The sequence below is a fragment of the Peromyscus californicus genome, unplaced genomic scaffold (assembly GCF_007827085.1).
Source record: "Peromyscus californicus insignis strain IS unplaced genomic scaffold, ASM782708v3 Scaffold_18__1_contigs__length_77618521, whole genome shotgun sequence".
NCBI lineage: Eukaryota > Metazoa > Chordata > Mammalia > Rodentia > Cricetidae > Peromyscus > Peromyscus californicus.
Window position 1 is genome coordinate 49898188 of NW_026294480.1, and position 144179 is coordinate 50042366.

General features: G+C 42.2%; 1 protein-coding gene and 3 long non-coding RNA genes across 8 annotated transcripts in view; 1 reads left to right on the top strand and 3 right to left on the bottom strand.

Moving 5' to 3' along the window:
- Positions 1-2654: 2654 nt before the first annotated feature.
- Positions 2655-30939, bottom strand: Slc30a5 (solute carrier family 30 member 5). Of its 2 annotated transcripts, none has more exons than XM_052743370.1 (16): positions 30577-30939; positions 25583-25705; positions 23331-23397; positions 21570-21655; positions 18210-18297; positions 15119-15206; positions 13884-13960; positions 13185-13355; positions 12457-12745; positions 12089-12297; positions 11428-11585; positions 10176-10305; positions 7888-8083; positions 5331-5557; positions 3692-3820; positions 2655-3447 (listed from the first exon to the last, which is right to left on the bottom strand). In XM_052743370.1, exons 1-16 carry the CDS (start codon positions 30651-30653, stop codon positions 3277-3279), a joined length of 2286 nt encoding a protein of 761 aa, XP_052599330.1. In that variant the 5' UTR covers positions 30654-30939; the 3' UTR covers positions 2655-3276. The 2 variants fall into 2 exon arrangements, with proteins under 2 accessions (XP_052599330.1, XP_052599329.1); XM_052743369.1 differs by lacking the exon at positions 30577-30939 and adding an exon at positions 30083-30550.
- A 14656-nt stretch (positions 30940-45595) lies between these two features.
- On the bottom strand, positions 45596-99103 carry LOC128113591 (uncharacterized). Of its 3 annotated transcripts, none has more exons than XR_008219549.1 (6): positions 98993-99103; positions 91899-91948; positions 87306-87415; positions 59141-59241; positions 50565-50672; positions 45596-47345 (listed from the first exon to the last, which is right to left on the bottom strand). It is a non-coding gene; the product is annotated as an uncharacterized LOC128113591 (long non-coding RNA). The 3 variants fall into 3 exon arrangements; XR_008219550.1 differs by lacking the exon at positions 45596-47345 and adding an exon at positions 47434-48332; XR_008219548.1 differs by lacking the exon at positions 45596-47345 and having other exon boundaries at positions 49079-50672.
- LOC128113589 (uncharacterized) lies at positions 98318-116955 on the top strand. Of its 2 annotated transcripts, XR_008219547.1 has the most exons (4): positions 98360-98431; positions 114023-114132; positions 114605-115180; positions 116718-116955. It is a non-coding gene; the product is annotated as an uncharacterized LOC128113589 (long non-coding RNA). The 2 variants fall into 2 exon arrangements; XR_008219546.1 differs by lacking the exon at positions 114023-114132 and having other exon boundaries at positions 98318-98431.
- A 19358-nt stretch (positions 116956-136313) lies between these two features.
- Positions 136314-144179, bottom strand: part of LOC128113592 (uncharacterized) — a 9249-nt gene continuing 1383 nt past the window's right edge. The window contains exons 2-3 of the long non-coding RNA XR_008219551.1: positions 139352-139487; positions 136314-139021 (exon numbers count right to left, since the gene is read on the bottom strand). This is a non-coding gene — a long non-coding RNA (uncharacterized LOC128113592). The remainder of the gene's footprint in view (positions 139022-139351; positions 139488-144179) is intronic.

A 144179-nucleotide genomic window follows, 5' to 3' on the forward strand; every position in this document is an offset into this window, starting at 1 on the left:
GAACTCAGGACCTCTGGAAGAGCAGCCAGTGCTCTTAACTGCTGAGCCATCTCTCCAGCCCCCATGAAACTTATCTTTAAATACCTCCCCCAACAAGTGGCCAGAGTCTGGGGTATTTGCTTACATTGAGTTATGAACCCCATGTTTACTCCCTTACATTACATTGCTGGGCCCTAGACTGGATGGATAATGTTCCTTCTCAACCTCATAGTCACTATTGTCATACTTATTAGTCTTCTTGAAATCACCCTATGGTGGCACTTCTAGCCACTGTGACTGTTTTACTCTTACTCATAGACTCTTGTTTTAAATTTGCCAAGTGTCTTTGACCCTGTATTACTCAGCTTTCTGTTATGACTGGGATCTTCTAGAATGCAGGCCCTTAACATACAGATAGCATTGTGACAGGATACCAATCACTACCATCTACACCAAATTGTATCTCACACCACTGAGGACATCCGGACCTCTGAGTGTTATCTCAACCTGGCCTCCAACCTCCTATAATAATGACCCCTACCCTCTAAGATGTCGGGTGGAGCTGAGGGTAGTATGATTACTTCTTCAGGTGAGATCGAGCCTTGAAAATCTGAGGGTTCAAAGTTGTCAGCTTCAGTAGGGCCCTCCCCACACACTTCCATTCCAAGTTACAGGATCCCAGGCTGGCCTCGAACTCACAGAGCTCTGCCTCCCGAGTGCTAGTATTAAAGGTGTGCGCCACCACTGTCTAGCATATATTTTTTTTCCTTTTTTCCCAATTTTTTTGTTTTGTTTTTTCGAGACAGGATTTCTCTGTGTAGCTTTGTGCCTTTCCACCTCAACAAAAACAGTCCAGACAGGGAGCTATTGAAGAGAGTCCTTAAAAACTGTGATAAACATGTGAAATATAGCTCTTCACAGTTGATGGCTTCTGGCTGGGGTAGGGGTGGGGAAGGACTCAGTTGTCTTTAAGAGGCTGGCCACTGGGAGTTTGACCATGCTCCAATGGTAGTCTATGGGAAACACAAATTGGACTTGGTGTATTTTTTTTCTTGGGGGGGGGCCACAAGGGTGGGCTGGGAAGGAATGAGAAGTGTGATTGGGTGCATTGCATGAAATTCTCAAATAATTAAAAATGTTGGGGAAAAATAATAAAGCACTAGACATATAATTACTTTTTCATCACTCAAGACTTCTTTAACTTAAAATTTTTTTGCTAGATGGTAGTGGCACTTGCCTTTAATTCCAGCACTCTGGAGGCAGAGGCAGGTGGATCTCTGAGTGCCAGTCCAGCCTTACCTACAGAGTTCAATGTCAGCCAGGGCTACACCAAGAAATCCTGTTTTTAGAAAACAATCTCATGTGTCTGTCTGTCTGTCTGATCTGTCTGTCAATCTATCCATCAATGTATCTATCTGTGCATGGATGTTTTACCAGTGTGTGTGTCAGCGTATCACATGCATACAGTGTCCTAGGAACAAAAGCGGGCATTGGACCCCCTCAACCGGAGTTAGGGATGAATGTGAGCTGCTGTGTAGGATGCTGGCCAGGTCCTTTGGAAGAACAGCTGGTACTCTTAACTGCTGAGATAGCTCTCCAGCCCCACCACTTAAGATTTTAATATGTGCTGAAAATTCTGGACCAAAACAGGCAAAGAGAAGCTAAAACCCCTCATATATTAAAATTGGTAAGACAAAATATGGTTTAAAATGTCTGCCACCATGATAGGAAAACAGTACCTATTCTAAATCATCCTACTTAATCAAAATTCCTACTGTAATGAAAATATTCAAAAGTTTGCACTGGACAACATTCTTTGGTAGTCATAAAACTGCACATTTATCATAATGTTTCTTTAGCTTATACATTCAGTTAAAAACTGGAAATTCTCCTACTGGGTTGCCTTGTCCAGCCTTGATAAGATGGTATGTACCTAGTCTTATTGTAACTTAAACTTTTTTTTTTTTTTTTTTTTTTTTTCCGAGACAGGGTTTCTCTGTGTAGCTTTGGAACCTGTCCTGGAACTCACTCTGCAGACCAGGCTGGCCTGGAACTCAGAGATCTGCCTGCCTCTGCCTCCTGAGTGCTGTGATTAAGGGTGTGCGCCACCACCACCTGGTACTTATAACTTGCTATGCCATGTTTGGTTGTATCCCTGAAAGGTCTGCTCTCTTCTGAAGAGAAATGGGTGGAGTTCTAGGGGAGAGAAGAGGCGGGGGAGGAGGGAACCTGCAGCCAGGATGTAATATATGAGAGAAGAATAAATAAGAAAGGGAAAAAAATAGAAATGAAAATATGGTAGACATACTATAGAAAGTAATTATAGGATATTTCGCTTTCATAGTGTCCAAAAGCCATGTGCAAGTTTCATTTAAAATCCTGAAAAAACTACTCTGTTATTTTTTACATGTGTACGTTTCCCCAGAAATTAGAAAACTGTTATAACCACAGAGGGAGAAGGCGATGCTGAGCTGGTAATTATGTTCCTGTTGCGCAACTGCGGGGCAAGGGGCAGGAAGGAGAGTCAGGATTGCTGGGCAGCAGCCTGAGAGTGTCTTGGGAGAGCAGATGCATACAAGACGGCAGGATACTCTACTTTGGAAGTGCAAGAGGACAGCAAACAACACGACAACTTAGTGTAAGTTCTTTACCCTAATCAATTATTCATCTGCAAATACTACCAAAATAAAAAAAGATTTATTTAACGGAGTGGGTAAGTCTTGTAATACATCAAGAACTATGTTATAGTTCTCTATTCTCATTGTTTATCTCAAATCAGTGGTTTAAATTTCTCTTGAATAATTTACATTTCAAGTGGAAATACAGCTTTACTTAATGGACTTAAGTTATAATTAGAAACCAGTTTTATATACAGAAAATCCATAAATATAGAATTTTATTCCCATTTTGTCCTTCAGATATGCAAAAAATCGACTAAAAACTTCATCTGGGTCTTTGTAATAAACATGTAAATACATATTTACAGTAGAGTTGCTTTCTGATAGAAAGTAAATGCACAGAAAAAATTTTGGTCTTCACCAGAATCCATCATTATGTGTCCATTTCTGAAGATGATGTGATACAATTACATCATGTTCATTCATATTTAAGATTCTTATATACATAATTCAAACAGTAACAAATAGTTTTCTTGTACAATTAATGCTTCATTCTGCATTTCAATTTTCTTTAAAAAAGACTCCTCAATCCAACAGTAGGGAGCTTTAAAAGGTTTTGTACAATTATGTGCAACTTCCATTCTGTCTGTAAACTCTGCCATTCACCTCCACTGTCATGTCACATGATGTAAGTACCATCTTTACAGTATTTCATGGACTCCATTTGCTTTGTCATGGCCAGAACATCATGAAACCCAGTACTTAGGCCAGACATATGTTGAAAGTATGCCTCCTTTTCCACTTGGATTGTTAAGTTGTTTACTCCAGCATCTTTAAGTATTCCTGTAACCTGTTAAAAAATTCAGAAAATTAAAGAATTTAGAATAATTAAGTTAGTACATTTCTTCTTGAGACAGGGTTTTGAGATGCTGGCCTGGAACTCATGGAGTTCTGCCTGCTTCTGCGTCCCTGAGTGTTGGGATTAAAGGCAAGCACCATCATGTCCAGCAAGATAATAATTTAAAAGAGTAAATGACTACTAAGCCATATAGTGTATAAAATTTTATAAATGAATTATCATAAACAAAAATTACCTGCTGTACAATCCTTTGTTCCAGCACATCAGAGGTCACCTGTATATGAATTGTTCCTGCTATAATATTGGCCGAGTGGCGCCAAAAATGAGGGTCTCGGTATGATATTAATCCTTCAATTTTCTGTATCTGTGAAGTAAGCGGAGAGGTGGTACAAGTGAGTTTTATAAAGTATATACAGATTACTTGATCTAGGAATCATGGTGAGGCCAGAGAAATAAAAAAGATACAGACAGTTTGTAATAAGCTATTCAAGACACAGAGAACCTATTTCGCCTATTCTAAACATTAACTGAGCATATTTACTGAACTATAGCTTCCTTTACACTGATAACGTGTGCACATACACACTGTTACAAACATAACGGATTTAAAAGTTAGCCCCAGTTTTCAACAACAGAGGGTTGACTAAATTATCAACTACAGAAAACTGGCTCACTAAATGTAATATTGCATTGCCATTAAAATGCATAAATGTAGCTGGGTGTGGTGGCGCATGCCTTTGATCCCGGCACTCAGGAAGCAGAGGCAGATGGATCTCTGTGAGTTCGAGGCCAGCCTGGTCTACAAAGTGAGTTCCAGGACAGCCAGGGCTATTAGACAGAGAAACTCTGTCTTGAAACACCGCCCCCCTCAAATGCATAAATATTTCTTCAATATATTAAATGGGGAAAGCTTATCAAACATTTTTTTGTTATTTTCATTTTTAAAGTATTTATTTTTGTTTTTCTTTTATATGTATGGGTGTTTTGCCTGCATGTGTCAGTGCACCATGTGGTGTTCAGAGGCCAGAAGAGGGTGTTGGAGCCTCTGAAACTGAAGTTACACAGACTGTTGGGAGCAGCCATGTGGGTGCTGGGAATTGAACCTGGGTCCTCTGGAAAAGCAGCCAGTGCTCTTAACTGCTGAGCCATCTTTCCAACCCCTTCAAGTTTTATTTTGTTGTTCATAACTCATTTTTATTTCATGTGCATTTATGTTTTGTCTGCATGTATATCATGTGAAGGTGTCAGATCCCCTAAAACTGAAGGGAAGATTCATCTCCCTAGCTTCCTGCCTCTTTTTTTCTTTTTGAAACAGGGTCGTGTAGCTCAAGATAGCCTTGAACTTCTGATCCTCGTCCCTCAAGTGCTGGGATCACATCTTCCACCATTTCCTGCTCATGTATGCTAAGTAATACTGAAAAGAGACAAAAAGAAACCACAAACAAAATTCTAATGACAAACAACTGAACTGAGATCACACAGAATCCTTCCATTTCTTCTGGTGACTGTGCTCTGTCATGTCTCACCCCTTTCTCCTTCTCCCTCTGCCCCTCCCCCTTTCCTGTAGTCCTGGGTTGAGTTTAGAGTCTGGATATGTAGGTATGTACTCTATCACTGGACTATATATATCCTCAGCTCTTTTTATTTTCTAACAGTCTCACTTTAAGTTACCCAGGCTGGCCTTAATGGTCATCTTATCACACTCTCCAGGGCAACTGAGATTACAAACTTAAGCCACTAAGCCCCGATCTATTTTACTTATGTTCTTTAAGTTAAACTGTGTTATATTCATTTATATCTTGCTTATTACTTGCTAGGGCAATTTATTCAACTTTAAGTGCTATTTTTAAAGGATAAAGTAGTGAAGAAATTACCTTTTCTAAAGCAATATGTAGTTCTTTTTCATATTCAGGTGGTAGTCTCAGAAGTAAGACTTGACAGGCGTCTTTAATCAGTGGGATAACACTGAGAAATATTAACACAGCAATAAAAAGAGAACACAGGGGATCGGCAATAAACCATCCAAACTGCTCTATAAGAACTGTGGAAACAATCACACCAATGCTGCCCAGTGTGTCTGCCAAAACATGGAGAAATACACCTACAAACGAAATGTTAAGGACGTAAGCAACGAAAGTTCATCTAGTTCAGCTCTTTTACCCATTCTAGCAGTACTGCTGACCCCTATCAGTACCAGGCAGCTTGCTAGTGGCTGGCCCTTCAGTGACTAAAGCATGGGTACTGTCAAGGAATGAGAGGACAGACACCTAAGGATGCAGGCCAGGATGACACAGTACTGTGCTAGGTCCTAACACAGTACTTGTCTGTGAAGGCTTCCTAAACCATCCTTGAAGGAAGTTTGTTTTCATCCCCCTGCACACAGGGCCTTTCACGTGGTGGCAAGAGCTCTACTGATGAGCCCCCCAACCTTTTTTTAATTTTATCTATTGCCAGGCATGGTGGCTCACACCTTTAATCCCAGCACTCAAGAGGAAAAGGTAAGGCAGGTCTTTGAGAGTTCCAGGACAGCCAGAGCTACATAGCAAGACCCTGTCTTTAAAAAAATATGTATATATTTCAAAGCTATCTTATGTTACACAGTAAGATCTTGTCTTTAAAAAAGTAATATAACTAGTTAAAAAAAACCTATTTTTAGTGCTGGGCAGTGGTGAAACAAGTCTTCAGTCCGAGCACTTGTGGGGGCAGAGGCTGGTGGAGTTTATAATTCACAAAGTGAGTTCCAGAACAGTCAGGGCTACACAGAGAAACCCTGCTCAAACCCCCTCCCTACTCCTTGCCAAAAAAACCCCCAAAAAACCAAAAAACAAAACAAAAACCCCACCAAAGAACCAAACACAAAAACAAAACAAAACTGAGTTTTTTTTTTTTTTGAGACAGGGTTTCTCTGTGTAGCTTTGGAGTCTGTCCTGGATCTCACTCTGTAGATCAGGCTGGCTTCAAACTCACAGGGATCTGCCTGCCTCCACCTCCCGAGTGCTGGAATTAAAAGCCTGTGCCACCACCGAAACCTGGCTTGAGCCAAGTTTTGACATTACCCAAATTACTAACTGGCATAAAAATTCAATACCAAAAGAGATTATTAATACAGCCCAATTATTTTTATAGTACAACAAACATTTCTTGCTTTGTCAGTCATGAAAGTTTATTAATGGAATACTCAAGTGTTTCCCTTGCAACCAAAATATTCTTCTCTCTATATATGAAAGACTATAACTACAGCAATGTATTTAAACATGGACATTTATGCACCGTGTATTTCCTGTTTTGTTCTATGGTGCTGATAAGCAAAGGCTAAGTATGGTAGGCAGCTAAGTGCTATACAACTGAGATACATCTCTCTAGCCCTTTCATTTTCGCTTTTTAAATGGCTTTATTGTGGAATGAACACAACACAAGATTGGTCCTCTTCCCTACTCTTCATTGTATGATACATTATTGTACCTACAGGTACAAGGTTCCACAGACTGTGGATCTTCAGAACTACTCACTAATGGGAACTTTAGGCCGAATGACCAATGACTGTCCTTACATTCCTCCCTAGCTACCACTCCATGCTGAGTCTACGAGTTTCATTATGTGTAAGTAGAACTTTGAGAAAACTGTCTTTCTGTGATGAACTTATTTCGCTGAGCATCATGCCCTCCAGGTTTATCTACATTGTTGCATTTTATAGTCCCTGCTTCTCTCCTCCTTTAGTGTTGGGAGTCTTAGGCATGATACGCAAGTATCCTTTAATGAGCTATATTCTTAGCATTCTCCTTTAAAAAACAAAATCCTGAATAAGCCAGGCAGTATGCTTATGCCTTTACTCCCGGCATTTGGGAGGGAGAGGCAGGCCACCCTGTCTACAGAACGAGTTCCAGGACAGCCAACCTACTTAGAGAAACCCTGTCTCCAAAAACAAAACAAATAAACAGAACAACAAAACCACAACAAAAATCCTAAGTAATAATTGTACCAGAATTTCAAAACGTGGTCCATGAATGGAGTTGTGTGAGGAGAATTCTGAATGTTTCTGAGAAAACTCAAGGAAAACAAGACAAAAAAGTCTTGTGACCTCAGTTTCTTCAAAACATAGAATTGTTTTTGTGTTCTTCCCAGGTGCAGGAGTGAGTTGACTTCAGATGACTCATTATTGCTTGCTGCTGTTATTCAATTAAATGTTTAAACTATCCTTTACATGCCTCTATGGAAACGCATGTTTTTGCCATGTGCGGCTTGTCCTTGTGATTGTCTACAGCTTGAACTCGTGAGGACTTTACTTGTGTGACCTGTTTTAACCCTCAGAGTGTAAACTGTCTGGGCCTCATTACTGGCTCCATTTCCCCAGGTCCCACCACCTCTAGAGCAGTGACAGCAGAAGACCAGTATTCAGTAAAAACAAGGAGCCAGGACTCCCTAAAGACTCACCCCTCATGTTTGCATTCATGCCTCCGCCTGTGAAGCCGTGGCTGTGACCGTGATCACCGTGTCCGTGAGTGTGGTGGGAATGGCCATGATCGGAAGAGTGGCAATTTCCTGGAGAAGTGCCATGGCCATGGCTGTGGGCATGGCTAAAGGCACAGATCCCAATAAGGTTTACTATCAGCCCTCCAATGGAGACTGGCTAGCAGAAAGGAGAAAGGCAAGCTTTAATTTGAACCTTAGAAAACAAACTCGCTACTTAGAAGTTATTACATAGCTGTATATCTTTCTACTTATAGTTTAAAAACTTCATAGTAAACTTCATTAAGTTCCCTGAGTAAAAAATTTTGGTAGGGATCATTTTAATTTTCAAATACCAGAAAAAACTGGTACAAGTATCTGAATTCACTCTAGTGATAGAGAATGGCAAATTCTGGCAGTACATGGTGGTACACACCTTTAATCCCAGTACTCAGGAGGCAGAGGCTGGTGGATCTCTGCGAATTCCAGGTGAGCCAGGGCTACATTGTGAGACTCTGTCTCAAAATAGACAGACAGGCACATCCTTGGTACAACTGAACCAAAACTCCAAACTGCGTTCAGTGATTTGAGATATAGATTTCTACTATAGGTCAGGTACTAGAGGGTTGGAGAGATGGCTCAGCAGTTAAGAGCACTGGCTGCTCTTCCAGGGGACCTAGGTCTGTTTCCTAGCAGCTACTTGGTAGCTCACAACCATTTATAACTCCAGTTCCAGGGGATCCCATGCTCTCTCTGGCCTCCAGGGGCACTAGGTATATTACATGGTATATAGATATACATTTGGGCAAAACACCCATACACATAGTAAAACACTCAATTGCCAGCATTAAAGAGTTAATGATACACAATTCAACATCTAAAACACATCTTAGTTGTGGAAGAATGACTGACTAAACAGCAACCCCAGTCAGATGCTAACAGGAGAACGCATAAGATCCAACAGGGATGCTGAGACCCTGGGAGACAGTGAAGCGGAGGCCTGGGTCAAAGGAAAGCATCCTAACAGAAGAGACATGCAAGCAACATCTCAAAGGAAACAGGAGGGCGGAGTGAAGGAGGCATGTGTCAGCTACAAGAAACAACATGTATAGGGCCGGGGTACAGGAAGAAGGAAAAGTTGTTACAAGAGTCATATCCTCTATTGGGGAAGAGCCATACAATTTTTATTCTTCTGATTTTATCTCTAACATTGTACCTTCAGGTGTTTAAAAATACAGTCCTGGAAGAAAACATTAGGTCATAAAGAAACCTGTATGTTTTATAATATAACCTAATATTTGTCCAAGGTATTTGAGAAAAGGATTAATTTCCTTCTTTCTTTTATTTTTTTGGTTTTTTGAGTCAGGGTTTCTCTGTGTAATAGCCTGCCACCACCACCCAGCAGGATTAATTTCTAAAAGCCTGCAGTAATAATGTAAACACAATAGTCTGTTTATTGTTGGGGCATATGTTTTAAGACCCCAATGTGTGCCTGAAGCCATGGATGGTACCAAATCCATCCACATATGCTGTGTTCTACCTATACATACTTATGATAAAGTATAAGTCAGGCACAGTAGGAGACTAACAACAACAGTGATAAAGTAGAACTATTATAACAATGCAATGTAAGCCGGGCGGTGGTGGTGTATCCCTTTAATCCCAGCACTCGGGAGGCAGAGGCAGGTGGATCTCTGTGAGTTCGAGGCCAGCCTGCTCTACAAAGTAAGTTCCAGGACAGAGTTACCAAGGAGAAACCCTGTCTCAAAAAACCAACAAAACAATGCAATGTGATAAAATAGCTAGGGTCCTCTTGACTATCTCTGAAGTGCTGGGATTAAAGGCATGTATCACCATAGCCTGCTTAAAAATAACTTAAAACTTTAGGATTTATTTGTTAAAGAAATTTCTCATTTAATACACCATGGTAAAGTAGTTACCAAAAATCACAGAAAATGATGCTGGGCAGTGGTGGTACACTCCTTTAATCCCAGCACTTGGGAGGCAGAGGCAGGTAGATCTCTGTGAGTTCAAGGCCAGCCTGATCCACAAAGTGAGTTCCAGGACAGCCAGGGCCGTTTACACAGAGAAACTCGATACAACAACAACAACAACAACAAAAACCAAACAAATCACAGAAAATGAAGCAGTGCATAAGGGAGCCAATGTAGCAGAATGGACATTCTGTCGATTTAAACAAAATGAAAACTACCCTAGGTCAACAGCTACAACTAGTTAAGCCTTGGTGTGGAACAGCTGAGAAAAAGACTTACTGTCAACATGTTCGTGTCTAGTTCCGGAGGATCAATCAATCTAGCCACTGATTCCATAAACACAAAGAAAGCTATCACTATCAGGAAAAGTCCATTAATAAATCCAGAGAGGATTTCTATTCGGCCATACCTGAAAACACAGAATACTTTTTAGAAAAGAAAAACCAGTACCTTAAAAATATAAACATTATAAACTTGCAATAATAAGTGAGGAAACAACTCCAGGTTTTCACACTACTAAGTAAATAATAATGTAAGACTGTCAAAACTTAAAAATATTATTTATGTTCCAAAGTCATTCCAAACATATATTTATTGAAATTTTGTACATACAAAACCCTTCTTACAAAAAGCCTTGTCTAATTTTGTAGTAACAAATAATCTCTCCCTCTCTAAATTTCTGATGTGTTCCACACCTCTCATGGCACACATTCTGTTCTGTACGAAAATTATTTGTGTTTTTGGTTCATCCACTTTTCAACTGGGTCTGGAGAGATAGCTCAGAAGTTATGAGCACTTGGTGCTTTTGCAGAGGACCCAAGTTTGATTCCCAGAACCCACACAGCAGCTGCAAACTGTCTGTAAGTCCAGTTCCACAGCATCTGACTGCCTCTTCTGGCCTCTGTGGGCAGCAGGCATGCATATGGTACACACACATACAAGTAGCCAAACATTCAACACACACACACACACACACACTCACACACACTCACACACACGAGCACAAGAATTCCAAAATATAAGCAATCAATAAGAGGTGGGTTATTTAAGGTAGGTTTTTTACCCCCCTTGAGACAGGGTTTCTTTGAGTTAACAGTGTGTGCCACCACCACCCAGCTAGAGTTAAGTCTTACTAAAACACCTTGTATGAAAAAGAGATTTTGACATTTGAACTCCTGGCATAATGGGAGGATATTTTCATATAATCACTTCAAATTTTAAATATATTTTTAACAAAAAGATGTAAATGGCCATGAATATTTCATGCCCTCAAAGAAACATGCTGAATAGAAACACAAATGATTTAGGTGGTATTTTTTCCTCTTTGCTTCTAAACAGGTGTGTTAGGAAGAATAATATTGAGCTGACTGCCATTCAGTATTAATCAAATGTGTAGCTCCCATTCCCCATTAACTTTAAATGAAATAAAAGTGACTTTTGACATTATCTCTATTGGAAGTAATATAATTTTGTTTCTGAAATGGACTCTGCACCGCACCAAAGAAATCGAGTGCTCTGATAGCATACCTACCCATAGGAGAAAATCCGGGTTGCTTTCCATCGACTCATCAGGGCAGCAAAGAGGCCCATGACCAAAGCTGAGCAGTCAAAGAGCATGTGGAATCCGTCTGAGATCAGGCCTAGACTATTGGTTAACACGCCATAGAACAGCTCCACAAAGGTAAAAAGCTAAAAAGGTTTAAAACATTATGGGAGGAGCATGTTGAGGATACATTACAACAGGGAATTATGAGATTTTTAACCATAAGAATTTAACCTTTAATCACCCAAACTGTCTTTGAAGATGTGTCTAAAACTCTACCTAACTGCCACTTACATTGGAAACTGTATTTCATAAGAACTAAGATATCAGCCATATCCATTTTATAAACTAGAAGGCAAGGCTCTAGAACGCCAGCATCAGTGCTATGCACTGACATCCTACGGCAGAGGCAGCACCACCTCTTACGAGCTACTGCAGTAGTGACTGAAAACAGCACACTAAACCAGCATTTCCACAACACTGCAAAGACTGTTTGCCTCATCTGATAGGATCCTTGCTACTAATAAGAAAAAAAATGTAAATTTTAGCCCATTTTTGTCAGTAACTTTCAAAGTACTAAAATTATACATCCCGTCAAAATAAAAACATTGTGCTTTAAAAATATACCAGTAATATTTAAAAATCTTACCAGATTCAAGCACAAGAAGTAAAAGATCTGCCTAGAGTCACTCTCCTCCAGAATCTGTTTTAGTGATTCCTTAATAAACCTAGGGACGGACTGAGAGCTATGCTGAAAAGCATCACCCACGAAGTGATAGAGTGGTGTTCCTTCAGGAGAATATCCAATAAGAGTACCTTTCTGGCCTCTTTTAGAGGGAGATGACAGGATGTTGGCCGCTACAAAGAGAAAAAAGAGAATATTACACAAGTCTTCAACATTTAAGCCACCAACCTGGCCACTGTCAGCAAGTACTAACGCACCTCTAAACTGAAGGCTTCGACACCAGAAACCACAACAACAGACGAATGAAAACAAAAGCAAGGGTAAATGCTTACACAAAATGAAGAAGACAGCACTCACTACCACTCCTCCAGACAAGACATGCTCTGTGCTCCCCTGGTGTGCAGCTCTGTTGACAGCTCGGAGTTGGTCTGTTATTGGATGTGTCCAGAAATTTCCAAACAGGAGAGCACTAATAAAAATGGGAAAGGATCCATAGCGGGCACACTTGGAAACGTCCATTTTGATGGAACAAAGGGAATCCATGTAGAAATCCAGGATCATGACAAAAAAGATAACTGTGGTGAAAGGCACGATGAGAGAGAACCAAGACTCCACTTTACTCTAGAAACAGAAACAAACAACACAGCATACGATCAGTATTCCACGGGGAGAAGGCTCAGATTTCACAAGATGTTTCTGTTGGTCATCTTATACATAAACAAATACTCATGACTCAGTATGATGCACAAAATGCCAACATGTAAGAGTCACAAAATATTCGTACATTTCCCTAGTATTCTCCAGGGCACTAACAACAAAACTCCTGCTGAATTTTATAAATACTAAGGAGCTAAAATCTTTGAGATCAAGACTACTGAGTTTTCTTCACGAATTCGTTTGGGCCATAGGAATGTGAAGTATATGCAAAGGTAACAGTACTGACTTACATTTTTATAAACAATAAAATTAACTAAAAAAAAAAAAAAAAAAAACCCAAAAAAAAAGCAAGGCTAATTTAAGCCACTTTCAACCTCAAATAAATTTTTCTTTTCACTCTTACCTCAGTTGTTACAGAAAGAACAATCACCCATGGGCACAAGAGAAACACAGAGACAAGCTGGGATAAGGCCTGCAGGCGCTTAGGTCCACCAACATCCATAGAGAGCTTTTTGGAAGCTGTATGAAAACCAACTTTACAACACAAAGCCAGCACCAGCAGGAGTACTCCACCCTACAAGCCAAATGAGTAAAGTCTCATTAAAAACATACATACTATCATATTCAAAACTCTGTAAAGATTTATACATTTATTGCCGGGCGGTGGTGGCGCAAGCCTTTAATCCCAGATTAAAGATTTATACATTTTTGTAAATAAGTGTATAAATAAAAGAATTATACATTTATTTATGAAATTTTCAGACCATCTTTCCAGTCCCGAGATAAACTAGTTTAAATATATTTTTGGGGCAGTACTGATGATGTAGCCCAGGCTGGCCTTAAATTGGAGATTCTCTTACCTCAGCCTCCTCAGTGCTAAGAGTAAAGGCATGTACTAGGTATAAATGAAATTTAAAAATTATAATTTCTGTGGTGGCATATGCCTAAAGGTAGAGGTAGGAGAATCAAGAGCTCAAAGTCATCCTTGGCTACATATCAAGTTCTAGGATAGCCTGGGTTACATGAGGTCCTGTCTCCCACCCCCCCAAGTTACAGATGCTGGGACCTTTCAATCATATTTGTAACAAAGAGAAGAACATACCTTGTGATCTGCTACACCTAAGAAGGCAATGGCTGTATAAAGCATGTGAGTCAGAGCACTGTCATGATGTCCTTCAGCTAAAGAAACTGGAGTAAAGGAAAATACTTAAAATCTCAGCTCCCAAAGCTAAAGTTCTGTTGAAAGTTTGGCTACTTTAGTTTGTTTTGAAGACAAACTAGTCTGGGTATGCCAATTCAACTACCCTTAGTAACATGGTACTTTTGAAAACAAAACAATTCAGTTTAATTCTTAAAAAAAAATTATATCTATATCTATATCTATCTATCTATCTATCTATCTATCTATCTATCTATCTATAGATATAGATATACATAGGAATGGTCTATGGTTCTTTCATTTTCCTTCCCTTTCCCCCCACTCTTGACTTTTGAGCCAGAGCCTTCAAACACAGCCAGAGATACTCCTGCCCTGCCTCCCAAGTGACAGGCTTTTAAGGGTGTGCTACCGTGCCTGGCTTCTGTGCTATGCATACTGCTGTCCCCAACTATGACTGTGCTAAGACAGTGACGACATGTTCTTTCCTAGCCTCCAGAAGATGCATGGCTAGGCAAGGTATCTTCTTGGTCTGCTCCGGTCTGATGGAATTGAGGTTGCACCTTCAGGTCAGTCTGTGAAATCAGGCTTGAACTTGTCTTCTTTCTATTGCTGACCACACATGGCCCAGCCAAGCGAGCAGCAGACAGGCGTAGATGGATCAGAAGCAATCTGGAGCTTTTTCTGCCCCACCTCAGTCTAACAAAGTAAACTGTTATTCGTTTACTCATGAACCTACTCAGGGAAACTGGTACTTTGAACACTGTAGAAGAGAGTAGACAGAGGTGTATGGCTGGAAAAGAAAAAGGCAGGTCATAGAGCAGAGAGGAGACACTCTTGACTAGAGAGCTGGGTTCAAGAAAGAGTATAGACTGAGCTGGCAAGAGTAATTCTGGGAAAGACAGTAAAAACTAGGGCAAAGCAATTTAATGTTTTGTTGTCTTCTAGCATCAGGACATTCTAAAAATAGGAACACTGTAGAAAAATACTGAGGATATCCTACAATATTCAACTTGGAATAATTTTACTATTTATTTGAATAGTGATTAATGATGTCAACATGAAATCAATGAAAGTGTCACTTGTGACCGCTGAGTTTACTTCTTTCCTCCTTTTCCCATTCGGCCAGCTTTTACTTTTCTCCCAGACTTCGGTACCTCCAGTCTAGTGCAAAAGGATACGGTGTTCAGCCATCTTAGCCATGAGATCATCATTGTCGAAAAGCAATAAACAGATCACAGCAATAATGAAAAAAGCAGCCCCCCTTGTCTGAAAGAGAAGAAATATACAAAGTTTTGCTTTTTTGGCTTTTTTAAAAGGTTAATTCTTAGAATGATAACCACACAAATGCTAGTGGAAAAGGTTTTTGTCCCTTCTATTTTTCTGAGACATGATTTCACTATGCAGCCAAGGCTGGTCTTGTACTCACAATCCTCCTGCCTCAGCCACCTGATGCTAGGTAACAGGCATGCACCACCAAGCATGGTTTGACAAGAATGTTTAAAAAAATCTATCAATATTTAGTGAAAAATAACACTTGACATTACCATCTTTACCTAAGTTTATAATATAATAAATAGTAAGCAACAGATATAAATTCTGCAGAGTATTTTTAGAGCATTTACAACATATAATGTTAGCAATGCATGTCCTTCTGAATGTGACTAGGCATATTAATATGAACAAACTATTAAGGTTTATAGACATAGCTTCTTAATTTCTGGTTGAAAAGCCCCAAGTAGCTAAGGAACAGTAATTAGTAGAGTTGTATTGTATTCTGTAACATTTAAGAAACAGAATGGTCTAGCTAGTGTTCCTCTAGGGAGAAAGGTCCCCGAAGCCATGCTGGAAAGATTAAGTCGTTCCTACGACAGTGAAGGGTGCATGTTGAGGATGTGTATGGTGGATGTGTGTACTGACTGCGCGCAGGATGTGTGTACCGACTGCGTGCAGGCGTGAGGAAGCCATCTGCTTCGTTGTTTCTATTGCTCTCTACTTGTTTAAACATTTTGTTTCTTTAACTATGTGCATGTGTGTGAGAATTGCACACATAAACGTAGGTGTCCTCAGAGACCAGAAGAGGGTGTCACATCCTCAGGAGTTGGAGTTACAAGCAGTTGTAAGCCACCCAGAGGGGTTGCTGTAAACCAAACTCCAGTCCTCTTAACCACCGAGCCATCTTTATCCTTCTACCCTATTTTTTGAGATAGGGTTTCTCATTGGGGTTACAGGCACACAGCCAGGCCTGGTTTTCACATGGGTGCTGGGGACCTGAACTCGGGTCCTTGCTTTCACACCAAGTGCTCTTACCCACTTGGCCATATCTCCAATGCCCTGATAAAATCTTTTTTTTTTTTCTCAGTTTTTAGAGATAGAGTTTCTCCGTGTAGCCCTGGTTGTCCTCCAACTCAGAGATCCACCTGCCTCTGCCTCCTGAGTGCTGGGATTAAAGGCGTGCACCATCATCACCCAGCTTCCTGACAAACTTTTTAAGTTTATGTTTTCATTGCAGGAAAAGGATTTGGATATAAGAAAGTTATAGAGAAAATATATAAGCCTAGTTTAAAGAAATATTTCAGAGTGTTAGACATAAAAACCTCATATTCTTTTTTTTTAAAGATTTATTTATTACGTATACAGCAGATGTGACTGCAGGCCAGAAGAGGGCACCAGATCTCATTACAGATGGTTGTGAGCCACCATGTGGATGCTGGGAATTAAACTTGGGACCTCTGGAAGAGTAGTCAGTGCTCTTAACCTCTGAGCCATCTCTCCAGCCCTCACATTCTTACTGTAATTTGTTATCTGGAGACTTACAAGTATTTCTATGTAATATTTACACTTACATGTACTATCTCATACATTTACATATAGGAATATCATGTACATACTTAGTAATGGAACTATAATACTTCCAGTAAGTAAAAATTCTAAATGAAGACATTAGTCTGTTCATTATATGATTATCATTGCACTTGATAAATTCTTAGTGTGGTGGCATTATGGCCAAAGGCAATATACATAAAAAAAAAATCTACACAACTAAAATTTTCTTTCTCCCTTTCTCTACTGCCCTTTCTTTTTGTTTTTAAAGACAGTCTCACTATGTAGTATAGGCTAGCCTCAAAGTCTCTCATATTTGTTAAAAATTATACTTACTTATTGTGTGTGGTGGGGAGGGGAAGGCAAGTGCTGTGGAATCAGAAAACAGCGTGGTGCCATGCGTAGGAATATTTTAATCTGGTAGAGTGGAAGCAGTGTAGTGCTAGCTCTAACATTTGGACGGCAGACTGACAACTCAGTTTTCCAAAGTCAGTAATACTTAAATTACGTCTGATGGATAGGGATGACTAATGGTAGAGCACTGGGTCATTGTTCAGTAGACAAACACAGCAAGCTCACAGGCTTTTCCTATAAACACAAGAATAAGGCAGAGAGGGCTGTGGGCACCACATGAAGGAGCTCTTTGCTGGTGATGCCAGCTCTCCACCTTGGTTGTAGAGGTGCTTACACAATCACGTGAAACACTGCTAAGACCAGAATAAAGGATTATAGCTGCTATGGAAAAATCCTTCTGTACACTGTGAGTATGTATTACTCTCACTGGTTAATAAAAAGCTGACAGGAAGTTAAGTGGGAAAGCCAAATAGAGAATGATGGGAAGAAGGAGGGCGGAGTCATGGTAGTCACTTGGAGACAGAGGGAGCAAGACATGCTGGAGGACAGGTAAAGTCATGAGTAACATGGCAATATATAGATTAAGAGAAATGGGTTAATTAAAATGTAAGTTAGTTAGTAACCAGCCTGAGCTATTGGCTGACCATTTGTAATTAATACAAACCTGTGAGTGATTACTTGAGAGCTGCAGGATGGGAAAACTCTACCTACATATATCATGGGTTATACTAATATCAACCTCTAAGGTTCCTTTGGGAAAAACTGACTAGAAAGTACATCTGTACTATTTTTACAACTCCCTAAGAAACTATAATCACATCAATAGAAGAGCAGAAAAGTATTTTTGTAAGAAAAATGTTAAGTTAGCATTAAGTCTCTTCATTATTATAAATGGTAAAAGATATGATTGTTTTTTGCTATGAACAATGTTTAACACCTGCACTTTAGGGGTTGGGGATTTAGCTCAGTGGTAGAGTGCTTGCCTAGCAAGCACAAGGCCCTGGGTTCGATCCTCAGCTCCAAAAAAACCAAAAACAAAAAAAACCCAAACCACCTGCACTTTCAATTTCTAAGTAACAATGATGGAAAACCTACCTTTGCTGGTCCTCCTCCGGAGCTAGTGAACAAAACACTGAGCAGTGAGATAACGACAATATCACTGTGCTCAAACAGCAGCAAAGTCCTACAAAAACAAAACACCACTCAGGAATGCATCTGACCTTTTCCAGGAAGCATGAATTCAGAGCAAGAGAAAAGAAAAGCCCTTGGTTTCACAAAACATGAGAAAAATAAATATGGACAATTCCCTTGAAAGATATTTTGGTATTAACTGCCTTAGAAAGAATGAGGTTATGAATATCCAGCAATAATAATCTTCAATCTTAGAATTATGTCATTTAACAAATATCATGTTTTGAAAATATAGGGGCTGGAGAGATAGCTCAGTGGGTAAGAGCACTGATTGTTGTTCTTCCAGAGGACCCAGGTTCAATTTCCAGCACCCACATGGCAGTTCACAACTGTCTGTAACTCCAGGTCCAGGGGACCTGATACATTCATACTAACGCACATAAAATAAAGTTAAATAAATTATTAAAAAAAAAAGAAATATATCATTGTTAAAAAGTTATTTATCATCACAGTTTGAGGGGCGGGAAGACAGGATGGAGGAAAACCTTCAGGACTGTTTTCTCCTCCCCTCAGGATCTGGAAATCTACTTCAGCATGCTGGGCCTGCACAGCATGTACATTTCCTCTCTCAGTCATCCTGCTGGCCCAGATTTCTGTGTGGATATATATGATGTGTATGTGTGTGTGTGCATGCGTGTGCATGCGCGTGTGTGTGTGTGTGTGTGTGTGTGTATGGAGGCTAGAGGTTGACTCTAGGTATCTTCCTCTATAGTTCTCCACATCATTATTTTGGATTATTTTGAAGACAGGGTTTCTCTGTGTAGCCCTGGCTGCCCTAGAACTCGCAGGCAGGCCTCAAAATCAGAGAGATCCACCTGCCTCTGCCTCCTGAGTGCTGGGATTATAGGTGTGTGCTACCATGCCCAGAAGAAGAAAGGCTTCCCAGATCAGGAACTGAATTATTATTTTTAAAATATATTTGTGTCAGGCTGCAGAGATGTCTCTTGGTTAAGCGAGCTTACTGCTCTTACAGAGGACCTGGGTTCAAGCACCCACATAATAGCACACAGCCACCTGGAACTCTAGTTTCAGGGTATCTGACCCCCTTCCTGACTTCGTCAGGTGCCCAAATGCATGTGGTGCACTCACAAGCACTCAGGTGCACACACTTATATCTACAATAAAAACAAACAGGAGCTAGAAAGGCAGCTTAGCAGTTCAGGTCATTTGTTGCTCTTCGGAGGGCTCAGATTCAGTTCTAAGCACTCATGTCAGGCAGTTCCAGAGGAAATGACATCCTCATCTGGCCTCCATGAGCACCCACATACATAAAAGTAAAAAATAAATTAAAAACTTTTTTCATCTATATTTACTGTATTTTATGTGAAAACCCTTCATTAAAAAATTAAGAGGTTGGCCGGGCGGTGGTGGCGCACGCCTTTAATCCCAGCACTCGGGAGGCAGAGCCAGGCGGATCTCTGTGAGTTCGAGGCCAGCCTGGGCTACCAAGTGAGTCCCAGGAAAGGCGCAAAGCTACACAGAGAAACCCTGTCTTGAAAAACCAAAAAAAAAAAAAAAAAAAAAAAAAAATTAAGAGGTTGAGTGTGGTGGCACACGTCTTTAGTCACATCATTTGGGAGGCAGAGGCAGGTGGGTTGCTTGGAGTTTGAGGCTAGTCTAGCTTACAGAGTGAGCTCCAGGTCCATCAGTGAGAGCTACATAGTGAGACTCTGTAAAAACAAACCAAACCAAACCAAACCCAAACAACCAAACAACCAAACCAAAAAAACACCCCAACCAAACCCAACCCGACTCTTTTGGAGAGATACAGTTCAGTGGTAGAGACTGTCTAGATTCAATCCCAGAACAGACCAAAACCGATGAAATGGAGTCCTAGAGATCTAAACGCTAACCCATTCCCAGCTCTGTTAAATGTTTCCTTTTTCTTCTTTCCCCAAGTCTGCAATAAAGTGCACGGATTACATATAACTTTAGTTTTGATCATCTTTGGAAGAGTCTAATTTAAGAAGTGAATGCATCAACATGGCAACACTAACCTAAAGTAAGACATTCCGGAGCATCACTGTGCCCAGCTGAGCAGACACTAAAAAGCACCCTGGGGTCCGTAAAAGAGACAAGACAAGGGCAGTGTGGGTAATGGGAAAGGGTACTAGGCAGGAAGCACATGACCAAATAACCAGTATTTTCCCTTTCCATCCCTATCTTAGGGCAAAGGGACAGGGACTTAGTAATATGAACTAAAACATACTTTCCTGAATAAGAAGTTAAAATACAACGACTGATAACAGCACTCAGTTATCGTCAAGCATACACTGACAAGGCTACACTCAAGTTGAGAAATTCATCCAACTTTCCCATCCCTCTAGGGCGTGGCTGCTACACATTGCGGCTGAAAAGCACCGGGCGAATAAGCCAAAGAAATCCCAGCCCCAAAGGGATTGCACTCGCCACAAGAGGCCTTTCTTTCCTCTCTTTCTACACTGTTCACCTTGCTATTCTGATTGGGATCCTTTACAACTTCCTTCATTTCAGCCCTTATGGCTCCACACTTCTTCCGAACCAAAGGCAAGGTACCTTTCTTTATACTCTCTTGCTAATACCTTTTAGAGTATAAACAAACAACAAACAAACAAACAACAACAAACCCAAATAACAAAAACAAATTCTCACGCTGAGCAGCACGTTACAGTATCTTACTTTAAAGCACTTCCTCCCCAGACTGGCCCATATGCAGAGGTCACGGTTCTAAGAGGAAGCCAAGAGGCAGCCTACTTCATCCACCACACCTGTAGTCTCATGACCACACACGACTCTGAAGCCTGAGTTCATTGAGGGTATTTGCAGGGTTAAGAGGAAAATGAGCACTCTTCAAGACTCTCATCTTTATTGTTTATTTCATTTCCCATTTCAGATGTTTTAGCTTCTCTGTAATTTTTTGGATTCTAACAAATAAAATATCATGCTAGATCATTAACAACTATAGTAATGGTATTTACCCAAGAACTACTCTACAGACTAAACCTGTTCTTCTATGTTGAAATGTATTCAATGCTATAAAGTGACAGAAACAATTGAGCAAGTAAATCTTTGATGTAAAATAGGGAACAAGGGCCAGGGAGATGGCTCTGTGAGTAAAGCTATTTGCTGTCAAGCCTGATGCCCAAGACCCACATGGTGGACAGGGGGAGCTGACTCCTGCCAGTCCTCTGACCTCCACATATGTGCACATACCAATTCTAGAAAGGAAATACAGAACAAATGGAGAAATGTAAACACATGGTGAAAATACATATCTTTATTTACCTTAGTGGTCCACAAAGAGTAAGGCCAAAAAACCACAAAAGTGATATGATGCATCCGGCAACCGCATGTTTAAATATTTTGATCCACTACAGATAGAAACAAAAAAGGCAAACTTCAGTCATATCCATTTGCTGGTAAGTATCCCATGCGTAAATAAAACCTACACGAGGCAGCATACGGTGGAGCATGCCTTTGATTCCTGCACCCAGAACACAGAGGCAGGCAGACCTCCGATTTCAGGCCAACCTGGTCTACACAGTGAATTCCAGGCTGCTCAGGACTAGCACAGTGAGACCCTGTCTCAAAACAGGAACCAAACCAAACCCATAGGGAAAAGATGACCATGATATAACCAAAAGGTTAAATAATCACATACCACATAGTTTAACATTAAATAATAGAAAATGCCAAAATCCTCTGATTAGTTAGATTCACTTTCATTACCTATAATCTCATCTGTTGTTAAGTTTTCTTTTTGGCTGGTTTTTTTTTTTTTTTTTTTTTGAGAGTCTTACTATGTAGCTTTGGCTGGCCTCAAACTTACAAAGATCCATCAGTCTCTGCTTTCTAAGACCTGGCTGTCAGGTCTTAAATCTTTTTTCTTTGCAGTACAATTTTCCATTTTTTTTTAAAAATTAGTTTTCTAAGAATAATGACTGAGTTTTTTGGAGACAAGTTCTCACTGTGCAGCTCAGGCTGGCCTTGAACTCATACTGGTTTTCCTGTTTCTGATTCCATGGATGTCTTGAGTACATGTGTATGCAATCATTTTGGCTTTCCATGAGGAATTTTTAAGCTGTCGTTATTTGACAGAGTTAAAAAGATTAACTGTATTTAAAAATGTCTTGATCTCTAAAACAGAAGTACTCTAACTTGCCATGCTGAGAATACGGTAGCGGACCCTAACCACGTCATGAAAGAGACACACAGTAGAGCATAAGTGCTCCCAGTGAGGCTTCTGTAGGAGAAAAGCACAATGAGGAATTTTTCTGGCATGAAGCCATCTGAAGGGAATTCCAAAGATGACCAGGGTGATACACTGCATATGTACTGCATGCTCACACGTGAGATACAATTAAAAAACCTACGTATAAATTAATTTATTCCTCACAAATATATGTAGAACAACATTGTTATCTCCACTTTATAAGCAAGGAAAATTAAGGCAAAAGAAATCATATAAGTAGTACAGGACATGTACTATTTGGCTCATTTTAGGGGTCTCACTTCCAACTCCTGCACACATCTACTCTCCAGTGACACTCTAGGCTCTCGGGCGTGACTCCATGTCTGACTTGTGTATCTTTCTGAATAAGGAGACTGTGTTAAAGACACTCGCTAAAATCTGTTCCCTTTTCTACATCTGAAACTATTCCATTACACTGAGATTTTAGAGTTCACTGTTGGAGCCTCAATTCTGAAGAGACAAGTCAGGAGGGAGTTCACTCGAGGACTGGGGATGTAGCTAGGTTGGTAGAATGCTTGCCCAGCACTCAGGAGTTCCAGCATCAGCTCTATACAAACTGGGAATGGGGGTGTGGGCCTGCAATAGCAGCACTTGAGGAAGTAGAGGCAAAACGATCGGAGTGCAACGTCATCCCTGGCCAGAATGGGCTATAGGAGATCCTGTCTCCAAACAAACAAGCAACAACAACAACAACAAAACAGGAAGCTTAAGTCTATAAATTTAAAAAGTAGCACTTTATTCTGTATTAGTGAAAGCAAAGCTGTTAGGAGGAAATGATTCTGTCGACAACTTACCTGATGCTTTGTAATAGTTTTCCCAGAAGAAAAAGGTTTTTGAAACAAAACCATAAAAAACGCAGTCCTGTAAACATTGAAAGAGTAACACATTAACATTAAATGTGAGGTGTAGTTTTAACAAATACACTAGAACTGGAAACATGCTATCCTCTCGAGCAGAGCTTTTAAAACTCTTTCTGCATGTGGCCTCTTTCTATGCTATTGTGATATATAAGTATATAAAATATACATGCAAATTAAACATTTACTGCTAACAAATCATAAAAAAATTTATCCTTAAAAATATATCTTAAATTCTTTGCTGTACATAGTTTTATTAGAGGTGAAAGCAAATTTTCACACTACTGAGATGGATGTGTTTACAATCCTTAGATACACTAATTTGATGCAGACATGTTGAAGAACACTCTAGGAAAATATGAAGTCTTTGCTTTCTGTAATTAAACCATTAAATTTCTCTAAGAGTAGGAAATTTTGTTATAATGTAAAAACCCTAATTCAGAACCTAAGAGTGTGAATCAAGGTGATTCAGAAGTATTCTTTGGAACTGTGTGGCAAGATGACATGCTATGTGCAGAACCCGGACTGCAGCTCCGTCAGGCTACAGAAGCTCCTCAGATTCTTTATGCATCTGATGCTGAATTAATTCTAGTTGCCAAATTTTTCATGACTATCACATTTAAAGAAACTTTGCTCTAGGCTGGATGTGGCATTGCACACCTTTACTCCTAGCACTTGGGAGGCCGAGGCAGGTGGGTCTCTGAGTTCAAGGCCAGCCAGGGATACACAGAGACCCACTTCAAGAGACACAAAACAACACAAGTGTAGTAGAGACTGCCGTTATAGTGATGAGGCTTTTATGGCAAAAATCCGGAACTTCCCTGGTAACTGTCTTCAGAACTATTCATAAACCACAGAAGTGGCAATGAGTGTCAAGACTGACTGTTTTAGAGGCAGGAGCTCATGATGCAGTCCAGGCTGACTCTGAACTTGTGATTCTCTAGCCTGGGTCTTCTAAGTGGTGGGATTACTGGCATGAGCCACTATGCTCAGCTTTAATACTTTCAATACCTTCAAACAGCACAGGAAGTAACTCATCTTCTCTTATATCCAACAGTAATGTAACAGCAACATGCCTCCATCTTTTTACTACGTTATATGAAAATGCTTAACTCTTCTAGCACAGCATGATTTAACTTGCAAACATGGAATGTCTGTGCTGAGACAAAACTTAGGTAACATTTTTTATGACTGTCTCAAGACTGAGCTACATCAGTGGGACAGTCTACAGACCCCTAGGGAAGTACAAAGTCAAAACTATTTTTTTTTGTAAGATTTACTTTATTTTTGGTTATGTGTGTGTGTTTGTCTGCATATGTGTGTACTGGTGCCCACAGAGGCCAGAGGAGTGTCAAATCTGCAGCTGGCATCATAGGCAGTTGTGAGCCACATAAGTAGATGTTGGGAACTTAATTTAGGTCCTCTGTAAGAGCAGTAATTGCTCTTAACAGCTGAGCCATCTCTCCAGACTCTCAAAATTATTTTTTATAAAAATATGACATATCTATCTTTTTTTCAAGACAGGGTTTTTCTGTGTAACTTTGGAGCCTGTCCTGGAACTCACTCTGTAGACCAGGCTGGCCTCAAACTCACAGAGATCCGCCTGCCTCTGCCTCCTGAGTGCTGGGGTTAAAGGCGTGCGCCTAGCTAACACATCTATCTTTTTGCACTTGTTCTCAGAAGTGTAAGGAGAGCCCTCCAGGACCCCCATGAGATTAAATGATACAAGATATCTCAAAAGACTGATTGCTAACAAAGATACGAACCAAAGTGTCTATTAAGCTAGGCATTGAAAGAGCTTTGCAAAAATCTTAGCAATACAAACTAAACTAAAAACCTATGTTTGGCAAGTCCTAAGAATTCAACCATCTCCCTTTACTTTATTTTGTCTTTGAGACAGAGTCTCACTGTGCAACTGGGGCTGGCCTCCAGTTCATGATCCTCCTGACTCAACTTCCCCAGTGTTGGGATGGATTACAGGCTGCCACACTCAGCTAAAATAACCCTTTTCTGATGGGTCTCTACTTCCACCTTATGTAAGGAAGCTTCTATTTAAAGAAAAACATTACCAAACAGTTGTTAGAAGGAATAAACTTCACAGGTCATGTGGTAAGATTTCTTAAAGATATTCAGTCTGAACAGGATCTTCAGAGAAATAAGAAACATTTTAAGGCTCTCTCCATACTCACCCCAGTTTTAATATAAAAATAAACTGAACAATGTGAACAGCTTTTAGGAGATCGTATGACTCAAAAAGTCCTACAGCCTTCAAACATTTGGTTAAACATAGTAACACAATGTATTTTGTTAATCTGAAAAATAAAAACAGAAACAATTTTTAATATAATTGAAATCACAGGATTGTTGTAATCTTATTTTTTCCCCCTTAATATATAAGTACAGGAGGGCATTAAAAAAACATGGAAATACAGACAAACACACATAAAAATGATAAAAACCTTTCCCAAACAACTCATCACCCACATGTCAACTACTGTTTATATTTTGGTACATATACTCTTGGCTTATTTCAATACATATTAATGTCATATGGAATGTAATATTGAGGCAGGCGGGGTAGGACATGCTGGTAATGACAGTTACTTGGGAAGATGGGTAGAAGGATTCCTTCCTTCCTTCCTTCCATATGGAATGTAATATTGAGGTAGGCTGGGTAGGACATGCCGGTAATGACAGTTACTTGGGAAGATGGGTAGAAGGATTCCTTCCTTCCTTCCTTCCTTCCTTTTTTCTCTTCTCTTCTCTTTCTCCTCCCTTCCCCTCTCCCCCTCTTTTGACATAGGGTTTCACTATATAGCCCTGGCTGGCCTGGAACTCACCACATAGACCAAGCTGCCCTTGGACTCACAAAGTGTGTTTACGACCAGCACAGGCAACTTAGTGAGACCTGATCTTTAAAGAACACACAAATAAGAGGCTGAGCATGTAGCTCAGTGGTAGAATGATTGCCTACACTGTGGGAGGTCCTAGGTTCAATTCCCAGTGTCCCTTACTTAATCCCCACAGACAATATAGTCTAGCAAAATTAATGGAATAATTTGGAATCTGCTTTACTTATTGTCATTCAAAAACAAGGAGAGTTACAAAAACAAAACAGAAATGATGTTCTATATGTGAAGAGACTAGAAGATTACAACACACAGAAAGAGGCATCTGTTCCCCCTCTGTCCTGCTAAATGACTGCATTGGTTATAGTTGAAGTGACTAGACCCAGAGTCCTGAAAGGGAGGGCTGGACATTCTTCATAAAGGCAGCAGGAAGCTGCAAAGTGGGAGTGGGAGAGCCTTCCACAATTCTTCCAAGTAATCAGGCCCCAGACTCCTGGCTGGGTCTGGATGAACATTCTATGCTCACTTTGTATGTGTGGGATGCTACAAACCCATGGGGCCAAGGGAGATCGGGCAGGGTAGCTTCAGGAACAGCCTCACTTCTTTCTCTTGACAGGGAAAGAAGTGCCTTGAACTGTTCTACCTTACTCCTACCTTAAAGGACTGCCCCCACCCCTACATTTGAGACAGAGTCTTAGTACGAACTCGAGACTGTTCTCAAAACTCACGACCCTCTTGCATCATACCTAACTTACCTAAAACTTATTTTCAGCTATACCCAAAGTATACAAAAATAATTTAAAAAATTTACCTAAAGATGCTGCATTCATTTTATATGTCAGAGTATGAAAGTTAATATACTATAAACAATAGGAGGGAAGAGACATAAGGAATTTGTCTCAGGGGGTATCATTGTGGGCTCTCTGGTTTCTTTTATGTGAGAAAATCCCTATTTGTTTAAGACTGTCCAGTTTCATGCTTCAATGAAATAACAAAGACACTAAACACAGGCTAGCACTCTGCCCTCAAGGAGCTCCAGGTCTCCAGGAGAGACTAGGGAAACAGACAAACCCATGTCACCCAAGTATACTGACAGAAGATTCTAAAAGATGTGGGAGCAACTAATTCTAGAGAACTGAAAGGTATCTCCACAGAGTTTGAGATACATGTGTACTGAAGCTAACAGAGGAATTAAGCAAGAAAAGGGAAGGGCTATGCCAGAGTAGAGTAGCATATGCAAAATGTGAGTGTTGGAAAGGAGACCTTGAAGATCCCACTGTATTCAAGTTTAGTTCAATCCAGTGACTGTTCAGTTTAATTTCGTTTAGCAATAGATTACCTATGACTGAAATCAAGGAAAAGGCAAATTATATTTAACATACTTACTTTACACAGATTATAGATAGATGACTTTTATATAAATAGTAAAAGTTTCAAAAATTGGTACTTGAATGATACAGATCATGTAAAATACTCATTGATAATATACTAGTATTAGTAAACAAACTTTATTTTCATACACACATGCATGCACAGCACCCCAGAGGTTGCAAAGTTGATTCATGAATAGCTGATTATTGGAAAGGTTTTAAATCATTTCTAAGTTTCTCCTCACAGGTAACCAATTTAGATACAGCATTATAAACCTTTTCCTTTTCATCTCTATGTGTGTAAGCAAATATTATTTTATGCACATTTGCAATCGTACACATATTCTGACACTGGACTCCTTCACACAATATACTCTGAAGATTTTTCTGCTATAATTATCAAATTAGGGAAATTATTTCCACATTTTAAACATTGTGTTGACTTTAAAAAATTTCCCTTTATTACATATATTTACTGTACTATTATTATTTGTGTAAGAATGTGTCAGCATGTGCGCCCACAGTCATATGTAGGTCAGAGAACATGTAGGAGTTGGTTCTCCAGGGGGGTCAAACACAGGTCATCAGCCTTGGCAGCAAGGGCCTATACCTGCTGAGCCATCCTGCCAGCTCCTAAATTCTTTGATTTTTAAAGTTCCAGTTAAATATATATCTTCCTGCTAGACATCTCTGCAACACTAGTTAAGGCTAAGTAACCACATCAAACCACTGCAGCGCCTGTTAAGGGAAATGACTGCAGAAGGTGGGGACGGGAGAAGAGGGAGGTTCTTGGAAAGGCCACCGAGCCTCAGGGCAATGCAGGGCATTCAATCCAGCTCCCAACTTAGAAAACATTATCGGCTATTAAGTGATCTCATTAAATATAACTGGTCTTCTCTGTGGTTGGCCGTTTCTTTGGTTCTCTAAACTTGCATTATTAAAATTGGATGTGGGTTTACAACTACTTCTTGAACTCTGTTCACTGCTGCCACTCACAGCTCTGTAGATTTTAAAAAAGAGGAGGAGGGCATAAACATTTGTATGTATTACATTAAAATAAGCTGAGTGGTGGTGATGCATGCCTTTAATCCCAGCGCTCAGGAGGCAGAGGCAGGAGGATCTCTGTGAGTTTGAGGCCAGCCTGGTCTACAGAGCTAGTTCTAGGACAGCCAAGGCTACACAGTGAAACCCTGTCTCGAAAACCCAAAAATAAATAAATAAACAAACGTAAGAGGGCTGGGAAGATGGTGCAGTGGGTAAGAGCACTTGCTATGTAAGCATGCGAGCCTGAGTTTGAATCCCCAGCATCTAGATAAAAGTCAGGGTGCTAATCAATCACTGCACTGTGGAGACAGGAGGATGGATGAGGCTTGCTGGCTGCCAGGCTAGCTCCAGGTTCAGTGAGAGACCTTGTCTCAAGAGAAGAAGGTAGTGATAGAGCAGGATACCTAAAGACATAACACACACCTATACAAACAAAGCAGTATGCTGACCAGGCAGTGTCTATGCCTGTAGTCCTAGCACTTATGAGGCTGAAGGAGGAAGCTGTCAGTCTGGACACCACAACATGGTATCTTGTCTCAAAAAGAAATATGATGCATAATAATAACAATAATAATACTAGTGCAACTCACTGAATACACAGCCAAGTATCCAAAGGCCTGAGCAGAAGGCATGCATAATACAGGAGGTCTGAAACAATGACTCCCAGGTTATTCATTAGTTGTGTGCCCTTAGGCAACTCAATTTCCTGACCTACCAAGGATACCAATACATTGTTTGTAGGGCAGTTGTAAAGATCAAAGGGAGGTGTCTACTAAGAGTCTTTGGGGCATGAGAAGTGCTCAGCAAATGCTGGCTGTGACCACCAAAGAGTTCATGAAGCCACAACAGAAACCTTTATTTGAAACATTTGCGAACCCAGGCATAAAAATAGCCACAATGGAAAGAGCTGATAAATTTTGTTGCAGTTAATGACCAGTACTTGAACATACAAAAAACTCTCGAAACCTGAAAATTTGGCCAGTCCTGAGTCAAATTTAAATTCTGCAACAGACTGCAAAAGACATGCAACTCTGCTAAGCAAACACCACAGGTAAGCTGGCAAAGGACGTTTGCCAATCTATACCAGTAGCCCCGTCCGCATTTAGCTCTTATGGGTCACTGGTTAACACGTGACATGCTATAAATGAATTGCTCAAAATACACAGAAAGCCAAATGTATGCTACAAACCCCACAGCTGGTTTAAATTCCACTCAGCATATGGTGTTCTTTTCACAAATAAAAGTTAGCTGGTAACTCTGTAACGACGTTCTAAGAACATTATCAAAGCAATCGCTAAATCTCAAGAGTACATACTGGTAATAAATACCAGTTTGAACGAAACTGCTGGGCTACAGTTTATGTATCTTTAACACTACTTCAGAACTTGGCCAGGAAGGACACAACTGGCTAGTGCCACTCACTTACTCAGTCCCAGCCGTTAGGCTAGAGGGAAGGGAAGGAATTTTCACTCCATGAATTCCTATACCGTAAGACTTTAGGGGGAGGAGGTAACACACATTTCGTACTATTAAAACAAGCCCTCCACTCCTCCCCACAAAAACACGGCAAAGAAAACTCGAGCACAGGGCTGCACTTTTGCTGCGCTGAACACCCAAGTTCATCGGCTTGTACTTTGGATTCTTCGCGTGAGGGACGGTGACACCTTCCGCATATCCACTCGGGGAGGCGTGGGAGAGGGTAAGGAGCCCCGCGATCCCGTGGCTGGGAGGAAGGAACATCCACGATCGTCTCTCTGGGGACTGGAAACTGGCAGGCGCTGCGCCCCGAGCCCAGACTCCCGCCCGCCCGCTCGCTCGCTCGCTCGCTCGGGGATCTCAAGCCACGGACCGCAGAGGTAGCCGGCGGGGCCCGAGCCAGGCGGGGGCAGCTTGTCCACACCGCCGCGGCTCGCTCCTTACCGGGCACTGGGCACGTCCACCGGCCCGAGGCCGCCGCCGGGCCCGGCCCGCGCGTCCCCGCCGTACTTCTCCTCCATGCCGGCTCAGGAGCCGCCGCTGCCCGCGCCGCGGGCTCTCCTCATGTCTCGCCGGCGCGACGGAAGCGCGGGCGCAGGCGCGTCACTCCCCCATGTCAGCGGCGCGCCGCGTCCCCGCCAGCCCAGCAGTCCCCGCCGCTAGCCCGGGCTCGGCAGGCAGGTACACGCGCGCTGGGCGGGACTAGGCCGCGGGCTGTTCCGGTAGCGCCGGTGTCCGGAGGTAGGACGGGCAGGGACGTTGCCAGGCCACGTCATCCGGCCCAGCAGCCCTCACTCCCGGGGGAGTGACCAATCCTGCGCCTGCGCGCCGGTGGACACGTGTCTTCCCTCCGGCCGCAGGCTCCTCCCACCGCAGAGAAGGCTCGAATCGCCCCGCCCCTCTACTAGTGTCTCCTGGAGAAGCCCTGGGCGCCCTTTCCCCGTCCCCGCAGCGCCACCTAAGGTCCATCTCGGGTACAGCGGGTTCCAGCTGTGCGTTGGACGAGGTCGTCCCTTAGGAAAGGCACATGGTTGTAACTCAACAGAGCGTGACCCTTTTAGCCTGTGTGTGTTAGGGTTCTTCTTTTTCAAACAGCCTCACTCTGCAGCCCAGGTTGGCCTAGAACTCAGCATGTAGCTCAGGCTAGCCTCCAACATTCTGCAATATCTTGTTTCATACACCTGAGTAATTGAATTTACAGGCGTGAGCCACGTCTAGGCACGGCTAACTCAAAGTATGTGTGAAGCCCGTCAACTTTGTTTTTTAATTATGAGAAAGCTGAAAGTCTTTTAAAGTGCCTGTGACTCCCGCAAAAAGATAACTATTTTTGGGTCTCTGATGATACTGTAACATAGAATGGGTGGGGGTGGGGCGGGCTGGGAGGATATTGTCTAACAGATAGAGAAAGGTAACGGTTTGGTGGATTTTAGTTAATTGTTGGGGAGGAATACTGGCGATATGCCTAGACAGCTAACGTGTGTGAGGGTTCAACATGGAAGGAAGGGGCGTTGGGGGCGTGCTATTGTAAACAGTTTTTTTTTTTTTTTGGTTTTTCGAGACAGGGTTTCTCTTGTAAACAGTTTTATCCCTCTTTTGAAAATATAGACGCCTTTAATCCCAGCACTTGGGAGGCAGAGGCAGGCGGATCTCTGTGAGTTCGAGGCCAGCCTGGGCTAAAGAGTGAGTTCCAGGACAGGCTCCAAAGCTACACAGAGAAACCTTGTCTCGAAAAACCTATATATAAACTCACAGAGATCCGCCTGCCTCTGCCTCCCAAGTGCTGGGATTAAAGGCGTCTATATTTTCAAAAGAGGGATAAAACTGTTTGTGAGTGAGTATATATATATATATACTTTCCTTCAAATCTGCCTTTGAAACTACACTACTTAATTGAAGCACATCTATATAAAATTTATTTTTCTGTTGCCGGAGAGTTAAAAATACAGGCATCCGTGTCTTTATTGGTCTGAATCTCAATGCTTAACAATTGTGGTCACTTTAGTCAGCATGGTGGTGCGTGCCTGTAATCCCAACTGTAGCCAGAGGCAGGAGGATTACCACAAGTTTGAGGCCAGCTTGACCTGCATATTTAGTTCTAAGCCAGCCAGGACCATAAGATGAGATCCTGTCTCACAAGGAACAAGCAGAGAAAAAAATAATTGTCATTTGACCTATCTGTTTAGTTTTCCTCCTCTTTCTTGGTGTTTTTTGTTTGTTTGTTTGTTTGTTTGTTTGTTTGTTTTAATGTCAAGACAGGCTCTCATGTAGGCCAGGCTGGTCTTCACCTTGAAATGTAGCTAAGGATGGCCTAGAAGCCTGATCCTCCTGCTTCTGTCTTCCAAGGGCTGGCATTACAGGTATGCACCACCATTCCTGGAAAGTAGGAATAGCAGTGTCTATATAATAGAGCTGCTTGGAGGATTTTATAAGTTAATGTTCAGAATGTCCTGAAGAGTGAATGGTATGTGGTGTCACTCAATAAATGTTAACTATTATTACTCATGGGAAAGTTTGGGCTAGTGATTTGAGGAGGAAAATGGAGTTTTCATCAGGATAAATCATGGTGTTTTATCACAACAGGAAAATAACCAATATGCATCTTGAGCTTCATCTCTGAATCCCTTTTCAGGGAGCTTTCTAAACCCTCTCTCTAGATCATCTACATTATAGGTTTGCACACTGCTGTGCGCCTCATCCTTTTCTTCTTCTCTCTCCTCTTTTTGCTTTAAAATATTTATTTTAAAATTATTTATTTTCATTGTATGTTTGTGAGTGATTGCCTGCATGTATCTGCACCATGTATGTGCTTGGTGCCTATAGAGGTCAGAAGAAGGCATTGGATCTCTGAAACGGGAGTTACACACACACAGTGAGCTCTCATGTGGGTCCTCTTCAAGAACAACAGTGCTCTTAACTACAGAGCCCTGCCTCTCCAGCCCCTCCTCCTCCTCCTCCTCCTCCTCCTCCTCCTCCTCCTCCTCCTCCTCCTCCTCCTCTTTTGTTTGACACAGGTTCTTACTATGTAACCCAGGATGGCCTCAAATTAATGACCTTCAGCCTCTTGAGTGATGAGGCCATTAGGCCCAGCTATTCCTTTTTTTTTTTCCCCCAGAGCTGAGGACCGAACCCAGGGCCTTGCGCTTGCTAGGCAAGCGCTCTACCACTGTGCTAAATCCCCAACCCTTTCTTTTTTTCTTTTAAATCATATGATGACTTATTTATTGGATATTATTTACACACACACACACACACACACACACACACACACACACACACACACTTGCTTTTTTGAGACAGGGTTTCTCTGTGTGGCCCTGGCTTCCCTGAAACTTGCTCTGTAGACAGGGCTGGCCCCAAACTCAGTGATCTGCTTGCCTCTGTCCCTCCCCCCCAAGTGCTTGGATTAAAGGTGTGTGCCACCATGCCCTTTATATATATCTCTATTTATCTATCTATCTATCTATCTATCTATCTATCTATCTATCTATCTATCTTAAATACATATATATAATACATATATATTAAAGACTTATTTATTTTTGTTTATGGGTATTTTGCCTGCATATGTCTGTGCACCACATGTATACAGTGCCCACATGGAAGCCAGAATAGGTGTTGGATTCCCTGGAACTGGAGTTACAGACAGTGCTGAGCCTCCATATGGGTGCTGAGAATCGAAGGTCCTCTGGAAGAGCACACAGTCCTCTTAACTGCTGAGCCATTGCTCCAGATATATTAGTTGATTAGTAGATTACTTGGCTGAATTCCATGAAGGAGGAGACAGAGAGCATCATACTTTTTTCTTCTGTCTCCGCCATTGTGTAGTCTAGTGCTGGAAACAGCAGACATGCAATAGTAGCAGCTCATAGAACGAGGAAGTGGGGAAAACAGAAGATACATATACAGTTATCAATTCCAGAATATCTGTTCTTTGTGTCTTAGTTGGGGTTTCTATTGCTGCGAAGAGACACCATGACCAGGACAACTCTTATAAAGGAAAACATTTAACTGGGGTGGCTTACAGTTCAGAGGTTTAGTCCATTGTCATCATGGCAGGACATGGCAGCATGCAGGCAGACATGGTGCTGGAGACGGAGCTGAGAGTTCTACATCTTGATCTGCAGGCAACAGGAAGTGAACTGAGACACTGAGTGTGGCTTGAGCATATATGAGACCTTAAAGCCTACCTCCACTTTGGCACACTTCCTCCAACAAAGCCATACCTCCAAATAGTAGCAGTTCTATGAACTTATGGGGAACAATTACATTCAAACTACCACATTCCACTCCTTGGCCCCCATAAGCTTGTAAGATTATCATACTGCAAAATGCATTTAGTCCAACTTCAAAAGTCCCCATAGTCTATCACAGTCTCAACAATGTTTAAAAGTCCAAAGTTCAAAGTCTCTTCTGAGATTCATGCAATCTCTTAACTGTAATAATCTGTAAAAATAAAAACAAAAAAACAGATCATATACTTCCGACATATAATCACACAGAATATGTATAACCATTCCAAAACGTAGGGAAGGAAGCATAGTGAGGAAATACTGGACCAAAGGAAGACCGAAATCCAGCTGGGCAAACTCCAAACTCTACATCTCCATGTCTGATGTCAAAATGCTCTTCAGATCTCCAACTCCTTTCAGCTTTGTTGACTGCAACACACTTCTTTCCCTTGGGCTGGTTCCACTCCCTGTTAGCAGCTCTCCTCAGCAAGTATCTCATGGCTCTAGCATCTACAACATCTTGGAGTCTCCAGGGCAATCCAGGCTTCACTTTTACAGCTTCACACAATGGCCTCTCTAGACCTCCATTCAGGGACACACCTGCCACATGTTGGCCTCAGCAGCTTTCCTTAGTCACAGAGGAAGATTCCATAATCTTCCTTTCTTCTGTCTTTGACTCTAAAGCCAGAGCCAACTGGCTAAAGCTGCCAAGTTCTGCTGCTTGCTGGGGCTGGAACATGCCCCCTTGTTCAATTACGTCTTCTCTAGCTTTCTATTTTCAATGATTTTCTTTGCTGTCTAAGGTTGGCTGTCCTGAAACTGTATCTGTAGACAATGAAGGTGTTAAGCTCTCCACTCTCACAACTGAATTTAGGTTTCAGTTATCTGAGAGGGGCAAAACAGGTGTCTCTCACAACAAAGGGCCATTTATCCACAAAATCCTTGTATTCAGGGATGAGGGAAAGAACACATACAAGACCTTAGTCAGCTCCACAACGTCTTAAGGACAAATCTTAGCCTGATTCTGACTCATGTCCAGACTTGCCCAAGCTTGCTCAAGTATGTCCAAAAATGATAAGACTAAACCTCAGACAGTTAAAAGTATACTAATGTAACTGCTGCTTGCTTAACCAATTGTGTTTGAGATAACCTAACTGCTCCTGAAACTCCCCTAACTATGCTTAAAAGGACCTGCGTGCCTTTGTTCATGGTCGCCATTTCGTACAAGTGGCTGACCTGCATGTTGGCTGTTTCTGCAGAATAAACACTCTTTGCTTTTGCATATTATTTGAGTCTGGGGTTTTCAGCCTTTTCTCAGCCCCTTACAACTAGGCTGGCCTCAAGTTCATTGATTTTTTTCCCTAACTCTGCCTCTGGAATGCTGGGATTAAAAGCACACACCACCACACCTGGCTCTAAGCTTTTCTTTAGTTCCTTTTCACAAGTTGGAAACTTAGCTGGGTGGATCTTGCTAGGAGGTCACCATGTCCTTTATTCCATTTTTTAATCTGTTTATCTCCTTGAACACAGGACTAGCTCCATTCCACTTCCTGGTGCTCCTTTACCCCTCAAATTTTACATTTTATATCTCAAACTGTATATTTTATATTTTCCTTGCTCAGCTTACTTCTTCTCATTATGTATGTTCACTAGAGTTAACACTAATAACCACACGACAGAGTCTATACTAGACTGTCTTGAGATTTCCTCTGCCAATAGAACTAATCAAAATCTTTTCACTTTAGTCACAGGCAGATACTTTGGACAAGGACAAAAAGCAGCCACATTCTTTAACAAAATATCACAAGAATGATCTCTAGGCAGCATACTAAAATTCTTCTGCTCTGAAACCTCTTGAGCCAGGCCCCCACAGTTCAACTCTTCCATGCTCTTACTAGTATGGCCCATTAAGCAGTACTTAAAGCATTCTACTGCTTTCCCAACTCAAAGTACTAAAGTCCCAATTCCTCCAAACAAAAACATGGTCAGGCCTATCACAGCAATACCCCGCTCCTGGTACGAACTTCTGTCTTAGTTAGGGTTTCTATTGCTGTGAAGAGACATCATGACCACAGCAATTCTTATAAAGGAAAGCATTTAATTACAGTTTCAGAGGTTTAGTTCATTGTCATCGTGGCAGGACGTGGCAGCACACAGGCAGACATGGTGCTGGAGCTGAGAGTTCTACATCTTGATCTGTAGGGACAGGAAGTCAACTCACTGTCATACTGAGGGAAGCTTGAGCAAAAGAGACTTCAAAGCCCACCCTCATGGTGTCACACTTCCTCCAACAAGGCCACACCTCCTAATAGTGCCACTCCCTTTGGGGGCCATTTTCTTTCAAACCACCACACTACTTTTGATAGAAAATAAAGTTTCTCATACTATGTAGACCTGGCTGGCTTAGAACTCAGTGATATCTACTTGCCTCTGCCCTGAACTCCAAGTGACCATGCCCAGATACTCTCTTTTCTAAGCACAGTGTTTTGGTGTTTCAGTTTATATACTATCATACACGTATATATTGCATTCTTTTCTCCCATTATGAAAGCTGTATAGGCTAATAAGTGATGCAACTGCATATGTTGATCTCCCCAAACATGTGCAAATGCATTTTACTTGTTCATGTCCTAAGATGATGGTTTGGAAAATGGACTGGTTCTCTGAAAAGCTGGTCATAGTCAGCATGAGTCATGAAGAGGTTATCTCTGTTATAACCCTGTACAGAAAATAGCTTTGGAATGACCACTCAGCTTTTTGTTGCCTGTGTCTGCTTCCCTCAATCTTCCTGTCCATCATGCCAGCCTCCTCTCCTGCTTTGAGAAGACTTCTGTTTAGCAGGATGAGATGTTTCAGATTCTAGCACTGGAAACAAAAGCTAATTTGATCTTTACCCAAAATTTGTTGTAAGTTTGTCTTTTGTTATGGGTTAAATATCCCTTTAGCTAATAGCAAAAAAGAGTGGGCACACAATACAGGTAAAAGACAACTTAACCCAGGTAGCTACAGACAAGGTGCTGAGCCTCATCCTTGGGGAAATGTCAATGGAAGCCCAGATGAAATACAATTCCATTTTCTGTGCGTTGGCAAACCTCAGAAGTGTGTTGTTTGTTTTTGCTCTTTTGGGGGGGCCACCACCCAGCTCCCAAATAAATCACACGTGGAGGCTTATTCTTACTTATAAATGTCTGGCCTTAGCTTGGCTTGTTTCTTGCTAGCTTTCTTTCCTTAACTTAAACTATCCTGTCATCTTTTGCCTCTGGGCTTTTCCTTTTCTACTCTTGTAGACCTTTCTTTGTTGCTTACTCTGTGTAGCTGGGTGACTGGCCCCTGGAGTCCTCCTCCTCCTTCTCTCGCTCCTTCTTCTTCTTCCAGATTTCTTCTTCTTTATATTCTCTCTGCCTGCCAGCCCCGCCTATCCTATCTCCTGCTCTGCTATTGGCTGTTCAGTTCTTCATTAGACCATCAGGTGTTTTAGACAGGCACAGTAACACAGCTTTACAGAGTTAAACAAATGCAACATAAACAAAAGTAACAGACCTTAAAATAATATTCTACAACAGAAGTGTTACAACATCACACGTGGCTGTGAGAAAGAGAACTCCAGCTCCTTGTGGAAGATCATATGATTAAAGTCCTTCTGCAGAGCATTTTGTCACTGTTTACTAAGTTGAAGATGCACAAGGGCTCCAGCATGCACAAACAGCCTAGGATAGTGTTTCTGGGACTGGGATCTTCAGGCCGGCAGCATCAGCACCACTCAAGAACTTGTTAGAATTAGATGAGAAACTCAGAAAGGGGGCAGGAGGCAGCAGACAGCAGGCTTCAGGCTAAGAAACCACTCAGGTGATTCTGGTGGATGCTAGAGTTTACGAACCATCCACTGGAGGCATGCTTGTAAACAGGCACATGGAGGCACATTTGGTATTCACTCTCTCATTGTCATAGGGCAGAATGAGGTACCAACTTCAGTTTTTGACTAAGTTACTTTTCTAGCGCCATAATAAAACATCATGATCAAGGCAAAATACAAAAGAAAGCATTTAACTCAGGATTTGCTTACGGTTTCAGAGGGTGAGTCCATGACCATCATAGCCAGAGGGAGCAAGGCAGCCAGCGGGCAGGCATGGCATTGGAGCAGTAGTTGAGAGCTTACATCTGATCCACAAGCAGGAGGGTGGGGGAGGGGGAGGGGAGGGAGAGGGAGAGGGAGAAGGAGAGGGAGAGGGAGAAGGAGAGGGAGGGGAAGGAGAGGGAGGAGAAGGAGAGGGAGGAGAGGGAGAGGGAGGAGAAGGAAAGGGAGAGAAACACAGAATAGCCTCGGGAGGGCCTGGATCCTAATCCACTGGGCCTTGACTGTCTCTGCCCTAGGGTTTTTAAAGGAATGCCAAGGGGGTGGAGCCAAAGACCTCCTCCCCCAGCACAGCCAAGTGCAGACCATCTCAGACACCTGCACTCAGGCCTGTGGTCCAATCATCCTTTTATGCAGACCTGCTGGGTAAAGCCACCAGGAAACCTGAATGGGCTCCAACACCCTACCTTAAAAAAATTGTATTATTTTTCATTCTATTTTGGTTTTGCAGGGCTCTGCACAGGCAAGGTAGGCATATATTCCAAGGCCCAGAAATGATTTATTGTTTGGCTTGTAGTTCTTGCCTGTAGTCAACAGACCACATCTGGTGATGTGTCGTATTTTTTTTTTTTTTACCTTGGTCAGTCAGCTAGTAACAGCTGTCAATTAGGAGGATATATGATAATCTCAAACTAAACTCCCCATGATGCAGGGACTCTAGCCAGCTCCTACTCCAGAAAATCCAAAGCCTCATCACCAACCAGATAGAGTATGATTCTTGTGGTCTCTTTCAGTCTGGGATGGCAGTCCTCATCATCATGGAAGTGTGTGTAGAGAAATAAATGATCATCACCCTGTAGCTGAAGTTTTTTCTGTGTCCTACCTGGCCCATGGTCGGGACAAATCTCTCCCACCCACTGGTCCCACAGCTGCTCAGACCCAAGTAAACACACAGAGGCTTATATTAATTAAAACTGCTTTCAGTGTCCCATAAGTTTGGGTATGTTGTACTGTCATTTTCCTTGAATTCTAGGAAATCTTTAATTTCTTTCTTTATTTCTTCCTTGACCCATTGGTGCTTCAGGTGGACATTATTCAGTTTTCATGAGATTGTAGGCTTTCTATAGTTTTTGTTGTTGTTGAAATCTAACTTTAAGGCATGGTGGTCTGATAAGATACAGGAGGTTATTCCAAAGTTTTTGTATCTGTTGAGATTTGCTTTGTGACCAAGCATGTGGTCAATTTTTGAGAAGGTTCCATGGGGTGCTTAGAAGAAAGTATATTCTTTTGTGTTAGGATGGAATGTTCTGATAGACATCTCTTAAGTCCATTTGAGTCATAACATCTGTTAGGTCCTTTATTTCTTTGTTAAGTTTCAGTCTGGTAGATCTGTCTTTTGGTGAGTGTGGTGTGTTGAAATCTCCAACTACTAGTGTGTGGGTTTTGATGTGTGATTTAAGCTTTAGTAATGTTTCTTTTATAAATGTGGATGCCTTTGTATTTGGGGCATAAATGTTCAGAATTGAGACTTCATCTTGGTGGATTTTTCCTGTGATAAATATGTAATGTCCACCCCAATCTCTTTCCATTGATTTTAGTTTGAAGTCTATTTTATTAGATATTAGGATAGCTACACCAGCTTGCTTCTTAAGCTCATTTGATTGGAAAGCCTTTCCCCAGCCCTTTACTCTGAGGTAGTGTCTGTCTTTGAAGTTAAGGTGTGTTTCTTGTATACAGCAGAAGGATGGATCCTGTTTTCTTATCCATTCTGTTAGTCTGTGTCTTTTTATAGGTGAGTTGAGACCATTGATATTGATGGATATTAATGACCAGTGATTGTTAATTCCTGTTATTTTTTTTGTGGTAGTGTTGTGTTTCCCTTCTTTGGTATTTGTTAGTGCGGGATTATCTATTGCCTGAGTTTTTATGGGTGTGTTTAGCTTCTTTTTTTTTTTTTTTTTGGTTTTTCGAGACAGGGTTTCTCTGTGTAGCTTTGCGCCTTTCCTGGAACTCGCTTTGGAGACCAGGCTGGCCTCGAACTCACAGAGATCCTCCTGGCTCTGCCTCCTGAGTGCTGGGATTAAAGGCGTGCGCCACCACCGCCCGGCCTGTGTGTTTAGCTTCTTTAGGTTGGATTTTTCCTTCTAGTGCTTTCTGTAGGGCTGGATTTGTGGACAGGTGTTGTTTAAATCTGGTTTTATCATGAAATATTTTGTTTACTCTGTCTATGGTGATTGAGAGTTTTGCTGGGTATAATAGTCTGGGTTGGCATCCGTGGTCTCTTAGTGTCTGCATAACATTTGTCCAGGACCACCTAGCTTTCATAGTCTCTATTGAGAAGTCTGGTGTTATTCTGATGGGTCTGCCTTTATATGTTACTTGATCTTTTTCCTTTGTGGCTCTTAATATTTTTCTTTGTTCTGTATGTTTAGTGTTTTGATTATTATGAGAGGACTTTTTTTGGATCCAGCCTATTTGGTGTTCGGTAAGCTTCTTGTATCTTCATTGGTATTTCTTTCTTTAGGTTGGGAAAGTTTTCTTCTATGATTTTGTTGAATATATTTTCTATGCCTTTGAGTTGGCATTCTTTTCCTTCTTCTATCCCTATTATTCTTAGGTTTGGTCTTTTCATGGTGTCCCAAATTTCCTGGATGTTTTGTGTTACTACTTTTTTTGGTTTTAGTGTTTTCTTTGACTGCTCGGCTATTAGCTCAGGCCTACTACTAACTAGCTCTTACATTTAAACTCAGCCCATTTCTGTTAATCTATATGTTACCACATGTTCTGTGGCTTTACCTGTGTGCCATTACATGCTGCTCCCTGGATGGCAGGCTGGCATCTCCTGATTTAACCTTCCTCTTCCCAGAATTCTCCTTGTCTCCTTATCCCACCTATACTTCCTTCCTGGCTGCTGGTCAATCAGCGTTTTATTAAGCTAGTGTACAAAAGCATTATTCCACAGCATCACCCTTTTGCTCCCTAAAAAGAGTTTTGGGACCACATCTCTCAGGGGGATAGCCGTGGAAGAGTAGGGACTGGAGGCAGCAACATCAATACTAAAAGAAGCCAGTGGCAGAAGACTGGAAAACCCTCCCTACCTGGGCTTCATGTAACAAACAGGGCATGCCCAAGAGAAACTCAGGCTGTATAAACATGGGCAGGTAGGTGCTATGTAAATGACTTATAGAGGGTCATAAGCCTCGTGGACCCCAGTGATTTTTGAGTAGATGCCTTTCCACAGGTCACTAGCCCATTCCCATCCTTGGGAGTCATTTCCCCCACCTTCCTTCCTTTCAAAAATTTATTTATTTATTTTATATATGTGAGTGTTTTATCTGCATGCATATCTGCACACTGAGGGCATCAACACCCCTGGGACTACAGTTACAGATGGTTGGAGCCGCCATGTGGGTTCTCTAAATTGAACCCACGTCCTCTGAAAGAACAGCCAGTGCTCTTAACCACCGAGCCATCTCTCCAGTCCCCGATTTTCCTTACTTAATAAACTTTCTCTATTTCTAAAAAAGTCAGACTCTCAAACTCAGAGGTTTTACTATATTTAGCGAGTAGCTCTCATTTATCTTAAAACCTCCTTTACTTTACAGTCTCATTTTGTTTTATTTTTATATTTATGTATTTATTTATTTTGGTATTTTTGAGACAGGGTTTCTCACTATGTAGCCCTGGCTGTCCTGGAACTGACTTTGCAGACCAGTTTAGCTTTGAACTCACAGAGCTCTGTCTACCTCTGCCTCCCGAGTGCTGGGAATAAAGGCATTCGCCACTACACCTGGCTTATATTCTCATTTTATATTGACTTTGAATTAGACTGTTTCAGGAAATGTTACAGCATAATTATTAAAATATTTTGCAACTAGGGCAGAGGAGATGGCTCGGCCTGTAAAATGCTTGCCTTGAAAGCATAAGGTTCTGAGTTTGATCCCCAGAACCAACATAAAAATGTTTTTTGTGTGTGTATCTGTGTGTGCATGTATGTGGTTGTGTATGTGATATGTATGTGTTTATGTGTGATATGTTCATATTTGTATATGTGTGCATGTATGAATGTATACATGTGGAGGCCAGAGGTCAATATTTGGTATCTACTTCAATTGCTTTCCACATTATTTTAAGACAGGGTCTGTGTAGACCAGGCTAGCCTCAGACTCAAGAGATCCGCCTGCCTCTGCCTCCTGAGTGTCATGGTGCCTCACTGTGTCAGTCTCTTCCTGAATCTGTGTCTTATTGATTGGGCTAGGTGGGCTGGTCAATGAGATCTGGGGATCCACCTGTCTCTGGTACCTTCAGGCTGCACCCAGATTTCATGAGGGTGTCGGGGATCCAAAATGCTTGTGCACTTTCCCAACCAAGTCACCTCCCAAGACTCCTCCTCCAGACTAGTCTCTCTTGCTTTTCTTATAACATTTTAAAAACAATTATTTATTTATTTGTGTGTGCACGTGCACATGTGTGTATGTGGGTGTTGGCATCCATGCACTTGTGTGCCACCAAGTGGGAGTCGGAGGACAACGTGAACGAATTAATTTCTCCATTTACCTTTGTGTGGATTCTGGGATCAAACTCGGTTCATCAGGCTTGGCAGAAAGCGCCTTGGCCTGCTGAGCCACCTTTCTGGGTCTCTTCTTTTCTTTCAATGGAAAACCATTGTCTCTCTTGTTGACATTAAAAATATTCTTTGTATTCTAAGGTTATTTAGGAAGTCTCTTTTATTCTAATACCATCTCTGAAATTCTTGTTTGTAGTACCTTAGGATGGTTTTAATAGTTTCAACACTTTTAAAAAAATTTTCCGATCCACCACTTATTGATGTCCATTATATTTTTATCCTTTTTTTGAAATTATAATATAATTGCATCACTTCCTTTTCCCTTTCCTCCCCCCATTTTACCCCTTGTTCTCTCTCAAATTCATGGCTTTTTTTTCTTTAATTGTTGTAACACACTTTTCCTAATATGTATATTCCTAAATACATAAATACAACCTGCTCAATCTGTATAATATTTATCTGTATGTATATGATCTCAGGACTGACCGCTTGGTATTGGATAACCAACTGGAGCTCTTCTCCTGCTCCCAGAATTCCCCAGTTGTCTGTAGTTCTTTGTCTAGGGTTGAGGTCTTGTGGGCTTCCCCCCTTTCATGTTAGCATATGTATTGGTGGTGGTGTTCAGGTCTTGTTTAGGCAGCCATATTGAGGAGATTATGGGTGTAGCTTCTCTGACGTTCCTAGGAGTCAGAATCTCACAGCAAACACCCTGTTCCTCTGGCTCTTACAGTCATTCCGCCCCGTCTTCTGAGATGATCCCCGAGCCTTAGGTGAGGGAACTGTGTTGTAGATGGATCAGTTGGATTCCTTGACCTTAACTTACTCATGGTGAATGGGTGATGGGTCACTGCGGATTAGAAGTGGAAGAAGACAGACCAACTTTCTCAGGTCTGGCTAGAGAAGGGTGGTCTGTGAGTTAAAGCTCGGGTGTGATGCTGGCGTCTTTGCTACAGTCACTAAGACAGATCACAGTTTATCACGGTGTCCTGCTCTGGGACATTTTGTGACTTCCCAGTCGTCAGGCCGCATGAAGTGTCATCTTCTAAGTTCAATTTGGTTCTGTCTTCCTTTCCCATCCAGTTCCATCGCCATCTTTCCTGCTTTATTGCCTGAGGCTCAGTCACCTCAAAGAACAGAATTCTTGTGTGGCTCCTTATTTGGGGTAGGGGTTGTACATTTGATCAGAAGCACTTTAAAGCCTGACTCAATTTGCATTTTGATCTACAAATATTTTAAAACTTCATGAATACCCAATGCAGTAAAAACTAAAAAAGAAAATGTACCATAGTAGACACACAAGTGTGTGTCCCAGATCCATTTTCAAGGGAGAGCATGTCTAGCTGTCAGCTCCCAGCTCCTAGCTCTTTGGGGCTTGCCACAGCTGTTCAGAGTGGTCCCAGACTACAGTGGTGGAGTTAACAAGGCCTGGGTATTCTGCAATGATCTGATAGATCTTATCTACTCCAGAGCATGTCCTGGGGCCAAGACTTGATTGGGCTCATGTCACGGTTAAACCTTTCTCTCTACTCCTTGTTTTTTTTTTTAATTATTAATTTAATTTTTTTTTTATGTGTATGGAGGTTTTGTTTACATGTATACTTGTGCAGTATGTGAGTACCTACCTGGGGCCACAGGGGTCAGAAGAGGGTGCTAGATCTCACGGAACTAGAGTAGGTGGTTGTGAATCTCTGTGTGGGTGCTGAGAATCAAACCCAGGTCCTCTAGAGTCGAGAAGTTCTCAAGCTGGGGGTCACGATCCCTTTTGGGATCAAACAACCCTTTCACGGGAGTCACATATCAGATATCCTGTATATCAGGTATTTACATTACAATTCATAACAGTAGCAAAATTACAGTTATGAAGTAGCAACAAAAATAATTTCATGGCTGGGCGGTGGTGGTGCACACCTTTAATCCCAGGACCTGGGAGACAAAGGCAGGCAAATCTCTGAGTTTGAGACCTGCCTGGTCTACAGAGTGAGTTCCAGGAGAGTCAGGGCTACACAGTGAAATCCTGTCTTGAAAAAACAAACAAACAAAATACTAATTTTGTGGTTGGGGTCACCACAACATGAGGAACTGTATTAAAGGGTTGAGACATTGGGAAAGTTGAGACCCAATGTTCCAGAAGAATAGCTAGCGCTCTTAAATGCTGAACTATCTCTCCAGTCTCTGTTCCCTGTTTTTAAATGACTGTCTACTTCTTGCTTATTGGTAACAAATATATCATATCCAAATTCTAAATCAACATCTTCCCTTGTGGAACCCAAGTAAGGTTAGTTTCTGTTTTCGAGCTTTCAAGTTCTAACAAATAAACTAGAAGGGATAGTGACGGAGGAATTATGGGTGATATAAATTAGTTTGTTTCGCCGGGCGGTGGTGGCGCACGCCTTTAATCCCAGCACTCGGGAGGCAGAGCCAGGCGGATCTCTGTGAGTTCGAGGCCAGCCTGGGCTACCAAGTGAGTTCCAGGAAAGGTGCAAAGCTACACAGAGAAACCCTGTCTCGAAAAAAAAAAAAAAAGCAAAAACCAAAAAAAAAAATTATTTTGTTTCAACTTTTAAACATTTTATTAACGTTATCTTATACTTTCAGCATTATTACTTTTGTAATTTGAAGAGTTACATTATGAAATTATGTTTAGAATAGCAGAAGAACTAGAACCATTTTCCTAGGAGCCAAGTGCAGCCAGGCATGCTTCTGCAGTTCTAATACTTGAGAGTCAAAATGACCATGAGCTGGAGGTTAGAGTCCAAACAGTGAGTTGGAGGCTAGCCAGGGCTACAAAATGACATCCTGTCTCAAACAAAACTGAACAAAGCCAAACCCTCATCACACACACACACACATACACATACACACACACACACACACACACACACACACACACACACACACGCATGCATGAATGCACACATGTGTACACATAGGCAGTGGGGCTAGGGGTTAAACCCAGGGCCTTATGCATGTTCAGCAAGCATGCTGCTACTCAGCACGCCCCAGTCACAAGGTCCTTTCATATTCCTTCCCAGGTAGTCTCTCTCTCCCACTGTCCTAGTCTGATTCGCTGGCCGTAATAATAAAGTATTGTAATGCCTTGGTGGGTTAATAAATAACGTGCATTTATTCTCCCACAGTTCTGGACACTGGAAAGTCCAAGGTTGGAGTGCAGATGTGGTGCTGTATGTAAGGGACCACTTCCTGTTTCACAGACACATCTTCTTGCTCTGCCCTTGCATAATGCAAAGGATATAGCTAACTCACTGAGCCTTTCATCATTTTTGATCCCAAAAGTTCATCTGCTAATATTTGGCATTGATGATCATATTCAACATATGAATTTTGGAAAGACCATAGTACCCCCAAAATAGAGGAAACAACTATTTTAATTTTTCTTTTCTTTTAAAAATTATTTAATTAATTTTGAGATAGGGTCTAGAACTCACTATGTAGACCAGGCTGGCCTGAGTATCACAGAGATTTGCCTGTCTCTGCTTCTCGAGGGCTAGGATTAAAGGCATGTAACCAACACACTTGCCCTATCCCACAAGATTTATTTTTATTTTTGTGTATATGTGTGTGACTATGCCATATGTGTGCCAGTGCATGAGGAGGCTAGAAGAGGGCACTGGATGCCCTGGAGCTGGAATCACAGACAGTTGTGTGCTGTGGAATAATCCTTCTGTCCACCGTGAATATGTATTACTCTCATTGGTTAATAAAGAACTGACTGGCCGTTAGCCATGCAGGAAGTATAGACGGGACAACTAAACTAAGGATGCTGGGATGAACAAGGGAGGAGTGAGAGGAGTCACCAACAGATGCAGGGAGAAGTGAGATGAGCATGCTGAACTTAGAAAAGGTACCAAGCCATGTGGTAGAATGTAGATAAGACATACGGGTTAATTTAAATATGAGTTAGCCAGTAACAAGCCTGAGCTATTGGCTGAGCATTTGTAATTAATATAAGTCTCAGTGTGTTTATTTGGGAGCTGCTGGTGGGACAGAAACTTCTGCCTACAGTTGTGAGCCTCCTGCTCCAGGTGGTGAGAACTGAACTCTGGTCTTCTGTAGGAAGAGCAGGTGCTCTCAACCTCTGCCCCATGTCTCCAGTCCTGTTATCTCTGCCATAGAGATTTGTCTTTTATAGAATGCCATATAAATGCAACTTAACAATATGTTCTTTTGAGTAGGCTTCTGTCAATTCACATAGTGTTCTGAAATTTCTTGCTGTTTCTGTGTGTATCCATATTTTTTTTGTTACTCTTTTGTTGGTTTCGATCCTATATAGATAAGTGACATTTTATTGGTTTTCTTCTTTGTAGATATCTGGGTTGTCTCCATTCTGGAATATAATAGATAAAGCATTACACAAGTTTTTGTGTTGACAAATGCTCCCCCCCCCCCCCCCGTTGTAAATATCTAGGAGTGAAATTGTCAGATCACAGGCAATCATTTTTGTAAGCACTTTTGCCTTTATGAGAACATATAGACCTTTCTCCAAAATGCCCTATAATTTTATAACCCTATCAACAATGTTTGAGAGTTCTGATTGTTCTGTCTCTGTGCTAACCTTTGGTGCTGTCAATCTTTTCAACTGAAAGATGTTCTGACAGATGTACACGTAATGCTATCTCTTTTAATCTACATTTCTCCAGTGACTAATAAAACAGTAAGTATTTTTTTTTTTTTCATTTCCCTGACATTTCAATGTCTTCTTTGGAAAAGTGTCTTTAGTATTCCAGAAGTGTAAATTCAGCTTGATAGGCCTGCAACCATCTTGGGTTGTATACTGCCAAGAGTGCCCCAAAGGAACCACAGTTGTGTTTTTTTTTTTCAAGTATATTATCCCCGAAAATTCTCTCTCTCCCTTTTTGTCTCTTTCTCTCTCTGTCCCCGTCTCTCTCTCTCTCTCTCTCTCTCTCTCTCTCTCTCTCTCTCTCTCTCTCTCACTCTGTGTGTGTGTGTATGTGTGTGTGCATGTGTGTATCTGTGTATCTGTGCATATGCGTGTGTGCTTGCACTTGATCTGTGACACAAGGTTTCACTGTGTAGTTCAAGCTGGGTTGAAACTCACGGTGATTCTCCTGCTCCAGCCTTCCAAGTGCTGGGATTACAGGAGTTCACCATCACACTAAACCCTTAGCTAATTTTTCTTTCCACATGGCCCTTGATAAGTCTTTTAAAGCCAGTTGGCAACAAGTGAGTGTTTCTTCTAGTTTAAAATCCAGTAACGTTTTTGTTCCCTGAAGCCAGAAGTAAGACTTGTCCTCATCCATGGTTTCAGTATGGTCTGATGACATCAGTTCTGGTCACTTGACTTTTCTGTGGTCTGTTGGCCATTGTGTGGTTTTCATGCAGGAAGGAAAGACAAATGTCAAACACTGGAGGAGAATTATTTCAAAAGTGACTTCTTTCTTTTTTGAATACTTAAAGCTCTTTTATTATTCTTCTTTGTAGCACTTTGTGGCACTGATGGTATAGAATATGTGTGTATTCTGGTTTCTCCTCACACTATAAACACTTGAAGCGTGTGCTGACTAATTTTGACACAGGCTAGAGTCATCTGAGAGAAGGGGACCCCAGTTGAGAAAATGCTTCCTTAAGATTAGGCTTTAGGAAAGCCTGTAGAGCATTTTCTTAATAAGTGATTGATGGGAGAGGGCCCAGCCCATTGTAAGTGGGGCCACCCCTGGGCAGGTAGCCCTGGGTTCTTTAAGAAATCAAGTGGATGTAAAAACAAACAAAAACAAACAAAAAATGAAATAAAAATAAAAAAAAGAAAAGAAATCAGGCTGAGGCAGTCACAGGGAGCAGGCCAGTGAGCAGCGCCGCTCCATGACCTCTGCATCAGCTCCTGCCTGCAGGTTCCTGCCCTGAGTTCCTGTTTGAGTTCCTGTCCTGACTTTAGTGCTGTGGAAGAGTAAGCCAAACACACTCTTTCCTCCCCTTGTTGCTCTGGTCATATTGTTTCATCAGTTCAGCAACTGAAACCCTGACTGAGCTAGAGGGCATGGGCATATTACACTTGTACCCCCTGCATCCCCCCAAATTGATAATCAGTGAGTCTTATACATATAGAATAAACACAAACCAAAACCACACTTGTTTAATAGATAATGTAAAACAAAACAAACCCAAGCCCAAACCCCCCAAATCCCCACAATATATCAAGCTGAGACAAAAACTGATTAATGAGCCATAAGGTTACATCGTTGCCTTGTTTAGGAAGTGAATGAGACATGACTGAGATGCCAGGGCTTTCTTTGGCATCCCTGGTAGGCACGATATTTCGGAGCAGAGATCACCTTTAAACACGCTAACTGGCTGCACCTGCTATCGATAGGAAACTTACAATCATCAGTTTTGGAGCTTTGTGCTCCTAGTCCTGGCCCCAGATTTACCCTGGGCTGCCTTGAGATTACACAAGAATCTGCTTTAGCCAGCCCAGGCTGTTTACCAATGCATCATGGACGGTGTGGTTGAAACAACCAACATTTAGTCCTCATCGTCTTGGAGGGCAGAAAGCCCAAGATCGGGGTCTGGGGATGTGGCACAGTTGGTAGGGTGCTTGTCTAGCATGCCCAAAGCCCCGAGTTCACGCTCTAGCCCTGCATAAAGCAGGTGTGATGGTGCACACTTGCCATCCCTGCACTTGGGAGGGTAGTGGAGGCAGGAGCATCACAAGTTCAAGGTCATCTTCAGCTATACAGTGAATTTAAGCTTGGCTAAATTAAGAGCCTGTTCCTCCTACCCTGGAATTCTTTTCCAAGCTCAGGGTGCTGGCATGGTGGGGGGTGCTTTGAGAAGCTCCATTCCTGGCTTACCTATGTGTAGCTGTCTCCTCCCTGTGTCCTCATACGGCAGAACAGAAACCCTAATGTTTTCTTTTCCCCTTTACATCAGGGGTCCTCAACCTGTGGGTTGTGACCCCTTTGGGGCCAAATAACCCTCTCACAGGGGTCACCTAAGACTTCCGCATATCAGATATTTACATTACAATTCATAACAGTGCAAAATTACAGGTATGAAGTAGCAACAGAAAAGATTTTATGGTTGAGGGGGGGTCACTACAACATGAGGAACTGTATTAAAGGTTACAGTATTAGGAAGGTTGAGAATCCCTGATGCAAGGATACAAATTTCGGTGTGGGCGGTCCTGCTTTCACAGCTGAACATAAGCATTAGTTCTCAAAGCCCCACTTCCACATACTACCACCTTTTCGATGAGGTTTCAACGTAAAAGCTTTGGTGGCAGGGTACACAAAACATTCAGGGCAGCCAGATGTGATGGCACACACCTATAATCGTAGCCCTTGAAAGTAGGGGCTGGAGGGTCAGGAGTTCAAGGTCACCCTCTGATACATAGCGAATTTGAGGCTAGCCTGGGCTACATGAGATTGTTTCAACCACCCCCCCCAACCCCCCAAAACCAAACCTCATTCACTCCATAGCAGAGGCAGTGGTATCTTACAGTATCGATTTTTAAAGAAAACCACAGTGGCCTAAGCTACCTGAGCCTAAGCTGTTTGAACGCTCACTCTCCTGGTGAAAACAGGCTCACCATCTAGTCTCAGTCATCAGGTGGGATGCATGTCATTCATTTCGGTTCGTTTGCTTGACATTTGTTAGGTATAAAGAAAGCATTGTGCGATCCAACGAAGAATTCTGCCTGAAGGGAAAGAAGGGAGATAAGAAAAGAAACGTGAAGCCACTAGAGGGCGATGTAATACAACAATACAATGAATTCCGACAGTCCAAACACAGCCAAAGCTCAGCGGAGTGGGCAGGCACAGCAGCCCCCGGAGACTGGGGAGGGAAGCTGGCCTTGAGCTGCTTCCCCGTGTCTGCCAAGGAAAGACAATGCATATACTTCAGAGCATCCACACTGGAGGCTGACTATGGATGAGCTTTATCAAAAGTCCAGCATGTGTTTGGCTCGTTTTCTGCCTCTAGCAGGTCTGATGAACCCCTTTTCCCTTTCAGAAATGCTCACTTCCAGAAAGGGGGGTGTATGTAGCTCAGTTGGCAGAGTGCTTGTTTTCTATGCACAAAGCCCTGGTTTCAATCCCCAGGACCCAGTTAAAAAAAAAAAAAAAAGGGCATGGTGGCACCTGCCTGTAATCCCCAACTCTTGGCAGTTGGGGGCAGGAGGATCAGAAGTTAAGTTCAAAGCGGCAAGTTGGAGGCCTTCTTGGGTTACATGAGACCTTATTTAAAAAAAAAAAATAATTGCTTACTTTTTTCAGTCCTTTGAAAGCAGCTGGATTTTGAGCACCCAGAGGTTAGCTGGTTTTCAGCCTGATATATTTTGGTTTCCCCAGTATTTGGAATACTGAAGAGTTTATAACTCATCCTTGAAAAAATTATTAATTTATGTAATTAATCTTAAACAGAGTCTCACTATGTAGCCCTGGCTGATCTGGGACTCTTTCTGTAGACCAGGCTGGTCTTGAACTCACAGAGATCTGTGATGGTATTTTACTTGTACTGAAATGTGATTTTAATTGTATGTTAATAAATAAAGTTGCCTGGGGGTCAGAGCTATTAGAGCCATAGCAAGAGCGTGGCGGTGGTGGCGCACGCCTTTAATCCCAGCACTTGGTAGACAGAGCTAGGTAGATCTCTGTGTGTAAAAGGATACAGTCAGCATTGGAGACACACACCTTTAATCTCAATCCCAACCATAGAAGACCTGGAAGTCTTTACAGACAGGCAGTGACGAGGCATGGGTTTACAACCAATGAGAAGGCAGAACCAAAAGTCTTTATAAAGACAGACACACAGGAAGTAGCTCCCTTTTTTCGGAGAGCTCTCTTGACTGAAGCAGTGAGGCTCTTAGTTCTGACCTCTTGGCTCTCTGCTCTGAATTGGCTCTGTGTTTTTTATTTAATAAGATGGTTGGTTACATCTACAGAGATCCATCTGCCTTTGCCTCCCAAGTGCTGAGATCAAGGGTGAATACCACCACACTTGGTTCAATAACTCTTTTACATCAAGTTCTTGATAACTAAATACGTATATCTTTTATATAAAGTAGACTTTTACTTTGGCATTGAAATCACTGTGTAGCTGAGGCTGGCCTTGAACTCCTGATTCTCTGGCACGCTAGGATTACAGGTATACAGCACCATTCCCAATTGAAGTGGTTATTTGGATGTGTTTTCTTCTTTTATCCTTCCACACCGCATTTCACAATATGATCCGAGTGGAGACTTTTGAGAATGTCTGTAGCTTTCTTTTGAAGAGTCTTTCTATTCAAAAAGGGCACCAGAATAATTGTCTTGACTTTATGCTATCAAAATTACTTAGCAAAGTCCTCAGTTACTACAAGTTAAAGCTGTCTACTTTTGTATATCCAGTGCTTAGCACAATAAAGATGTGCCCAGTAAGTGCTAAGTAAAAGCACACCTTTAATCCCAGCACTTGGGAGGCAGAGCCAGGCGGATCTCTGTGAGTTCGAGGCCAGCCTGGTCTACAGAGCGAAATCTAGGACAGGCACCAAAACTACACAGAGAAACCTTGTCTTGAAAAAAAACAAACAAACAAACAAAAAAAAAAAAAAGAAAAAGAAAAAGAAAAAGAAAAAAAAAGCCTAAACCCAGCATTTCTCAGAAAGCCTGGGAAATGGGTTTCTGTTCGCCAGGAAAAGCCATTATTTCCTTTATCCACCCCTACAGCTAACTACCTCGAGCAATGAGCAGCCGAGCACCTAGCTCCCCATTAAACACGCCTGCAACAGATCAAAGTCCCTGGCTGTCCTGGGCCACAGCCATCTTCTGCTACTCTAACTCCCAGCTCTTCTTGCTCCCAGGCTCCTCCCACTGCAGCCTGTCTCCTTAAACCTGGCACGGTTCCTGTCAGGTTTCTGCTGCCCTCTCTGTGCTCCATCCACAAGAGACGGTCCTGGCAGTTTGAACTACCCAATAAACCTTTATTTCTACCCATGGAGTGAGTGGTCTAGTTCATTGGTTTCACTGTGCCCTTGCTTACAAACATCACTTGGAAATTTGTTAGAAATGCCTATCATCGAACCCTGACTGGAGGTGTACTGAGTCAAATCTTTGGGGGGCAGCTTATATTTTCATAAGCCTTCCGGGTCATTCTGTGCTCAAATAGGAGACACTGGGTCTAGCGGCTTATGGGTTAGCCTAGATATTACCAGCTAAATCTCAAGTGTTTATACTGACAGTTCATAAGTGTAAGGTACGTAGATGGTAGTGGAAGCGGAGCCAGAGTTGTCAGATGGGGGCCAGGATATGGATGACAAGAGGTTGTAGAAGTTAGAAGTTGTGTTAGCTGTGGGGTAAAGATACAGTGAGATGCTGGTTGATGACAGATGAGCGGGACAAGCAGGATACCCGAGTTCTCACAATTACGAATTGTCACCGGACATGGCTGCGAAGGAAAACATGGCGCCCTGGGTTCCTCTGTTGCCACTGCTGAATTGCTGCTGGCTCTGCAGTTCTACCTGAGTAACCTGAAGTTATCTTGACACCCACACTCCAACCCTCCAACGTAACCAACTAGTCTATCTCACTTGCATGGTGATTTGGCCTCATGTACAATCTATGGTAAATCCTTTGTGGTGTGTGTGTGTGTGTGTGTGTGTGTGTGTGTGTGTGTGTGTGTGTACCAGAAAAGTTTCTATAAATTGTTTCATGGAGAAACAAAAATAAAAACAGTGGGTGGATTTCTTGCCTAGTGGTTTGGCTTCTTCTTCTTCTTCTTCTTCTTCTTCTTCTTCTTCTTCTTCTTCTTCTTCTTCTTCTTCTTTTTTAACAGAAGCAATCAAAAAATACATTTATATGAAGGTTTCCATATTCTTTGTTTACCAAAGCTAGTCAATAATGTGAAATACAATAAAATTGCACTTTTCTGTGGACTGGAATCATGTCTCTGGCAGCTCATAGATTGGAGCCATACCTCCTGTGTGATGGTATTTGGAGATGGAGTCCCTGGGAGATAATGAGGTTTAGATGAGGTCATAGTGGGATTATAAAAACATGACAGAGAGCCTGCTCTTTCCCTGCCGTGTGAAGACCCAGCAAGAAGGCAGCTGTCTGCACGCACTGAGGCGAGCTCTTCCGTGAACCTGCCAAGTCCTCAAGCCTCCAAAACTGTGAGCAATCAGCTCTTCTTGTTTCAATGTCCCAGTTGAGGGTACCTGGTTGTGATAAGTCAGATCTGGCAAAGATGCACTCCATGTGATATGATGTCACCGACTCCTGGCCTATGACACCTAAGTTGTTATAGTTATACTCAGGCCTTATTTTTTTTAACTCGGTAAGTCAGACTATGAACATATTAACGGCCCCAAATTTCATAGGCTCCTTTGAGCAGACTTTTTCAAGACCTAGGATCTCCTCTCTGGAGGGGACTAGAGACCTAGCTGCTCTGGGAAACAGTTTCTGTAGCATGCTTTGGTTTTTACTTCTTTCCTCTGAATCTCACGGCAGGTTTTTTTGAAGCTCAAGCCCTTGCTTTTTTTTTTTTTTTTTTTAACCTTAGAAACAAAGCCCCCTATACTCTCTTGAGTCATGTTTTTATTTAATTTTTTTTTTTTGAGATAGGGTCTCAATATATAGCCTTGCCTAGCTTGGTACTCACTCTGTAGACCAGGCTGGCCTCAAACTCATAGAGATCCACCTACTTCTGCCTCCCAAGTGCTGGGATTAAAGGCGTGTGCTATACACCTACCCATATATGTGCAGGTGTTTTGTCTACATATATTTTTCTGTGTACGGTGTGTGCAGTGCTCACAGAGGCCAGAAGAGGGCATTAGGTTCCCTGAATCTGAAGTTATAGACAGCCTGCCATGTGTGTGTTGGGAATGAAAGTCAGGGCCTCTGGAAGATTAGCTAGCGCTCTTAACTACTGAGTCATCTCTAAGGCTCTCCTTGAGTTGCTGTTACATCACCATGAGAGGCTTCTTCCTCATTTTGGTGTGAAGAAGCCACACACACACACACACACACACACGCACACACACACACACACACACTTTTGAATCAAGGCCTCATATCAATCAGCCTGACTTTGAACTTTCTAGGTAGCCAAGGGTGACCTCGAACTCCTGATCTTCCTACCTTTGTCTTCCAAGTGTTGGGATCATAAGCATGTACCACCACGTCTGGCCACATCTGTATTTTGGACACAGCCTTCATGCACTTGGCTTGAATGGGGCTTGCATGCTAAGTTAGAATCCACCATGTTTAAACCTTCCTTTCCTTTTCTGCAAGCATTGCAATTTGCCTAGAGTAGTAGAATACAAGGACCCTTGCTCCTCCCCACCTCTGCAAGCAAGTAAAGGGATTATGTGTCATGACTGTGAAAAGAAATGTAAGCATATCTGTATTTGTATGTACATATGCAGGATATTTCTCTGTAAGTGTCCATTTCGTGATTTGGGTTGAGGTGGCTGTTGGCTTGTGTGGATGACGTTCAGACTCTGGAGAATGCGTGTGAAGCTGCAGAAATGTTTTATTTGGAGGACAATTAACTTTGAAGATGTTTCTGCAAGTCCTCTAAATATTCTGTTTTCTATTTCCTTCTCAGAGAAGGAAAGAGATTGGGCCTAGAAAGTTGATGCATGAATAAAATTAGATGGAGATAGGCATGAGGCCCAGAGTACAGGAGGTTGAGGCAGGAGAATTGTAGGTTCCAGGTCAGCCTGGGCTACATTTGGAGAGCTTGCCTCAGAAAAATCCAACCATCCGTCCATCCGTCCATCCACCCAAAGGATTAGCATAGTGGGAAATATGAATACAGATCAAGTCAGCACAGAGGACATAAAAACAAAAGGCCCAAACAAAACAAAACCAAACCAAAAAACTCACAACAAAACAAAACAGAAACAGTAACAACAACAACAACAACAACAAAAACCCAAAGAAACAAAACTAAAACAAAACCATCAGTGTGGGTCAGATACTAGAGGACCATGCTTGTAACTGACCAGGATGGGCAAGAATGGCATCACGATTGCAAGTACGGTCATGGAAAGGACGTGGTTTTTATTGTTTTGGATTGTGATGATGACATGGACGTTTTCCTTTTCAGCTTACTAACATTGCTTGTCAATTACACTGAACCTAAGACCCCAAAAATGGTTGTTCTGTGTTTTTTTTTTCCCCAGTGGACTACTGTCATGTAACAGAAAACACCTAGTAGGCTTAAAAAAAATATTCCAGAAATTAGTGGATTTGGCTTAGACAATTTTTATAGTTTGGGACTTTCATACATGTATATAATGTTTTGTTCAAATTGTCCCCCTACTAGTTGACATTTTATGGGTTCCTAATACTAGGATTTTGCTTGGATTTGAGACTTGAATGGAGGGGTAGGATTTTTGGAATCTATGGAGTTGATGGTGGCATTCCTTGGTGGGCTGCCTGAATTCTCCATGGACCTTGTGGATCTCAGGCAGACGGGGGAATGAAGAAATTAAGCTTACAGTCTGAGGAGTGGTGAGCTGTGTCTGGAATATCAAGTCGCAAGCCTCTAAAGCAGCGTCTCTCAACTCACAAAGGGGCCACCTATCAGATATTTATTTACATTTCAATTCATAACAGTAGCAAAATTACAGTTATGAAGTAGCAATGAAATAATTTTGTGACTGGGGAGTCACCATGACATGAGGAACTGTATTAAAGGGTCACAACCTTAGGAAGGTTGAGGACCACAGTTCTAAAGAATGAAGCATAAGTCACCATTAGTTGTGAGAAAAGGGGCCAAATTCAACTTTATTTGGGACACTGGTCTAAACTTGTGGGGGAATAACAGTTTATTTTGTTTTTATTTATTATTATTTATTAATAATTCACAATGAAGCAGGATGCCTGGGATGTGAATGGGCCACAGCTTTGCCATTCAACTTACATTGCGATCCAAAACTGACCAAACACACTGATGCTAAGTACTATAGCTGAGGTATTTATTATGAGTAAGGCAGGAGGCAGAAGAACTGAGAAGCATGATGGGTATTTATTATGAGTAAGGCAGGAGGCAGAAGAACTGAGAAGCATGATGAACTAAAGGACCAAGCGACTCATGTCCTTAGAACTATGATTTCTATGTATGCAGACTCTGTGGATTTAATATTTGTGATTTAAAAGAATTAGACATATTCTTTTTTTTTTATTACTTATGAATGCTCGGCCTTAGCTTGGCTTAGTTTCTAGCCAGCTTTTCTTAACTTGAAATATCCCATCTACCCTTTGCCTCTGGGCTTTCCCCACTTGCTTACTTCTGTAAATCTCACTCTTACTCCATGGCTGGTTGTGTAGCTGGGCGGCTGGCCCCTGATGTCCTCCTCCTTCCCTGGCTCCTAGCTCCTTTTTAATTCCTCTTCCCAGATTTCTCCTTCTATTCATCCTCTCTGCCTGCCAGCCCTGCCTATCCTTTCTCCTGCCTTGCCATTAGCCATTCAGAGCTTTATTAGACCATCAGGTGTTTTAGACAGGTACAGTAACACAGCTTCACAGAGTTAAACAAATGCAACATAAACAAAAGTAACACACCTTAAAATAATATTCTTCAACAATAAATCTTTAAAGAAAAGAAAAAAAAAAGAAATCTATTATTTTGTATGCTGCTTTAAAAAGTACACTTTCTAAGTAAAAGAAAACAGATTTGGGAAGAATTAATATTTGAAATCAAAGCCAGGTGTTCTTTCCTGGTTATATATAACAAGACATATTCTTGTTATGTATGGCTGGACACATTCATTGCCGTCCAGAAGGGGTGAATAACAGTTTACAGTGCCACCTATGGACCACTCCTGGGAATGACACTCAGAAGTTACCTTACGGTAGTCCTTTGGACACATGATGTAAGTTTAAAATCTAGAATCAAAGGATTTCAGAGGTTCTCGAACTGGTCAGCAGAGTCAAGTTTATTTTCAATTCTGGAGTCACTTTTTGCTTTGTAATTGAGACCAGAGCTTCAAACCTTGAGCTATATACCCAGCTCTCTTCCCACCGTGCGTGCGTGCGTGCGTGCGTGCGTGCGTGCGTGTGTGTGTGTGTTCACAAGAATATGGAGCCTGTGTGTGAAGATCAGAGGGACAACTTCAGATGTCCCTCAGATGCCATCCACTATTTTTTTCTTTTTGAGACAGTGTCTTTCACTGGTGTGGACGTCACTGGGGGTGGTCTGGCTGTCCAGGGAACCCCAGCAATCTGCCTGTCTTCAACATGTTGGGATAACAACCATGAACAGCCATGCTTAGCACTTCTTACCTGGCTTCTGGAGAGTAACCTCATGTCCTCATGCTTTCAAGACTAAAGCTATCCCCTCAGCTCCTTTTTTTCCCTTTTAAATTTTGACTTGAGACAGGGTCCCTCACTAAGTTGCCTTGGCTGTATTTGAACTTGCTCTATAATTCAAGCGGGCTTTGAACTTGAAACTCGCTGCATTAGCTTTCTAAGGAGCTGGGACTGTAGGTGTGCCTGACCACACCCAGCTCCCGAGTCACTTTTATCACACGTTTGGTTAGTCGTTGTCTGATTCTCCTCGGACCTCTTGGGTGAACAGAAATAGCCCTGCTCAGCATCTTGTTCTATTACAGAAGTCCCTCTTGCCCCCAGGGGTCTATTCCAGGATTCCCAAGGGATGCCTGAAAGGGCAGATAGCCGCAGACCGTATTTATATTTACCCATCTTCTGCATACACAATGTTAATCCTCTTTTTGTCCTTTTCATTTGTTTGTGGTATATGCGTGGGTGTGTTCCTGCGTGTGCGGAGACCCCAGGTCCATGTCAGGTGTCGTCCTCTGTCACTCTCACCTCACTTTTGGAGACAGAGTCGCTCACCGAACCTGGAGCTCACCTTTTTAGTTTGACTGGTTGACTAGCAGTCCCAAGCATCAGCCAGTCCCCAAGTCCCAGTCCTGGGGGTGACAGACATCTGCTGCTGTGCCTTTTATATGAGTCTGGGGATCTGAGCTCAGGTTCTCATGCTTGTTCAACAAACCACTTTATACACTGAGCCATTTCCCTAGCCCCAACCTTTGTTTGCTTGTTTTAACTAAGCATGTATCACACACTGGGGCCGTACCTTGTGCTGTTTGAGATGTGACAGCAAAAATAAAATGCATCCCCCTGCCCCCAATTTCAGAGAAAAAAAATTCACTCCTACCATAACCAAATCTTCCTTCTCCTGGTGAGCACTTCGATCTTTCCTCTTGCCGGGGCAGTGGGAAGCTTCCCCTCTAGCCTCTGAAGGGTCAGTGTAGACAACTGAAAAGGACGAATTAAATGGTGAGAAAAGTGACGTAGATTTAGTCCATGAGTAGAGGCAGTCACGTGGTGTTACCACCCGTGACCTCAAATGATTCAGAGTGGGGAGCACAGGTATTTTGAGAAGTGATGCATTGTTTTGGGGGTAGCTCAGTGGATTTGGAGATCATACAATGGCCTGGGCAGTCTACGTCGCTGGCACAGCAGACAATAGTAATGGATGCCATCCTTTTTTGAGTATTGAATGGGACTAAAATCGAAGATGATCTCATGAGACAAGTGTCCAAGTATGTTGGAAAAACTTCAGTCTTCCTTCCTTTATATGAATGACAGTTGATCTGATACCTAGATGGCTACTGAGTGACTGGGGGTGGCAGCTGTGTAGGTGGTATGGCTACCAGGGATACGTTGCTTCCCAGACAGGATGGAGCAAGACGGGGCATGATATTCAAAACAGTGTGCAATTAAAAACTTATGAGTTCTTTATTTCTGGAGTTTTTCATTGTCATGTTGTTGGACCAAGATTAGCTGCAGGGAACTGAGACCCCTAAAAGCAGAACCATGAATAAGGGGAGGCGTGCTGTTACACGATGTCCACCCACGTTCTCTGTTCACCTTGCTACGACACTCTCTTCTGCAGTATGCGAGGAGAACCTAGTCTGGGTCCTGCCAGGACCCCGGGGCATGAGTTGGCTATTCTTATCCCAGTTCCTGTTCTTAGGCATTGATTTTGGAGATGGGTTTTGCCAGCTTAGTTATTAGGTACTTTCTGAGTTCCAGAGTGCTCATATCTCTTATTCTGTATGCTTCTTTTCTCATACTCCTTGTTCTTATAAATTTACACACTTTCTTTCTCTAAGAAAATCCACCTGTTATCTACTTGGTAGGTTTCTGGAAGACAGAAAAAAATAGAAGCAAAAAATTAACCCCACCCAGTTGAATTGGAGCTTGGTCATTTCTTCTTAATAACTTTATTCTGATGCATGAAAACTTTTAAGTGTTGGACTTTTATGTTAATTTCAATGAAAAGTTTTGTGAAGTTTGGCTTATTGTTATAGCCCCTTGATCTTCATCCTCCCATTGATATCTTGGCTCCTTTTCCTAGCCATCCAAAAAACGAATAAGGAGGCTGGGTGGTAGTGGCGTACACCTTTAATCCCAGCACTTGGGAGGCAGAGCCAGGTGGATCTCTGTGAGTTTGAGGCCAGCCTGGTCTATAGAGTGAGATCCAGGACAGGCACAAAAACAACACAGAGAAACCCAGTGTCGGAAAACAAACAAACAAACAAAAACACCAAAAAAGAGCATGAAGAAGCCAGCTGCATACTCAGCCATTGCTCAGTGAAGGGCTCAAAGCTGAAGACACAATCCCACGGCACTAACGCTCTGGGTTTGTGCTCGCTCATAGTTAGTATATGTCTATGTGATTAACTGGGTCACTTTCCTCTGTTTTGTTTATAGATGAGCATTTCTACCAAATGCTGAGTTTAAATGCTTACAGTGAGTGTGGATGGCTTTTTCTGACTTGGTAGTTTGGTAGAGATTAACCAAAGGGGGTGTGCTATAGGGCTGGAGAGGTGGCATAGGGGTGAAGAATGCTGTCTGCATTCTTCCAGAGGACCTGGGTTCAATCCCCAGCACCTACATGGTGGCTCACAACCATCTGTGACTACGGTTCCAGGGGAACCTGATGCCCTCTTCCGTGGATGTCAAGCACACGTGTGGTACAGAGACATACATTCAGGCAAAGCATCTCTACACATAAAATAAAACAAAGTTTAAAGAAGGGACATGCTGTCAGTTCTGCCAGTCATCATGTGCCCTTGTAGGACCTTATGCATGATGGCAAGCTTCCCTCTACTCTTTCTCCATTTAAGACAATGTGTGCCAGCCTGTCTGAGAGTTGCATTTCCTTTTCCTTTTCTCCGTTTCTAGGAGATTTATTTTATTTTATTCTGGGACCGAGTTTCATGTAGCCCAGGCTGGCTTTTGAATTCCTCCTGCCCCTGCCTCCCCAGTGTTACAGCATTCCAGGTGTGTACCCTCACCCTCCGCTTTCTAGGGTTCTTCTGTGATAACAAACAACAGCTCATTTTTTCACTGGTGACTTCCATTTGTAACTGTCCTTTGCCACATCCGGGAGCTTTCCGCTGATGTGGGTCCTGCTGCTCTGCCGTTTCTCTCCCAGTTTGAACCTTTAGGTCTTCCATCTGAAATCTCGTGTGGCTACTTTCTACCCAGTGATCTTTCTCCCTGGCAGACCAGCAAGCTCAAGGGTAGGAGCTGAGGCTCTATGGCCCATGTATCCATGTGGTTATCAGCTTTCCCCTTCCCTGTCCTTATTACTCTTTTCAAACAGTCCTTTAAGTTACACTTAACATTAGACGTTTGTAGCGGACCGCTTAGGTTTACAAGCAATTGTGTGTTATTCAATAGTCTTGATCTTTCTTTTTTCTTTTCTGCCTCCTGTCTTGGGACGCCGGTTCTCATAATTTGCTGGAATGAAGAGCATCCTCAGATCTCTTCTGTCAGGATTTGGGGTTGTAGCCAAGAGAAAGGGATGAGCTTCATGAAAAGTGGAGTTTAAACCATTGATTTAAAAAAAAATCATTGTAAAAACCCGTGTTTCCTGTAGGTTGGGGTCGTTAAAGAACAAGACATTTAACTTGGGTGGCTGAGTGTTTTAATTTGTAACGTTCCAGATTCGTGATGTTTCCTCTATGACAGTCTGGGGGCTTTTACCATCCTACCTCTGCTCTGACCCTGGTTACTTACTGGGGTGGGGGTTGTAGAGAAGCATGGCCAGCTGCGACCCCGGGGTTCTCAGGGTCGTAATGGGATTTCAGTCTAGGAAGCATGCTGACGACCTGTATTCTCTGTGAACTCTTTGCTTATCCCCATCCTGGGTCCCCTCTGCAGTTTAAAGCTTTTTTTAAATTTTTTATTTATCATCGTAATATTATGCTGTTCTTCAATTGTGTTTATGGATGTATTTCCTTCTCCCTTCTACTGAACAGTCCTGATCTTTATTAAGTGACTTTTTGTTGGGTTGGAAGATTGTAGTGTAGGCTTTGTAAGGTTTTGAGTGGAGTTCTTGCTTCACAAGCCATAGATTAAACTTACATGCAGGAAGGAAGAAAAATATTTGCCCAGTGTTTCAACGCTTCCTTAAATTACCTGCTTTGACTAAATGGGGGTGAGATCTGATGTAACTTGGCCACACTAGGGTGTTGGGTGGCTTCATTTTGCCTCTCGAGATCATTTCTCATCTCTGGAAGGGACGCTGCATGGGCATCAAAGCCACCTGTGTTTTCTGGCTTTCAGCAGGACATGGAAGGACGGAGGGACACTGGGAGGTTGCCACAGGCTCCCTGTCTCCCAGCAGTCAGGGCCCTTGTCTAGGTAGCTCGCTCCATTTTCCCTTCTGTCTCTAGTGACAGTCAGCCTTCTCGGCCCTTTGGGGAGAGTGACAGAACATTGCCGCCATTTCTTTCTACTACTCATACCCTTTCGCTCGACATCTTCCAAATTTCCCATCTTGTATGTTCCACTTGTTATGTTCTTTGACATGTGTGTGAAGGCTTTGACTGACATGGAAAGTTTAAAATTCTGAAGGAAAATGTTCTATCTACTGTTTTAAGTTTGAATGAGTTATATGACGAAACAGTCTTGGGCACTCAGGGAACTGAGTAGGCTTTTGGGGTGTGAAGTCTAGAAAAAGGATCAAAGATAAAACATATTTAATCATTTTTTTCATGTAAAATTTATTTTGGTGATGGGCTTGACCCCAACACCTCATGCGTACTTGGCAGGAGCTGTTCCATTGAACTCGGTGTCTTGAGTGCATAACTATATTTTAGGTCGGAAAATCAAGAGAACACATTTTTTTTTCTTCCAGTAATATTTCTTTCACTGAATGTTACACTTCAAAAAGGTTACTGATATCTGACAGTTTTTAAAGTGTTGGTGTCTCAGGGTTTCTGTTGCTATGCTAAACATGTGACCAAGGCAATGTTGGGACGAAAGGATTTATTACATATTATAATTCTCAGGTCACAATCCATCACTGTGGGAAATCAGAGCGGGAACTCAAGGCACCAGGCCATTGAGAAATGCTGCTTATTGGCTTTCTCAGATTGCTTTCTTATACAACTTAAGAATCACCTGCCCTGAGAGTCGCACCATCGTGAGCTGGACCCTCACACATCAATCATTAATCAAGACAATGCCCCATAGACTTGCCTACAGTCAGTCTTATGGAGGCATTTCCTCGATTAAAATTCCCTCTTCCAAAATGATTCTAGCTTATTGTCAAGATGGAACACAGAAAACAAAACAAAAAACCAACTACCAGGACAGTTGGTAAAATTCTGCTCCCACCTCTTCTTCTTCTTCTTCTTCTTCTTCTTCTTCTTCTTCTTCTTCTTCTTCTTCTTCTTCTTCTTCTTCTTTTGATAAACCATCTGTCTGTCTACCTACCTCCTATCTATCTATCTATCTATCTATCTATCTATCTATCTATCTATCTATCTATCTATCTATCTATCGCGTGCATGCCTATATGCATATACCATGGCATTTGTGGCATTCAGGGTATTCATGCCATGGTGTGCATGTAGAGGTCGGGGAGTTGGTTTCTCCTTCCTGTATGAATTCTGGAGACCAAATGCTTGCTGAGTCATCTTTCAGCCCTCTGCTGACATCTCAAACAAACGAATAGTTTCTAGAATATATAATGGACTCCTATAAAAAATATGAGAGAGAGAGACAGAGAGACAGAGACAGAGACAGAGAGACAGACAGAGAGAGAGAGAGAGAGAGAGAGAGAGAGAGAGAGAGAGAGAGAGAGAGAGGCAATGGTATAAATAGTCAAGTCACAGATGGAAAGTGTCTATGAGAAGATGCTCAACCTAGGAACGTGGAAAATGCAAACTAAACAAGATAATGCTTCGTATTCATTAAAATGGCAAAAAAGTCATATAATAGTCTGGGTGGGTGGGTGGAAGTGTGAATTGGCACAACCACTTTGGAAAGTAATTTAGCAATATTTTGTAAAGCTAAAAGTAAGCATAATATAGAACTCAACAATTCTATTTCTAGGTATCCATTGGTTGTGGAATGCTGTTTTGCATATGTACACTGGGAAACACTTAAAGATGTATATTGCAGTAGTATTTGTGAAGGAGAAAAATTAGAAATAAGCCAATTATCCATCAAAAGAAGAATGTTAAATTATTATACTGTGTTAATATGATAGAATGATGTGGAGTGAACAAGGGCAATATATCAATCAGCAAACAATGAGTGTTTTAAACAGCACATTGTAGAAATATATATATATATAATATATTATATGTATATAGTATTAGCTCTGATTTCCTACCTGTGTGTGTGTGTGTGTGTGTGTGTGTGTGTGTGTGTGTGTGTGTTTGTACACATGTATGTACACCAATGTGCAGGTGTGAGTGGAGCCAGAAGACAATCTTGGGTGTCATTCCTTAGGTATTACCTACCCTTTATTTTAAAGTATTTATGTATTTATTTATTTAGGTTTTTTTAAGATAGGGTTTCACTGTGTAGCTCTGGCTGTCCTGGAATTCACTTTGTAGACCAGGCTGGCCTCGAACTCACAGAAATCTGCCTCCCTCTGCCTCCTGAGTGCTGGGATTAAAGGCGTGCGCCATCACTGCCCAGCTTGGATTTATTTTTATTTTGTGTGTATGTGTGTGCCTGCTTGTATGTCTATATACCACATGTGTGCCTGATGTGTAAGGAAGCCAGAAAAGGGTGTTGCATCCTCTAGAACAGGAGTTATGTGTGCTGTGTGCTGCCACGTGGGTGCTGGGAACCAAATCTGGGTTCTCTGCAAGAGCTCTTAACTGCTGAGCCATCTCTTCAGCTCCAGAATATTTTCTGTTTTATTTATTTATTTATTTTTCTGAGATAATGTCTCACTATGTATCCCTGGCCTGGAACTCACTGTAGAGACTGGGCTGGCCTCAAACCTACATAGAGCTGTCGGCCTCTGCCTGCGGAATGCTGTGAGTACCACCATGCTCAGCCCCTACTAGCTCTTCTAAGTAAAAGTACACAGACAATCTCCATCGTTTGCGAATGTGCATATGCTGTTTACAGATATCTACAGTCTTTCGGAACTCAGATCCAAAGACTGAGCCTACTTAATGACAGAGGAGTCTGGCAGGAGTTTGAGATGAATGAAAGAATAAAAGAACCACACTGTTGGATCCCTCCCATTCCTGGGTGCTGGTCCCTCTGCGTTTACCCACAGTCTCCTTCCACATCAAGGTTTACCTGTTCTTCCCCAATGCTAAATCCCCCATCAGGAACCGTCTCCTCACGAGGCAGCCCCAAGTGTGAGCACAGAGCCAATCCTTCTCCAGTTGAATCCACTTTTCTTTTCTTTCCTTTTTCTTTTCCATCTCATTTTCATTCATGCCTACCATCTTCCCATATTGCTACTAAACCTTTATGTCTTACATCTTATATTTAATAGCTTTTAAAGTTATCTATTTTATTTCATGTATGTGTGAGTTGTATGGGCAATGCATGCATCCCTGGGGCACGAGGAGGGGAGAGGAGAGCATCAGATCACCTGGAACTGGAATTATAGGTGATTATAACTAGCCACGGGAGTGCTAGGAACTGAACCCAGCCTCTTGGCAAGAGTAGCAAGTGCCCTTAACCTTTGGGCCATCTCTCCAGCCCTGTATTTAATAACTCTTCATTTCCCATCGACCAAGGAGAAGAAATAAATCTTTCATTTCCCCTTTTCTTTGTGTGTGTGTGTGTGTGTGTGTGTGTGTGTGTGTGTGTGTGTGTGTGTGTGTGTGGTGGTGGTGGTGGTAGGGCAGTTTGGGCATGTGTGTGCCACAGGGCATATGTGGAGGTCAGAGGACAACTTTTGGGAGTGAGTGTGTGATTATGCACCCGCCATCCACCATTTTGGACAGGATCTCTGTGTCTTGCGTATTCCAGCCTAGTTGGCCCATGAGCCTTCAGGCAACTCTCCTGTGTTTCCCTTCTGTCTCTCTGTAGGAGTGGTGAGCTTACAGATGTGAGCCACCACATCTGTTTTTACCTGAGTGGTCAGACAAGGGTCTTTTATTGCTGAGCCATATTCCTGGCCTTTCTTCCCCAAAGTAATAATTCTTTAATTTACATTTGAGAGAGTACTGAATCCAACCACTAGATCACCAGGGACAGGGTTTAGTTTACATATGAAATCCTATCTCTTCTTATGCTGACTAAGGATGTCTTATTTTTTGTCCATTTCTTATCTTGTGAGTTTTGGGATGTCTCTGCTGCAGGTCCACATTGCCAAAGAGAGTCTGTAGACGGCTAAAAATCTCGGAGTTAATTGGCTGCCCCGAGAAAGAAAAGGGGTTTATTCAAGAGTAAAACATTCTTTTAGTGAGGGACACGAAGAGTCTTTGCAATTTTTTTCCCAATGTCTAGGAAGTTACCCACAAGCCCACTGATGGGAGGAAGGAAGGAGAACATCCTCCACTGGCCGAGAGGGCACCGAGAGATCCGTCCCTTATTATACCAGCACACTGCTATCCAGTTGGCCTTTTTCATAATGAATTTCAGGGTTTGCCACCTCATAATGTTAATTCTGACATTCGCCTAAGAAAACCCAGTCTCACCATTTTGGCCAAATTAAAACAAGCTTTTATTAAAATATTAAATACTAACCAAGATGGAATTTGGTCAGGACCATCCTCCTCAGGTGAATGGCCCGAGGCACGGGTTGTCAGGGCTTATATGGCCAAAACCCATAGGACACAGTACTTTCCCAGGAGGCTTTGTTGTTATTTTCCCAGAACTACAACTCCTAGAATCCTAGGAAGTTACCTGAACCTTGGGCAGGTGGGGCAGATGGGGCTTACAGGTTAATTTAGAGTCAAACGATAACTCAACATGTCTGCTGCTTCCTGTATAAATCCTCCATGCTTCTTTTTAACAGCAACTGATTCCTATTCCTAGTTCTCAGAATAGGCAGGCACCACAAGACCTGTCTTGCCCATCACCAATGTCATCATCACAGGGCTCCTGAAACAATATATATGGTGCCTCTTGGTAGAGGCTAGAAGCATCATAGGCTGGGGCTTTGTTTTGCTAATCATAAACAGCCTGTTATTTGGCTCTCCCAATGCATCCTTCTTTGTGAGTGACATTTCTTCTGGTCCATCCCAACAGGGTGTTGTAGTGGGTTCCAGCTTTGACCTCAAAGCACTGCCCCTAGTGTGGCAGTAAGTAACTGCCACACCTGCTTATGACCTGCCCCTAGGGCGTGGCTGAGACAGGTCCCTTTAAGACCCAAGAGGCGAACATGCTTGGCCTTCTTCGCTACCTTTTGGTCTTGGATGCTGGTGCGGATCAGGCAGAGCTCTCTAGAGAACAGCGCTGGACTGTGCCTCAGTTACTATTTCCTGTATTGCGAGTTTCTTGTATCATAAATTAACCCCCCAATAAATTCCTATAATCATTAAACTATTTCTGTTGATTGGTAGCGATTTAATCTCAATAGAGTGTGTTCAGTTAGGTAGCAGCGAAACAAAACAAAACAAAAGTTCCTTGTCTGCCAACCACTAGTTTAGTTTGTAGCTTCAGAATTGGGCTCTTTCTCCCCTCCATGTTGAGCCAGATCTCTAAGCTCAAATGTCTCTCTTAATTTCTTTTCTCTTTGAACTTGCAGGCCACTCTGTTGCGATAAGGGAATCCATAGCCAAGTTCATGAGTCTGTCTGGATTCAGAACCGTGAGTCTTAGAGCTGAACGATGCCTTTGCTTAACTTTGGGATTCTGAAGAACAGAGAGACCCAGGGACATTAAGAGCTTTCTCCAGGATCTACCGTATTATTTTGAAAGCATATGGCTCACAAATGCCACCGTCTTAACTTTTACACAACAGGAGATGTGTGATCAGAGATGACGCAGCTGGTCCAGAGCAGCGCGGAGAGCTGGGACCAGAGCTGGGGTATGGAGCCTGCTCTCCTGTGTTCCAGATGACGCAGCTGGTCCAGAGCAGCACGGAGAGCTGGGACCAGAGCTGGGGTATGGAGCCTGCTTTCCTGTTTTCCAGCTTGGTGCTTCTTATGGATACCACGTGGCTTCTGGGCGAGGTGAGGAACTTAGAAACGGCCTGTCTACTCTCTAGCAATCCCTTTTACTTTTCTGTCTATCTGTGGTGACCTAAAACCCCACTGCCAGAGCATACACACATATTCACAAAATTTAATTGTATTTGCTAGTTGAGAAAACACGTGGTGTAAATACCAAAAGGGCGCCAAGGGGCGTACCCGGGGAATAAAAGTCTCCTTCATCCTCCTGTCCTTCAGCTCTCCAGTTTATTCTTTCTGTCTGTCTGTCTCTGTCTCTCTGTTGCCCCCACCCTCCGAGTCTCTTGCATGTTGTCTGGATAAGATGTGCTAAGAGAAGCCTACACACATGCCTATGTGCCCTTCTAATGAAAAGAGGGAAGCCTGCTGTGCTTGCATCCTAGCTTGCTTTTTAATCGGCTTAGATATTGATAGGATAGCCATTCTTATCAATAAACATAGAAGTGACCCCTTCATCAGCAGGGAGACATGCCTGGAGGGTCTAAGTTAAGCCCTCACAGGCCTTACATCCAGTTGAGAATGGAAATTGGCCCTGAATCTGATGTTCTGAGGTCGGGACTGTAAAGACAGAGATCCAGAGGCCAGGGGCCAGCTGAGACTTCACAGCTTGTCACATACAAAGATAAATTGCTTTGGGAGCAGAACTATATTCCCAAAGATAGCAAGGTACTAAAGTTTTGTAGCTCGTGCGATTGATGAAAGGCTCACTAGCAACTAACTACATAGTTAAAATGTGGGAAGGCAGTAATTGCATTTAAATGTGTAAAAATGAGATTTTGAAGTTCCCAGAGAGGAACTATTGGAAATGTCTGTGCTGGAAATGTGCTACATTAGTTATGGTCAAACCATGAACGGAACAGTACGAAGCTGTTAAATGAATGCATTGGATCCATATACACAGACGTGGAATCCTTCCCAGGAAGTCAATAAATGGGAAACTCAAGCTAAGGGACAGTGAGTAAGTGTCTTAGGTTGAGATCTCTGGAAGCAAAAATAGACGTTGTAGGGGAGGATTCTCCTAGGAGGAGTGGGAGCAGGATAGGGTATGGGATTCTTTACAGCAGCAAGGAACCATGTCTCAACCCTTAGTAAAACTCCTAGAGGCTGAGAGCAGAACACACTAGCTAGAGGTGGGTTGAACAGTCTTGATAGCAGCCACTGCAGAAGGCATACCTCATGTGACTGCCCTGTGTGTACATCCATCTGCTTGCACAGGATGGAAACCCTAAGAGTAGAACTTGCAGCTCCATGTCCTGGAGGCCTCCAGTCCCTAAGGGCTCAATGATAGAACTATCTTGCCATATAACTGATTTCTTTTGTAGTTCTTTGTATTTTTGTTTGCACATTTTCAAACATTCTTCTAAGAGGGGGAGCCATAGACTTTATCAGACATCCTAGGGGTCTTTGGAATGTACAAAAATAATGAGAAGACAGTGGTAGCTTGTTGTAGGCTTTCTTGGCCCCCACCCAAATCATGACATGGAGACTTATTATTAATCATGAATGCTCGGCCTTAGCTTAGACTTATTTCTAGCTAGCTTTTTTTTAAAAAAAAAAAAACTTAAATTAACCCATTTCTATTAATCTATGTGCTGCCTTGAGGCTCATTTACCTCATCTACATACTGTCCATCTTGCTTTCCTGCTTCCTCTGTGTCTGGCTGGCAGGCTTCCCTTTTCTCTCTGCCTGGCAGCCCCACCTTTTCCTCCTCTGCCTAGCTATTGGCTGTTCAGCTTTTTATTAGACCAATCAGGTACCTTAGGCAAGCAGGGTTAAACAGCAACACATCTTTACATAGTTAAACAATTATTCTGCAGCACAAATAAATGCAACACATCTTTACATAGTTAAATAGATATTCTTTTTTTTTTTGGTTTTTCGAGACAGGGTTTCTCTGTGTAGCTTTGCGCCTTTTCCTGGAACTCACTTGGTAGTCCAGGCTGGCCTCGAACTCACAGAGATCCGCCTGGCTCTGCCTCCCGAGTGCTGGGATTAAAGGCGTGCGCCACCACCGCCCGGCTAAATAGATATTCTATCCCACAACAGTAGCTATGCTTGGCCTTGAATTTTAGGGATGAGAGAGGTAGATTCTAGGGGTTTGGAGTGAGAAGTAGGAAAAAGGTTTCCTACATTTTGTGTGCATATGTACAAGTGTGTGGGGGGCTGACATCAACCTTGAATGTCACACCACCCTTTTTTTGTGTGTGGAGATTCACACACATGTGCTATGGAATGCATGTGGAGGTCAGAGAACAACCTTGCCATCCATTTTGTTTGAGATAAGGTCTCTGATTCTCAGCTCCATATGCCAGGCTCTTGCCTTGGGCTTCTGGGGATTCTTCTGTATCCATCTCCTATCCTGCACAGGAGCACTGGGATCACAGGTTCATGCACTGCTGTGCATTGAATACAAGTCCTTATACTTGTATAGCAAGCACATTACCCACTGAGCCTTTTCCCCAGTTCCCCCGACTTCCACCTTTTTCCTTCCTTCCTTCCTTCCTTCCTTCCTTCCTTCCTTCCTTCCTTCCTTCCTTCCTTCCTCTTCTTTTTTTTTTTTTTTTTTTTGAGACAGGGTTTCTCTGTATAACAATCTTGGCTGCCTGCCAGGAACTCACTCTGTAGACCAGGCTGACCTCAAAATCACAGAGGTCCACCTGTCTCTGCTTGCGGAGTGCTGGGATTAAAGGCGTGCGCCACCACTGCCCGGCTTATCTTTCTTTCTTTTCCTTCCTTCCTTCCTTCCTTCCTTCCTTCCTTCCTTCCTTCCTTCCTTTTCTTTCTTTTTGAGACAGGGTCTCACTATATAGCTCTGGTGGTCTTGGAACTCACTGTGTAGACCAGGCTAGCCTTGAAATCACAGAGATCCACCTGCCTCTGTCTCCTAAGTGCTGAGATTTAAGGCGTGCACCATTGCCACACCCAGCCCCATTTTGTTTTTTGAGACAGAATCTTTCACTAGGACCTGGAGCTCACTGGGTGGGCAAAGCTGGGTGGCCAGTGAGCCCTAGTTGTCTACCTCCTCTACTTCCCCAGTGCTGGGACTATCACCATGTGTCACCACACCTGATCTATTTTTATGTGGGTATTGGGAATTGAACTTGATCCTTTATGCTTGTGTGAAAAATACTTTGTGACTAAGCTACCATCAGATTTAAAAAAAAAACCCTTTTAAAGATTCCTTTTAAAAATTATTTTATCTTATGTATACGAATGCTTTGTGTGCATATATGTATGTGCAGCTTGTACAGGCCTGGTGCCCACAGAAGACAGAAGAGGGTGTTGGGCCCCCTGGAACTGGAGTTACACACAGTTGTCATTTGGGTGCTGGGAATTGTCCTCTGCAAGAGCAGCCAGTGCCCTTCACTGCTCAGTCATCTTTCCAGTCTCCAAATGAATAAACCTTTCAAAATATGTGCATGAACTACATTCTGAAAAGATTAAAAATGTATTATTTGTTGTGTGTGAGCATTTGTGCAGGTGTCTACCTTTTCTTTTCCTTCCTTCCTTCCTTCCTTCCTTCCTTCCTTCCTTCCTTCCTTCCTTTCTTTTTTCTTCTCTCTCTCTCTCTCTCTCTCTCTCTCTCTCTCTCTCTCTCTCTCTCTCTCTCTCTCTCTTTTGAGACAGGATCTCACCTACCTGGAACTCACAAGTAGAATAGGCTGACTGGCCTGGGGGCCCCAGGGATCTGCCTGACTCCAACCTCAACGGCACAGGGAATACAAGCTTGTACCACCATCCATGGTTCTGAAAACGAGTGTTCTGGGGATAGAACTTAGCTCTTTGTGTCTAACTGTCTCCCCAGCTCAATGTATTTTTAAAACACTGCTCAACTGCTCTGAAGAACCGGGGAGGAAAGAAAGAGGAGACCGTGCTGGGCAGTTTTCTGTCAACTTGACACAGCTAGAGTCATTAGAGAGGAGGGAGCCTCAGTTGAGAAGATGACTCCATAAGACTGGGCTGCAGGCAAGCCTGTGGGGCATTTTCTTAACCAGTGACTGATGGGGAGGGCCCAGCCCATGGTGGGTGGTGTCATCCCAGGGCTGGTGGTCCTGGATTTTATAAGAAAGCAGGCTGAGCAAGCTATGAGTGCAAGTCAGTAAGCAGCACCCCTCCATAGGCTCTGTATCAGCTCCTGCCTCTAGGTTCCTGCCCTGCTTGAGTTCCTGTCCTGACTTCCTTGGTGATGAACAAATCAACCCTTTCCTTCCCAGGTTTCTTTGGTCACGGTGACAACCCTGACTAGGGCAGAGAGCAAATGTGAGGGAGTGTACCTGATTCTTCCTGGGTTGCTTTTTGTGTTTTGTTCCATTTCTCTGAGTGCTTGACCTTTCTCTTTAGAAGGTCCTTTCCTGTCTCTCTGCTGTCTGCATTTGATTTTGAATCTGTTTTAGCACACTTGGACAGAACCCTGTATAATGATCTTTTACTAATTTTTGCCCTGATTCCTTATCAAATGATCATAGCACAAAGTTACTTCTTAACATATCCATATATGCTTGCAGTAGAAACTGCTTTAATTTGCATACTATTGTGAATCAAAGTATGCTTTTAAATGAGGAAAATGTTTTTATAATGTGAATAAAATTTGGGGGTTGCTTTAAACTTGGACTCTTGAAGGTTTTTTAATCAGAACAGGCTTGAGGACATTTGATGTTTCTCCATTATTCACAGTACATTTATAAAATGGATTTACGAAATTCTTCCTCCTGGGATTCGAAATGGATGTTCACTCCCTACCATTTTTGTTGCCAAGGGAGCGCACATCTGCCCTGGAAAACCTTCCTGTGGAGTAATGTCAGCAAAGATAGATGAATGAGAGTACACACGGTTCTGGAATAATAGTGCAATTTCGCTAAAGGATGACGTCATCTCTTTGCTGTTGAATCTGCCATCCTAAGGAGCCCCAAATCCACCCAGGCTAGAAAATGAATTACAAGGACATCACGCTGGCAAGGTGAGATGAAATTAAAAAACAGACAGTAAAATTTAATTTAAAAGGAGGAGAGCTTTGAAAAGATCCAGTTTGCAATGTATTTTTCTCAAGTAAGGTCTTGATCTAATTACCATATCATAATTTGCCATCATTTTGGATTAGCAGGAAAGATGCAAAGCTTATTCTTAATAGCTGGATGGCTATAGGTACGCAAGTATGCCACCAGACTATAATTAGGCATGTTGTAATTGATTTCAGTCTTTAAAGGGCACATTTAAATGCCAGCAAATAAAGATGCCTTTATCGGTTAAACCCACGCACTACGATGCCATGTGCCTCAGGGGACACAGGGGAAAGTGTACTGGGTTTTCTTTGGATACTAAGAAAAGAATGGTTTGTGACAGTGTGCTTGTTTTGGAGGTCAGTATTTTTTTTTTTAATTTTTATTTAAGAAAACTTTTTATTCATTTTACATACCAACCACAGATCCCCCTCTCTTCCCTTCTCCCACTACCTCCAGCCTTCCTCCCCTCACTTCCCTCCTCTAAAAGGGTAAGGGTTCCCATGGGGAGTCAACAAAGCCTGGTACATTCAGTTGAGGCAGGACCAAGCCCCTCCCCCTGCATCAAGGCTGAGCAAAGCATCCCACCATATGTAATGGCCTCCAAAAAGCCAGCTCATGCACCAGGGATAGATTCTGATTCCACTGCCCGGGCCCCTCAAACAGAACAAGCTACATAACTGTCTCTTGTATGCAGAGGGCCTAGTCCTGTCCCATGCAGGTTCCACAGCTGTCGGTCTAAAGTTCGTGAGTTCCCACGAGCTTAGTTCAATTGTCTCTGTAGATTTCCCCATCATGATCTTGACCCCCCTTGCTCATATAATCCCTCTTCCCTCTCTTCGACTGGACTCCTAGAGCTCAGCTTGGTGCTTGGCTGTGGATCTCTGCACCTGCTTCCATCAGTTACTGGATGAAGGCTCTATGATGACAGTTAGGGTATTCACCAATCTGATTACCTGGGTAGGCCAGTTCAGGCGCCCTTTCTACTATTGGTAGTAGTCTAACCTGGCGTCATCCTTGTGGATTCCTGGGGGTTTTCCTAGCACCAGGTTTCTCCCTATCCCCATAATGGCTCCTTCTATCAAGAGATCTCTTTCCTTGCTCTCCCACGCCATCCCTCTCCCAACTCCACCATCCGTTCCCTTATGTTCTCATCCCCCATCCCCAGTTTACTCTGGAGATCTCATCTATTTCCCTTCCAAGGGCGATCCATGCGTCCCTCTTAAGAGTCTTCTTTGTTAGCTAGCTTCTCTGGAGCTGTGAGTTGTAGTCTAGTTATTGAAGGTCAGTATTAACTCAGTGCTTTTGCCCCCCCCCACCCCCCGTTTGTGTGTGTGTGTGTGTGTCTCACTTGAGGTCTCATGGAGGCCAGGCTAGCTTCAAACTTTGTATGTAGTCCAGGATGACCCTGAACTTCTGATCCGTCTGTCAGTAGTTGCTCAGATATTGGGATGCAGGTGTACACCACCAGGCTCAGCCTTTCTTCCACATCCCTACTTTATTTTATTTGATACAGGGTCTTATTACAAAGTCCAGATTGATCTTGAGCTCATGGTCCTGTCTTAGCCTCTACTGCTGCCTGGGTTACAGGCATGGCCAGCTTTCCACATTTTTTTTTTCTTTTTGTTAGAATGCAATCAAAACATATATCTCCAACTTTCTTCATTCTCTCTTGCTCTCATTTCTCCCTCCTTCCTTCTCCCTGCCCTGCAGTACTGGGTGTGGAACCTAGGGCTTGACTGCTGAGGTATAGTCCAACCCCTTTTTAACCTTTTTTTAAATGATAAAGTCTCACTAAATTGCCCAGGCTGGCATTGAACTCACTCTATGGCCAAGGCAGGTTGCAATTGCCACTGTCCTGACTCAGCTACTCATGTAGCTGGGATTATAGGCTTGTGTCACCAGCCATGGCCTTCTCTCAGCCTCCCAGGGTCCAGAAGCAATATGTGAATTTCTGTCCAGGCGTGGATAATGGCTGGGAGGAATAAATACCATAGTTAGATTAAATCCAAGAATCACATTTCAAAGCTGGATTACGAAGTCATGAAAAGGAGGCAGGAAGCTCAAGTAGAGGGAGGAGAGACTCTAGAAATATAATGAGCTGTTGCTTATTGAAAAGCAAATCTGCTGTTTGAATAAAGATCAAAGGACTTTCAATGTGTTGCATGGCTGGGTCTTCCTTTGAGCAACAAGTCCCGAGATAAGGAGGCAGGACGAACTAAGATGCTCATTAACAGTAATAAAAATTCGAAAACCATCAGGAACAAACTCACAAGGCAATTTCATTTCCAAGCACATTTCCGTGTATCACAGGTAAAACAATGTTTTCACAAATACCATTTTTAACGCAGGATTTACTCGCAGAAGCTATTTTTGTGGCTTAGGGAACAAATTGTTCATTGAAACAGAACTTTGCTGATCCTGGTTTCAAAGAATTCTCTTATATGAAAAATTCTGTAAAGCCGATGGGGTCAGAACAGGAGTATTAGGTAATGAAAATGTTCTTTTGAGATATAATATTATACTTTCTGCTTTAAAAGTATTAGTATGCAAGGCACTGTGACAGGAACAGAAAAGAGGAAGTAAAGAGAGATAATATTTTAAATCTGTATGTGCTCTGTACTTTCCAAAATAGACTCCACGGAAGCAGCAAATGCTATCCTCATTCTGCTGATGAAAACACACTTCCAAGAAAGAGTAATGGAGATCTCAGAGTGGCTTATGAAATAAAGCTCACACATGTTTCTGTCTTGGTCTCTCTCTGTGTTTTGACTCCTGGAATTGAAGAGTTCAGAACTGGCACTTTTGGGAAGCCTTGAAAGAGCTATCCCACTTGGCTCTTCAGGACCCAGATTCTCTTGGCATTGCCCAGTTCTGTTGCTCTATGATGTGGTTGGCTTGGGTTAGTCAGGCCACAGATAATGACTCCTGAGCCGAATGCATGGAGCTGGGCAGGGCTGTCCTCTTCAGGTAAAGGAGTACTTTTTTTTTTTTTAATCTGAGTATGGAGAATTGGGCAGTAACAAGAATTGAGTGTAAATAAGAGATGACCAACCAGAAGTTAACAAGATGATACAATTAGGAAGATTTAGATCACGGCTAGAACTCAAAGGAGACCCTAGGAGCTGCTTTTCTTTAAAAAGCATCTTTACAGGTTTATTTATTTTTATTTATGTGTATGGATGTGAGCCTAGGTGAGTATATGCACACCATGTGCATGATATGCATGCAGGAGTCCACAGAGCTCAGAGAGGGTTTTGGATTCCCTGGAACTAGTGTTAAAAACAGTTGGTTCTAAACCACTGAGCAGGTGATGGGAACCAAACCCAGGTCCTCAGCAAGATAGCCAGCTTTCTTAACTGCTGAGTCATCATCTCTCCAGCTCGGGAGCTGCTTTCCAATTGGTGCATAGTTGAGAGAGAGAGAGAGAGAGAGAGAGAGAGAGAGAGAGAGAGAGAGAGAGAGAGAGAGAGAAAGACTGTATTTACCAAATTGCTTGCTTTACAAGACTTCTCCCCAGTCTAGACTTGGCTGAGAGCATCCCTCATGAAGGGTTCCATCCATCTCCTTCTGTCTTATGTGTATCATACACAGATGATTGTGACACCAAAGCTCCCTCTAACTGGGTTGCTAGGGTACACTGGCTGCTGGATCCTACCCTGGCCCAACTCTGAACCTAGACCTTCAGTGTTAGCAGGATCCTTAGAGAGTCTGGTCTGCCTAATTATCACATCTTCTTGCACCCTGCTTTCCAGGCCACTCTGACAGAGAGATATCCTGACATCATTTTTCTTTTATGTTGCTACCCTACCTGCTGATCATCTTTGTTTAAATTGCTAATTCTCATTTTCCAACAGGTGACATGGACTCAAGCCAAACCAATCTTCATCCACATAGCATTGGGCCGTGGCAATGATTCTCAAATGGAAGCCTTAAGATTATGTGTAGGTCTTTTGATGCCTTGGGAAGTAAAGTGAAAACACAAAATGTGTCTTAACAGTTCTGACAGGAACTCACTGAACAAAACCCCTTCTAGTCTAGGTGCCATTCAACTCTTTGGATGTTCAATTGCTTTCTTCGTTAATTGATCTATTCACATTTTCGACTGAGTTTATTTAACTCAGGACGTCGTGAAACTGAGATAGGCACTTTGCTCTCAGAGGAATATATAGGTTCTTTTCTAGAATTATCTGAAGGAACACACAACAAACCACAACGATGAAGTGCAGCTGGCACTAAGATCAACTTCGCTCTTCGTATCATCTTCCAGCGCCAAGTCACCGAGGAACCAGGGGTAGGACTGAGCTAACGCGAGTTGCCCTGGCTGGGTCTGGACTCCCATCTGCCTTGATTTTTGTCTCAGGCCTCCTCTTGCTTCCAGGGCTAACTACTAAAGACTCATCTTGGTTGATATGGTCTCAAGCTCTTCGGTTTTTCTTTGTTGATTTCATGGAAGGCTTCTCTTCTGTAGCAGCTACTGGCTCTGGCTGTGCAAGCTTCTCATCTCTCAAGTGGTGAGAGCTCTGTGTCTAGCTTGTTGCCGATTTTCCTGCAAGACCAGCATCCTCTTGCTCTTGTGGCCAGGCACACCATTTCTCCTCACATCCCCAGTTTCCTGTGTACCTTCCTGCAAGTTATTTCATGATAGGAGGGCTTTTTTTTTTCTTTTTTTGATTGAAGTTAAGGGAAAACAGCCAACTTTGAACTGAATCCTCAGTAGAAACAGTTTTGTCACAGGCACAGTACAAATGCCACGACGTTTTCTGCCAATGATAGCCAATGCTCTGTTTCTTTCCAAATCATCAGGTAATAACTTGGGGTCTTATTGTTTATCCCTTGTAGCAGAGTTCTCACAGTGTCTTACATGAAAAGCTCTGTGATAAATTAACTTTGGAAGGTGCCGGATTAAAGTCCTATTGGCTTTTTTTTTCTGACCATTTTTTCCCCCCCAGAACCTTGGCTGCAATGTTAATTTCTTCTGTGTATCTACCAAGTGGATGTTAGCATTCTGCAAAACACATTGGGAATGTTCCTTTCCTTGATCCAGTCAGCCAGCCTCAGTGTCTTTTAACCTGAGTGAAGCTAGGCTGGTGTCAGCAGGGTACCGCATCCAAAAGAAACCCAAGATGGACAAAAACACAACACAACACAACACAACACAACAACAAAACACAACAAAACCCCCACTCCCACCCCACCCCCACCCCCCAAAACCCAAACTGAAACAAAATACCACCCCCTTCTCTTCAGAGAGCAATATGTGCCTGTCAGGAGAGATGCCTCTGGAAGATGGAGCAGATGGAGGCTATGCGCTCAGCAGCATCTTTACAAACCTCTTTTCCTAAAGACCCCCTGCCATGCCAGCTGCTTTCAGAAGCCCTCCCCTTTTCTGCAGACTCTGACTGTTTGATTTCTCCTCTTGCCGTCTAGATTTGTGACATTCTTTCAAGATGAGCTCCTTGCTCCTGCGGTGTGGCGTTGGAACACTGTGTCCTCTATTCTGCCAATTTGAAGATTGGCTCCAGAATCCTTAGATTCCCTGGATTCTGTGATTCTAGGTAGCAAAGTACTTTACGGTAGAAGATAGTCCCTAAAGTGAGGTGTGGTTAACAGCAGCATTTACCTTCTTCTTTCTTACATGAGACATATGGAGATGAAGGGAATTGAGTAGGGCAGTTTTTGAGACTCCTAAATTATAATAATCCTGAGTCTAGTGTGAAACAGGATCTGTTTCTGTTTGTCTGTTCTGACTGTCCTGGAGCTTGTTAGGTAGACCAGGCTGGCTTTGAACTCACAGAGATCCTCCTACCTCTGCCTCCCGAGTGGTGGGATAAAGATGTGCACCACCATGCCTAGCTCAGGACTTCTTACTTGAAAGGAGATGCTGATAAAGCCTGTTTAGCCTCCTTGTTTCTCCTCCTTCTCTCTCCTCCTTTTCCCAAGGTGCAGTTTTATACTACTCTCTTTGACGAAGACGTCTTCGACCACGAAAGCCCATGGTCATCTTCTCAACAGCAGCAACTGAATTAGGCTTACTTAGCACCCGTGTTGTGCTGGAGAATGGTGTGGCAGAGACAAATGACAAAGTCCTAAGTCTTGATCTGTTTTCAGTCAGAGCTCATTTTCTTTGCTACTGAGCACCATCCATTAAGCAGCCCCTGGAAGCACCAAGTGCTGCCTCCTAGAGTTGTGCAATTTGGGAGGTGGTCCTCTAAAATTCATTTGTTATTAAATTAATTTGTTATTATGCTGGTTTTTTCCTTTTTTTTTTTTGCAACCCAATTCTATTTTTTTTTTGAGAGTGAGGATTATATTTTGAGAGTGTTGGTATCTTTATGCAGAATTTACCATGCCAATTTTCCTTTAATCAAAATTCAGGAAATACTTGTTATTGAACTGACTTTACTGGTGAGATCATTAAGCTAACGTGTACACTGTTGGGAGAACAACTGGACACCAATTCCTTATGTACTATGGTGAAAGAGAGGGAAGGGGACTAGAGAACACCCATTCTTTTTTTTTTTTTTCGAGACAGGGTTTCTCTGTGTAGCTTTGCGCCTTTCCTGGAACTCACTTGGTAGCCCAGGCTGGCCTCGAACTCACAGAGATCCGCCTGGTTCTGCCTCCCGAGTGCTGGGATTAAAGGTGTGCGCCACCACCGCCCGGCTTAGAACACCCATTCTTATAAAGCTTGCTAGAACATTTAAAAAAAAATATTATCTCAAAGTACCAGAAAGAGCATCATTGACACAAAACTCTTCAGGGTTCTGCAAACTGCCAAGGAAGTGATGTTAAAGTCATAGCCTACTAGAAATCTCTGTAGAACAGACTACAACTACAAAAACAAAGAAACAAAACCAAAAAAAAAAAAAAAACAAAAAAAAACCAGAACCCTTCTCCCCTAAAAAACCCTTAGAACAAAAATCAATAAAAATCAAAGGGAAAAGAAAGACTGGATGAATGATGATGCTATTTAGTCACATTTTTGCTATCTAACAAATCAGTCCAAATGGAGTGGCTGAGAAACAATAATCCTTCATTATCTCACGATTGTTTGGTGCAACTGGGTTCTGCTGGGTGGTCTCTCCACTTCATGGGATACAGATGTGGCCGGTCAGCCAGGAGCTGGCTGGAGCTGGAATATCCAAGATGGTCTTTCATTGTCCAGGACTTCCTGCTTGTGATGCTTCATTGTCCAGGACTTCCTGCTTGTGATGCTTCATTGTCCAGTAGTCAAGCCAAGGCTTTTATACTCACAACAGCTTCTTCCCAAAGAGGGAAGCAAAAGCTGCCAATTTTCTTAAGCTCTGAGCTTTGGAATCTTAGAGCATTATTGCCAACTTATCCTATTGGACAAGATGAGTGGCAGGGCCAGTCTGGATGTGAGGAGAAGAGGAAAATAGGGGTGTGCACAGGAAGGGATGATTTCTACTGGCTATATTTGGGTATTATCTACCACATTTATTTACAGTCACATCTGGCACATGTAGTAAGGACTGGATACATGAAACAGCTATAGGACCCATACAGTGGATGGATATTCAAGAATAACAAAGAAGGAAATATAAAAGTATGATGTAATGTGCATGACACCTGCACACACCAGGCTGAGAGTGTTTTGTAGGGGTTCACTTGTCTGAGATGTCTAGGAACAGCAACTCTAAGGAGATCAAGAGAAAACTTGTGGTTAGGTAGGCTAGGAGAGGATGCGGCACTAATTGTAATTGAACATAGGAGATGTTACTGAGGTGATAAAAAATGCTCTAAAATTAGATTATGCAGAGATGGTTGCACGTTTCAATATGTTTACCAAAAAACTGTTGAATTGTGCTCTTAGAAGCAGGGAATCTGATGGTATGTAAATCACATTTTAATAAAGTTTGTTAAGCCACAGGGCAGTGGCTTCTAATTCAAAATACACATTCCTTCACAATTTCAAGTTAATTTGAATAAATGTAGAGCAAGTTAACTTTCCCATAGAAATAAATGTAAAGGGGGAATGTATTCCTTCTCTTTTATTTATTTTTTTGGTGTGTATGTATATGTGCAAGGTGCATGTGCACACGTGTGTGAGGTGCATGTGCACATGTGTGTGCAGGTACATGTGCAGAAGCCAGAGGAGGGTGTCAGGTGACCTGCCCTATCACTCTATACCTCATTCGTTTGAGGCAGGTCTTTCACTGAACCTGGAGCTCGTGTTTCTCAGCTATTCCCAGCCATCCTCCTTTCTATGGCCCTGTCAGTGGTAGAGTTATAGGAGTGCAGGCCCTGGCTTGTCATGTGGATGCCGCAACCTGAACTTTGTTCCTCATGCCTCTGCAGCAAGTGCTCTTAACCTCTGAGCTGTCAATACACCCTGGGCAGTGCATTCTTAAAGGGCAAGCCCTGCCCATTGTGGCCTGTTTACTTCAGCTTCTGTTTTCTCTTAAGATATTTTTAAATATTGCATTTATCTATCTATCTATCTATCTATCTATCTATCTATCTATCTATCCATCCATCCATCCATCCATCCATCCATCCATCCATCCACCCACCCACCCACCCACCCACCCACCCACCCACCCATCCACCTACCCACCCACCCATCCATCTATCCCCATCCATCCATCTATCTATCTATCTATCTATCTATCTATCTATCTATCTATCTATCTGTGTGTGTAACACACATTGCATGCAGCAGTTAGAGGACAACTGGTGGGGGCTGGTTCTCTCCTTTTACTGTATCGGTTCCAGGAATTGAAAAGAATTGAACTCGGGTCATCAGGCTTGGCAGCAAATGCCTTTACCTGCTGAGACATCTCACTGGCCTTCACCTTCACATCTGTGACATGTGCTCACTCCTAATCTGACCAGGCTGATCATCCAGCCCCTTCCTTAAGTGTTTTAAACACATCTGACTTCCAGTTCCCGGTTATTGATTTTCCAGTGTTGTTTCTTGGCTGTATAACCATTACTTATACGGGCACATCTGGGTGATACTGCTATAGACTAATCAGAAGGTTTTAATTCTTAACAGCAGTCGAATTAAAGATGAGATGGCCACTAAGAGCCCTAGCCAAAGCTTAGTTTATGAATACCATTAATGTCTTCTGTAGATTAAAATTTGCAGCTACTTCTGCTAACCTGTTCCATTGACATATTCTTTAATAGTTTTAATAGTTATTTTTCTTTTTTTTTATTTTTCAAGACAGGGTTTCTCTGTGTAGCTTTGGAGCCTGTCCTGGAACTCACTTTGTAGACTAGGCTGGTCTTGAACTCACAGAGATCCGCCTGCCTCTGCTTCCTGAGTGCTGGAATTAAAGGCATGTGCCACCACTGCCTGGCAATAGTTATTTTTCTAATTGCTGGGACCAAATACCTGACAAGAAACAAGTTGGAAGTGTTTATTTTAGCGAGGGGATACAGACCACCATGGTGGAGAAGGCAGGGCAGCAGGAGAATGAAGGGGCTAGTCATAGTGTTTTCATAATAGTCAGAAAGGAGAGAGTGGGGGGTGGGGGACGAGAGGAATGCTGGCATTCAGCTCTCATTCTCCTTTCATTCACTAAAGGATTGCCCCCCGCAAGCATTCAAGTTGGTGCTACCCATATATTCAGGGTAGGTATTCCCTGATCAGTCAAACCTTTCTGAAACACATCACAGACACATTCAAAAGTGGGTTTCCATGGTGATTCTAATCCAGTCAAGTTGACAGTAAAGATTAACCATCATGCTTTCTGACATTTCAATAAAAACATAGTTTGCAAGTCTCTTGTCTTACCCATCTTGAAATTTTGCAAGTTTTGACACATTTTTATATAAGGAGATTTATATTGCTTTAAACTTTTCTCATTATTACTCTATGTACTTTGCTGTTTGAAATAATTCACGAGATGCAAATGTACTTCCAAGGTGGTGATAGTGAGGCCTTGCCAGCCTGGCCCCTTCCTCTTCCCCTGTTTCTGAGATGGGAAAATTCCAACATTCATTGTGTGTAGTCCAGGTGGCTCAGAAGCCCTTTGTATTGGGTTCTATTCAATTTGTAAGGAGTTTATGTTCCATGAATTTGCATTAAGTTTCAAATTAGACTCAATAAACCTAAATTCCAAGTGAAATTCTGTCTGATCCATTCAGCCTCTGGAGCTTGTCAGAAACTCCAGAATTGGCTTGGATTTCCCTTCTAGGATTTATGAACCTGGGCTGAACACAAGGTTCATAAAGTGATCCAGCCAGAGTCCCTTAGTCTGGATTTCAAAAGACGAGTTTTGCACATTTTTGTACATATCAAACAAGTTGTCATTGTCCACTGGATTTATGCTCTGCTCTCCCTAAATGACCTCACTACACATTGCAGATCATCGCCTTCATTGATGTGGTGGAGTGAACTGTATCCTTCCTAAGTTCTTAGGAGGAAGTTCTAATCCTCAGGACCTCAGATTCTGCTCTTGTTTGGAGTTAGGGTCTTTATAGACCTAATCAAGTTAAACTGAGGTCAATAGTGTAAGCTCCAGTCCACATGACCGATTGTCCTCAGAGGGAAATTTGGGCACAGATACACACTAGAGAACACCATGAAGCTATTAAGGCAGAGTCAGGGGTGGATGAGTCTACTAGCCTAGGAATGCCAAAGATGGCTGGCAAGCCACTAGAAGAGAAAGGCACAGGGCAGTTTTTCCCTCATAGACACCTGAGTGTACCAAGCCCATCAACCTTTGATTTTGGCCTTCTAGTTTCTAGACCTGTGAGATGATATATTTTTTGTGTTTAAGCACTCAATATATGACTCTTAGTTAAATACTCCTAGCAAACTGCTATCACGGGCAAAATAAAATTAAAATGAAGGCTTTATACTTTGACCAACTCCCCCCCCCCCCTCCGGGATTTCTCTGTGTAGTCCTGGCTGTCTTGGAATTCTGTAGACCAGGCTGGCCTCAAACTCAGAGATTCACCTGCCTCTGCCTCCCAAGTTCTGAGATTAAAGGAAGAAATGACTACTACCACCCAGCAACTAACATTTTTCTTATAGAGCTGATTTTTTAAAAAATAAGAATTCTGGGAGGTAGCCTGTTGTGGAATATTATTTTAAGGTGTGTTACATTTGTTTATGCTGTGGAATATTTGTTTAATCTTGCAAAGATGTGTTGCATACTTTTATGTTGCATTTGTTTAACTCTGTAAAGCTGTGTTACTGTGCCTGACTAAAACACCTGATTGGTCTAATAAAGAGCTGAACGGCCAATAGCTAGGCAGGAGAGAAAAATAGGTGGGGCTGCCAGGCAGAGAGAATAAATAGGAGGAGAAATCTAGGGAAGAGAGTGAGGATCGAGAAGAGGAGGAGAGGAGGACACCAGGGGCCAGCCACCTAGCCACACAGCCAGCCACAGAGTAAGAAGGAAAGAAAAATATATAGAACAAAGAAAGGTAAAAAGCCCAGGGGCAAATGTAGTTAAAGAGAAATGGGGCAATTTAACTTAGAAAAGCTGTCTAGAAATAAGCCAAGTGAAGGCCAGGCATTCAAAAAGAAAACTAAGTCTCCGTGTATTTATTTGGGAGCTGGGTGGTGGGCCCCAAAAGAGTTAAAAAACAAACAAACAAAAAAACTACAGTAACCATGAATTTCATTTTACATACAAGAATAGAGGCCAAAAGACATGACCAGGACCATACAAGTCCTTTTGCTCAACTGATACGGTGATAAAACTCTTCATTTTCTAGTACATTCCTCTGGTGCTTCCATGCTGCGGGGAAGCCCAATTATGCAGTTTCGAAAAGGTGAATACAACTCTCTAGGTTACCTGCCATTTTGTGTTCCTATGCTTTGGTGCTTGATCTGCAAATACCACTGATGTTTGTTGAACTCTGTCCAGGTACTAGTGCTGAATAGAATCATGTTTACTGTAAATTAGCAATCATTTCATCACATCCATGAATATGTCAGTCAGCAATCTGGGGAGGGTGCAGTCAGCACAATATGTCTATCTTCTCTCTGCTCCATGGTATCTGGAACCCCAGCTAGGAAGACTTGAATATTGGTGGTGAGCTGGATTACTGGGGTCTAGAAACATCCACAGGCTCTTTCATTCCTGTATCTATCTGTAGGTTTGTGGCTCACTATCGGCTGAACCTCAGTGGAGAACATGAGCTGGAACACCTAGTTCTGGCCTGGACCCTTGTAGCTGGAGTTTTCCTGCCTGGCCCACAATCAGGACAAATCTCTGTCACCCGCCAGTCCCACAGCCACTCAGACCCGACCAAGTAAACACAGAGACTTATACTGGGTACAAACTGTATGGCCGTGGCAGGCTTCTTGCTAACTGTTCTTACAGCTTAAATTAATCCATTTCCATTAATCTATACCTTGCCACATGGCTCGTGGCTTACCGGTATCTTCACATTCTGTTTCTCATCGTGGCGGCTGGCAGTGTCTCTCTGACTCAGCCTTCCACTTCCCAGCTTTATTCTCCTCCTTGTCCCGCCTACACTTCCTGCCTAGCCAATGGCCAATCAGTGTTTTATTTATTAACTAATTAGCAACACATTTGCCATACAGAACATTCCACAGTAGACCCTTGATAGTTGGCTTTCCCCATAGCCAAGTATCTGGGTCCAAAAACAGCATCCCGCGGGAACCAGACAGAAGCTGTGAGCTCTCTCTCCATTAACCAGTGTTGGAAGGACATGGTGTCACTTCCTGGAGATGTCGGAATTCACCCCAGATTCAAGAAAGGGAAACCAAACAAGCATATTTTGATGTGAGCAGAGTGAAAATGGCATTGAGGGCATGTACAAGGGGAGGCCTTGTGGCTATCTTTGAAAAACAAAACCTGTCCCCAGTCCTTGAAGTGAAGCTTTTCATGTGTTTGTGATGGCTCTCAAACTTGCTTTCATAGCTTTTGTGACTGGATATGCTCACAAGAGCATATCTAATAGAACTTCATCTCTGTTTTTCCTTAATCTAGATTTAAAAAAAAATTGTGGCTTTTAAAATGTACAGTTACTTAGAGAATGAACTATGATTTCACTAATTAAAAAAATAAAACCCACTCATTTCTTGTAAATGTATATGCTACATTAGAGAACAGCTTGTAGGAGCTGGAGTTTGAACTGAGGCCATCAAGCTTCATGGCGAGTACTTTTCCCCTGTGAGCCATCTCACTAGCCCCTTCACTAGTAATTTCATCATCTCGAATAAATCAACTCTTTCCTTTAGATTTTTGAGGCAGGACCTCACCATGTAGCCGTGGTCGGCCTCAAACTCTACGTGTTTCAAGCTCACTTCAACCTCTGTATCTTCTTGCCTCAGCATCACTGGTATTATGTCTGGCTGCATTATTTCCTCTTGATTTCAGCTTCTTTCGCACTAACAGACCTCATTCCATCAACAGTTTGTGAAGGGAAACATGCTAATATCAATAAAGTATTAGCATGATGCCTGCATCACAGTGAGCGCTGTCAACAGGCACTGCTGTTGTTGTTACCCCTGGTGGTGAAATCACAGTGCTTTTAGAATTTTTTCCTCAAGCCAGATACAAAGGTTACCTGATCTACTGTTGTGGTGTAAAACCAAACCAACCCAAGCCAACCAACCCAACCCAACCCAACAACTGGGGCTGGAGAAGGGGCCCAGCGCTTAAGAGTGGGTACTGTTCTTGCAGAGGACCAGGGTTCGATTCCCAGCACCCACTCGGGGCAGTTCAGAAGTGCCTATAACTCCAGCTCCAGGGACTCTGACACCTCCTTCTGGCATCTGCAGGCACTAAATGGAAGTGCACACATCCACACACAGACACATGCATAGACACATAATTTAAAAGGCTAACTAAAAAAGAGATAAAAACAAACAACTTAGTATTATATTGTTTTAAAATTTCAGATAACCTTACAGGAATATATCGGTGAACAAAAAAGATGATTAATGGGTGACAGTTCAGAGTGCTTACTGATCTTGCAGAGGACCCCACTTTTGCTCCCGGCACCCACACAGTGGCTGTCAACTACCCGTAACTCCAGTTGCAGCGAATCTGGTGACCTCTTTGGCCTCTGTGGGCTCCTGAAATGCAGATAATGCACCTAAACTCAGGCAAGTATACACATGCAAATAAAATGACAAATAAATAAATGATAAATAAGTGATAAATAAATAAAAAGCCAATTAAAAAGAAAACAGAATGAATTGAACTTGAACATGAAGGCTACTCTGGAGAACTGGTTTCATGAGGTTCTGCCCAAATAAAAAAAGAAGGCCAGTGAATCTGAACCTGAGAAAAGGAGGCTTTTAAAGGGTTTATTTCATACTGCAAATTCTACTGGTGTCCCCCGGGACTCCTATTCTCTCCATCCCTGGCTCCTGCACAAACAGTTCAGCCCCAGGCAGTGCCCTCCCTGCAATACTGACCATCACTTGCTCTTGTAAAACTGGGATCCTGAGTCTCGAGATTTTTTCCAGGGCCATCTATATTTTATCTTCTACATCCTTGAAGCCTTTCCCACCTTTTACAAGAAACTGAATCCCACGGAGGACATTTATCACGGTTTTTATAGGTCTGTTCAGGACAGGCTATAGGGGAAAAGAATCACAAGACGGGCATTTCACAGCCTGCTCTTGTCAGACCCTTGCCTTTGCTCTTTATCTCCTGCACACTTGGGCTGCAGAGACCAGACCTCCCAGACTCCATTAGACCCCTAGGAAGTGTGGACCTGTTTACTAACTAGAGGACCGGGCATGTAGCTCAGTGGTAGAGTGTATGCCTAGGGTCCATAGGTCTGGGATTTCAATTCCGGTAACACAACACAAAACAGTAAAAACAAAAAACTGTAGTACTAGCTAGAGAAAAGAATGATATGCAGAAATACAAGCAAAGAATTTGGGTAAATAAAAAACAATCTCCACAGGTATGAACTTTAATGTTTTTAGCCATGGAAATAAAGTTTGCCTGGACTGTGCTGAAACATGGCCACATTTCATCCTGAGATTAGCACTCTGAAGTGGCTATGTTTATTATACTTCTGTTTTTCAGAAGACTAAGGCAAAAAGTAGTCATCAAATTACATGAGAATGACATGATTTCCAACTATGAAACCTCCACTCTTAATTAGTTCTTATGTTATATCACTTTTCTGATCAGTCTGCATGTACTTTTTTTGACACAAAGCTAAGAGCCTTTCAGACAATTTTTTTGGTGGTGCTGGGGCTTGAACCCAGGGTCACAGGCATGCTAGGCTAGCACTCTTCCACTAGGTCAGACGCCCAGTGCTTGAGCAGTCTGAAGGAAGAATGTGTATACTCTGTGTTCTTCAGGGGTCACTTTCACCTTTACGGCCTGTGAGCCTCTCCATTGATAATCAATATGCTCCAAGTTCTGTCTTCTGAGGAATTTTTTTTTTTACTTACTTAAACATATTTTATTAGAGAAATCACCAATGTGCAAAAGTTACAGATGAAACAATATGTCATAAAAGATGTTCATTATGAAGATTAAACCCTCCCTAGTTTTTTTTGGGCAATCATTTTATGATACTTCTGATTAATGATTTCATCTGGGCTGTTTCAATGTTTAGCAGCCTTCATTTGTTAGTGTGGGTTATAGGTGCCATGCCTCGCTGGAATCTGACTCGTTTTGACCAGCGAATGTGAATTAAAATCAATAGGAATGTCATTAGCATCCCAATACCATGAAAGATAATATAACAATTTCTCAAGCATTCAGTTTATTAAAATTTGCTAAAGTGTGAAATATGTAGGACAAGTACTGATGTTTTAATCTTTTACCAAGGTAACAATTGAAAGCTGATTGATTCCATTCAGTAATTATAAGATCAGAATGATGGAAGATTGTAATCAAGCAGGATTCATTCCCCTACTTTGTCACTCCTCCATGCAAGATAAAATTCTCATTTGCATCATCTCTTTTATCTGAAAAGAAATCAAACTTCTATTTGCTTCACTAAGCCCATGAGGTGGATAATAGCCTTCCCGACTCTGGGAAGGATGGCGAGGCAGCCGCTGCCTACTAATATCTGAGAAGAGTAGGGCCGCCCCTCCTGAAGCCTGAGTTACCTCTGGGAGAGCTGTCAGCTTGACTGAGATCTGACGCTCCTCTACTTTTTTTACGATGATGGGTGAGGTAAGGGCTGAGTGTCAGGGTGTTACCTTCTTTAGGTTTGTCTAAGACAGCTCTTGGTAAATGTAGCTGATCAAAACATGAGTTCTGTTGTCAGCTCATGTGGTTTGTGGAGAGCTGTGGGAAACTTTTTTTTTTTTTTTTTTTTTTTAAAGAATTTCAGAAAGGCTAACAAGAAACAAAACTTCCTTTGGACATATAGAGAAACTACTGTAAGCCTACAGGTATGAAGTTGTTAGGCTATGTGTAGAAAGCTGGGAAGACCTGGGAGAGGGGAGGTGGAGAGGGGAGGAAAAGGGCTCGGTGAGGCTCATGATGTTAAGCTGAAGTCCTTGGATTTTAAATCTTGGAAGAGAAGACAGGAGAATCCTAATGGCTCATTTCTGCCATCATGTGAGCTTTGAAGACAGCTTGAAGAGTAGCTCAAATCTAGCCATCATTGCTAGGTAACCCAGAAAGGACCATCAGCCATCTTGAGAATAGTCATTTCTTGCTTGGAAAATAGAAAGAGGTCCTCTTCATTGGACGTGACTCCCCTTGTCCCTAGTGAAGTCAGATGGCCTGTTATAAGCTGGCAAAGAGCTCTGTGCGTTTGCTTCCTAACACTGTCACAGTCATGTTCGTGGGATAATTTGGCTAATTCCAGCTACCAGACTAGAAGTGTTGCTAAGACTTGGACTGAGTGTGCATGTGCCTCTCAATATGATTGACTAAATATTCCTGGTGTCTGCTATGTGCTTTCTGTCTTGAGGATCCTGATCTGAATGAGAACTCACACAGCTTGGTTAGAGAGTGTTCTTGCTTCACTAAAAAAGATGCCATCTCTTTCTTGGGTCTTCTGGTTGCTACTCTGTTGTGGGGTATTTGTATACTGTGTGAAAAATGTGTTGCTGTGATTGGTTTAATAAAAAGCTGAACAGTCAATAGCGAGGCAGGAAGTATAGGCAGGACTTCCAGGCAAAGAGAGAGGAAGTAGAAGATGGATCGAGTTGGACACACAAAATGGGAGAGAGGTAAAAGCTATGTGGCAGAATGTAGATTGATAAAAATATGGGTTAATTTAAGTTATAAGAGCCAGTGGGAAGCCGGGCGGTGGTGGCGCACGCCTTTAATCCCAGCACTTGGGAGGCAGAGCCAGGTGGATCTCTGTGAGTTCAAGGCCAGCCTGGGCTACAGAGCGAGTTCCAGGGCACCAAAACTACTACGCAGAGAAACTCTGTCTTGAAAAAAAAAAAAAGCTAGTGGGACAAACCTAAGCTAAAACCAAGCTTTCATAATAATAAGTTTCTGCGTCATTATTTATGAGCTGGCGGTCCAAAGAAAAATCCATCTACACTACTTTAGCAGCCATAAGGAGTAAGTGTCTGTAGGAACTGGTTATACAATCGTTTAGGAGTGACCTTACTACACACTCTACAAATTGACCAGAAAGTATTCGATTCTCAGAGGACCTGAATGCTTTAAAGAGGTACCTTTGACGTGCTTGAGAATGGGAAGCTGAGACTTGAGAATGTTTCTGTGGCTCAGGTGGGCGTGAACATTTGGGCGATTCTGCTCCTTGCTATACAAATATTTACTTTCATAGTGTGGTTACAGTTATTAACCTTCTCATAGACTTTCTGTGGGCAGGAGGGAATTGTGACAATTGTTTTTGGAGCCAGACAGACCTGGAACTGAATCTCAGATATAAAACTTATCAGTTATGATGTTTCACATCTGTAAACTTGGGGAAGTTGTCATGGTTTTATAGGGTCATCCTGTGGGTCAAGCACCCTATAGACCATAGTGCCTGGTACAGAGGGTCATCCTGTGGGTCAAACACACCAGAGACCATAGTGTCTGGTAGAGAGGGCCATCCCGTGGGTCAAACACACTACAGACCATAGTACCTGGTACAGAGGGTTATCCTGTGGGTCAAACATACTACAGACCATAGTGCCTGGTGCAGAGGGTCATCCTGTGGGTCAAATACACCAGAGACCATAGTGTCTGGTACAGAGCATCATCCTGTGGGTCAAACACATTACAGACTATGGTGTCTAACACATTGCTCAATGTGTAGGAGGTTCTAGTGAGACTTGTAATTGCCAAGTTGCAGAAAGTGAAAATTGGTGGCTACATAAGGAAGAAAATTCACTTAACGTTGTCAGCGAACTGTGAGATGGTGCTTAGCAAAACTGGGCAAAGCTCTCATGCTCCATGGAGAGACAATTTTAAGGAATGCTGGAGAAAGTTGAAAAATATGGGCATCAGATGATTTCTGTACTGTCCCAAGATGTGGCTTTGTTAATGGCTGACATGAAACTGGGTGAGTGCCGCAGCAGAACAAGCTGTCCGAGACGGAGGAGGAACTTAGATTATGGGGGTGTTGATCTTAAAAGGTCACTAGCAAGAAACTCGTCGTTTTCTTACCTCTATTACAACCTTTGCTTGTTCAGGGACTTCTGCATCAGCTGCAGGCTCTGCGGAGGAGAGAGAAGACAGATCAAAACACACAACCCCTGTCATGGAACAACACTTCTGTTGAAAATTCTTGGTTTGGAAAACTGGGAGGGGAGAGCCCACGTGTCTGAGGCCCTCCCTGCTCCTTAGAAGCCCCAAGAAACACTGCAAGTGGCTCATTTCGGTCTCATATTAGATTCACAGGGGAGTAAACAACAGTTGGAGGTCTGATTCTCCCATCAGACCAGTTAAATACACACTTTTAGGAAAGGGACCTGGATATTCACATTAACAAATAAAACAAAAACATGGGTAGGTGATTTGAATGTCATTGGGTTAAAAAAAAAATCTCCACTGGCCTGGTTTTCTGAGCACTTATTACACTACAGAATTCCAGGAGCTTCCCTACAGGGCAGTGGAAGAGGGAGTTAGACATGAAAGCCTTGTGTCTCTTCAGCTTTGACGTATTTGGTTGAGGCCGTTGATCTCAGGCCTTTTTCTAACATCACCTAGAATAAGGATCTCATTGTTTTTTAAACTATTAAAACCCCCAGAGGAGGTGAAGTGGAGGATTCTCGGAATGGGATGTCAAGATGTGTCATGTTAAATTCTTAAGTTTTTAGGAAATGCTGTTCGTGGATTGCTTCCCTGGGGCCCGGTGGTTTGGCAGCTTTTACACTCAGCACTTAGCTGCCCATCCCACTGGGGAGCCTGCTTCTGGGCTCAGGAGGCTGCAGACTCATTCGCAAGCTGTTGATGCCTCTTCTGAGTGGTCTCCAATCGTGTGTGGATTAACTGAGTGGCTGGAGCCCACTTCACAGCTGCAGTGGAGGAGTGTGTTAGAACTAAGACTCTAGAGACATGTAGCTCAGGGGAAGTTGAGGCCAGAGGAACCATCTGGAGATGCACATAGGCTTAGGCAGGTACACCTGCTCAGTTTAGCACATTCCCATATTCTTCAACTTCCTCTCATTTCTTCATTCATTTATTCCCATTCTGTTTTATTCTCTTTCTCTTTTCCTTCTCTTTCAAGCTTCCTTTTGACTGTGCCTCCCCCTATTTCCTCTTGTTCTTTTCTTTTCCATTTTGTGATCTTGAGGCTTGTGTCTTTAAACCTTTGTCTCAAACTCATCCCATTTGGGATTAGATAATGTTGGACAATCAGGCTGTAGTATGGAAACAATTTGAAGGAATATCTTGTGGCATCTCAGGAGAAAAGCATTGCTCACCTACAGTATGACTATTATTTGCCTAGTTAGATGAAAACAAAACCCAAACCATACCCCTGATCAATCTATTTGGAACCATGGGGCTTCAAAAAGAGAGCATTTCCTCCTACCCATATGCATCTTGTATTTGGGATAATATCGTCTCCGCTAACATTTTAGAAGGAAACTATGTCAAAGTGACATGTATTTATCCCTCATACATTACCAAACCAATTCCCATAAAAACACCCAAGGCTACAATGTAGATTGAAACATACTTCAGCTATTCCTTTGTGTTCTTTTCCTTATCCATCCTGGATCGAGAAAACGTTCAGTTACTTCTCTGTAAAGACAAAAATCTGTCTCCCGCACCCCACAGGATCTTGAGTCAAGGCTGGACTTGAACTCCTTAAGTAGTTTAGGATGACTTTGAGTTCCTGCTTCTTTGAGTTCCTCATGTGGGACGGACACATGATCCTGTACAGTATGAGACTACGGAGGGACTAATGAGTCTTTTCCCATTAAAACCCAAGAGAATGTGGGCTGTAGTCCACAAAGGAAAAAGTCAACCGAGAGTGAACTGACCCAGAAGATAAAACCTGTGGGCAGGGCTGTGGACGAATAAGTGAGAATAAATGCCAAGGGTTAAACTATGTCTTCCTCCCACAAAGATGTGTTGCCGTCCTAGCTTAGGAACTGGGGAATGTGACCTTATTGGAAACAGGACTTTGCAGATGTGTTTGGAACAGACTGAAATGAGGTTATAGAAAACTAGAGTTAGCGGTCCTCTCAAGATGGCACACATCACAATAGCAAGAGAAGAAGCCCAGAGACAAGAGGGATGTGTGAAGACACACAGATACACACACACACAGATACACACACACACACACACACACACACACACACACACACACACACACACACACACACACATGCACACACAAGTTGTGTGACCACAGACAAACCAAGAAATTCCAGGGATTGCTGGGGAATGGGAGACAAGGAATGGAGAGGAGGAGCCTTCAGAGAGAGCAGGGATTGATGATTCCTGAATCTCAGAATTTTTTAATCTCCAGAACTGTGAATGATAGATCCTGGGTGATGATTCCTGAAACTCAGAATTTTTTTTTTTAAATTGGCTAATTGTATTCTTAGGCATGAAAATGACAGAGCTAAAGAGACACCCTGCCAGTAGCAAAAACAATGGAGATCATAATTACATAAATCATAAAGGTCTGTGGTACAGGAATATATATATATATATATATATATATATATATATATATATATATATACATACATACATACATACATACATACATAGGAGGGGGAGGAAAGGGCTTATTTGGCTTACACTTCATCATCACAGTTCATCACTGAAGGAAGTTAGGGCAGGAACCTGGAGGCAGAAACCTGGAGACAGGAGCCGATGCAGAAGCCATGGAGGGTGCTGCTTACTGGCGTGCTCCCCATGGCTTGCTCAGCCTGCTTTTATTTATTTATTTATTTATTTATTTATTTATTTATTTATTTTTCTAGTATCAGCTTGATACAGTATAAATTCTTATCCAAATAGTGAAATATTTCACTGAGGCTTGCCCAGTAATTGAGTAAAACCAAAACTTATTAAAAGCCACCGTAATCCTAGGGTCCCCCCTGCTATATACCCTCCCTGGTTCTGTGGGTTGCATTCTGATTGTTCTTTGCTTTATATCTAGTATCCACTTATGAGTGAGTACATACCATGTTTGTCCTTCTGGGTATGGGTTACCTCATGCAGGATGATATTTTCTAGTTCCACCTATTTGCCTGCAAATTTCATGCTGTCATTGTTTTTCTCTGCTGAGTAGTACTCCATTGTGTACATGTACCACATTTTCTTAATCCATTCTTCAGTTGACGGGCATCTAGGTTGTTTCCAGGTTCTGGCTATTACGAATAGTGCTGCTGTGAACATAGTTGAGCATGTATCTTTGTGGTATGATTGAGCATTCCTTGGGTATATGCCCAGGAGTGGTATGGCTGGGTCTTGAGGTAGACTGATTCCCAATTTTCTGAGAAACTGCCATACTGATTTCCACAGTGGTTGTACAAGTTTGCATCCCACCAACAGTGGAGGAGTGTTCCCTTTGCTCTCCAACATAGACTGTCATTAGGAAACTCAGAATTTTTAATCTCCAGAACTGTGAACGATAAATCATGGGTGACTTAGGACATCAGATGTGCCACATGCTTTGCCATGGCAGCCCTAGAAAATTAGTGCAATGAATACACACAAAACCAAAGTGGGAAAAGGACTCTTCTTGCCTCCCTCCCTCCCTCCCTCCCTCCCTCCCTCCCTCCCTCCCTCCCTCTTTCCCTCTCCCTGCCTCCCTCCCTCTCCCTCTCTCTTCCTCCCTCCCCCCTCCCTCCCTCCCTCCCTCCCTCCCTCCCTCCCTCCCTCCCTCCCTCTTTCTCTCTCTCTCTCCCTCCCTCTCTGCCTTCTTTCCTTAAATTGCAGGGAGAATAGCAGCTGATCTAGGCCAGGGGAGCTGAGCATGGCATAACACAGGACAGAGCTGTCAAGAATTTAATATTCACAATCCTATAAACATTGATGATTGCTCTTAGCAAAATTGGGAAGTATATGTACGTGGTGGGACTGTGTGTGCAGGTGAACACGCACATATGAAGTCATCTCCCATGGCGCAAAATATATAATGCCGAAACCGAGAAGTCAAGAAGCTGCAACACAAACATCTTAGAGTTACAAGGGTAAAGAGGAGATGGGATTGCTTGGACCCATGTTTGTGGGAACAGGATTTGTAGAATGACATATACTATGTGCACAAGTAACTTTGATATGATGAGAAGTTGCTTTAGGAAGAATTCTTGAGTCCTCATGGCTCAGCAGTTAAGTGTGCATACAGCTCTTGCAGAGGTCCAGAGTTTGGTTCCCAGCGCTTGTGTGAGATGGCTCATAACCAAATGTAATGCCAACTGCAGGGGATGGAATGAGCTCTTCTGGCCTTCTCAGGAAACTGCACTTCCATTCATCACCCATTCCCCTTACATACAATTAAAAAATTAAAATAAGGGGCTGAAGAGGTGGCTCAGAAGTTTGGAGCACTGGTCCCTGTTGTAGAGGTCTCAGGTTTGATTCTCAGCACAGACCGTGCCTCACAACCATCTGCAGCCCCACTTGCAGGGAACCCAGCACCCTTTTCTGGTCTCTGCTGGCACCAGGCATACATGCAGGAAAAACATTCATGCACAGAAAATAAAAGTAAAAACGTCGTCATGTAAAGCTAAAATAAAGTAAAAGAAAGAGAAGGATTCTTAATTTTTTTTTTTTTTTTTTTTTTTTACTGTGCATTGGTGTTCTGTCTGCATGTATGTCTGTGTGAGGGTGTCAGATCTCCTAGAGCTGGAATTTCATACAGTTGTGAGCTGCCGTGTGGGTCCTCTGGAAGAGCAACCAGTGTTCTCAACCACTGAGCCATCTCTCCAGGCCTCCAAGAAGAATTCTTAAATTTATGAAATCAACTCTAGAAATAAGGAATGTGCTGACTTCAGAGACAAAGTTTGAACTTAGGTATATTTTATTTTTTTGGGGGGGATGATGGTTAATTTCTCTGTTCCCTAGGCCTGGGGAAGGGCTGGGTAAAGTTGTTCCCCAAAGTCTTCACATCTCCCCTCCTCCCACATTCGAATTCTACTTTTTTTTTGTTTGTTTGTTTTTCGAGACAGGGTTTCTCTGTGTAGCTTTGGTGCCTGTCCTGGAACTCACTCTAGCCCAGGCTGACCTCGAACTCACAGAGATCCGCCTGGCTCTGCCTCCCAAGTGCTGGGATTAAAGGTGTGCGCCACCACCGCCCGGCTCGAATTCTACTTTTATAAAAGAATAAAAGCGCCCGTTATTCTGTTTGTAATAACTGTGGTAAAACAATATGGTTCATTTAAACAAGTTTTTCTTTAAAATTGAAACTTATAAAGGTGAAACTTTGGGTAAACTCGATATTTTAGAAAAAATCTATTACATTTTACATTTGTTCATAGTGTGTCTGCTGGTGTATTCATCACAGCTCCAAAGTGGAGGTCAGAGGACAATTTGTAGGACTTGATTTTCTTCTACTATGTGGGTCCAAGGTGCCTTTATCTCCTAAACCATCTCGCTGGTCCCCGGTAAGTACGACTTCCGGGGGTGGGAGTTCCAGGAGCCTTTTTGTTTATCTAGGAATCAGTAAGCTGACCGTATTTGGCATCTTGCAGAGGCCTGGTCCAATTCTTAGTTCTCAAGGACCAACGATTCAGCCTGTACTGCCACATTTTGCCATTAGAGGGCAGTGCAGCCACGAGTGCCCAGGAAGGAGGGGGAGAAGGAGAGGATGCTTAGCACCTGGAGAGTGGGAGGAAGTGTCTCGCAGTGTTTGCACTCGAAGCATCTCAGTAGCTAGATATTTCACTGGGCACAAATGGCGTGTCCTCTTCTAAATTTTGTGCGAATCCGAAAAGGCAGTAACTTCGATCTTAATGCATGTTTTATGGTCACCTATATCGCTTTGGGCTGGAAATTTATTAGGAAGACGAAGAAAAAAGGCAAGAATAACTTTAGATGGGCACATCTCCATTTCCGCACTTTTGCTATAGGTCTGGTACATGCTCTGAAAGAGCACAGTGCCGGCTGAAATGTGCGCTGTTTCTTCTCTATTATTCTAAAATGGATGTGTTTCTCTCACGCATGGATGGACCATTTACCCCTGATTTGTATCTCTGGGACAAATCTGACTCGTTAGCGCCGTTATTTGTAAACTGCTAACCTGGTTCCCGGTGCTCTTGTAACGCTGTCTTGATGGGTTGCTGTGAAAATGTGAAGCTGCCTGTCAGGCAGGAAAAATTATGTAAAAATGATGTGGGTATAGAAAATGGAATCGACAAAATGTAATAAACTCCCCCTGGGCTGAAGAGCCGAGCTGCATGTGCAATGAAGTGCTTTAGGATTACGTCACCTTTTATATAACATCTGGCAGTGACTTTTATTTCAGAGCTAATTTGAAGAAGCCAGGAGCTTTTTTTTTTTCCCTTCTCTCCCCCCCCCCCCCCCACTCCTCTCCCGAAGCCTGCCTTTATCTGAAAGAAGAAAAAGGAACAGTTACATTTTGCATGCAAAGAAAACCAGTGTGGCTAGATTATTCCCTTGGGGTAATGAAGAAAGGAAAAAAGAAATTAAAAAAAAAAAAAAAAAAAAAAGGTCAGGTGAATAAAGCCGAAGGAATTCTTAGTGAAACTGGACCGATGCAAGCTACCTCACAGGTAACCTGGGTGGCTCGGCCCTCCCTTTCTATCTCTTCTGCCCTTGCTTGGTCCGGCTACATACACCTGAGCCAAGGATACCACAGCAGTAGTTTGTCTGTAAATATTTGATTCAAAGTGAGAGCTTATAAAAAATGGCCGGGATGATTACAGAAAGTCCTTCAATTTCTTCCTTAATCTTTTGAGGAGAAAGCCATCCCTCCAAACAACACCTGCCTTCTAGAAACATGAATCTCTCACGGTATTCATACGGCCAGCTCACCTCTTTTTCCCGGTCTATACCGACGGTGGTGAAGGTCTATGTAATGGAATCCCCTCTCATGAAACTGAGGGTTCGGGAGGGTTGGGGAGTCTTTTTTGCATTTCTCCCCCCCCCCCCCCCCTTGAAGCTTCTCTGCCCAGCTTGTCTCGGCACAGCCTGGTCTTTGCTGAACTGTGTTTGATGACCTCGCTGTCCCCTTCACGGTGCGTTTTGAATCTTCTGTCCTTACTAAAAGCCCCCAAATGTCCTTTTCTGAATCTCAAGGCCATGCCTATAATTCAGACCAGGTATCCTCTTACCTTTTGCAGCTGATGACTTTCCAACAGCATGTTTGAAAGTTAGTGGGATGTTTCAAAGTCAAACAATGGATTTGCATATTATAAGGGAGAATGTGTTCTCGAGGAGCTGAAGTAGATGATGAAATCCCTAATTATGATTTCTGCCAGTACCCCGCCTCCCTCAGGCCTTGGCAACCCTGTGGGTGGGTGAGAACAGGCACATGGGCTGGAGTGGGTGGCAACTGCCAGTCGTTGTGGGCTGAGGGAAGTTAATCCCGGAATCTCTCTTTCTAAGACGTGGCTCTTCTTGTAAGCCCAGCTTCACAGGGCAAGGAATGTGCTACAGGGTCTGGATGTTACCCTACCTCCGAGGATAGTCATGTGAGAGCCTGTGAGATGATTGGCATGGTATCAGTGGACATGGTGTACTGAGTGGACATGGGCAGAGTGTTGGAGTAGATGGGGCCAGCCAGAGGACACTTCAGGGTTGATGATCTCACGTGGGCTAGCAAACTCTAGGATCCCTGGCCATCAGTGCTGAAGTCTTTCAGGCCAGGAGTGGTCTTGGCTTTGTCAGTGGGGACTTTGTATCTGGCAGTGTGGGAAACAAGTTATGCTACCCTCCTCCCAGAAGCCATGACTGCTTGTCATGGGTAGCTCTATTGTTACTCTGAGGTAATTTAGATTGAATTTTGAGTCAAGTCTGGAGGTGTCAGTGTGTTTAATATTTGAGGCTGTGGGTATGTAGACTATGAATTGTTGCATGGCACACTACCCCCAATGCAGTGTTAGCATAATTATCTTTTAATTATATGCCATCAGTTTGTGGGTCAGAATTTTGAGCCAGTGTTCAGCTGGGCAATTTAACCAGAGTGACTTAGTGGTCTAGTGTGGACCAAAGGGTCCACGATGGGTTCACTTATGTGACTGGTGTCTTACATAACTCGATACGGACTTTGGACCATTTTCTTTCTTCAGGACCTCTCCACAGGTTCTCTCTAGCAGAACCATTGGGATTTTACAGAGTGCCTCACTCAGAATTTGGCCAGATCTCTTAAAGACTAGGCATAGAATTGGCATTGTGCCAACTCTATCATACTTCTGTGGTCAAATCCATCACAGGGCAGCCCAGAAAGTAACAAAACCAATGCTGTCTCCCAAGGAAAGGTGTGTCAAAGAATCTGTAGCTGCCTTTGACCTACGGGGTGGGAGTTGCATAAACACAGAACGTATGAGGATGGGCAAGAAGGCGAGACATTCCCTGCCTGTGCTGGTAGCCAAGGGTCAGTTTCCCCAGGGGAATGGGGGCGGGGCATGGGAGAGCTACTCTTCCTTCTCCTCCACCTGAGGACGCTGTTCCAAAGGAAGGTTTGGGAAGGTTTCTCATTTTCTCCACAGCTGTGCCAGTGACGAACCAAGCAACAGATTCTGCAGGCTTAAAAGCCTTTTAGATTCTTCTGTTTGTACAGAGCAGGACAAGGAAGAGCTAGAATTAGTTCCTTAAAATTCCGGTCGGACTACATTTAATTTCTTTTGTCGATAAGTTCTATATAATATACAGAGCACAGCAAACTTGGGAATAGAAATGTTGCTTCCTGACTGTAGCCAAGGAACGATACTGGCAGCCATTGGAAGGGACTTCTTTTCATCACTCATTTAATAAATCAACTTTTCTCCTCCCCTCCCCTCCCCTCCTGCCCCCTCCTTTTTTCTCCCCTCATCTCCCGAACCCCCCCATGTGTGAGAGCACACACACACACACATACATGGGCACACACACACACACACATGGGTATGCACGTGCCTGCTGAGTCCAGATACTGATGTCAATTTTCTTTCCTCTATCACTCTCCACCTAGTGTTTGGAGACAGCCTCTCTCCCAGAACCTGGAGCTTGTAACTTGGGCTGAACTGGCCGTCCAGCAGCTCTGGAGATCCACTCATCTGTGTCCCCCAGTGCTGCTCTCTACAAACATAGATGCATGCTACCATTCGCGGCTTTTACATTTGAGCTGGGAATCCAAACTCAGGTCCTCATGCACGAGCAGTAGATAGATACTTTATCTATAGGACCATCATCCCAATGCCTCAATTAATTTTTGAAAAGAGAATATACACATATAATATAAACTTTAGGAGAAAATAGGGCATGGAATAAAAATCTCTCTCATATTCTTATTCCCCAGTCTCCCAGATCCCTTTCTTTGGGCCAGACAATTCTTTTTTTTTGATATATCCTTCTGGTCAAATTCTGTACATATACAAATACTCTCTTTCTCTATGTATGCATATATATATATATATATGTATAAATATATAATTGCAGGACACAATTATGTAACTTTTCCCACACAAATAGATGCGTATTGTCTTCCCTTCTGTATCCTGCTTTTGCATCAAATAGTTTGTTAGAAGCTGTCTCAAACCAGTGAACATAGATTAACTTAGTTTTTTTTCCTGAAAGCTATATGGTATTCTGTTGCATGTGCAAATACAATCTTTTTTAAAAAAATCAGTTTTGTGTTATGGATGTTTTAGATTTGTTCCAATCTTTTGCTATTATAAGCAACATCACAATGCATAGTCTTGGGCATGCATATTTGTACATATGTGCAACTATATCTAGAAATGAAATGATGGGTTTGGGAGTAAAAGCATTGTAATTCTTCCAGCGATTACCAGCTGATCCTCCTTAGAGACTCCATTGCTTTCCATTTCTCTGCTCAGCTTTTGTTGCAGATACCGGGATTACTAATGGAGATGTGCTTTGAGGAAGTCATAGGTGAAAAAAGAAAGTTGCAATACTGAAGAAGGAAAGGATTGAATTTGCCTTTTTATATCAGCTTGCATTTTATGAGATTTCTAAGTACTTTACCAAAACTCCTGGCAAAGTAGACCAATGCCAGACATTCCTTGCTAAGGGGACGCATGCCACATGGAGAAATGAGAAGTCTGGACGCGGCGTAGAAAGAATCTGTTCTAGGCGAACATTGCCAGGACTCACTGTGGGATCCTGATTCAGCCCATTATCCTTTCCTTGACCTCGGTTTTCTTATTTGCCAGATGAGCAGAGAGATGATCTCCAAATTTATTTGATCTTTATCAAACTCCTTTTACTCTTTACCATACAACAGGAAGGATTGTATAGGAACAGCTACAGAATTTGTAAGTCCCTGTACAAAATGAAAATGTGAGGTCTCCATTTAGAAATTATTAAAAGTTTCACAGTGGCCACAGAAGAGCATTAGGACAGCTATTAGTCCTCCAAAGGGTGCGGGTCCTGTGCAACCTCCATGGTGATAGGTTCACGAGGCCAGCCCTGCTCCCATGGAGATTCTTTCTTCTAGTTCCTCCTAAGTATTTGGTAGTGGTTTGACAGCCATGCATCTGAGAAACTGTATTAGATGACTTATTGCTGTGACAAATACTCAGAGAACAATGTAAGGCAGGAAAGGTTTCCTTTTGGCTCACGGTTCAGAGGACTCAGTACGTGGTTGTTGGCTCCACTGTTGTGGCCTGTGTGAGGCAGAACATCATGGCAGCAACCACGTGTAGGGGAGCAGAGTTGCTCCCCTCATGGTGACCAGGAAACAGAGGGTCAGAGAGGAACTCAGGACAAGATGCAACTGGCAGAGACAAGTTTCCAGTGACCTACTTCTTCCGGTTAGGTACCATCTCTGAAATTTCCACCATCTCCTAGGATGCCGTCAAATTATGACTTCATGAGTAGATTTATCCACTGATTAGGAGAGCTCTCATGATTCGTTTATGTCTCAATGATTAGTCTTTTCACGGGGAGACACTTTGTAATAAATCATAACATACATAATAAGTCTGCCTAGGTCCACAGACCATTACCCTAACCTATAGCTTGTATACAAGGTGTTTGCTGTTTGGACTGTAGGTAGACACCTGACCTAGGGACAACCGGTTTGTAGGGTGGCAAAAAGATTTCAGGAAAGATTCTGATCAATGAGTGTGACATGATCACTCTGGCAAACAGACTTTCTCTGGAATTTGATCTGAAATCTATGGAGAGATTTAACCATCTAGATAGAGGGCTAGGGAGGGTAGAGTGGAGGGGAATAGGTGGGGAAAGGACATGGTGGGGAAAGGAGATGCCATACATGTGGTGATATGCACCTGAACGCCGAACCATTATTACTTGAGGTAGCTTAATTTACTTCTGTCCTTGGCAACCTAAATAGCATAATTAGCCCAGCATTATGCTAGGCCACCACTTCAGCCTGTTAATGATTAAGCCGTCTAGGGAGTGTGGATTAAGAACAATTAGAAATGGGAAAATAGCTCTAAGCCCTTCATCTTTCCCTTCATCTGCCAGCTACTGCGCTGGAATGAGCTGACTGAGTCCTGTTGGCCAGGTGGGGGTGACTGAAGTTCTGTGAATGGGATTCTTCCATTTTTTTTCTTGCTTTATTTATTCATGTGTTAGTCAACTTCATTATATATCCCTAGAGCTGTTTTTATCCCCTAACTTCCCTTACGTTATGCTTGGCATCTTGTTCTGCTTCCAGTGGGGTAGCCCCAGGAAAAGAATGTAGCTGTCAAATGTGTAGCAAGACACATATTTTCTTGGTGCATATCTTTTTCTTTCTGTTGGATTATGCTAATGGATCCCTGGAGTCTGCAGCAGGCTGAGGCAGGAGCTAGGCTAAATGAACTTGGCAGACCTTTTTCAGATTAGTCATGTTAAGGAAAGACTTCCAGATAGTTACTCTCCAGCAACTCACTATAAAATATATATAATCCTGGATACTTTCTCCTCTTCCTTCATGGTTCACTAGAGGCTGAATTTGTTGGTTTTCAGATGGGCAATCAACTAACTTGGTCAGGAATTCCATAGACTACACCCATTGTAATTTGTGTTCTAGGATGCATTAAAATCTGCAGTGTGGGGGTGCATTGTGTATAATGATTACACTGGTCAGGGTGGCCTGCTTAGACGAGGCATGCATAAAGCTGTATCATTTGAAATGGGTCCTGATCTGAATGTATCGCTCTGTTGCCCAAGTACTTGGAGAACATGGGCTAGGTCTCAGTGGCCATCCATCTTCATAAGTGCTTATGGGTAGGATGCAGTTTAACTGTATGGAGTAGATTAACCAAATAAATGCTTAGCTGTAGGGGTTAGAGTAACCCAATAAATGCTCCACTGGTACTAAATGTGGAGATAGAGCCCTTTCTGTTTGCCTTTCTATGAAGGCACTGGCTTAGATGTTCTGCCTTGAAAGGATCCAGGCCCAGAATGTGGAGTAAAGGGGAAAAAAATCTAGCATTCCAAGTTCATTCTTATCTTAGGTACCTTCAACAGATACCTTGGTATATAACTAAGAAGGACTGGCTTCAGCCTGGGAATTTTGGTGTGATTCCCCCAGGAACGTGCTCAAGACAAGTATGCCAAGATTTCTGAAAATGGAAAGGGGGAAATGACCTTGTCATTTTCCAGGTTCGTTGTGTAGTGAATTCTAGCAACCTAAACCTTCCCAGGAGGCTGCAGTATTAGCAGAGCAGTAGGTGGGTCAGGAGAATGTCGTTTATTTAGGCATCTAAAACATTAACATGTCTATTAAGAGTCACAAATATAACATGGAATGGGAGGTGTGAGGGAAAGAACTCACGCGGGTTGAAGCCTGAGTAACCTCTGGAAACCCAGGGGTGATAGAAACGGCTAGTTATAGAAGGCAAATAGTGGCAGATAGCTCAGTGATACTCAGGGAGGCAATGCGGTTTATTTGTCATTGCTCTTTCCCATTTGGCTATGGGGACATTTCATACACTTCCATAGTTCATGCCCCGCACTAAATGCTGAAACAGCAAGGCCGTTTAACCTAAACCGAATACAGACCTCTCATTGAACATCACCCACATGCTTTAGCTACTTTTCCATTACTATGAAGACGCGCCATGCTCAAGGAATCTTGTAGATGAAAGAGTTTATTGGGGTCTTACAGTTTCGAAGGGTTAGAGTCTGTGACCATCCTTGCGGGGAGCATGGCAGCGGACGGGCAGGCATGGGAGGAGAGTAGTAGCTGAGAGCTCATGTCGTCGTGATCCACAAGCACAGGGTGGAGAGAACTCACTGGGAAGACATGGAATTCGGAGCCCTCCAAGTGCGCTCCTGGTGACACATCTCCTAATCCTTCCCAAATAGTTTCACCAACTGCAGGCCAAGTATCCAAACATGCGAGCCTATGGGAGTCATTTTCATTCAAACCACCACACCATGTATACAACATCATGGTTGCATCTTGAAAGTCCTCAGAGGAGCCCCCATGGTATTAGACTAGGTCCTCTGGATACGTGAGACAGTTGTTTAGCTTGAACTGTTTAGGGGGCCCCCAGGCAGTGGGAATGGGACCCATCCCTAGTGCATGAGCCGGGTTTTTGGAGCCTAGTGCCTGTGGTGGGACACTTTGTGCAGCCTTGGTGCGGGGAGGAGGGGCTTGGACCTGCCTCAACTGAGTGTACCAGGCTCTGCTGACTTCCCATGGGAGACCTTGCCTTGGAGGACGTGGGAATGAGGGGTGGGTTGAGGGAAGAGGGCTGGGGGGTGGGAGGAGGGAGGACAGGGGAATCTGTGGTTGGTATGTAAAATGAATAGAAAATCTCTTAATAAAAAAAAAAAAAAGAAAGTCCTCAGAGAGAATAGCACCAATGCAATCATAGGACCCACAGTTTTCCCAGGTGAGGAGGAGTCTCCTTTAGAATCTCGCTAGAGCCTTCAGTTGATATGGGATAGAGCTCTTTGCTCCTAGAGGCAAGGCTCATGATGCCCACATCAACCCTGACACCCACAGGCTCTGATTTGGACTAAGAGAGAGCAAGCACACAATCCATGGATTAAATAAAATGCCAGTGAACAGTAAAGATTAGGCAAAATTGCAAGAGATTCCACAGGCTAGAAGGATGAGTGGATTGGGTAATATGATGGAAAGTTTCCCTTAAAATTTTGCCTTGCCTCCATTAAACCTGGTCACAAAATGTTTAAATAACATAAAACAAAAAGCAATATCCTAACTTCTCATTCCTCCTGTATTTTATTTCTTTCTTCAGAGGCAACCACTGGTGATTTATTCACACCCGAATGTGTGTGTGTATTCAAGTATTCAGTTTTTTAAAAACGTAAGTGGTAGGATAATGCATACGTGGTCGTACTTAGCAGTATGCCTAAGTGCAAACAGTCTATAAGTTGTAGTAGTATTTTCTTATAGATGAAATTTAACTTTTTCTTCAGTAAACAATACTGCATCCCGAGTATGGTGGTGAGTGTTATGATCCCAGTACCTTGGAGCTAAAGGTAGAGGAGGATCAGGAGTTCAAGATCACCCTTGGTCACTTGGAGAGTTTGAGGCCAGCATGGACAATGTGAAACCTTGTCTCAAAAAACCAAATCAACTAACCCAACAAAATAATACTGTAGTAATAGTCTCACAATTAGCCTTCTTAAGGAGAATTGGATCTACATTTTTCAGAACTATAATGCTGTCAAGTTGCCACCTGAAGGATATTCATTCTCATCTCACCACAGTGAATAGTAGTATCTATTTTTTTTCTATGTCTTTGGCAGGTGTGGATATTGTCAATCTTGCTAACCTGGGGGGCAAAGAAGAATGAGATAGTTGTTTTAACTTATATTTCATTAATTAGGAAATGTCAAGCATATATTTTCGATACTAACTGAGCATTTTAATTTATTCTCCTGTGAATGTAGCTTATCTACTTTTATTGTATTTGTTCATTTTATTGACTTTATTATTTGTTTATATCATCATCATCATCATCATCATCATCATCATCATCAGTGTGTGTGTATATGAGCACATGCATGTGCATGTACCATAGTGTGCATGTACAGTCAGAGACAAACTTGGAGAAGTGAGTTTTTTCCATCCACATTTACTTAAGTTCTGGGGATTGAACTCGGGTCATAGGGCTAGGGTAGTATCATACTGTTCCTGAAAGTCATTAATAGTGTATCTCCTTGACATAATTTACTTGGATTTGATGTATTTAACATACATTATGCACTTTGGCATTTATCAATTTCCTTTGTCTTCAGTGTCTTATATTGTGAAGAAGTATCTGTTGTCAGCCTGTTCTCTTATGACTGTGGGCTGTTGCAACTGCCCTATCATTAAAACATTTCCCCTCAATACTTTTTAAGTAAAAATGTATTTATTCTCTCAATTGTAGCTGGAGTTTTCTCCAGTCCTGCCTGGCCCACGGTCAGGATAAATCTTTCTCACCGGCCAGTCCATCAGCCACTTAGACCCAACCAAGTAAACACACAGAGACTTATATTGCTTACAAACTGTATGGCTGCAGCAGGTTTCTTATTATCTAGTTCTTATATCTTAAATTAACCCATATCTATTAGTCTATAAGTTGCCCGGTATCTTAACATCTTTTCATGGCAGTGGCTGGCAGCATCTCTCTGCCTCAGCCTTCCACTTCCCAGAATTCTCTTCTCTGCTTGTCTTGCCTATACTTCCTGCCTGGCTACTGGCCAAACAGCATTTTATTTATACAGACCGATATCCACAGCACTTCCCTTTTTCTTTTTTTTTTTGAAAAAGGAAGGTTTTAACTTTCACATGGTAAAATTACATATAACAAAACAATTATCAAGCAAAAATTATAGTTATAGTATCTAGTCTATTTGTATTTGGCAAAATTAAAGAAGATATCCTATCCTATATTTGTGAGTCTAAGGTTTCATATCTAACTTATCTTTTTTTTTTTTTTTTTTTTTTTTTGGTTTTTCGAGACAGGGTCTCTCTGTGTAGCTTTGCGCCTTTCCTGGAACTCACTCGGTAGTCCAGGCTGGCCTCGAACTCACAGAGATCCGCCTGGCTCTGCCTCCCGAGTGCTGGGATTAAAGGCGTGCGCCACCACCGCCCGGCCCCTAACTTATCTTTTATCATAACTGAGGAAATTATAGCTATCTAGTCTTCAGCTATATCAAAGGCCTCAGAAGGATATAATATTACCTGAGAAATGGGAGAAAGATGCAAGCAACTTTTGAGAGTCTTGCAAGAGTAGACAGAGAGAGCTGGCAGCCTGGATAGTCATCCAAAGTTTCTTTGTAAAGTTGGGGCATCTGTCTTCCACCCACAGGCCTAGAGTCTGTCAGTCACTTTTTTTCTGTGTCCTGTAGAATGTCTGGCAGTTTCCTCTGTGAAGCAGGAACCTGAAAGACCATTTTGCCAAGCAAAGTTCAGTGGTCACTTTCCTCTGGGTCCTGAATGTCCAGTCAATCAAGCAGTCCAGGCAAGAACAGTTTCTTGCCCAAATGGCTATTTTTGCCAAGGTGAAGATAAAGTCCATATGGAGTGTCTTCGATGCCCATCCTCCTCTCTGAAGTAAATTGGTGCTGCCAGGAGCAGACATGTCTCATTGTCCAGAAAGTCTAAATTTTTAAAATATTTTAAATGCCATATTCTGTAGGTCTTTGTAGTATTTGAAGATTACCTACCTAATTGAATTATATCTATGTATACCTAGAAAACTTAACATGACTATAAGTTTGACTATCATAGAAGACTAATTGTTAATCTGTATTTCTTAATTATCCATCACAATCTAAGTGAGATACATAAACATAATACCTCAAACAAGAGTAGAAATATATATACAGTATAACAAAATCAACTCTAAATTTGTATCAATATACTAAAATCTGTACCAATGTAAAACATTTCAAACAAGTTGTTGCTATTTAAAAGTAGGTTCAACAATCTACCCTTTTATCCTATCATATCTATATCTTATATATCTATATCATATCCCCCTTTCTTCTTTTAGAAGGATACTGTATTTATAATTAACCTATTTTAAATAAAAATATTGGTTTTTCTTTGTCCCACACCAGAGGGCTCTTCTGATATGGGACACAAGAATCTCTCAACCTTTTCTTTTAGGAATATGCTTGGGTTTAGAGAAGGAGTGAGCCAATTCCATCCCTAAAGACAGCTTGGTATATTTGGGAATTTTGGGTGTAGTTTCTCTTACTACTTCCTGCTGGATGGGGGCGCTGTATCTTATGGGGACACAAAGAAAATTTTAGGCTTATGGGGTAGTCCGTGAGGCTGTATTGTCTGAGCTAGTTGCCTTGAAACCATTCTGGATATTGGATCATCTGGGCCATGGTGTCTTCGGAGACCTTTCAGGGGGTCTTGGCTGGTCAAACCTGATGTATCTTAATCTGGAACAAATCCATAGCCTCTGGCTTTCTTTGGAAACAAAAGCAGAGTCTCCTTTCCAAAGCAACATATCCTTACATCCAAATTTTGAAATCAAGGTACCTTTAAAATATACATATTGGCTTAACTCAACAGCTTTTACAATCCAATGTCTTTCTGCAGTTAAGAATATCAAAGACAACATAATCCTGATTTTCTGTGTAATATCCATCTTTACGTGGCTTATTTTTTATACTACCTTTACTGTCTCTTTAAAGACTTTATTTTTAAAAACTATTTGTTTATATAACTGCATATATTCCTTCTTCTCTCCCTTTCAAGCCTACATACATTTTTATACACATTGTAAACCATTTAAAGTCTTGTTTCATCTGAATCTGCCTTATTGTGTAACTATTGCTTTAAACTGCAGCGGTTAGTACTAAAGCAGAAGTCTTGGCTGTTAGCTTCACCCAATTTAGTTTTTTAACATGGTGGAGATAATTCACTGCTAGTGCTGGGGACCATAGTGGGTCTATGCTTTTATCCAAGCAGCATGTAGCTCAGAAACCTCTCTCTCTCTCTCTCTCTCTCTCTCTCTCTCTCTCTCTCTCTCTCTCTTTTTTAATTAGCAAAGGCTAAATTCACCACATAGCAGCAGTGTAATGTGCGGCTTGGAGACGTCTCATTCCTGCCATACTGCCGGTCAAGCTTGCACGCCATAAACCTGCCATAGTAGTTCAAACCCACAGGCTGCCGCTAACTTGAGAGAGATAACTAGGAAGCTGTTTTTAGCTCCATTTTATAATCTTGTTTTTCAGGTTTTAGGTGGAAACTCTCGCCAACCCATTGGGCGTCATATGTAGCTGGAGTTTTTTCCAGTCCTGCCTGGTCCACGGTCAGGACAAATCTCTCTCAACTGCCAGTCCTGCAGCTGCTCAGACCCAACCGAGTAAACACACAGAGACTTATATTTCTTACAAACTGTATGGCTGCAGCAGGCTTCTTGTTATCTAGTTCTTATATCTTAAATTAACCCATTTCTATTAATCTATAAGTTGCCACGTGGCTCATGGCTTACCGGTATCTTAACATCTTCTCATGGCGACGGCTGGCAGCATCTCTCTGCCTCAGCCTTCCACTTCCCAGAATTCTCTTCTCTGCTTGTCCCACCTATACTTCCTGCCGGCTACTGGCCAATCAGCATTTTATTTATACAGACCGATATCCACAGCACCCAATGAATCTGATTTTTATTAAAGTGCTTTGTATAATTTGTCATGCAGGGAAATTTTCCTTTTCTTTCTGCACAAATTATTTACAGTCATCTACACTTTGATACCTAGCCCCCTAGCTGTTTCTCTGTGACACTTGCAGTATGGATCCTTAGGATGTCTGTGGATTGAACCCTTCGAAGAAAATACATAATTTTATGTGATGGGTATACATACCTTTTTTTTTTTTTTTCTGAAACAGGGTTTTTCCATGTAGTTTTGGTGCCTGTTCTGAATATTGCTCTATAGACCAGGCTGGCCTCAAACTCACAGAAATCTGCCTGGCTCTGCCTCCTGAGTGCTGGAATTAAAGGCAAGTGCCACTGCTGCCGGGCTACATACTTTTTTTTTCTCTTGTGGAGAAACCACCAGAGTTTTCATTAGATCCTCAAAAAGATGCTTCATCTACTAAGATCAGGGAGACCTGGGTTACATGATCTCTTCTACCTTCCGTCAGGAAGCCTTATATTTTATACCTTTCCAAATCTGCCCTTGCATTTCATTTCAGTTGTGGTGGTTTGAATAAGAATGGTTCCCAGAAGCTCATATATTTGAATGCTTAGTCACCAGGGAGTGGCAGTATCTGAGAAGGGTTAGGAGGTGTGGCCTTGTTGGAGTAGGTGCGGCCTTGTTGAAGGAAGTGTATAATTGAGGGTAGGCTTGGAAGTCTCAAAAAGCCCACACCTGTCCCAGTGTTTTTCTCTCTCTCTTTCCATCTCCCTCTCTCTATCTCTCTCTCTTTGACTGCAAATCAGGATGTAACTCTCAGCCATTGCTCCAGTGCCATGAGTAACACCATGTTTTGGCCATGCCCCTGCCATGAGGATAATGGACTAGCTCTAAAATTGTAAGCAAACCTCCAATTAAATGCTTTCTTCTATAAGTGTTGCCTTGATCATGGTGTCTCTTCACAGCAATCGAATAGTGACTAAAACAGAAGCACCTTCTAATTAATTCATTCAACAAATATCAAGTGAGCACTTACAACATGAGGTGTTGTATCACCCAAGTTCACTAAACTGAAAGTTGTTCTCTATTGGCTGATAGTCTGCATTGGAGAAAAATAATCCATCACATAAGAACATGTTATAAGTGTTTATCACAGGTATGGCAACTTTTAGATTTGTGAGGGTCTGAGCATTTGTAGGTGTAGTGTTGTTTCCAAAATATCTGATGCCATTGGGGGAGAGTCAAGAGAAAGCTAAGTGACCAGTTAGAAGCCGATGGAGAAGAATAGGGAAGAAAAATTAAGAGGTTCAACTCTAACTGGGGCTGTGTAAAAGGAATGGGAGAGATTCAGAGCATACTAAGAAGGAAAAGCAGATGGGAATTGCTTATTGAGGCATTGAACACGAGAACTCATGGGGAACTAGAAATCAGAAATAGCTGCTGGTTTTTTGGCTTAGGCGAGTGGTTGCCTGGTGGAGTCATTGCTGAACTAGGAAACAGCAAAGTTCCAGATTTAAGTGAAAGTTTAGTTCTGTGCATTTGCAGTCTTGTGTAGGGGTATAGAGCCAGAAATGGACACGATCATCCTAAGTAGGGGTATAGACACAACAAAGATCTTGGGACTATCAGGGCTTTAGAGGATCATGGAGAAAGGATAAAGTTAGTGGTTGAGAGAAGAGATATGAGAAACAGGGTGAAGTGCTGCAGATAAATCAACCAAGGTCAAGGCAGGAAAGAGCCCACTGATGAAGCCTCCTCAAGAGTACTTTGCAGGGAACAATGGAGTAGAGGCTTCTGGGAGATGTGATGTGGTTGCAAGGAAAAAGGTTGTAAGAGAGAATGAGGGGGAGGTGGCAAGGATCTTGTAAATAGATATATTTCACCCAAAGCATCATGGTGAGCTGTGATGGTAGCTAGAGAGTGTGTAGGTAGGCTGATTGTTTCTCACGTAGTGGTAACTGTTACAAAGTATTCATGAAGTTCCAAGAAGCTAACCCCAGAACCAATGATTCTGGTATCTGGTAATTAAACATTATTTTTTCTTTTTATTAGTTTTTTTGGAGACACCATCTCACCATGTAACTTTGGATGGCTTGGAACTTGCTATGTAGATCAGGCTGGACTCAAACTCACAGAAAAATCCATCTGCTTCTGCCTTTTGAGTTCTGTTACTAAAAGCATGCATCACCATCCTGGGTACATTTTAGTTTTGAAAGACTTGTGTTCTAGTTTTTTTTTTTTTTTTCTGTTGCTGAGCTAAAACTACTAAAAGCAACTTGGGCATGAAAGAGTTTCCTTGGCTTATACATCCTGGTGACAGTCCATCACTGAAGGAAGTTAGAGCAGGAGCTCCAGGAAGGAGCCTGAAGTCAAGACCTGAAGCAGAAATCACGGAGAAATGCTGCTTGCTGGCTTGCTCTCTATGACTCATTGAGCTTGCTGTTTATGCAACCCAGGACCGCCTGCCCAAGGATGGCACCACCCACAGTGGGGTGCCCCCCACATCAATAAGTAATCAAGGAAATGCCCCTACAGACTTTGTCTACAGGCCAATCTGGTGGAGACATCTTCTTAACTAAGGCTCCCTCTTCCCAAATGGCTCTAGTTTGTGTCAAGTTGACAAAAACTAAACCAGTGCAACTTGATTACTGAACTGGGAAAGAGTTCCTTTGTCAAGATTTTAAAGGCATTTCAAAACTGAGATGGCTCAGGCACTGACCTGCAGGAAAAAAGCCAAAACTTACCAGAACAGAGGCTGGCTCTAAACAGCGTATAGGACTGTACCAACAAACAGCAGCTCTGCAAGCTAGGTAGATGGAGACAAGTGACTTTCTCAGGAGTACTTTGACTGAAGAGACTGATTTCCAGATTGAACTGGGGCCTCCAGATTGACTTCAGGGCTTCCAAAGGACCAGATTATGGAATGCAACCACATTGCAGAATATATGTAAACACTTCTGCTGGATTACATTGAAGGACAATTTTATAATCACAAATCTAGGGGCAAAGTGAGCCTTAAGACATACAGGAACAATGAAATACTTTGGTTTTTATCTCCCTAAATGCTAAGGTGGGGGCACACCTTTATTCCCAGCACTCAGGAAGTAGAGGCAGGCTGATCTCTGTGAGTTCAAGGCCAGCCTGGTGTGCAGAGTGAGTTCCAGGACAGCCAGAGTGGTTACAAAGAGAAACCCTGTCTTGAAACAAAACGAAACAGCTAAGGTTAAAAGTTAGCAACACGTTTTAGAGGGAGAGTAAAATGAACACAACTCATTTGAAGTAAGAATTGTGAGGGCAAGGGAGATGTCGGTTTCAAATTCTAGCTTCATTTGGAGCTTGACGTAGGAACACAACAGGTATCTTTTGCAGCAGAGCATACACAGGTGGAGATTTCCTTCCCTGATGCTTTCTCAGTGACGGGCGGGCGCTGGTAGTAGAATTTAAGATGATATGATTTTGCAGGCTCTTGTATGTGCTCTGTTTTTATGGTAGGTCAGGATTCTGGGGCAGAGGCTCACAGCTGGAAGTCAGTACACTTTATCATTACAGTGCACAGTGATGGTTGATTTTCCCCTTCGGTAAGGGCATGATCTTGCATTCTTCCAGGATTTTTTTTTTTTCCCCAGACAGGAACTGCAGCACATCTTTTCCCTTTTGACAAATGCCGAAAGATAAGGCTTCCCGAAGAATCGGCCATCTTTCAGAGCTTCTCCTTGTAGCACATTTGTTGTGATATGTAAGTCTGTCTGGTTTACAAATGGACTTAATTATAGTTATTATACCTCCCTTTATGCTTCTTGGTGATGGCTCAGAATGTCATGTCTCAATATACTTTGGAGAAAATTGGAATTTAAAAGTTCGTTTTGAAAGGGAAGAAGGGAAAAGGTGAGAGTTCTGTAGTAGTGCTTAATGTCCTGCCAGTAGGGAGAGTAACAGTATTACCTTTCTTGGGTAAAAGAAGGCATAGATCTGCTCGTTTACTTGGATTCTATGTTGTTATCATTGTTAGGAGATTTTTTTTTTGGGGGGGTCAGTTTCTTTTATTTTCAACTGTTGCTGATGTTGACTAAATAAAATAAACTGCTCTACTGGTGCCACCTCTTAGATAGGATGGAAAAATATTCAGATTGAGAATAAAAAAGAAAAGAAATAATTTATCTGTAGGTGTGTTATTATTATTGATGGTGTTTCTAATTCTCTTTTTCCAGATCACATCAGTCTGAGGAAGCAGGCCTAGAACATCAAGATAACAGCATGTCCTTCATCATTTTGACCTTGAACATTTCCCCAGCAGTGTCCTGGAGGCCTCAACTATTCCAGCCTCCTCTACCTCCCAAACTCTTGGCTTCTCAGATATCCCTTCTACTGTTTCTGGCTGCCTCTGCTCTGAGGGTTGGCAACCTCAGTTGGAAGTTCATGTGCACCACCTTGATGACCTTGCAGTACTTGTACACTTACCCCCTTCCTCGCCCCTCACTGTTTCTCCTCTGAAATGGAAGAACATCCCCGAGAGTAGTCTGGATCTTTCTGTTTTTCTAAAGCTGTTTGAAGCAACTTTACAAATCCAGCCCCCGGGACCGGGTTGAGGACGAACGATCTTTCGATGTTCGTCAGTTCTCGGAGCTCTGTCATTGACTGAGGAAGGCGTCTGACTACATCAGCAGTCTCACAGTCAGGAAGGGGGTCTCTATCTTCCTCAAGGGACTTCTATGAGAAATCTGGGGCAGAGTTTCAGAGCCTCTGCCGACTGATCCCAATGGTTCGGAAAAGCATCAATTCCTCAGGTAGGAAAACTGCCCAAGAGCCGATTCTGCTCTGATGTAGCTCAGGAGATGGGGCTGCAAATTAAATTCTACTTCTGAAAACCTTCTGAAGCATTTTAAAAAGGAAAATTCCTCCGTAACTGTGCTGACCCGTTATTTCACTAAAATACCTAGAGTCTTAATTAAATCCATTTTTCATCCACTTTCTAAGGTGATCCTCTAGCGGTATCAATGCTTTCCCAACAGCTCTCTAAATTTTCTGCTAATAGTAATGAGATTATGTAAATGAAACTTTTGTTTTTGAATTCTGACCGTATCCCCGGTCTCTCATCATACTATTTCTACCTCATCATGGCCTTTTACTTTGCAACACTGGAGTTTGCAACAACCAGTCCTAGATGTGTAAGATGAGTCTCACCATGCTTTCTTTCTCCAGTCAAGGGCACTTACTTAGTGCTCACGTGGCTCAAACCCGTACAGTGAAGTTGACCCTGTTGGGTCAGGAGGAGGATAGGGTGTGGCCTGCAGGACATCAGAAGTTCTAGGTACTGCCAGTGTAAGAGGTGATAGAAATGTGAAAGGGCTGCAGGAATCCAGAATTCCAAGAGAGAGGTACTGAAGCAAAGAAGCATAGAGAACAGCTGAGCTGCCTGGGTCTCCAGTTGGCATGGGCTATATATTCATTCTTCTTCTAATAATGCATATACTCTGCAATAAATACCTCTCTGAACAATGTACCTAGCAACTTGTTAGCAACTGGGACTCCCAACTGCAGTGAGCTACACTTCCCCCCACACACTCCAAACAGTGTAATAACTTTCTCCTTTCCTTAATGGCCATCAAACAGACAGAGTCTCCTCAAATGTATCCCAAAACATTTGGGAACTATGGACAATGGGTCAGTCCAATCTAGCCTGGTTCGGCGTACATGTACAAGAAGACAAACTGTGTCCTCTAAGTGAACTTTTACTCTTATCATTTTATGCAGAATTGGGCATGCACGTGATTAAATTTAGAGGAATCATGGGAAGGGATGTGTACAGTTAAAAAAAAAAGTTATATAATTTAATCTGTTACTCAAAATAAGAAACCACCAGATATGCCCCTTAGCAACCAAACTGTTCCTTTGTTTGAACTCTATAAGAGGAAACCATGAGTAATAACCAGGGCTTTTGGGTGCTTTAACTCACTCAGCATAGTGTCACTTCTGACCATATTGATTTCTGAGCTGTACTCTTGCCTTGCTTTGAATAAAGTTTCCCTGCTATTTTGCAATATGTGTGAGCTTTTATTTGACTTCTTTGAGTCAGGGGCCAAGAACTTGGAAACAGCCACTCAGACTTTGATCTCTGGTCACCGTGCTGTAACAGCGGTGTAACCTTGCCTTGCCTCCGTTTTCCAAGTCAGCAGAAATGGGCTCCGAATCTATTTTACCTGTTCATAGGAAATCTGTTAGCCGTGGCCTTTAGGCATGTGTTTCTTGTTTTCTTTCTTTTATTTTTTGTTATACTTCTTTTTTAATTGAAAACATTTTTTCTTTTTCTTTTTCTTTTTTCAGAGCTGAGGATCGAACCCAGGGCCTTGTGCTCTACCACTGACCTAAATCCCCAACCCGAAAACATTTTTTCATTCAATGTATTTTGATTGTGATTTTCCCCTCATCCAGTTCCTCCCAGATCTTCTCCTCCTCCTTACCCACCCAAATTTATGTTCATTTTCTTTTTCTTAAAAAAAAAACAACAAACAGATGAAAACAATAAGAAACACACACACACACACACACACACACACACACACACCACAAAAACAGAAATCAAATATGCAAGGCAACATGAAGATAAAGACGAAGACGAAGACGAAGACGAAGAAGAAGAAGAAGAAGAAGAAGAAGAAGAAGAAGAAGAAGAAGAAGAAGAAGAAGAAGAAGGAGAGCCCAAGCAAATCAAATTGAGACAAAAAGTCTGTAAAATAAACACTACATAAGTACCAATGAGTTGATTTTGTGTTGGCCATCTACTCCTGGGCATGGGGCCTGCCCTGAAGTGAGACTCTGTCAGAGAAAACGAAATTTTCCTTTGCCAGTGGGTATCAGTCTAGGCATGTATTTCAACCTGTTTGCATCTTAGTGTCCTCTGTTGTAATATGAACACACATATCTAGAGGATTGTGATACTCTTTTTTTCCCCTTTCTTTCTTTTTTTTTTAATGTGCATTGGTGTTTTGCCTGCATGTATGTCTGTGTGAGGGTGTCAGATCCTGGAGTTACAGTTGTGAGGTGCCATGTGGGTGCTGGGAATTGAATTGGGGTCTTCTTTTTTTTTTTTTTTTTTTTTTTTTTTTTTTTTTTTAGCAGTCATAACTATTTATTACATAGCCTGGTGGGTCTTGTATTAAATAAATGCAGCAGGTGAGATTTAATGTGACAAAAAACTGAGAATCAGGAAAAGAAAGACACACACTATCTCACTGGTTTACACTGGATTCAGAAACAATTTTGTCTGACAATAAACTTCCCATTTTACTCACTGGAAGAAGCCATTCTCTGAGCTTCTGTATATCTACATAAAAAGTTAAAAACACAAGCTTTAGCCACTTCTATCAGAAATAGACGAGAGTAACACCGAACAGCAAATAAAATACAGTGAGTGCTCAGTAAATAACATTCTTCCTTTTTTGCCTTTCAGAATCCTTGGTGACAAGTAATACCATTGAATGTTTCCTACACAGAAACTTATAATAATAGCACAAATGCTTAAGAATCATCTTGTGAGAGGTATGAGTAAGAAAATAAATAATATAATAACAATAAGTGAAGATATATTTTGACATTTCTTTAAAGTTTTCTTCTTGTTTGTTTTTAATCACATGAGTTTTGCTAGATTTATAGTCTTTTCGGTTTTACTGAGCCAGACAAGGAACATTGGAAAGGAAGATCAACGCAGCCTTCTCTGAGAAAATTGTTATGATTTATCTTTAAAATTCTTTGCCCTTTCTCATATTCTTTTTTTTTTTTTTTAGGTTTTTATAAATTTTTAATTTATTTTAATTTATTTTGCAATACAATTCAGTTCTACATATCGGTCACGGATTCCCTTGTTCTCCCCCCTCCCGTCCCCCTCACCTTCCCCCCAACGCCCCCCCCCCCCATTCCCATCTCCTCTAGGGCAAAGCCTTCCCCACAGACTGAGGTCAACCTGGTAGACTCAGTCCAGGTAGGTCTAGTCCCCTCCTCCCAGGCCAAGCCAAACAATCCTGCATAGGCCCCAGGTTTCAAACAGCCAACTCATGCAATGAGCACAAGATCTGGTCCCACTGCCTGGATGCCTCCCAAACAGATCAAGCCAATCAACTGTCTCACCCATTCGGAGGGCCTGATCCAGTGTGGACCCCTCAGCCATTGGTTCATAGTTCATGTGTTTCCATTCATTTGGCTATTTGTCCCTGTGCTTTATCCAACCTTGGTCTCAACAATTCTCGCTCATATAAACCCTCCTCATTCTCGTTGATTGGACTCCCAGAGATCCACCCAGGGCCTAGTCATGGATCTCTGCATCCAGATCCCTCAGTAGTTGGATGAGGTTTCTAGCACAACAATTAGGGTGTTTGGCCATCGAATTGGGGTCTTCTTGGAGAGCAGTCAGTGTTCTTAACCACTAAGCTATTTCTCCAGCCCCAAGAATTGGAATACTCTTGATTGTTAACTTAATGGAATTTAGAATCACCATAGAAACAGGTTTCTGGGTATGCTTGTGTGGGGCTGTCTAGATTAGGTGAATCTACTCTAGATAGTGAGGGTGTGAAAATCTACCCCAGATGGGTAGAGACTGAAATAAAAGAAGAAAGTGGGCTTGGCATAAGCATTCGTCTTCCTCTACCTCCTGATGGCAGATGCAATATGACCAGCCCCCACTGCTTCTATTTCCCAGCATGATAGACTGTACCCCTAGACTCTGAGCCCCAGCTAGCCCCTCCTTCCTGAAATTTCTACCTGTTTGGTATTTTAATCACAGCAATGAGAAAAGTAACTAATATAAGGATTAAATGAAAATGTCTTAACACAGAACCTGGAACACATTGCCCAGTAAATGGCAGCCATTATGTTAAGCAGCCCCAGCATCTTCTTGGCATCTGTTTGTTTTACTTAAGAAGGATTCAGAATTACTAGAGAGGTGTCGAACACTCAGGCTACCATAAGACAGAGACACATTTTTTTTTCTATTGGGAGCTATTGACCTCTGGTAGAGAAGAATCAAGGGAAGACCTTGTTAAAAAAAAAAATCAAATTTCCTTTTGTCCTTCAGGGAAATAGAAAATATTGAGTTTCCTGACTTTCAAGAGCAAGGAATGTAGCAATTTACTCAATAAACACCTTGAACAGATTTCTAGAACTTTAAGAGGCTTCAGAGGTCATTTAGTCTACCTTCTTTATTTAATAGAGGAGACAACTGAGGGCCAGAAATATAGACCAACTCTGTCATCCTCCTTGGACCATGACCTCCCATAGGAATACTTTCCTTCTAACCCCTAGATTTTTTTTTTTTTTTTACTTTATGTTGTGCCTACTTGTTTATTACAAGGGCCATGTATTGGCACATGCCTATGATTCTAGATACTCAGGGGCCTGAGGCATGGGGACTGCAAATTCAAGGTATGCTTGGCTATATTTGGAGATGTTGTTTCAAAGTAAAGAAAGGGCTTGGGATGTAAATCAGTGGAAGAACATTTGTGTCGCATGTGTGAGGCCTTGGTTTCAATCCCTAGCACTGGAGTTGGAGATAGACATAGGACTAGATGGAGATAGGTAGATAGAATGTCCAACAGCATTAAGCTTTCTTTAGGTGACTATCATGGCAAATTATGCTTCTTGATATAGCTCTGCCACTCCGAATATACAGTCTATTATGATAATGCTCAGGAGAAATGTTGGTAATTTAGATTAAGGTAGATTCCAGAGGAGGAATATTTTAGACTCCAAAATCTATCTCTCTAAAGTTTAGAGATAGAGACATATTATATGATTAGATGTTAGAAGATAAAGTGAATGGAAGAAAAAATAAATGAATCCAAACATGTTTTTTTGAGGCAGGGTCTCATGTAGACCAGTTTGATCTTACACTCGCTGTGTAGCTGAAGATGACCTTGAACTTCTGATCCTCCTGTACTACCTCCTAATTGCTGAGATTACTGGTATGTGCTTCCACACCCTGCATCCAAACATTTTGACTTTAGTAATTAGGTAGTTGGTGATATAATTAATTGAGATGGGGAAATCATTGGACATGTCATGTTTGGTATGCCCAGGAAAATTCTGAGTGTATGTTGGGAGCTTGATTCTGCAGCTCATGAAAGAGAGCTACGATGAAGATATAAATTTGGGAATTGTCAGTGCAAGAATATTTATGGGACTGGATGAGATCATCTAGAGATGAGATGGAAATAGAAAGGAGAAGAATGCTGAGACCTGATTCTGGAGAATTCTATCTTCTAGAGGGCTAGCAGAGGAAGAATGTCAGCCAATGAGACTCAGGGGTTATTTCTTGGGGAATTTTTGAAGATGCGTTTTTTTTGGGGGAGAGGTTCTTTTCAGGGTAATTGGGCTTTAAAACAAGCAATTCAGTAGGATTGTTTATAATGAAAGAGGGACATGTAGAATTATGTGGATGGATAGCAGGGAAAAGTGAGGGAGTTAGGACTGTGTGTAACAAAGTCATGTCCAAGAATGAGTTGGTAGAGACCCAAAGAAGACCTGCAGGAGAGTATCTCGTGACCTACTCTTATCCCACGAGTGAGGCTAAAGATCCCTTGAGTGGGTCAAACATAAAGACGGAGAGGCCGTTACGAATCAGAATGATGGTAGAATTTGAAAGGCTTGGCAAGCTATAGAAGATGCTCTCTGTTGAAGTCTGTTGGGCTAAAGCAAGTGGGATGTGGTGAGAGTCTGGCCTGAAGGGGTAGCAGTAGGAGGATTGGATTCTAGAGGCATTTGGAAAGGAAGGGTTGGCGGGGTTTGAAGGCTGACTGGACATAGGTGATGAGCAAAGAAAAAAGGCCTGTGCAGTTGGAGAGCCCTGCAATTGCTTTGGGGTGATTTTGACTTTTTCCTTATTTTTGAAAATTTCACACATGTATATAATGAAATATAATCATACTTACCTCCCACTTTGCCATCCGATCCCTTTCATACGCCCCCTCCCAAATTCGTATCTTTTTTTTTTTGATGACCCATCAAGTCTAATTGGTGCTACCCACATGTGTATAGGTGTGGTGCCACTAACCATAATGTGGGAAACCTTCCAGAAAGATGAATAATTTAAAAAGGAAAACATGAACAAGGAAAGAACAACTAAATCATTCTTCCATGATGTCTCTGTCTCTGTCTCTCTCTCTGGGTTTCATGTATCCCAGGCTGGTCTTGAACTCACTGTGTAGCAGAGATACCCCACTTCTCCCGTCTCCTGAGTACTAGGATTATAGGCCTGAGTCATCATACCCTGTTTACTCAGTGCTAGGGATCGAACCCAGGGTTTTGTTCCTGGAAGATAATCACTTTACCAATGAATGGAGTTACATCCCCAGCTCTTCGATGACTCCTTCCCACATGTCTGTGCTTTGTGGCAGTGCTGAGAACTGAACACAGGGCCTTACGCGTGCCAGGCAAGTGCTCTATCACTGAGCTAAACCCCCAGCCCCTTCAACTCATGCTTTCCCACAACTGTTAAGAGCTGAGAGTTTGATTTCACACACTTCGTTCTGTATATTGACTGCATAATAAAATATTTAACAAAAAAGTATAGTGAATTGGCTCTTCAAATCTTAAAAGATAGCTAATTAGCCGATTAATGTGTTTCTGTTTGCACAAAGGCCTGTAGCTGAAGCCAAATGATGGAATAAGATCAGCTCAGACTTCAGTTTTTGATGGTTTGCCAGGCGAATATTGACATGACTGCATTTATTTATGAGGTTGCTGATCATCTGAATTGCCCTGTGAGGGCTTGAGTTATTTTACAGTGCCAGTCTCTCCTGCTTAACTCAATGACATTAATCTTACCCTTCAGATAGCAGTGACTGTGGGCCAAGTTGAGATTTCTGCGAGCTATGGAAGATGCTTTCAGTGACTGGAATGTGTGAGCGCCTTGCCTGAAAGACCTGGAGTTCTTCCCACTCCTTAGAGACTAGTAAGCTCCTGAGTGGGGTTCACGAGGAGCAGTCATGCTCAAAATTGCTTAAGGAGAGAGAGAGAGAGAGAGAGAGAGAGAGAGAGAGAGAGAGAGAGAGAGAGAGAGAGAGAGAGAGAACTTTCAGGTACTTATTTATATAAGCACTCATTACCATATAATCTCTTTCCTAACCTGGTTTGAACTGGTGTATTTCCTTGAAAGGAATGATTATTATTGCTTTAAAAACTCTCAGATTTGGACTTTCCCAGCAAGCATTCTCTCTGAAATGAGTCCGAGTTAAAAAACCTTGCTATAGCCGGGCGGTGGTGGCGCACGACTTTAATCCCAGCACTCGGGAGGCAGAGCCAGGCGGATCTCTGTGAGTTCGAGGCCAGCCTGGGCTACCAAGTGAGTTCCAGGACAGGCGCAAAGCTACACAGAGAAACCCTGTCTCGAAAAACCAAAAAAAAAAAAAAAAAACCTTGCTATATATGTCATTTTATGAACTTTCTGAATTGCTATGAAAGAACACGAACTACTTAAATCCAAAGAGAAGCTTGCTCCCCACTTTCCACCAAATTCTGATCAGGACAGTACCCATTTAGGGGAGTTTAATGAATGTTAGAATAGTAGAAACTTAGACACCGAGCAGAAATGAGATATTGTCCGTTCTGCTTCCTCTCTTTTTTTAGACGAGGGAGCAGAAGCCTAAAGAGGTGAGGCATTTGGCCAAATTCATTTCCCCGACGGATTACAGCGATGTTGGGTTCTCACTAGTCTCTATCAGGAGCTCTGTGATTTTTTTTTTGTTCCATTGCTGGTAATGTTAACTTTGTGCGCTGGCTACCTTTGTGCCAACTTGGTACAAGCTAGGATTATCTAGCAAGAGGGAACTTCAATTGAGAAAATGCCTCCATGAGATTGGCTAGTGGGCACATCTGTGGGGTATTTTCTTGATTAATGATTGATGTGAGAGCCCAGCCCACCGTGGGTAGTGTCACCCATAGGCAAGTGGTCCTGAGTTAAATAAGAAAGCAGGCTGGGCTCTTTTTTTTTTTTTTTAACTCTTACTCTTTTGAGTCTGCTCTTTTGGGGGCCTGCCACCCAACTCCCAAATAAATCACACACAGAGTCTTATTATTTATTATATTAGTTATGAATGCCCAGCCTTAGCTTAACTTGTTTCTTGCCAGCTTTCCTTAACTTAAATTGGGATAATTTTTGCCTTTTGCCTCTGGGCTTTTTCCTTTTCTTACTTCTGTATATCTTACTTTCACTTTTCCTCCGTGGCTGACTGTGTGGCTGTGTGGCTGGCCCTTAGTGTCCTCCTCCCTTGTTTCTGCTCCTTAATCTTTCTTGCTCCCCAACCCCACTTTTTCTCCTCCTATTTATTCTCTCTGCCTGCCAGCCCCACCTAGCCTTTCTCCTGCCTTGCTATTGGCTGTTCAGTTCTTTATTAGACCAATCAGGTGTTTATGCAGGCAGCATAACACAGTTTCACAGAGTTAAACAAATGCAATGTAAAAGAAGGCAATACATCTTTGCATCATTAAACAAAGGATCCAGCATAAACAAATGTAACACATCTTATACTATTCTACAACACTGAGCAAGCCGTGGCAGCAAGCCAGTCATCAGCATCCCCCCACAATCTGCTCCTCGGCTTTTGCTTCCACGTTCCTGCCCTGCCCGAGTTCCTGCCTTGGTTGCCCTCGCCAATGGATTGTGATCAGGATGTATAAGCTCAATAAACTCTTTCCTCCCCATGTTGCTTTTAGTCACGGTGTCTTTGTCACAGAAATAAAAACACTAAGACACTATGGTTACTTGATTAAAGGGATGTTTGTCAGAATTTTTTTTCAACAAGGAAGCTATTCTTTCCCTTCTGGGATCGTTAAGTACTTGGTAGGGAAGCGTTTTGGCAGTGTATCTATTTTCTCTCTAAACTTTGACTATTCCCCATGGGCACTTCTTGGTTGGATTAATTTTTACTGTGATGCTTACCAAATGGCATTTTCTGATTCTCCCATTCCTTCTACAAAGATTGGTTGGAATTTCACTGAAAAGTTTTTTTTTTTCTGTCCTTGGACTCATGGTTTTCTATTTATCCAATGGTTTATAATGTCATTATAATGTATATCCATTTCTACCTCTCCGCTCCCATTTAAAGACAGGGTCTCATGTAGCCCAGGCTGGCCTCAAACTTATTATACAGTTAAGCATGACCTTGAACTTGTGATCCTCTTGCCTCCATTCCCTGAGTGCTGGGATTATAAGCATGTGCCACTGTGCCCAGTTTATGTGGTGCTGGGGATTGAACCTGGGGCTTTGTGCATGTCAGGCAAGCACTCTACCAGCTGAGCTATGTGCCCAGCCTTCATTCCTACTTATTTTGAGGAACTGTTTTCCAGAAACACGGGAGCATCTTACATTCCCACTAGGAACATTTGTAAGGGTTCCAACTTCTTCAGTTCTTTGCTAGCCCTATTTTCTCTATTTTAAATTATAGTTGGTCCTACTGATGGGAATATAATATTTTGTTTTTCCTAATACCAATGCCATTGAATATCTCTAGATGTACTCTTCTGACATTTCTGCATCTTCATTGCAGGCATAAGTAGTTAAGCATTTTTAGTTGGGTTGTTAGTCTCTTTGTCATCAATTTTAGGTATTCTTCATAGATTCTGGGCATCAGGTCCTTATCAGATACATGGCTTGCAAACTTATTCTCATTCTGCAGGGATGCATTGTCATTCTTGATAGTCTTTGATGAAATAAGTGTTTTTAGTTTCAATGAGGTACAGTTTGACTATTTTCCTTTGTGACTGTTCTTGCACCTGAGAGATCACAAACACCTACAAGGTCAGGAAGCTGGTTCTTATATTTTCTTTGGAGTTACATTCTAGCTCATACATTTTGGATTTTATTCATTGTGAGTTAATATTTTTGTAAGCTGTTTGCTCAGAGGAACTCAACCTATTCTTTTGCAAGTAGATAATCATATTGAAGAAACTGGTAGCCTGCCTGTCCCCCCCACCTTTTTTTTTTTTTAGGATTTCTTGAAATTTAGACCAGTCTAGTACTTTGGGCTTTTTCTTCTTAGCCTTGGAATAGTTTCCCCCACAAGAAACCCTGGTTCTTTTTATTGAAGAATTGTATTCAGAAACCAGTATTTCGATTGGGGGTATAGTTAAGTAACTGAAAAATTTATTCTTTGCATTCAATTTCTATCTAGCACTGCAAAAAATTTTTAGTGGAAGTTGTTTCGTATTATCTCTTTCCTTCCAATGCTTATTATGCTTAATTTAATGTTTTTGTTGGGCTGTTTTACAAAATTAATTTTCCAGCTAGAATATGTAGATTATTAAAAATTTTTTCTTAGCAACCAGATCTTCTCATTTGCTTCTATGGCTAGCATTTTAACTAAAAGACTTAGTTATCCTTTTCTTTATATGTATGTGTCTGTATGAATATGTGCTACTATTCTCTCTCTCTCTCTCTCTCTCTCTCTCTCTCTCTCTCTCTGTGTGTGTGTGTGTGTGTGTGTGTGTGTGTGTGTGTGTGTATGTGTGTGTGTATGTGTGCTTGTAGAGGCCAGAAAATGGCTTAAAATCCCCTGGAGCCCCTGGAGCCCCTGGAGCCCCTGGAGCTGGCTTTACATGCAGTTGTGAACTGCCTGACATGGGTACTGGGACCTTAACTCAGCTTCTTTGGAAGAGCAGCATGCTCTTAACTGCTGAACCATCTTTCCAGACCCTCTGACCAGCTTTTAAAAAATACTTACCTTTGAGATTATAATTACATCATTTACCCATTTCTCTTCCTCCCTCCAACCCCTCCCATACATACCTCCTTGCTCTCTTTCAAATCCATGGCCTCTTTTTTTTTTTAATTTGTTATACGTATACACACACACACACACACACACACACACATGCATACATATTCCTAACCATACCTATTGTGGAATATTTGTTTAACCAGGCATTACATTTGCTCATGTTGCATTTGTTAACTATGTAAAGATGTGTTGCATTTGCTTTAATTAAATAAAATTAACCTGGGTTCAGAGAGGTGGAGTTAGCAATTGCTTGACAGGAAGTAGCAGGGAGGAGCTTTTTTTTTTTAGTTGGGGTGGTACGGAAGGGAGTGGCTTCCCGGATACCAGCAAGGAGAGGAGGTCAGCTAGTCGCCACTCTCATTCTCTAAGCTCGCAGGTTTTCACTTTAGCCTTTGAATCTTGAGTTTTATTAGAACTATAGAGACTTAGAACCTCCTTCAACGGAGCCATTGTCTGGGGGAACAGAATTCCACTCCACCCACGTGCAGCCACTGTAACAAAGGTAAAACAATAACCAGGTCATCCTGTTTAATGTTTCTTGTATGTACGTTTTCAGGGTTGACCGTTTGGTATGGTATAACCAGTTGGTGTGCTCTTCCCTGGAGAAACTTGTTTCTCCCACTCTCCCTATCTTTAGTTGCCTGGAGCTCTTTGTTTAGGGTTGAGTTTTCGTGGTCTCTCTCCTGTCCACTTTGTCCGTTGTTTATGTCTTCATTCAGCTTATGTTTAGGTAGTCTATGGTGATATTGTGTTCTCCAATATAGTGCACCCTAATAGACTTATCTGGGGGTCAGAGAACAGAACAGCCACAATATTAAACAGAGAGATTAGGCAATGGTAGCACACACACCTTTAATCCTAGCATTCCAGAGGCAGAGATCCATCTGGATCTCTGTGAGTTCAAAGCCACACTGGAAACAGCCAGGCATGGTGACTCATGCCTTTAATCCCAGGAAGTGATGGCAGAAAGCAGAAAGGTATATAAGGCGTGAGGACCAGGAACGAGAGGCTGGTTAAGCTTTTAGGCTTTTGAGCAGCCGTTCAGCTGAGATCCACTCAGATGAGGACACAGAGGCTTCCAGTTTGAGGAAACAGGATCAGCTGAGGAATTGGCAAGGTGAGGTTAGCTGGGGCCTGTTCTGTCTCTCTGATCTTTCGGCATTCACCCCAATACCTGGCTCTGGGTTTGTTTTCATTAATAAGACCTTTTAAGATTCATGCTACAGTAGTCATGTGGTGAGACTTCTGACATTTCTAGGAGACAGTCTCACAGCGACCCCCTCCCCCCGCCCAGATCTTCTGACTCTTAGCAACCTTTCTGCCCCTCTCTTCTAAAATGTTCCCTGAGCCCCAGGTGTGGGAGTGTTCTGTAGATATATCCATCCATTGGGGCTGGGCTTCACAACTCCACATTTTGATTACTTGTTTTCCGCTGCAAAGAGAAGCTTCCTTGATGGAGGATGAGGTCTACACTTAGCTGTGGGTGTAAGGACAAATGTTTAGAACGTTGTGAGGGATTATGCTGGTTTAGTAAAGTGGTGGTTTTAGATTCTCCCTTAAGATCCATGACTTCATTAGCCCTTGGTCGTTGGCTAGGTTTCCAATACCAGGCATGATTTTTTCCTTCTTGTTGAGCAGGTTGTAAGTCCAATTAGAGAGCTGTTGGTTACTGCCAAGGTGTGCAGGTCATTACTGCTGCACTCTTAGGGTCATTGTGCCATGCTTGGTCATTGTTGTGGTTCACAGGCATCATAACCGTACAGCACTGTTGGTTGCTTTCTTTCTTTAGAAGCTTTCACGACACTTTCTGATATGAAAGCTAATCTTCAGAGAGGAGGCGTTCAGGTGGGTTCCAGCTCCGGGGCCTGTGCTCCCAGTTTCTGAAGCATAGTATCTTCAGCAATGGTGATTTACCTTCTGCCTCCAAGAGGCAACCAAGGGCATTAGCAAGAGGTTGCATGTCTTGAACAATCCTGACCAACCACTCAAAAGAAGGCTTCCCACGCCTAGTACTGGGTTTTTTGTTAGGGGGTCTTTTGCTCTTGGAAGGGAGCATTGCCAGCTCAGATGAGGAAATTTCATTTAAACTATATATATATATATATATATATATATATATATATATATATATATATACTTATACTCAGAATTATGTGTATTATAGGTTTTTTTAAAAGATAGTTAATAGTATGATTCTTTGACACTTCAGACATCTTTATTGTTATTTTTATCTTCCATCCTTTTTCTGTATTTACTTCCTTCTCTCTCCCTAATTAGAGCCCCCCCCCCTTTTTTCCCGTTTCCCACATCAGATCACTTATACCCTGCTGTTCTCTATTGTTTCACGATGCCCTTACTCTGGCAATAGTCTCTCTTTACCTTCCTGGTTTCCAAGCTATTCTAGGATATGTACTCACATATGAAGGTTTGGAGCTAGGAGGGTCCACTGAGGAAAAAAAAAGTGATATTTTTCCTTCTGGGTCTGGGTTACTGTACTTAATGTCATCTTTTCTGCTTCCATCTATTTACTGCTAAATGCACGCTTTCCTTTTTCTTTACAGATGAATAGTATTCCATAGGGTATATGTGCCGCGTTTTTATTATCCATCCTCAGTTTGAAGAACGTTTAGGTTGTTTCCATTTCCTAGCTCTTGTGAATAGAGCAGCAATGAATATGGTTGAGCAAGTATCTGTGGAGTAGGATGTCAATCAAGTCTTTTGGGCACATGCCACAGAGTTATATAGATGGGTCATATGATATATTTATTTTTAGCTTTTTGAGAATTTTCCACACTGATTCCCATAGTGCCTGCACCAGTTTGCAATCCCATTGACAGTGAATGAGGAATCTGTTTTTTGTCCACACTTCTCCAGTATTTGTTGTTGAATGTTCTGACTGGGGTAAGGTGAAATCTCAAAGCTGTTTTTTTTTTTTTAAATTTCTAGAGTCAATGAGCAAATGAGCATTTTTTTGAGATCTATCTTAGCCATTGTTTTTTGAGAACTCTGTTCAGGTCCAAGGCCCATCATTGGAATTGGTAATTTTTTTCATACTTTGTTTTTTGAGTTCTATACATGAGGTTTTAATATCCAGAATATACAAATAAAACTTCATATCCCGATGTATAGCTGACAAAGATTCTCTCCCATTTTCTGTGCTTCCTCCTTACCTGCTCTTTAGCCATTCAAAAGCTTTTGAGTTTTATGAAGTCCCAGTTGTCAATTGCTGGCCTTAGTTTTTGGGCAAATGGAGTCCTATTCAGAAAGTCCTTTCCTGGGTCTCTATCTTGTATGGGACTGCCTATGTTTTCTTGTAGCAGTCTCAGGTTTCATGTTTTAGTTTGGATCCATTTGGAGATAGTTTTTATGCAAGGTTATAGAAATGGGTCTAATTTCATTCTTCTGAATGTGGACAACCAGTTTTCCCAGCATCATTTGCTGAAGATACTTTCTCTTCTCCAGCTTATCTTTGTCAAATTTTTTTTTTTTTTTTTTTTTTTTGGTTTTTCGAGACAGGGTTTCTCTGTGTAGCTTTGCGCCTTTCCTGGAACTCCCTTTGGAGACCAGGCTGGCCTCGAACTCACAGAGATCCGCCTGGCTCTGCCTCCCGAGTGCTGGGATTAAAGGCGTGTGCCACCACCGCCCGGCTATCTTTGTCAAATTTTAAATGGCTGAAGCTATGTGTACTTATGTTTGGGCATTTGATTTTGTTCCATTGGTCTATATGTCTGTTTTTGTGCTCATACCATATTGTTTTTATTACAATAGCTCTGTAATCTAAAGATTTGGAGTGGTAATTAATCCAGCATTTTTTGTTTTGCTCAGGAATGTTTTGGCTATCTGGGGGTCTTTTGCGGTTCAATATGAATTTGAGGATTTTTTCTAATTCTGTGAAAAATGAAATGGGAATTTTATTGAATCTGTAAATAGCTTTTGGTAAAATGGTCATTTTCCACAATGTTAATTCTACCAATTCATGAGCCTTTCCATTTTCTAGTGTCTTTCTATACCTATTTCTTCAAAGGTTTGAAGTTTTCATTGTAGACATCCTTCACTTCCTCGGTGAGGTTTACTCCTAGATATTTTATTTTCTTTGAGGCTGCTGTGAACAGAGGTGTTAGCATGATCACCACCTCAGTGGGTTTGTTGGTGGTGTATAGACAAGCCGTTGGTCTGTGCAGGTTGATTCTGTATCCTGACTCACTTCTGAAGTTATTTATTGTTTCTAGAAGTTTTTTTGTAGAATTTTTGAGATCTCTAAGATACAATAGTATGTGATTTGCAAATAGGGATAGCTGGACTTCTTTTCCTACTTGTTTCCTGTTAACTTTCTTCTCCCCCGTTATGGCTCCAACTTGTATTTCTATCACAAAATCAAAGAAGAGTTGGTGTCTTCATTAGGGTTTCTATTACTATGAAGAGACACCATGACCATGGCAGCTCTTACAAAGGAAAACATGTAATTGAGGTGTCAGCTTACAGTTTCAGAGGTTCAGTCCATTATCATCGTGACAGGGAGCATGACTGTGTGCAGGCAGACATGGTGCTGAAGAAGGAGCTGCTACATGTTGATATGTAGGTAACAGGAAGTAGACTGCCTCACTGGGCATGGCTTAAGCATATATGAGACCTCAAAGCCTGCCTTCACAATGACACACTTCCTCCAACAAGACCACACCTACTCCAATAAGGCCACCCCTCCTAATAGTGCCACTCACTTTGGGGACTATTTCATTTTAAACCACCACAGTGGGGATAGTGGATATACCTGTCTCATTCCTGAGTTCAGTGGAATTGCCTCAAGCTTTTCTCAATTTAGAATAATGTTGGTTGTGAGTTTCTCATATATAACTTTTATTATATTGAGGTATGTTCCCTCTAGTCCTACGTTCTCTAGGACTTTTATCATGAACACATGTTATATTTTGTCAATTTATGTCTGAGATGATCATGCAATCCCCCCCCCCCCCCGCCCCCCGCCCCGGAGCTGAGGACAGAACCTAGGTGTAGCAGGAAACTTAAAAGTTCTTATTAATAAAAACAAACCTGGAGCCAGATATTGGGGTGAACGCTGAAAGATCAGAGAAGCAGAACAAGCCACAGCTACCTCACCTCGCCAGTTCCTCAGCTGATCCTGTTTCCTCAGACTGGAAGCTTCTGAGTCCTCATCCAAATGGATCTCAGCTGAACTGTTGCTCAGACGTCTGAATGCTTAACCAGCCAAAAGCTTCTAGTTTCTGGTCTTCACACCTTATATATCTTTCTGTTTTCTGCCATCACTCCCTGGGATTAAAGGCTCACTTCTTGGGATTAAAGGCATGTGTCACCATGCCTGGCTGTTTCTAGTGTGGCCTTGTACTTTCAGAGATCCAGAGGGATTTCTGCCTCTGGAATGCTAGGATTAAAGGTCTGAGTGCCACCATTTTCTAGCTTCTGTATCTAGTGGCTGTTCTGTTCTGTGATCCCAGATAAGTTTATTAGCATGCACAATATTTTGGGGAACACAATACTACCACACCTAGAGCCTTGTGCTTGTTAGGCAAGTGCTCTACTACTGAGCTAAATCCCCAACCCCAGATCATGCAATTTTTTATCAAGTCCATTTATGTAGTTTATTATGTTTGTTGACCTGTGTATGTTGAACCTTTCCTGAATTTCAGGGATAAAGTCAAATTGTTCATGGTAGATTTTTTAAATGTATTTCTGTATTCTGTTTACAAATATTTTATTGAACATTTTGAATCTATGTTCATCAGGGATGTTGTCCTGTAGTTTTTTTTCTTTTCTTTTTTTGTTGTTGTATGTTTACCTGGTTCTGGTATTAGAGTGATATTGGCTTCATTAATGTAGTTTGGGAGTGTTCCTTTTGTTCTATTTTTAAAAAAAATAGTTTAAGAAGGATTAAATGTAGATCTTCTTTGAATGTCTGGTAGAATTCTGCTGTGAATCCATCTGGCCCTGGACTTTTTTTTTTTTAAATCTAGAAGATTTTTATTATTATTTCAATCTGTTCATTTGTTATGGGCCTATTTAGATTGTTGACTTCTTGGTTTAATTTTGGTGGTTTGATTGAATTTAGAAATTCATCCATTCCTTTTAATGTTTTCCAGCTTCATTGAGTATTGGTTTTTTTTTTTTTAATATTCTCTTATAGCTGGCTGTGATGGTTCATATCTTTATTCCCAACACTTGGGAGGCAGAGGCAGGCAGATCTCGAAGTTCAAGACCAGTCTGGTCTACATAGTGAGTTCCAGGATAGCCAGGGCTATATAGAGAGACCCTGTCTCAAAAACACCAAAAAAAAAATATTCTCTTATAATATTCTGAATTTCTTTGGTGTTTATTGTAATATTTCCCTGTTCATTTCTGATTCTGTTAATTTAAGTCCTCTCTTTCTTTTGGTGAATTGTGCCAAGGGTCTGTCAATATGGTTCTCAAAGAACCAGCTCTAATATTCATTAGTTCTTTGTATTGTTATCTTTGTTTCTACTTCATTAATTTCTGCTCTGCTTTTTTATTTCTTGCCATCAATAGTGTTTGGTTCATTCTTATTTTTCCATATATTTGAGTTGCACCATTAAGCCATTTCTTTGTCCTCTCCCAAATAATGTTTTCTTCTGGTTTTATGTCACATGCATTCCACACACACACACACAGAGCTAGAATCCACACAGAAGATAAAACATGCAATGTTTGTCTTTCTGAGTCTAGCTTATTTTGCTTAACACAGTGATCTCCCGTTCTATTTTCCTACAAACTTCACTCTTGTACATGGCTGAAAAATTCCATCATATGCACGCACCACACGTTCTTTATTCATCTGTTGATAGCCAGTGAGGCTGATTTCATTTCTTAGCTATTGTGAATCGTGCAGCAATAACCGCGGGTGTGCAGGTGTTCATGGTGTCTACCCAGGAATAGATGAGCATTCCATTTCCACTTTATTTGAGGAAGCATCCTCCGTATTGACTTCTGTAGTGACAGCACCAGCCTTTATCCATGCTAGCAGTGAGTGAGGGTTCCTGTCTCCCCACATCCTTACTAGCATTTGTTGTCATTTGTTTCCTTGATGACAGTCATTCTGATGAGGATGAGAGGGAACCTCAAAGCAGTTTTAACTTGCATTTGCTTTGTGGCTAAGGCTGCTGAACACTTTTTCAAGTATTTATTGGCCATTTGTACTTCTTCCTTCAAGAGTTGTCTGTTCAGTTCATCAGTCCATCTATTGATTGGGTAGTAAGTGGCTTTGGTGCTTAGTTCTGAAGTTCTCTATATATTTTTGTTAGTTACTGACATGTCCAATGTCATACAGTGGCTTTATGGAGTCTGTTTGAAGTTATTAATGAGCATTTAAAAGTATTGTCTTGATTTCTTCAGAATGCTTTCGATTTATTTCAGGTGTTTCCTTTTCCATTAAGATGCTCTCTGAGGCCTGGTGATCCCAGGTGGCCAGTGCATATTATGAGTGAGGCACAGAAAACCAAAAGATTACCTTTTACCTGCTTATTTCACTTTTATTAATGCAAGACTGGAGAATTTAAGGTTACATATTTAAATTTTTATGTTATGTTTCTATCAGTCAGTACTAATTCAAACAACTATTTGGGAATGTATCTGCACAATCCCCCAAATGTCTCTAGGAAAACTTGCTCAATAAAATATGAAGACAGTCTCTTTGCAAAATAGTGAAGACTATGCAGAAACTTAGATAAGGGAATTAGAAAAACAGATGCAATAACAAAAACGTATTTCAGAAACATTTTAAATATTTTTAGAGCAAGGGCTGGCAAATTTAGTTTTGCCTTTTGGTTCAGCAGGTCTATCTTAACTCTTTAATCCAACTACTCAAAACAGAGGCCAGCCATGGGCAGTCCTTGCATAGACTGGTGTGGCTGTGTGTTGATAAAACTCAACTGAGACAGGCTCCTAAATTTTCTCTCTGTTCTAAAGTTTATTAGTTCTTACTGTTGAGCAAATTGCTAGGGATTCATGTTTCAAAATCCCTGAGAAAATAAAATTTAAAATTACCTGGTTGGTTTCAAACAACCAGATACAAGCACAAGAAAGGTCTGAATCAGTGAGAAAGGGAATGTTGGCCTTATTTGAAAAAAAAGATACATTTCACTAAATGAGACAAAGATGAGGAAAAAAATGTAAAAATTATTTCTTTTTGGTACCTGGGATGACTTCTTTTGAAGTCATGAACAAAAGTCAGTCAAAGATGACAAACAGAAAGTCTTCCTGACATCTGATGCAGCTTCTTCTCCCTCTTGTCACTGGCGTTAACTCTGGTCATGAGCTGCATGGGATGGATGGGATGGCTGTGGTACCGCAGAGTGGGGAGGCTCTGGCTTCTGCTCAGAGGGTTCTCCATGCTGTTTTGAGGTACTTCATCCCAGAGGAGGCTTAAAGATGCCTCTGTCTCACTCCACGGTCCTTAGAGAGATCTGGACAGTAAAGCTGTACTACCTAAGATAAATTTTAAGATAGATTTGTGTGCTATTCTTGGGGTGTGTGTGGTAGGAATTTTATTTAATAAAGTAAAGTTTATTTAATAAAGTAAAACAAAGCAAATATTCCAAAGAGAATAGTAGGCTTTTGTTGTAGGTGTCAACATTTGTAATGAATATTTATGAGGTGGGTGGCATGTTCATGGCGCAAGATGACCTTTTCCCCCTCCTAAATTGTGGTGGGGTCTCCCTTGTAGGTTATTTTTTTTTTTCCATGATCCTCTAGAAAAGGGAAGGGGATCAAAACAAGAAGTACTGAGGCTGAAGTTTTGGAGGATCCAGGCCTTTTGTTAGTCCATACGTGTGTAAAGATGTCCTCATACCTTAGTTTTTGATGTAGTGGGAAAAATTTATCAGAAGCCTCAAGGATGCTTAACTACAAAGTGGCATTCTGACCACCAGGGGACAGCTACTAAGATACAGCTGCATATTTCTTGGTTACTTCATATCTTATTCCTTTTTGAGATTGATCCAGACCCCATAATAAATCTCATGACTGTCGGGTTAAGACATTTTCTTACTTTCAAAATGAAGGCTTTATTGTGGAAGCTGGGGCCAGGCTTTTACAATAGCTTGTGGGGCTTTAAAAACAGGAGCAGGCTTTGGATGTCATCTAGATCTCCCTTTTCCAAGCTCCTCTCCTCATGTCTACTTTCTCCTAGCTTCCTTTATGTTTATTTGCACGAGACTGCCCCCACTTAGAACACATGGTGGTTTGTTGGTGGACTTTTGCTCTGGGCTGTGCCCACCCAGGGCCTGAAAAGCTAGTTAGAAGCCAGGCAGACTTGGGTAAGGCTGGTTGAGTGATAGGGTTTGCCTTTGGATCACTGTGCCAGGAGACCTGCTTGATGGGGGGATCCCCATAGCTTAATAAGAGGCCTTCTTTCTGACCATTGTACACACGAACTCACAGCAGTTATGGTTATCTATACAAGACCTGCCCAAGACCAAGACAATAAAAAATTCCAGCATGAAGGGGGCAAGGGCTTTGGAGGTCCCATCTCTAGCTGAGGAGCTATTAGAAGTAGATGACTGCTGGGGAAAGGGAGAATTACTATTTTCTTTTTCTTCCTTCCTTCCTCTTTCCTTCCTTCCTTCCTTCCTTCCTTCCTTCCTTCCTTCCTTCCTTCCTTTTGAGACAGGGTTTCTCTGTATAGCTCCAGCTGTCCTGGAACTCACTCTGAAGACCAGGCAGGCCTTAAACTCAGAGATCCACCTGCCCCTGTCTCCTGAGTGTTTGGATTAAAGGTATGAGCCACCACTGCCTGGCAGAGAATTTTCTTTTTTCTTTTTCTTTCTTTTCTTTTTTCTTTCTTTCTTTCTTTTTTTTTTTTTTTGAGACAGGGTTTCTCTGTGTGGCTTTGGAGCCTATCCTGGAACTCGATCTGTAGACCAGGCTGGCCTCAAATTCACAGAGACCTGCCTGGCTCTGCCTCCCAAGTGCTGGGATTAAAGGAACATGCCACCACCGCCCAATGAGAATTTTCTTTCTTTTTTTTAAAATTTTTATTTTTATTTTGCAATACAATTCAGTTCTACATATCAGCCATGGATTCCCTTGTTCTCCCCCCTCCGCCCCCCCCCCACCTTCCCCCCAGCCCAACCCCCATTCCCACCTCCTCCAGGGCAAAGCCTCCCCTGCGGACTGAGATCAACTTGGTAGACTCAGTCCAGGTAGGTCCAGTCCCCTCCTCCCAGGCCAAGCCAAGTGATCCTGCATAGGCCCCAGGTTTCAAACAGCCAACTCATGCAATGAGCACAGGACCCGGTCCCACTGCCTGGATGCCTCCCAAACAGATCAAGCCAATCAACTGTCTCACCCATTCAGAGGGCCTGATCCAGTTGGGGACCCCTCAGCCATTGGTTCATAGTTCATGTGTTTCCATTTGTTTGGCTATTTGTCCCTGTGCTTTATCCAACCTTGGTCTCAACAATTCTCGCTCATATAAACCCTCCTCATTCTCGCTAATTGGACTCCCAGAGATCCACCCAGGGCCTAGCCATGGATCTGTGCATCCAGATAGCTCAGTAGTTGGATGGGGTTTCTAGCACAATTAGGGTGTTTGGCCATCCTATCACCAGAGTAGGTCAGTTCGGGGTGTATCTCAACCATTGCCAGCACTCTGTTGTGGGGGTATCTTTGTGGATTTCTGTGGGCCTCTCTAGCACTTTGCTTCTTCCTATTCTCATGTGGTCTTCATTTACCATGGTCTCCTATTCCTTGTTCTCCCTCTCTGTTGTTGATCCAGCTGGGATCTCCCACTCCCCCAAGCTCTCTTTCCCTCGACCCTCGCCCTTCATTACCCCCGCTCATGTCCAGGCTATTCATGTAGATCTCATTCCATTTCTCTGCCATTGGGCAATCCCTGTGTCTTTCTTGGGGTTCTGTTTTCCAGGTAGCCTCCCTGGTGATGTGAGTAGCAGTCCAGTCATCCTTGTTCTACATCTAGTATCCTCCTATGAGTGAGTACATACCATGTTTGTCTTTCTGAGTCTGGGTTACCTCACTCAGGATGATTTTTTCTAGATCCATCCATTTGTCTGCCTTGTGACCATTGGTAATCTCCTTGTGTCCCAGTAGATGAACCTACACCCATGCGCCATATTGACAGCACTAATTAGACTCAGTGGATTAAAAAAATAAGCAAAAAAATTATGTAAGCAGGACATGAAGTTGGGAGGGAAATGCAACCTGGGGTCCTGGAGGGTGGAATTAAAGTTGGGTAATGAGGGGTGGATATGATCAAGATATATTGTATACATGTATGAAAATTTCAAAGAACAAATAAAAATTAAGAAAAGAATATATGTGGGAGATGATTATTATTTAAGTTGGCAAGTTATAACTATTGTGATTTTTTCAATAAAAAACATCTTCACAGAAAGGAAGGAAGGGAGGAAGAAAAAGGGGTTCTTTTCAGTGGAACGTCAAGAGAAGTGTCTTCTAGCTATTTCCTGACTCTCTTGTAGGGGTTTGAAGGAGTTGAGAAAGATTTGCAGTTGAACCATTTCCTGTGTGTGCTTTGAGCCCTGAGCTGTACCGAGTGAGCTTTGCGTCCTCAAGTCTGTAGACTCTCCTCCCTTTGATTTCCCCGGAGAGTGAATCTCAAGTCTAGGGTGCCTCAAGTACTTTCTGGCTAATGGAGTTCTGAGGGTGGGGAGGGAGGAGGCAGAGGCAGATCAACACTTGTTACATAAACTTCCAACTTACCTTCATTATTCTTTTCTTCACCTTGTCTCGTTCCTGCCCACCGCTGCACTGGAGCGTCTCCGGTATTTTTTGTGGTACATTGTCTCTGTGAGCACATCTCCCCTGCGTCATCTCTTCTCTAAGTCGTTCTGAACCCTGACGTCTTCCTAATGTAGATCGCTGGCGCCTCTGACTCTTAGATTTAATGCACTTGTTTTTAAGAAGAGAACTTTGAGCTTTAACAAGGTTTGCAAGGACTGGAAAAACAATGGGATTGTTTCTTTTCATCAGAGACAATTATTACACATTTTTTTGGGGGTTGACTTCTCCTGCTGTTCATAATCACTTAGAAAACATTAAAAAATGCAGACAAATATAAGTGAAAGGAAGTTACTCATAGCTGTGACACATATCTGATGTATGTCCTAGCTCAAAAATGCAACTGTTTAATAAATAATTCCCATCTATAGTAGTGAGTATGCGCCAATCATTTATCTGCAACAAATATTTTCCTCAGTTATTAATAGGAGGGGGGTATTCCTGGCTCAATGACTATGGATCTATGTCATATTTTATTTTATCCATCATTTATTTTTAGTGTTTTGATTCTGTCTAATGCTCTACTATTTTAGACACTATTTCCAAGGACATACTGTTCACAGTTTTGTTGGTGGGGGAGAAGTCTCACATCAGAGTTCTAGAGGCTCTCTGATGGTCTCTTTGCAGGGAACAGAAAGGGAAGGGATGTGGAGACCACGCCCCTGGGAACTCCAGGCATGGCACAAGACTCGAGCAGATCCTGTCAAGTGAACAGAGTGTTAGCATGAGTATAAGGCATTCTTGTAAGATGGAGAATAAAATAGCTCTGAAGATGCCAAGGGAAACGGTTTAGTACTTCTAAAAGGCGGCTTTGTGAGGCCCTGGAAACCTGGAACTGTGTTTCATAGCAACGGTTCTTTCCCCTTCATCCACCATGATCCCGAAACAAAGAAGCGTCCCTCATAGGCTCAGGCCTTTGAATACTTGGTTCTCCATTTGGTGGCGCTGCTTGGTGAAGTTACCAAATCTTTAGGAGCTGGAGGATCTGTATCCAACCACCAGGGGAGGGCTCTGAGAGCTTACGGGGTCTCCCTCCACTCCCAGTTTGCCGTTTCTGCTTCCTGCCTGCGGAAAAAAGATGTGAGCTCTTAGCTTCCTGTCACCATCTCCTAGTGTTGCCATGCCTTCCCACCCCACCCCCGATCTGGACTCTTCCCCGGAACTCTAAGCCAGCACAAACTCTTTCTTCTATAAACAAAAATCAAAACCAAAAAATGCTGGGGGGAAAAAAAAAGGGCCAAAGTAACCAAATGGCTTCATTAACTTTTCTTTCCCAGTATTTCGGACGGACCCAGGGCCTCTCATGTGCAAGCTAGGCAATCACTCTGCCACTGAGCCACGCCCCGGCCCTGAACGCCTTCGTAATCCATTATGTCCTTCTTATGTGTGGATTACCTTTCCCTGCCCTTTGCACCAACCCTCGATGGACTTTGTAATTTTTCATCACGAACTCTTGTGACCTTCCTTATCTTCTGGAGGAGCAGGGTTGAAGTAGGAGGCAAAAATTTGAAAAGCTGAGGCAGCCAGTCAGCTAGGGAAGAAAATAAGACATGAAAGCCTCGCTCTGCATGAGTCATCATGAAGTTCAGTTCAGCAAAATCTCTTTGAGAAAGCAGCGGGCACGGACTCTAATGGAGATGGATTTCCGTTAGAGCTGTGGATGTCATGGAAGTTTCAAGGCCAACAGGAGGAGAGTCTGTGGCTATCTAGAACGCTGGGCTTGCCCCCAAGGATTCTGGGTGGCTAAAGGATTCCGGGTAGTTGAAGTAGTTGCCTTTTCTCTGATTGGAGAGTTGAAACCACTCAACATGTGGTGAAATATGGGGTGTTGGTCCCTTCCCAGAGGGAATTGCATAAATTGTAAAGTTTAAGGAAGTTTAAAGCAAAGTGCAGGAATGTGGCACTGGGCTCAGAGTAGGGGCTGAACACCTAGTGTAAGTATGTAGAATCAAGGGAATTATGTGGTGATTGGAAAGAAAATGGCCCTTGAAGGGCGTGGCATTATTAGGAGGTGTGGCCTTGTTGGGGTAGGTGTGGCCTTGTTAGGGTAGGTGTGGCCTTGTTGGAGGAAGTGTGTCACTCTGGAGGTGAGCTTTGAGGTATTATATATATGCTCCAGCCACGCCCAGCAAGACAGACCACTTGCTATTCTGCCCACACAAGTTCTAGAATTCTCAGCTACCTCTCCAGCACCATGTCTGCCTGCACGATGCCATGTCCTACCTTGATGATGAGGGACTGAACCTCTGAACTGTAAGCCACCTAATTTAATGATTTCTTTTGTAAGAGCTGCCGTGGTCATGGTGTCTCTTCACAGCCATAGAAACCCTAACAAAGACAGAACTGCTTTCAAGAGTGACTCTCCTCCAAAGCTCTTTGTCTAGAGAGAATGTTCTGGAAGATGGTTAAGGGGTGGGGAGATGAAAGTTTGCCTGGGGAATTTGTGCAGCACAGGCCCCAAGTTGAAGTGTGGTGGCATGGAGCTGGCTGGTGGTAGCCTGCACTGCCTGTGCTGTGGTTGCTTGGTGTGCCATGAGGTCCTGCAGGTGCCCCACTGGCTCAGGAACTTAGCTAATCTGTAGCTGGACCTGGAGGTGGGTCTGCCCTGCCATCCCTGGGGCTTTCTGGTAATGGCTAGTCCCTAGAGGTCAGCTGTGTGGATAGCAAAGCAAAGGAACCCTGAGCTTATGATTTCAAGTCTAGCTTCCTTTCCATAACCCTTACCCCAGGGTTATGGAAAGCAAAATTATTTAGGTTATTGAAGTAGATGGGTTTCTTTTTCCTTGAATTATTCACAGGAAATAATCTCATAATTCCTTGGATAGAGATAAGAGAGATAAGCTGTGTGTGTGTGTGTGTGTGTGTGTGTGTGTGTGTGTGTGTGTGTGTGTGTGTAGGAGTTTATGATGTGTGTGGATCAGAGATCAGCATCAGGTTTTTTGAGACAGGGTCTTTCTCTGAACCTAGTGATTGCCAATTTGGCTAGACTGGCCAACAAGACAGGATTTTCCTGTCTGTCTCCTCAGCGCTGTGATAACAGGTACACATCATAGTGTCTTCTGGCTTTTTAACATGGGCACTTAGGCATTGACTCAGACTCTCATGGCATGCACCAGGTACTTTACTGATTGAACTGTCTCTCCAGTCCCAGATTTGGGTTTTTAAAAAGGAAAACGGAATTAGTAGAGTTTTAAAATACAAATTCCACTAAAATACCCAATAGTAGTTTACAGAGCATCGGTTTCTCCGAAGTCTTTGTTATGAAAATTGCACAGAGGTCACACAATCCTCTTGTGTGATTTATAGCAATTGTTTCTCATTTACCAGTCACCCCTTTCTTCTTTCTCCTCCTCTTCTTCCTCTTCTCCTCCTCTTCCTCCTCCTCCTTCCTCTTCTCCCTTCTCCTCTCCTCCCCTTTCTCCTCCCCTCTCTCCTCATCCCCTCCTCCCCCTCCTCCTCTCTCCCCTTCTCCCCCCTCCTCCTCTTGTATACTGTACAAGAATCTCAATCTCTTGAGCTCAGCTGATCTTCCTGCTTCAGCATTCTTACAAGTCATTTCTTTTGTTCTCCATCTTTCTTATTTTATTATTTTTGCAGTGCTGAGGACAGAACCCAGAGCCTTGCGCATGCTAGGCAGGCATTAGACAACCGAGCTACACGCTCAACTCTTCCGTTTTCTGAGACAAGATCTTGCTATGGTAGCTCAGTCTGGCTTTGACCTCTAGATCCTTCTGTCTTCATCTCTTAAGTGCTAAGACGACAGGAGTACACCACCGTGCCTGGTACCCTAGCAGCCATTTTTTCCTGGGATAATTTTACCCTTTATGAGAGCTTTGTGAGAAAAGCAGTATTCTTCCTACTTTCACAGAAAAGTGAAATGAAGCCTCCAGGGTTGAACTTATTGGCTCCAATGATTAACAGAGAGGAGCTAATTTTCCAAAAAAGGAAGAATGTTCTCTGTAGTTTTTAACCACATCTTCAGGAGAAAGAAAAAAAAATGATATTACCCCTTTCTTTTCTATAAAGACAAAATATACCTGGTAGATACTTTTCTGTGTTACTCAATAGCTTCTGAAAACACTTTTCTTTTTGAGACAGGTTTCATGTAGTCCACACAATCTTTGCATTTGCTATGTAGCTGAGGATGGCTTTGAACTTCTGATACTCCTACTTCTACCTCCTGAGTGCTGAGATCACAAATGTGCATCACCACACCTGTTTTTTTGTGGAATCATCTCTCCAGCTCACAGGTGTGTATAACTCCAGCCTCAGGAGATCCAAACTTCTCTTCTGGCCTCCGTGGGCACCAGTCACACACATGATGCACAGACATACGTTCAGGCCAACACTCATGTACATAGAGGAAAAATAAATAAAAATCTAAAATTTTTAAAAACAAGACAGCACTTTCATACATTCCAGTGATTTTTATGTCACCCTGTTAACAATGGTAGCCTTCCATGACTCAGTTTCCCCAGATGTGCACACTTGAATTTTGTTTCTGCCACACTTGGCACCCCAGGCAGCTGGTCTCTGAGATTCCGGGTAGTTCTTCTGACTCTGCCTTCCATCTCACCAGAGGAGTGCAGGAATTACATAGACACATCATGGTATCTTGGCTTTTTCAACGTGTATGCTTGGGATCAGGCTTGTGTACCTAGAACTCTTACCCACGGAGCCATCTTGCTGGCCCCGTAATTAATTTTTATATATGGAATAACTTCAGAAGGAGCCTGTACTTTAATACCCATTTATAGGCACCAGACAGTAGAACAATGCACCACATAGATGGAAAATGTCTTCGGCCTCCAGGGTTTGAAACATTATAGCAACGAGAAGTTCAAGGGCTGTTCTCTTCTAACCTGGGAGCACATCCAAGAGGGAATTAAAAGAGTACATGTAAAATGCCATTCCTCATTCTTCTCTGAAAATATTTTGTATCTAGAATATTTGCAGGTCACTGCTCTGGGCACACTAAATGATTTACTGGCGGAACAAAATGTTGGATTCACAGTGGCTCCGTGCCCTCAAGGGCCAGTGAGGATATGTGCTTAGCTTATCCTAAGAGGTTGTGTGGTTCTCTGAGTAGATGAAAGGGTACACCTTTTCCCAAAAATCAATTATCATGAGACTATCAACTTAATATGCTGAGAAACTGGGAACAGGTAGAACAGAAAACAGTGTTTCCTTAAGGTTCCATGGAAGAGAAAAATCTTCTTGCCACTGGCCCCAAGTAAAAGATTGAATTGGTCAATATGAAGCAAGTTATGTTGCATGTGATAGAAATATGGTGCTCCACAGTTTAGTTTAGAAAGTAGTGAGAATAGGTCTGAGAGAGACCAAGTAATCCATAGCTAGAGTGTATATCAGGACCGACACTCTGGCATTGGAGCCAGAGAATGCTCTATGTGATTGTGTATGTGTGTGTGTGTGTGTATGTATGTAAGCATGCACACACATGTGCGTGTGCAAAGGGTGTGTTTATCTAATCAGTGGAAATGTTTGAAACCACTAGTAAGGGTTTTCCTAAACTTAACAAGGTGCAATTCCTGGATTCTATATTTCTAACAATCTCTAGTTCTAGCTTTATTGTGATGGACAAACCTCTGGGATGGCTTCCGGGATCACAGGTCAGTGCAAGCTTACGTTCTTATTGGTCAAAACTGGGGTGAGTAATTTAACCTTTTTGTCTCTTAGTTTCCTTGTCTCTGGACTGTGGATAACAGGAGTAGTTCCTGTATTACAGGATGGCTTTGGGAAGGTTTATAAAAATGATAACTCATATATATATATATATATATATATATATACATATATGATATACATAGTTTTCTTTCTTTTCAAAGACTTTTTTGAACTTAAAGATACATAGATCTGTCCATATAAAGAACTCTTTTTTCATTTTTAAAAAGTTGTATAATATTCCACTCTTTGGGTATACCATAACTCAGTTGCTCTTTTTCTCTTGACATTTATTTAGGCTGTTTGAAATCTCACCTAAACCGTTTGTGTGATGCTTTTAAGTCTCAAATACTGGATGAAACCCTCTGCATGCAACATTGCTGTAACACGGTCCACAGAGTGCAAGAGCAGGAGGAAGTTTCTTGAACCCTCTCTCCCTCCCTTCCTTGTTTCTGGAAGTAAACGACAGCCAGCTGGAGTGTCGTGTGGAATTTGCGCTTTGTATTATCAATCTCTATCGAATTACATTGTCGTTTGCTTC

Bases quoted from the DNA above. Each gene is read 5' to 3' on its own strand.
- Slc30a5 (XM_052743369.1), bottom strand. From the start codon at position 30,396: ATGTTCCTTCCTCCCAGCCACGGGATCGCGGGGCTCCTTACCCTCTCC. The intron at 25,706-30,082 runs GTAAGTGAGTGG...TTTATTTTTCAG, and splicing joins AGCCTAACGGCTGGGACTGA to ATTAACAAAATACATTGTGT. The intron at 8,084-10,175 runs GTAAGTCTTTTT...CCTTTCTGCTAG, and splicing joins TAGACACGAACATGTTGACA to CCAGTCTCCATTGGAGGGCT.